Here is a 125056-nt window from a genome sequence, read left to right as displayed (position 1 = left end):
CTAATACTACAACTTTTTAATGACATTTTTTACGGCATGAATTTTAATGACTTTGTCATACTTATACTATGGCTTTTCACAAGACTTTTTCAACACACTATACATACGTACTTTTTCAGGCGATTTTATATGAATCTCTCGACATACAATAGTAAGAATTTTTATGACTTTTTCTACATACTGTGCTATGACTTTTTTATGACTTTCAACATACTATACTATGACTTTTTTATGACTTTCGACATACTATACTATGTTTTTTTTTTGTCATTTTCAACATACTATACTATAACTTTTTTTCAACATACTATACTATAACTTTTTAAAGCTTTTATCGACATACTATACTATGACTTTTATTTGACGTAATATACTATGACTTTTTTCGACATACTATACTATGACTTTCATGGCTTTTTTTCTGACATACTATACTATTAATTTAATTTGCAGCCCTAGTTGTCTGTGATTTTTTTTTAGATACTATGACTTTTTATGACTTTTTTGACATACTATACTATGACTATTTTGACACACATTACTAGGACTTTTTATGGCTTTTTCAACCTACTATACTATTAATTATTTTCAACACACTATACTAGGACTTTTTATGACTTTTTCAACCTACTATACTATTAATTATTTTCGACATACTATACTATGACTTTTTATGACTTTTTTTCAACCACCTACACAGTATAGTATTTCAAATGAAGGTCATAGTATAGTGTAGTGTGTAGTTTTTATATATTTATAAAAAGTAATGTATAGTATGTTGAAAAAATATGAAAAACGTCATAGTATGGTATGTCAAAAAAATATGAAAAAAGTCATAGCCTCCTTTTGTAACGGGTACAACGTTGGACTCAAATGCTCGACTCAACACAGTAAAATGGTGAGTAAGTTTATTAAAGAATAAACAATCCAGGCAACGGTACAAATCCAATAGGCAGAAGACAGAGTCAAAAATACAAGCATTGAATCAGGAAACACTGGAAACAAACACTAGGAAACGCTGGAGAGTGAGACACATGAGGAGTAACAACAATCTGGCAAAGGGTTAAGTGAACACAGGTGAGTATATATACACGGGGGGTGGGAAGACAACTAGACACAGGTGAATAACATTAGGGCGGAGACAGGTAATTAAAAACGGCGGGAAAAAAACAAAGGCAGGAAGACAAGTGAACGGGAATACAGACAAACAAAATTACAAAATGAAACAGGAAACCCATGAAAACAAACAGAAAAACTTAAACACAGAAACTTGACACAGGGACTAGACGTGACACCCTTCCTCTCACTGGAAGTCAGTTAGTATACTAGGGGCACTAAACAAAAAAAAGTATTGAAACACTTTGACAAAATATTTAGGTTGGTATACCAGGGGCACGAAAGTTTGGTTGGGGTACTAGGGGCACGAAACACTGGCCGAAGCGGATGGAGGTTGCGGATGGAGGAAAAAAAAGTCATAGTATATTATGTTGAAAAAAAGTCATAGTATAGTATGTCGAAAAAATATGAAAAAAGTCATAGTATAGTATGTCGAAAGATTATGTAAAAAGTCATAGTATTGTATGTCGAAAAAGTCATAAAAAAGTCATTTGTTGGAAAAAAGTCATGTAGTAGAGAATGTCGATAAAAATCATAAAAATTCGTAATATAGTATGTCGAAAAAAGTCATGAAAAGTCATAGTATAGAATGTCGATCAAAGTCTTAAAAAAATCATAATAGCCTATAGTATGTTGAAAAAAAGAAATAAAAAGTCATTGCATAGTATGCCGAAAAAAAAGTCATAGTTTAGTATGTCGATAAAAGTCATAAAAAAATCATAGTATAGTATGTCGAAAAAATATGAAAAAAGTCATAGCCTCCCTTCCTCTCACTGGAAGTCAGTTAGTATATTATGTTGAAAAAAAGTCATAGTATAGTATGTCGAAAAAATATGAAAAAAGTCATAGTATAGTATGTCGAAAGATTATGTAAAAAGTCATAGTATTGTATGTCGAAAAAGTCATAAAAAAGTCATTTGTTGGAAAAAAGTCATGTAGTAGAGAATGTCGATAAAAATCATAAAAATTCGTAATATAGTATGTTGAAAATAAGCCATAAAAAGTCATCATATAGTATGTCGAAAAAAGTCATGAAAAGTCATAGTATAGAATGTCGATCAAAGTCTTAAAAAAATCATAATAGCCTATAGTATGTTGAAAAAAAGAAATAAAAAGTCATTGCATAGTATGCCGAAAAAAAAGTCATAGTTTAGTATGTCGATAAAAGTCATAAAAAAATCATAGTATAGTATGTCGAAAAAATATGAAAAAAGTCATAGCCTCCCTTCCTCTCACTGGAAGTCAGTTAGTATACCAGGGGCATGACACAAAAAAAAGTCAAAGAATTTAAACACTTTTTAGTTGGGGTACCAAGGGCACGAAACACTAGTCATAGTATAGTATGTTGAAAAAATAAGAAAAAAGTCATAGTATAGTATGTTGAAAAATCCATACTATACTATAACTTATTTTGACATTCTTGGACGTTTTTCTGACATACTATACTATGACTTTTTTTCATATTTGTTCGACATACTATACTATGACTTTTTCCATAATTTTTTGACATACTATACTATGACTTTTTTCGACATATTGTACTATGACTTTTTTCATATTTTTTGACAAACTATACTATGACTTTTTTTGACATACTATACTATGACTTTTTTCATATTTTTTCAACATACTATACTATGACTTTTTCTATAATTTTTTACTTACTATACTATGCATTTTTCCACATACTATATGACCTTTTTCATTATTTTTCTACATACTATACTATGACTTTTTTCATAGTTTTTCGACATACTGTACTATGACATTTTTTTTATATAGTGTACCATGACGTTTTTCATTACTTTTCTACATACTATACTATGACTTTTTTTGACATATTATAGTTTGACTTTTTTCATATTTTTTCAACATACTATACTATGACTTTTTCTATAATTTTTGACATACTATACTATGACTTTTTCTATAATTTCTTACATACTATACTATTCCTTTTTCCACATACTATATGACTTTTTTCATTATTTTTCTACATACTAGACTATGACTTTTTTCATATTTTTTCAACATACTATACTATGACTTTTTCTATAATTTTTGACATACTATTCTATGACTTTTTTCATATTTTTTTGACATACTATATGACTTTTTTCATTATTTTTCTACAGACTATACTATGACTTTTTTCATATTTTTTCAACATACTGTACTATGACTTTTTTCATATTTTTTTGACATACTATACAATGACTTTTTTCGACATACTGTACTATGACTTTTTTTCGACATACTATACTATGACTTTTTTCATAATTTTTCGACATACTATACTATGACTTTTTTCATATTTTTTCAACATACTATACTATGACTTTTTCTATAATTTTTTACATACTATACTATGCCTTTTTCCACATACTATACTATGACTATTTTCATAATTTTTCTTCATACTATACTATGAAATTTTAATGAAACAATACTATGACTTTTTCGACATACTATACTATGACTTTTTTCATATTTTTTCGACATGCTATATGACTTTTTTCATTATTTTTCTACAGACTATACTATGACTTTTTCTATAATTTTTGACATACTATACTATGACTTTTTTCATATTTTTTCGACATATTATATGACTTTTTTCATTATTTTTCTACATACTATACTATGACTTTTTCTATAATTTTTTACATACTATACTATGCCTTTTTCCACATACTATACTATGACTTTTTTCATAATTTTTCTTCATACTATACTATGAAATTTTAATGAAACAATACTATGACTTTTTCGACATACTATACTATGACTTTTTTCATATTTTTTCGACATGCTATATGACTTTTTTCATTATTTTTCTACAGACTATACTATGACTTTTTCTATAATTTTTGACATACTATACTATGCCTTTTTCCACATACTATACTATGACTTTTTTCATATTTTTTCGACATACTATATGACTTTTTTCATTATTTTTCTACATACTATACTATGACTTTTTCTATAATTTTTTACATACTATACTATGCCTTTTTCCACATACTATACTATGACTTTTTTCATAATTTTTCTTCACACTATACTATGAAATTTTAATGAAACAATACTATGACTTTTTCGACATACTATACTATGACTTTTTCCATATTTTTTCGACATACTATACTATGATTTTTTTCGACATACTATACTATGACTTTTTTGACATACTATACTATGACTTTTGTCATATATTTTCAACATACTATAACTTTTACATACTATGACTTTTTATATAGCGCTTTTCTAGACGTGAGACAACTTTTTCAAACCTGCTCATTAGATAAACATTCATGCACATTTACACATACTATGGCGCAGCATCAATCTTAACTACTACTCAAACCTGCTCATCAGATAAACATTCATGCTCATTTACATTTTCCGACATAGCATCATGGGGTTTTTGGGTTCAGTGTCTTGCCCAAGGACACCACTTGCCCAGGGATTGACCCACCAACCTCCCTATACTATGACTTTTTCTGCCACTTAGCCACAGCCGCCTCCTATACTATACTAAGACTTTTGTTGACATACTGTACTATGCCTTTTTTCCACATACTATATGACTTTTTTCATTATTTTTCTACATGCTATAATATGACTTTTTTCATATTTTTTCCACATACTATAATATGACTTTTGTCATATTTGTTCGACATACTATACTATGACTTTTTCCATAATTTTTCGACATACTATACTATGACTTTTTTTTACATACTATAATATGACTTTTTTCAACATACTATACTATGACTTTTTTCAAAATTTTTCGACATACACTATGACTTTTTCTATAATTTTTTCGACATACTATACTATGACTTTTTTCATAATTTTTCTTCATACTATACTATGAAATTTTTTGACATACAATACTATGACTTTTTCTATAATTTTTCGACATACTATACTATGACTTTTTTCTTAATTTTTCGACATACTATACTATGACTTTTTTCATATTTTTTCAACATACTATATTATGACTTTTTTTTGGCATACTATACTATGACTTTTTTCATATTTTTTTGACATACTATACTATGGCTTTTTTTTACATACTATACTATGACTTTTTTCGACATAGTGTACTATGCTTTTTTCCACATACTATATATGACTTTTTCATATTTTTTTCACAATTTTTCTGACATACTATACTATGACTTTTTTCATATTTTTCGACATACTATACTATGACTTTTTCCACATACTATATATGACTTTTTTCATTATTTTTTACATACATACTATACTATGACTTTTTTCATATTTTTTACATACTATACTGTACTATGATTTTTTTTTATATACTATACCATGACTTTTTTTCATTATTTTTTCTACATACTATACTATGACTTTTTTTTTTTTTTGACATACTATACTATAACTTTTTTCATATTTTTTTCAACATACTATACTATGACTTTTTCTATATTTTTTCAACATACTATTACTATAATTTCAACATACTATACTATGACTTTTTTCATATTTTTTTACATACTATACTATTCCTTTTTCCACATACTATACTATGACTTTTTTCATATTTTTTTCAACATACTATACTATGACTTTTTTTTCATATTTTTTTCAACATACTATACTATGACTTTTTTCTATAATTTTTTGACATACTATACTATATTTTTTTTTTCATAATTTTTCGACATACTATACTATGACTTTTTTTTCATAATTTTTTGACATACTATACTATGACTTTTTTCATTATTTTTTGACATACTATACTATGACTTTTTTACATTTTTTTGACATACTATACATGAATTTTTTTTTCATATTTTTTCGACATACTATACTATGACTTTTTTCATATTTTTTCGACATACTATACTATTTTTTTTTTTACCATAATTTTTTCGACATACTATACTATGACTTTTTTTATTATTTTTTTACATACTATACTATGACTTTTTTTTCGACATACTATACTATGACTTTTTTCATATTTTTGACATACTATACCATGACTTTTTCAAATTTTTGACATACTATACTATGACTTTTTTCATAATTTTTTCGACATACTATACTATGACTTTTTTCATATTTTTTGACATACTATACTATGACTTTTTTCATAATTTTTCGACATACTATACTATGACTTTTTCATTTTTCGACATACTATACTATGACTTTTTTTCATATTTTTCGACACATACTATACTATGACTTTTTTTACTATACTATGACGTTTTCCTTATTTTTTCAACATACTATACTATGACTTTGATATTTTTTCGACATACTATACTATGACTTTTTTCATATTTTTTCAACATACTATACTATGACTTTTTTCAACATACTATACTATGACTTTGTTCATATTTTTTCAACATACTATACTATGACTTTTTTCTTATTTTTTCGACATACTATACTATGACTTTTTTTTGACATACTATACTATGACTTTTTTCATATTTTTTCGACATACTATACTATGACTTTTACTATACTTTTTTTTTTCGACATACTATACTATGACTTTTTTTTTTTTTTGACATACTATACTATGACTTTTTCATATTTTTTCGACATACTATACTATGACTTTTTTCATATTTTTTCGACATACTATACTATGACTTTTTTCATATTTTTTCGACATACTATACTATAACTTTTTTTCGACATACTATACTATGACTTTTTCATATTTTTTTGACATACCATACTATGACTTTTTCATAATTTTTCGACATACTATACTATGACTTTTTCGACATACTATACTATGACTTTTTTCATATTTTTTCAACATACTATACTATGACTTTTTTCATTTTTTTTACATACTATACTATGACTTTTTTTTGACATACTATACTATGACTTTTTTCATATTTTTTCGACATACTATACTATGACTTTTTTCATATTTTTTCGACATACTATACTATGACTTTTTTTTTTTCGACATACTATACTATGACTTTTTCATATTTTTCAACATACTATACTATGACTTTTTTCATATTTTTTTTTTGACTTTTTTTTTTTTTTCGACATACTATACTATGACTTTTTTTATTTTTTTTTACTATACTATGACTTTTTTTTTCAACATACTATACTATGACTTTTCATATTTTTTTCGACATACTATACTATGACTTTTTTTCGACATACTATACTATGACTTTTTCATATTTTTCGACATACTATACTATGACTTTTTCATATGACATTTTATACTATTTTTTTACATATTACTATACTATGACTTTTTTACTATTATGACTTTTTTCTATACGACATACTATACTATGACTTTTTTTTCATTTTTTTCGACATACTATACTATGACTTTTTTCATATTTTTTGACATACTATACTATGACTTTTTTCATATTTTTTCGACATACTATACTATGACTTTTTTTTACATACTTTTTTTTTTTACATACTATACTATGACTTTTTTTACATTTTTACTATGACTTTTTTTCGACATACTATACTATGACTTTTTTTATTTTTACATACTATGACTTTTTTTTTTCGACATACTATACTATGACTTTTTCATATTTTTTGACATACTATACTATGACTTTTTTTTTTCGACATACTATACTATGACTTTTTTTTCATACTTTTTTGACATACTATACTATGACTTTTTTCATATTTTTTGACTATACTTTTTATACTATGACTGTTCATATTTTTTTGACATACTATACTATGACTTTTTCATATTTTTTTGACATACTATACTATGACTTTTTCATATTTTTTTGACATACTATACTATGACTTTTTTTCATATTTTTTCGACATACTATACTATGCTTTTTTTTGACATACTATACTATGACTTTTTTCATATTTTTTCGACATACTATACTATGCCTTTTTTTTGACATACTATACTATGACTTTTTTTCGACATACTATACTATGACTTTTTTCATATTTTTTCGACATACTATACTATGACTTTTTTTTGACATACTATACTATGACTTTTTCGACATACTATACTATGACTTTTTTCATATTTTTTCGACATACTATACTATGACTTTTTTCATCATTCTTTTACATACTATACTATGACTTTTTCATAATTTTCAACATACTATACTATGACGTTTTTCAACATACTATACTATGACTTTGTTCATATTTTTTCAACATACTATACTATGACGTTTTTTTTTTTTTTTTCCACATACTATACTATGACTTTTTTTCGACATACTATACTATGACCTTTTTTCGACATACTATACTATGACTTTTTTCAACATACTATTCTATGACTTTTTTTCGACATACTATACTATGACTTTGTTCATATTTTTTCGATATACTATACTATGACTTTTTTCACCATTCTTTTACATACTATACTATGACTTTTGTCGACATACTATACTATGACTTTCATAATTTTTCTACTTACTGTACTATGACTTTTTCATAATTTTTCGACATACTATACTATGATTTTTTTTTAAATATTATACTATGAGTTTTTCTACATATTATACTATGACTTTTTTTCGACATACTATACTAGGACTTTTTTCACCATTCTTTTACATACTATGACTTCATATTTTTTTACTTACTATACTATGACTTTTTCGACATACTATACAATGACTTTGTTCATATTTTTTCTACTTACTATGCCTTTTTTTAGACATACTATACAATGACTTTGTTCATATTTTTTCGACATACTATACTATGACTTTTTTCGACATACTATTCTATGACTTTTTTTCGACATACTATACTATGACTTTGTTCATATTTTTTCGATATACTATACTATGACTTTTTTCACCATTCTTTTACATACTATACTATGACGTTTTCATAATTTTTCTACTTACTATGCCTTGTTAGACATACTATACAATGACTTTGTTCATATTTTTACAACATACTATACTATGACTTTTTTTGACATATTATAGCATGACTTTTTTCATATTTTTTCTACATACTATACTATGACTCTTTTCAGTTTTTCGACATACTATGACATTTTAACATTCTATGACTTTTTTCAGTTTTTCGACATTTGCTATGAATTGTTCGACATACTATGACTTTTTGCATATTTTCTCGATATACTATACCAAGACTTTTTTTGACATACAGTACTAGGACTTTTATGCCATACTATTTGGATTATTGCTGTTGTAAAACCGTTTCTACATATATCTGGTAATGTTTCATTGAATAAACACAGAGAAACAAAAAATACAATAGTTTATTGATTACAAATAGTCATTCTTCACCACGCAATGTAGTTCCACAGCGACATTAAGCAGAATGGTTACCAGGCAACACACAGACGCAGTTCAAATCATCGTTTTCATCATACTTTACTATGAATTTTTAGTACATCATACACATCCAGCGTTGTGGTTTGGAGGCAGAGTCGGTGCACCATAACCAAAAGGTTGGTTTTTCAATCCCAGGATTCTTATCACATGTCAAAATGTCGCTGAGCAAGTCACTGAAGCCCAAGTTGTCCACTTCTCCTAATACTTATGATGGGTTCAAATGCATTCGAAGAAACAATACGGTCATCTCAAGGAACTGTTTATACTGTGACTTCAACATACTACACTGACTTTAAAAAAAAAAAAATCTACATACTATACTATGACTTTTTTCACAATTTTTCTACATACTATACTTTGACTATTTTTTTTCAACATACTATACTATGACTTTTTTGACTTGAATTTTTTCATGGCATACCCTTACGTTCCTCGAGCAGCCCAGGGGATAAAGGGAAGTTACAATAGAATTAAACTGCAGCAAAACAATCAAACTGTAGTACATGTGCAAACAAATACAGAATTTATTTACAATGAAATTAAAGTATTTTATGCTATATAAAACCACTTTGACAACAAAACAAGTGTATTAAATATGAACAGGCTGTACATCACATCTTACCTGGTAAACAACATTCTAGCAGACGCACTCACTCCAGGACGGAATCAAAATTCCCTTTTGACCGATTCAATTTTAAATGTTTGCATAGAAGTTTAAGTGCTCATATTGTGCTTTTTGGCTTTTCCCCTTTCCTTTATTGTGTTATATATCTTTTATGTGCACATTATAGGTTTACAAAGTGAAAAAGCCCAAAGTCCACCCCAAAGGGACTTACCATCTCCAACAGAAAACACTGTTCACCAACTGCTCCAAACAGCTCTATTGTAGTCCAGCCTTTACTTCAGAGACAAACGTGGTCACTTTGTAACACACGTTATAATGCTCGCCTAGCTGCTAGCATGGCAGGCCCTCATTCTCTGCAACTGACAAGCTAGCAGTACTTACTGAGCATGTGCGACTCCCAACAAAGATGGTACAGAAGTGAGACGCCTCACTCTGTAGCTAAAACAGAGAGCTCAACACACAGGGTGAAAAGAGGAGCTGCAGCAATGTGCAGTACAACACAAAAATATGGTGTTTTCTGAAAATTAAAACACATGAACCTATTCTGGTAAAACCTTTAAATACAATTATGAACCTGAAAATTAGCATATATGAGCACTTTAAGACTGAAAGTTAATTGCTGACCTTTGAAACAGCACAATACCTCCGCCCTGAACTACGAATCTTGCTGCGTAGTACAGGCCTCTGGGCATCGGAGTAATATCGTGTAATGACTAAAAGCTCCAAAGCAGCTACTGACTGAACCTTGTGGTGAGAATTCTGCCTACAGAGGTACAGGGAACATGTGTCCGAATCCACAGAGAACCCTTCAGCTTTCTTCCTTTTCAAGTTCAATGTGAAGGAAAGACTTGAGCAGCAGACAGAGTGAAAAGGCTCAAGCTACATTATTTGCTCTTCCTCTACAGGAAGTCGCCCTCGCTCATCACGCTGGCGGCGGACGACTCAGACAGCGAGGAGAAGAAGAAGCCAGCTCTCCCCGCCGAGACCGGCGGCGACTCTTACTGCGGCGCCAACGCCACCATACCTCCTCTGACCTGGAGGAAACCCTAACACACTCCAACACACACTGCTGGTAGAACATGTCACACCAAGGCTCTTCTTCTTGCTGATTGAGAGCCTGAAATAGAGAAGAAGAAAAAAAATTTTAAGCTGTGTAAAACTTCAACACTTCTAAAACTAGTGGTGTTTGTTGACCTAAGGTAGCAATTATTTTAAAACCAGCAGATGTGAAATGTCTTCTTTTATTATTTTTTTTAACCTTTAAGCTTTTCTGAAAGCCACCAGTCCGACGATGTTTGGTCAGTTTTACTGGACGCCAACGTGACAGCAGGTGATTTAGGGCATAAAGGTGGACTTAAGGCTGTTTTCGGTGGCAGAGAAAGTTACATCAATGTCCACACAAAACTAGAATGTGCTTACAAAGCTTATTTGATAAATTATAGAAAGATTTGAGCTTCATCAAATAAGGCAATAATCCTTTAACAAACACTTTGTTTTAATGCTGCCCTCCTGTGGTTACCGGCTGTAACGGCACCTCGGTGAAGCTTAAACGGAACAAAATGGCACTTGGCAAAAAACATGAAATAATATATTGTTTGTATTTCCCTGTGAGATGAAAAGGACACGTTTGATTTTGCACACTGACCTCGCCGTTTAGTGCAGGAGCCAATTATTTGCACAGTTTCTGTAATAATGCCTTTCAGCTGCAGGTGCACAGAGAGGCAGTAACGCACAAAGACATCGTTTAAACACTTATGACATGCTTGTTTTGATTCTGTATTTTGATTTTATCGTTTGTAATCCTGTCAAGTGCAGCAGCTTTAAAATGTTGCACGTTTAATGCCTACAATTTTCAATTACCAATTCTGGGATTTTACTGAAGGTAAAGAAACTACTTAACTAAAGTTCACATTGGCCAGATCTCCAACCATCAAAGCCCAACTTGCCTTAAACTGACATACTAACATTTGAGGAATATGACACCCTCTCTGATAAAAACATTGCATCTACATGAGAGTGAAAGTTAGTCAAGAGCACTGTCCTGAAAATGCACGGTTTAATCTCCCTATTTTCTTTCATGTGTAAATTAATTTTGGGAATATTTTAAAAGTACATATTTCTGAAAAATGCGCCCTGTATAAAAGACAGATGTATTGCATTATCTAATGAATGTTTTCATTGATAAATCCTGACATTACTTTTTATAATATGTCAGATACAAATGTAAAACTTGACCATTAGTCAAAAGCTTAAGATCTTCAGTTTACTACCATAGAAGACTAAAACTAGCAAATATACATGTTTGACGAACTGGAACTGTAAAGTTTGGGGCATTTGTGCTTGAAAAAATTACAATAAATTATCAAAATGATTGCAGATTCATTTTCTTAGTCGATTAAATGACCAATGGTTTCAGTTCTTCACAGATCCATTTATAGCACGTCTTTGTTTGCTAAAAGGTGAATTGAGTTCAGGCTGTACCGAATAGTTCGGAGCTTCAATCCTAGCGTTGACGTTCCAATTCTAAAAATCAGCATTTGAATGCTGCGCAGCATTTAATTTGCACTCTGTTTTAACTCTGTATTTCTGTACAGTTGCAGATAAATGTTCAGGCTAAGGTCGTAGTTATTATTTCATCATTATTTTACGTCCTTATGGATTAGCCTGCTGTCTACGTGTATTTATGTTGATGAAACGGACGCGTTATATCCATTAAAAGGAAGTTGATTTAATAATAAAAAAAAGATGAACTAATTTAATCAGATGAATCACTTTATTCAAATTGAGGATTTTGTAGGGTAATGATGTCATAAACATTCAAAGTTTGATTTGAAAACCTCAGTAGGAGCTTCAAATGTAAAAGAAAATAAATAAAAGACATTCGGTACAGCCCTAGATTTTAGTTTTGAGAACTTGAAGAATCTCTCAGCTGAGGTGGATTTTTTCCTGTCTAAATTTAAAAAGGGAAGGTGTCATATTTACACGCCATCAATCACAAGCCAACCTCCATGCTAGAATCAATGCGAATGGACTTCATTACCCTTAAAGTCCCACGGGACACATGTCATACATTTCTACTGCAGAAATAACGGATTTGTTTGATTTGGAGACAGTTGGCAGCAACAGAAATTCAAGGGCATTTTCTTTTTACAAAAGTAAAAACCTATTTTAAGAATGTACAGTTTGTAAAGGCTAAATATTGTATCTAATGTACATAACAAAGGCTGTGTACAATGCTGAACTATCTAATACCGTAAGCTTCATGTTCTTATGATGTAAATTTAGCAGCAATGAATGCAATTTACTCATACCTTTCTTTTAGGTTTACTGTCATTATCAATTGATTTAGACATCTTAGCAGCATCATATCAGTACATTTTAAGGATAGTCTTTCTAAAGAGGTTTCAGAGGAAATACACCTGCAGCAATGATTCAAAGTTAAAGTGAATTTACGTTTTAGTTTCCTGTTAAAAGGACATGTGTACATATGTGAAGGAAAGAAGCCATTTTTGCAGTTGTTTAAAAATCAGGATTTCTTTGTGCCAGTTTTTGTGTCTTTGTTGACATGTGTCCCAGTTCACCTCTTCAAACATCTTTCATTAACTGAATGTCTGCTTAGTCAATAACCTGCCATGTTTAACACAGACCCATTAAAGGAACACTTTTGGTTTTAGTCCTGTAGTTTTCTCCTCTGAAGACATTTCTAATCAAAAACCAGACCAAAAAATACAAAAATAAAAAACACCTGAAAATGCTTGTTTACCTAAACTGAACTCTTATTTCACACTTTTCACAGATTGTTCTTAGTAGTGCTCAGAGAAGAAATGGACTACAATGCAAAAAGTATTCCTTTATTGTCAAGAAGAAACCAACTACTAGAAAAGCAACTACAAGTGTACAAATATACGTAAAGCAAAATAGACATCACTCACCTCATGAAGCTGTGTACAGATGTGGCTGTAACCGAACTCTGGACATCTATATTATCAGAATGTAAATAGCTTCTGTTGAAAGAGCAGAAAAAAAAGAGATGTAAATCAAGAGTGACTTGGGAAGGAAAACGACTTGAGACCTCATGGAACAGGAAATATGGACGGAAAAAAGACAGAAGGAGATAAATAAGTCGGCTGAAGACACTTCAATGCACTTGAGCAAGGCACTATTCTTGTTTGTAACAACCAGATTTTAGTCAAAATGTGTCTCTAAATTAGGGCTGCACAATAAATTTTTTTTTTTTTTTTTTTGAGTTTTTTGTGAGTTTTTGTGTTAGTTGAAGGAAAATACCAGTAGAAAACTACACTTTAAAATGTAACTGTCACTTTTTAATTGTGCCTTTTATATATTCAATTCAATGTTGAATAACATTTGTTTTAAATTCTGCAAGAAGTTGCTGTATTTCACCAGAATACTAAAAAAGCAAAAAAAAAAAAAAAAGAAAAGAACTGAGCACGCTTTAATGTCTGTTTATCTATTGCAAGTGTTATCATTATCGCGATATTTAACGTTATCGCATATTTTCCTATGGTGCAGCCCTGTTCCGAGCTCTCCGTGGCCGTTGTGCTGCAGATAGTCTGAGCCTGGATTTTATCTCTGTCACTTCATGTGTAAAAACTCATCGTTGTTTTCATGAGGTCTTTTAACGTGGTTTTGTTTTCAGTCACAGAGGTGTGTGTTTCAATCAGTTTACTGAAGCTTAATGAAAAGTTGCACACAATAAAATAATTCAAAGAGTCTCTGTTGTGCATTTGTTCATGCGGTACATTTACTCAAATACCAATAATGCTAGATCATTTATACTTAGTCAATTTTTGAAGAATATTGTGCGTTTTACTGCACTACATCTACTTTGTTTATTCAGATTTTACATGTTAAATGTAGACAGAGATGGGGCGGCCTCTAGCTCACCCAGTAAGAATGTGCGCCCCATGTAAGCTGAGGCCTTTGCAGTGGCCCGGGTTCAAATCCGACCTGCGGCACTTTGCTGCGTGTCATCCCCCATCTCTCTCCCACCATTCCTGTCTATCCACTGTCACTCTTAAAATAAAAAAAAAGGGAAAAAAATATCTTGTGGGTTTCTCCGTTGCCACGCCTCTTTAGGAGACTAGCGGCAGGTTCTGAGTGTTTGGATTCTAATGAGAGAAGTGAACACCAATATTTTCGCCCCACTGTCAAAGTAAATATTGGACCCATAAGCTACATATCTCCAGAACATTCTGACACTAAAATGTCTCAGGAACAAACTCTCGCAAGAACTAGGGTTGTGCAATTAATAGGGTTGGGGAAAAAATTTGATTGATACTTTTACCTAAAATCAATATTTTTTTTACTTTTACCAACGATTCACCAAATGCCTTGTTGATGCTAGAGGTCAGATGAGAATGGGCCGACTGATTCCAGCTGATAGATTTCAAAGATAACTTTGACTCAAATAATCACTTGTTACAACCGAGGTATGCAGCAAAGCATTTGTGAAGCCACAACAAGCACAACCTTGAGGCAGACGGGCTACACCAGCAGAAGACCCCACCGGGTACCACTCATCTCCACTAAAAATAGGAAAAGGAGGCTACAATTTGCATGAGCTCACCAAAATTGGACAGTTGAAGACTGTCTGTTGAGACGTTCAGGTGGTAGAGTCAGAATGTGGCGTCAACAGAATGAGAACATGGATCCGTCATGCCTTGTTACCACTGGGCAGGCTGGTGGTGGTGGTGGTGGTGTAATGGTGTGGGGGGTGCTATCCTATCAATATGGGCCTTCCGGGTCTGGTCCGTCGAGGCCCCTGACCTTCACCGCCACCCGTGTGGCAGCGCACCCGACCCCAGCAGTTCCTCCCACAGGTGGTGGGCCCATGGGATGGAGAGGGAGGTGCCACGTTACTTCTTCAGGCTGCGACGGGCCGGGCTTCGTCACAAACCCGGCCACCAGACGCTCGCATCTGGGCCTGGCTCCAGGCGGGGGACCTGGGCTTCCTCCGGACAGGGTAACTCTACCTCATTTATTGATAGGGTTTTTGAACCAGTCTTTGTCTGGACCCTCACCTGAGACCCTGTTTGCCATGGGAGATCCTACCAGGAGCACCAAGCTCCAGACAACACAGCCTTCAGGTTCATAGGGACACACAAACCAATCCACCACGATAAGGTGATGGTTCCCGGAGAGGGCCCGGGAACGCCTCGGGATCCCCCAGTCAGAGCTGGTTAATGTGGTTCGGGAAAGAAAAGTTTGGGGTCCCCTGGAGCTGCTGAGCCCGCGACCCGACCCCTTATAAGCGGACGAAGATGGATGGATGGATGGAACTTTTATAGCCTATAGTTACTGCTGAGTAAACTGAATTTCAAGGATCAATAGGCTACTATCTTTATCCATAATAATACCTCATAATTGATTTGTTATATTTAATAATCTGAATCTGTAAAGTAAGTTATTAGTATAGCCAACTACAGCTGACAAAAATGCTTTTTATGTAAAAATAAGTAAGACTACAAAATGTCCCTCCAAAATGTAGTGGAGAAAATGTAGAAGGTTAAGTAGCAGAAGATGGAAATATCCTACTCAAGAAAAATAAAAGTAGGCTAACCGCAAAACTGTACAGTAGGCCTACTTGAGAAAATGTAGGCTACTTAGTTAATTTCCACCACTGAATAAACCATAAAGCATGCTAACGTTAGACCTTACTTAACGTACTGTTAATTAGTTGATTATGAATGAATGAGCGACTTTGCAAAGTCAAATTTCACCACAAAGATCCACAAAAACACCGAAATAACCAAAAAAACACCGAATTATTTCACGACACAAGTAAAGCTCAAAGTAAAAGAAGTAAAAGGGATGAATTACTCACGGAGACGCGCCGACGTCTGACAACACGACCCAACAACATGTCGATAGATAGATAGATACAATTAACACACCTGCGTCTGATTCTCATCTCCCATTGGTCAGCGCAGGTCAAGTGACCAATACACGCAATATGTACCACAATAAAAGCTAACATTTCCTTCAAATCTGATCACAAACGTATCCCTTTTCAACTTTACACTGAGTTATTTTCAATAGAGGTGTATGATTTGTAGGCTACATAATCACATATTTTATTTATTAATCTTTTATTATAATATTTTTTTAGCTCAAACTTTTTCGTTGTAAAATGAGGAAATAAATAAAACAAAAACGTAGCCTTATGATAAAAACAAAAAATCATGACTCGAAATTATGACTCATTATACATACAACTCATTATTTCGATAAAGTTTCGCAATTAAAATGACTTAGAGGATCTTTTTGTTTTTTTTCATCACATTGGCAAATTTTTGTCATGACTCATAGCCATGTAATTGGCTTCTTCCGAAGCTTTCATCCATAATGTTGTCATTATAACTAAAGTCAACAATTAACACTTTTAACAAAGTCAACAATTTACTAACACAATTAACAATTAACTGAGCTTTACTGTACCTGACCTATTGCCAGACCACAGGGTCTCTGCGTATGCGTACGTGGTCCCCCTGAAAGTTATTTAAAGGAATAATGTGAATTTATTTAATATGTGGACAGTAGCCTATACTGATTTCCGCCGTTCCACTGACTGGAACCGTGTGTGTGTGTGTGTGTGTGTGTGTGTGTGTGTGTGTGTGTGTGTGTGTGTGTGTGTGTGTGTGTGTGTGTGTGTGTGTGGGCGGGGCGAGTGTGACACGGAGATTTTATTTTTAATCTGCGCAACTGTTTTGTTTTGGAGGAAAAAGTGGATCAAGATATCAAACAGAGAGAAGACTGAAGTCATCCTCCATTAACATTAATATTATTCAACAGCTTTCTTCCTCTTCCTCTCTCTCTTCCTCTCTCTCTTCTCTCTCTCTCTCTCTCTCTCTCTCTCTCTCTCTCTCTCTCTCTCTCTCTCTCTCTCTCTCTCTCTGTCGGATTCAGATTATCTCCATCATCCTGCCGCTGAGATGTGAGTACTCCAACATATTTTATTTCATTTTTAATCATATATAACTAGGAATATCTCTGTACTGTCATAAATTAAAGTTTAACTAACCGGCCACGTGCATAATGCAGCCGAAATTGGTACGTGTTCGATGTATTGAAACTACTTATTTTCATTTTAATTTATTCATTAATTTCCTCGGTTTTGACCTATTACGTTTATGTTGCCTGTAATCTGGGCTGCAGTAGAAATATCACAATGACTCACCGGCTGACTCGCCTAAAAAAACTATCCATCAATACAATAATAAATAATAAAGTGTTTTTCTACTCAAACAAGGACACTTTATTCTGCTCACAGCATCGCAAAGAACTGAATGAATTATGACTTTAAATGTGGCTAAAAACTATAAGCACTTGTTGGACTCTTTTTTTTTTTTTAGAAAAACAAAACATAAAATACAGATTATTTTATTCTATTTATTTTCCCTTGTGGGGGAGGAGTGGGAGGTATTATTGCGTGCATGCTTATCTCCATCAGCCCTCTCTGTTCGGAGCCTCTCTGGCTGCTGCTGCTGCACTAATCTTTCTCCATTTTACATCTGGAAAACAAGCCTGTCAGTTAGAGAGAGAGAGAGAGAGAGAGAAAGAGAGAGAGAGAGAGAGAGAGAGAGAGAGAGAGAGAGTGTGTGTGTCTTCATGTTGTATTGTTTTAAACTGCTGAGGTGTTACACTCCCTGATGCTTTGATTATATGGATGGAGGCCAAAGTTTGATGAGTCATGTTTCTGTAATTGAGTTTCGGCTTTATAAAGTCACTGACAAATGACGGATTTTATATTCCAGCTGTGGAAGAAATATATCTTCCACTTGAGCAAAAAAAACAAACAACAACAAAAAGAAGCAATACAACAATGTGAAAGTACTCTCTTAGCCTCCTAGTCCTGCAGTGACGGGCCAGTACTCAACGGACAAAGCTTGCATTCTAAGTCATTTCCAGCAGGGGGCGACTCCACTGGCTCCAAAACAAAGTGTGTTTCTATAGAAGTCTAGGAAAAAGGAAAAGACCCTTGCTACGTCTTGGGTCCTTAAATTGCATTCACGTTTCCTTCACTTGCTTCCCTTCCTCACGTCTTAGTCAGTCCCTGGGACGGACGGAGGAAATAATGCGAGGAGAGAGGACACGAGGAAATGTATTTTTAGAGGGATAAGATGTCCTTTCCTCTGAAGCGTCTCGTTAATTTGTCAGCTGTATGGACGGAGTATGCAATGGCTTTCAGCGGCACGGCTTCTGGGAAGGATGCTCTCTTGCATCTTCACTCATAGCTCCTCAGAGATCCCTCCTCCATCCTCACTCATAGCTCCTCAGAGATCCTTCCTCCATCCTCACTCATAGCTCCTCAGAGATCCCTCCTCCATCCTCGCTCATAGCTCCTGAGAGATCCCTCCTCCATCCTCACTCATAGCTCCTCAGAGATCCCTCCTCCATCCTCGCTCATAGGTCCTCGGAGATCCCTCCTCCATCCTCGCTCATAGCACCTGAGAGATCCCTCCTCCATCCTCGCTCATAGCTCCTCGGAGATCCCTCCTCCATCCTCGCTCATAGCTCCTCGGAGATCCCTCCTCCATCCTCGCTCCTCGGATGAACCAGAACTTGTTCTGGCCCTCCTGCGTGAAAGTCATCTTAGTCGTCTTATTCCTGCCCGAGGATCGAGGATTGAGGAGGGATCTCCGAGGATACACGAGAGCAGCCTTCCCGCTAGCCGTGCAGCTGAAAGCTGTGGCGAGCTGTGCCCGTACAGCTGACGAATTCACACGACACTTCAGGTCTCTTTCCCTCTAAAAACTCTCCTCGCATGATTTCCCCCGTCTCTCCCAATGCCTCCTCTGTGGGACGGACTAAGACGCGAGGAAAGGAAGCAAGTGGAGGAGGGGGGTGTGAGATTCAGCCAAGGTGTATCCTCGCTCATAGCTCCTCAGAGATTCTCGCTCCTCGCTCCTTGGGGCCAGGAATAAGAGCTTTGAGACGACCTTCACAAAGGAGGGCCAGAACCACTTCCAGTTGAAACAAGGAACGAGGAGATATCAAATAAAAGACTTGAGAAGCAGCCCCAACTTCTCACTTTGATTTATTACAAATTGTGCCAAGTTTCTCTGCAGCTATAAAAAGTAAATTTCTAAACAATAAAATGCATTTCAATTCACTCAGGAGTTTTTGTGGTACGTCCTCAGTTGGTTCTGGCAGCATATGTTCACAAACTAAAGATTGATTTAAATGTAACAGACATTACTTAGCCAGTTGGCTGATTTGCTGATTCTTCTCCACTTAGGCTATACTGTTAAAGTTTGTTTTATCACTTAACATTACCATGTAATTGTCACTTATGGATAAAGTGTACAAAGTCACAGTCAGACTAAATCAAATCTAAATTTAAAGCAACAAACGATGGAGTTCAGGTGAAGAACTGAGTTTTACCAAAAACTGTACTTGATACGTTTTCTTTGATGAATACTCGTTCCTCTGTCTCACCTCGGTCGGCCTGCAGGTCGACTCCAGAAGCAGCCGGTTCTCCCGGGGGCCCGGACGGTGAAGGGGGCCCCCCGGCCCCGGCCCCAAATCTCACCAGCAACCGACGACTGCAGCAGACACAAGCACAAGTGGACGAGGTGAGGAAAACCGCTCAAAGACAAAAAAAAAACAACTGTCAATCTGAGAAATATAATCGGGCAGTTTCAGCCCTCCAAAAGAACTCAGACCTATTAGTCAGCATTTTTTGACCACATTTGAACACTCCAAAGGGACTGAGACCCCTCTGGAACGAACTATGATTATGAACGATTATGGTTCGCTTTTTACGTCTGTGTTGCGGTTCTCTTCTAGCCTGACAAGCCAGACCCACATCCAGATGTTGGGTCTGGGAGCTCACTATTGGCAGGGCTCAATCCGAGGGGCGGGATAAACGGTTGTCTTTCAAATTCTCTCTGTACGCAATAGGATCGCGCTACAACCAACCACAGCAACGCTAGTTGATAGATTAAACTTTTGCCGTATCCGGCAACACATCTTCCTTTTTTAAGAATGACTTCAGTGCCGTTCTTTGTTCTTTTCTCAAAGAAAAGCTGAACTCCAAGTCTTCCAGAGTCGCGGCAAAAGCTGATTCCAAAGACTGCTGTTCGCCAGCAGCAGCAGTGGCCATCTTCTTTGTTTTCAAGTAGCAGGGAATTCACGCCGATGTCATTATGTTAAGCCCCGCCCACCGACTCTATACACGATGTGATTGGCCTGACTAGAGTTTGGTTCTTCCAGCTCGCAAGTCAACAGAGAGTTGCTCGACTGACCCTGGCTGCAAATTACATTTGCTGCCGCTAGGGTGCGTCTAGATTTTTTAGGCTAGTTCTCTTCCCCTGTGCGTTGTAAACACAACACATTTTCAGGTCCGTTTTGCCTTTTGCCGGAAAGAGAATGGAGTCCTCTGTCAAGTTAACTTTTTTTGTCCACTTGAAGAGGACTGAGTTTAGATTATTTAAAGAGTGTGATAGGTGAAAACACCCTAAATGTTGTGTTGCAAAAAATAACACCAACAGATCAAGATGAGGTAACTCCGTTGATGTCGAGGAGGGACGTTTTGTGATGCTGACAGCCAGGTGTTGTTGTCCCACAGGTGGTGGACATCATGCGTGTGAACGTGGACAAAGTCCTGGAGAGGGACCAGAAGCTGTCGGAGCTGGACGACCGGGCCGACGCCCTCCAGGCCGGAGCCTCGCAGTTTGAGAGCAGCGCCGCCAAACTCAAGAACAAGTACTGGTGGAAGAACTGCAAGGTGTGCGTTTGTTTTCCCCATCATACATCGGCCCTTTTCAGTACTACAAAAAGACTTCTCCGTCCCAAAAGTTTAACGGTGTTTTTTGCCCCCCAACGGTGCCTTCCAGGCAGTGCTGCCTGGTAGGCATCGTTGGGAGGCATTGGTTAGGGTTAGCTCAGTCCTGGATTTGCCCTCCAGCCGCCATATTTATCCCTCGTTCACCTCCATCATCACACCACATTGTCATCTGTTCATTCATTCATCCGTACAAAGAATTTCAGCCTTTGGCTGACAATAAAGTTGTATCGTATCGTATCGTATCGTATCCTTCCTTCCACCCTTCCATCCTTACATCTATCTATCTATCTATCTATCTATCTATCTATCTATCTATCTATCTATCTATCTATCTATCTATCTATCTATCTATCTATGTATCTATCCATCCATCCATCCATCCATCCATCCATCCATCCGGCCGCGTCTGCCAATTCATTTTCATCTCAGCATCAGTTCATCCAGCGCTCCGCCTCTGACAGACACACATCGCAGTTTCCAGATCGTCCAATCAGAACCTGTCGTTTTTGAGAGGCAGATTAAAGGAGAGTGTGACTGACAGCAACCAGGAAGTCAGAGACAGAAATCCAAATCGGGATTACAGGGACAGTCTGGGATTAAAAAGCCATCTGTGATTTGTGATATAACTCCACCCACCCCCAACATACACACACACACACACACACACACACACACACACACACACACACACACACACACACACACACACACACACACACACACACACACACACACACGTTTGATACAAGAAGGTTCGGGAGACTCTGATGACTTACACATAAGCATTTAATGGAATCTCGATCAAGAAAAAATTACGCAAACACTACAGTTCAACCATGATGGTTTATCGTGTAGTGTGAGCCCGACTGAGGGTCTGCGTCTCTCCCCCAGGTGCATATACTGTATCTCTCGCTCAAGCTGTCAAGTTTGTTATGCCAAGATATTGATGGCGCCAAAACAAAAGATGCTCACCTAAAAGCTAGTTGAGTCTATCTCTATCTGTGCTAACGTGTGTCAGAGCCCCCTTTACCCTTTTCCACCGACCTCCAAAAGGAGCCAGTGCTGAAACAGAACATTCCCTTATCATGCAGCTGCATAGACCCCCTGAATCTGTAGACACACACACACACACACACACACACACACACACACACACACACACAAAGAGGTTTGGTTATTAGAGTCTGGCCGAATATTCTTGTCCCTTTGTCTCATCTTATCACAACATAGTGTTTCCACCACAGACTGTGCAGGGCATTCAGCCATGTTTAAAGATCCCACGGCATGAAAATTTCACTTTATGAGGTTTTTTAACATTAATATGAGTTCCCCCAGCCTGCCTATGTTCCCCCAGTGGCTAGAAATGGTGATAGGTGTAAACCGAGGCCCGGGTATCCTGCTCTGCCTTTGAGAAAGTGAAAGCTCAGATGGGCCGATCTGGAATCTTGCTCCTTATGACCTCATATATTACCATATATTACCTCATATTACCTCCCCTTTCTCTGCTTTGCCCGCCCGGAGAATTTGGCTCCCCCATGAGAGAGAGAGAGAGACATCATGGCTTTCAAACGAGCAAAGTGGCAGTTGGTCAAGGCCACACCCCCCAACCTCCACCATCCTGCTGCCACAAATACTCACTACAGGACCAAATGTGGACTAATCCGCAGCTGAAAATAGTCCCCAGTAATGCACTATTTCCTCCTGTTTGTTTGATAAAAGCTACTGCAGCTGATTTAGAAAATCACTGAGTGTTTCTTCTAAACATGAAGCTATATATGCGATTAGTTGACAATAAGAAAATGTAGAATGACAACTTTAACTTTTCATTCATTTTCACACACAAACAAGCTCCCAATCAATCCACGAACATCTGTATTCTCTATCTCTCTCTCTCTCTCTCTATCCCCTTGTTCTTGTTAATCCCTCTTGCCCTCCAGTCAGCATGATTTCCTGTCCGTCGGCAGACTCTCATGTCATCATGTGGATTTATTTATGGAGTATTGAGGTCCACGCACACACAACCTTGCATATTGTATCTGTTTATCAAGACTCTGATCTCCAGTGACAAAACATTAAAATTCAATTCAATTTCATTTTTAGTGTTAAATCACAACAAAAGTTATCTCCTTTTACAGAAAGATTCGGTCTAAACCACGCTCTACAGTTTGAAGAGATAGAGACAGAGATATGCACACAACCTGTATTCAGAAACTGTGCTTTTAAACGAGCCTTCAGGACTTCCTCTACGGTTGTGATGTCACAACTATACAGTCATTCCAGAAAAGAGTTTTTTTGTGATTGTTGCGGGCAAAAATCCTTGATTATGCGGCACCTTTTTTTAAAATAAATGCGATGGAACATGCGGGATATTTATGCAATTTTATGCGATGAAATTGCGGGAACTTGCTAAAATTGCAGTTTGACGAAAAAGAGAAAAAAAAGTAATTCCCCCAACACCCTGCTTTTCACATCGTATAATTACGTCATTTCATAACGTTCCCATGGCAAAAGGGGGAAATGGCTGCTCTTGTGTGAAGTAAACGCAACATTTTTCAACTTTCTGCTAAGATATATGTGACTTTTTTGCAACAAAAATGCGGGGATTATGAAATCATGCAAGCCATATTTTTGCACGGAATGGGGCTTTTTTCGGCAGAGGGCTCTTAAAGAGACAGGCACTAAAACGGGGCGTTTCAGACACAAGGGGAGTACAAGTATGTTCAGATAGACAGTATGTGAAAAATAATGCGTTTTTGAACATTAAAGCATGTAAACATGTTTTGTAACGTTGCAAAATACAGGGATAAACCCTGAAAATGAGCATAATATGGGACCTTTAATTTCCTACAAAATTTCATTGATTTCAGAAATTTTATTTATTTAAAGGATAATTTCACCCAGTCAAGTTTATTCTTTTCTAAGTGACTTTTTCTTTTTTCTTCCAGATGATGATCATCATGGCAGTTATAGGCGTTATATGTTGTGGAGTCATCTTCTGTAAGTAATCAAACGTCTCACACACACACACACACACACACACACACACACACACACACACACACACACACACACACACACACATTTTTATCACACACAGTCAGGCTTTAATTGTTAATTTTTTGTAGTTTTTCTTTTTTGCGTGTAATGAAGGTTTATTTATTTATTGATTGATTAGTTGTTTTGTGAGTTTTCTTTCTAATATGATTTAGGGAAGATATTTTCTTTTTTCTGACTCAATGTGGTTGTTTCATATTAGGGCCATTGTACGTAAAAAAAAAAAGAAAAAAAAAGAAAATATCATAAAATGACTTCTAAACTCACTCAGACATGAACTCCTCCGCTCTCCCCCAGTGTATTTCTTCTACTGAGCTGGTCTTCAGGGATGGACGCCACGAGTCGCAGCAGGACGAGTCTGCACCGACGCCGCCACCGAGCCAAATACCCAGCCTCTTCTCAGCACTCCTCCTGCTCTTCATTCTCCTTTTCCTCGCCGATGCCTTCCTCAGAACACCACCATGCTTGGTCTGTGATGTGCTCCATGCAGTGCCTCCTTTTCTTCTCTGCTCCTCTTGGGAAACGTCTCTCCGGGCAGGAATCCTGGGTGGATGTCATATTTTTTGGGTTCCCTGCATCAGGAATGAGTTAAAGTGCTCATATTATGCTTTTTCCCTTTCCTTTATTGTGTTATATATCTTTTTTGTGCATGTTATGGGTTTACAAAGTGAAAAAATAAAACCAAAGTCCAGCCCAAAGGGACTTACCATCTCCAACAGAAAACACTGTTCACAAACTGCTCCAAACAGCTCTATTGTAGTCCAGCCTTTACTTCAGAGACCAACGTGATCACTTTGTAACACGTTATAATGCTCGCCTAGCTGCTAGCGTGGCACGCCCTCATGCTCTGCTTCTGACTGGCTAGTAGTCCTTACTTAGCTACTGTCAGGGCACGCCCTCATACTCTGCTTCTGACTGGCTAGTAGTCCTTACCTAGCTATTGCGCATGTGTGACTCCCAACAAAGATTGAACAGAAGTGAGATGTCTCACTCTGTAGCTAAAACAGAGAGCTCAACACAGGGTGAAAAGAGGAGCTGCAGCAATGTGCAGTTCAACAAAAATATGGTGTTTTTTGAAAATTAAACCATGTAAACCTATTCTGGTACAACCTCTAAATACAATTATGAACCTGAAAATTAGCATAATATGAGCACTTTAAGAAAAATACAACTAAAAGGACTTCTTCTTCCTTGCTGTATTGCCCTGTGTCAAAGAAGAAGTCACATTTCTTGTAGCCAAACAGAAAGGCCAGTGTAGGTTCTGCTGAACGCCTGGAAGGACAGGGGTGAGCAGAGGCAGATGGCAACTAAGTGTGTAGGATTAAAGCAAATTAATAATTGTATTTACCATTTATGTTTTCAGCGTAATCTGGTTCCAAATCTATCAACAGCAAACGTTTGGTTTTGACGTTGGGGAACTAAAACACCACTAAGCAGTATTTAAACCCGAGCTCATGGATTCCTGTTTCTTTTCCTCTCTGTCCAGCTGTATTTGTCCAGTATTGTTCAGGAAAGCTGTCCCCTTGCTGTCAGTATTGGTACTGCTACCGATCTTTTTTTGCCATTTGTGCAGCCTCAGTTTGAGTTATTGTAACAGTTGTGATGCAGCCATCTCGTGAACAAACCTGACTTGTGTTTTGTGTATTTCAGCTGTGGTTTGAATGTTTCTGTGCTTGAATGAGACTCCTCTGTATAGTTTCGAGGCATTTTTCTGAATGAAAATAGTGCGACTGTAGCCTGTAGATATTAGAAGGTTTGATTATTAAACCAAAAGAGAAATACTGTGAATAGGTGTTGGGATATCAAAGGAAAAGTGACATTTAAAGATTACAAGCAAGGTTATTCTGATTCTGGCCTGGGATTTCAAATAAATTCATGTTTGCAACAGAAAAATGTGGTATTCGTGCCTTGATTTATTCTGAAAAGTTGTTCCATTTTAATGTAAAAGCTCTCTCGACGTTGGTATTGTCATTGTATTGTCTTTATCTGCTAGCTTGGTCCTACCAGACTATTAAGTATTAAAAGGTCCTATGACATGCTGCTTTTTGGATGCTTTTATATAGACCTTAGTGGTCCCCTAATACTGTATCTGAAGTCTCTTTTATATAGACCTTAGTGGTCCCCTAATACTGTATCTGAAGTCTCTTTTATATAGACCTTAGTGGTCCCCTAATACTGTATCTGAAGTCTCTTTTATATAGGCCTTAGTGGTCCCCTAATACTGTATCTGAAGTCTCTTTTATATAGACCTTAGTGGTACCACAGATCCCATCGTAGCACGCCTCCCCCCAACTGACCACAAACAAATTCTTTATTACATTTTTTTATTTAGGTCCCAAAAAACCATCATAATAACATTATATCAATAATATTAATAAAGAAATTGAAAAAAATGGAGGAAAAAAATAAAAAATAAAATAGCTTTTCTGTCCACAGCCTCAAACTTGGGGAAGGGATCCGATGCTCCAGAAAAACTCTGTTTAAAGTCTTTTTAGGGGGGGTGGAGGGGAGTGAACTGGGCGTAGCTTCAAGTTGAGCGCGCTGTCCGTCATTCTGCTGTGCACCAATCAGGAATGTCGAGGTGAGGCAGGGGGGTTGGTTTTCGAGGTAAAAGCGCAGAGCCTCAGTCTACTGCTGCGACATCTGGAGGAGGAGAACAGAAAAAAAAAACTTAGAAAAAAAAGCTTAAAACAATTCACTAGTGCAAAGTTAGCAATAATTAGTTTACTAGCAGTTAATAAAATCGATTGTTTAGACTTTTGTTTAAAATCAGGCAAAAACTACGGGTGGGAAAAATAATCGATTCTTAGATGCATCGCGATTCTCTCTAGAACAAGTCGATGCTCGATTCTGATGAGTTACTGTCTCCAGACAAGTGCAAATCAGAAAACGGAGTGACTGAAAGAGGATGGGATAATTGACAACAACTTAGTTTAGGCAAGAGTGCAGAATTTTTTTTTTTTTAATTTTGTATATATACACACGTGATCTAATGAGACATACATAAAATAATTAGGCAAAACACATAGGCTGTTCATCTAATTTATCACATTACATCTGACCACCTCATGTTTCATGTTCTAAGAAGCCAATTCTCCACCTTTAAACCTGACTGAGCCTCTGACATGGAAGATTACTGGGAGAGAAGGGGACTTTCACAAACATGTTTAAGGCTTAAGCACGGAAGGACTACAAAATAAAAACCTCAGTAGACATAACATTTCATTAAAACTAGTGTGTGACAAATATGTCAAAATCTCAGCTTTGTCTAGCTGCTTTGTCCACAAAGTAACTAGCAAACTGAGTAGCATCTCAGATTTTTATGTATACGGTAGTTTTTTTTTTTTTAAATCACGCATGGAAATGTGCATTTAAAAAAAAATGGTTGCATCGAGATGCATTGATAATCTGTTTGGAATCAAATCGTGAGGTGCCAAGAGAGTCCCACCCGTACCAAAAAGGGTCAATCGTTAACACCCCTAGTAAGTAGCTGTTCCAACGGCTAATTCTCCGGGTGGTTTGGTTACCTGTTGCGTCTGTGACTGTGTCTGTGTCTCGGGCCCTCGACTCGCCAGCCGGCTCAGGATGTTCCTCTCCGACATCTGGAGTCGCACGGCAACCGGCGGTATCCGGGCGATGGTTGCTGGCAGGCGGGTGACATCCGCCTTCATGTCGCTCAGCAGTTCCTCCAACTGCTTCAGCACTGAGAGAGAGAGAGAGAGAGAGAGAGAGAGAGAGAGAGAGAGAGAGAGAGAGAGAGAGAAAATGGTTTTATGTCAGTCCTTTACTTCAGATTCTCTCTCTACACAACGTTTCAATGTTGTCATCTCATTGTGAGGCTTTTTTTTTTAATAAATTCACAATATTTGCAGCAGCGGAAATAAATAACTTCTGAACTTTTTTAAGAACAAGTTCACTCAACAGAACATAAAAACTAGATCAGAAAAAAAGTCTGGTTAAAAATGAATTAAACGTAATAAGTGAGTAGCAGCACTAGTGCACAAGCGAAAGAAGTAATTCACCGATTTTAATGTTCAAATAAAACCAAACCAAGGTAAAAACACAAATAGTCACAGTTTACAACTCCAAATATTCTCATTGTTAGAATATCTCTAAATGCAAATTTGACCCATTTTCAAAACGTTTCTGTATCAGAAATTTGGGTTTCCTTTCAACTAAATTGAAATACTGCAACGGGGATGGTTCCCTACAACGCTCCTCACAGGTAAAATAAATGATCAGTTCACTGCTTTCATTGAATTTGGGCGTTTGATTCAATTATGTAGCATCTAAAAAAAGAACTGATACAAGAACGTTGAAAAAATTGATCAAAATATTGGAGAGAGCTTTTAAAAATGTGGGGAGAAAACAAAAAAAAAGGACAGAAAAATAAATTAAAATAAATAAAAAAAATATATATTCGAAAAAAAGTGACAAAAACATCTGGAAAGCTTACAAAACAAAAAAAAGACGACCAAAACGTTATTTAAAATATTGACCCAGAAAAACAAAAGGTTGCATGGTCGATGGGAAGTCCTGCAGGCCAACATATTTAACCAGTGTTAAACGTGGCGACATGCAGATCATGTGACCTCCGACTCCCTGGCGTGGCGTCTCACCTTTGTGCAGGACGGCGTTGGCCGGTTTGTTCCCGGACATGGACTCCTTGCTGAGGTGCTGGTGGGACTCGGCCAGACACTCCACCTCGCTGAAGCGGGTGTTGAGGGCCATGGAGGGGTGGGAGGGGTCCTCCGACATGTTGAGGTAGGCGGCGCGACGCAGCTGCTCCTCGATCACCAGCGCCTGTTCCAACAGCTGGAGGGGGGGAAGGGGGGGGAAGGGGGGAATTAACTTAAAGAGAACTTGTTCTTATGCTAATTTATTGACTTTCCCATCATCATGGTTGGATTGTAAAGTACCTAACATGTCAGCTGGATTGATTATAGAAATGCTCAACAACTACCTGCTGTCTTTCACTGCTTCCATATCGCTCCTATCTCTAACTGTAAACCTTAATGGTGGGAACAAAACATTTTTTGGTGACGATTTTTTAAATAGATTTTCCCCCCTAGATTAAATTTTTATGGTGACTTCATCATATCCGTTTCCAGCAGAACAGATTGAAAGCAGAAAATCCATGTACTTTTATTTATTTTAATGTTTTTTTAACAAATTAAATAAATGTCAGACTGACGTGCATTTTTTTTTTTAAAAACAATCTTTTTAGAAATGCCTCATGATGTATGTCTCTAGAGTGCACAGAGGTCAGATAAATACATTCTTTTGCAAAACTAAAGTGAAAAGAAATCTAGATGCAAAAGGAGCCGCTGCTGACGCACCAGAGTCCCTTTAAGAAACATACAGTGTAACTACAGTGCTCGTGCAGTTTCTAAATTACAATTTCTGTCCCATTACTGTCATTGATGTATCTGAATACAAAACAAATTAATAATTAACACATACATTCTTAAAATAAAAAGCCTTAAAAATATCAGCTGTAATCAGTGGGGAGCATACAGAGCTGCAACGAAACCTGGACGACCAAAACTAATATTAAAGGACGAAGAGTTTCGGCAGGTTTCCCAGAGTCAAATCTTTTCAAGATGATTTTTTGGGGCATTTTAGGCCTTTGTCTCTATATATAGGACAGAAGACATGAAAGGGGAGCGAGATGGGGGAATGACATGCAGCAAAGGGCCGCAGGTCGGAGTTGAACCTGCGGCCGCTGCGTCGAGGAGTAAACCTCTATATATGGGTGCCTGCACTACCAACTGAGCTACCCGGGCGCCCTCTTAGTCAAATTTAAGACTTAAGACCTTTATAAATGAAATTTAAGACCTTTATCACAATATCAACTGAGCCCTAAATTCAGTTTTTTCAAGCCAAGTATCGCTAAACTTGCACTTCCCCATAGCTGAATAATAATAAAATAACAAAAAAAATGTATGTCTGTGGTACAATCTGAAAGAGAAACGAAAGCTGAATGGCTGCATAATAAGTTGCATGATGGTTTCATTTGTAGTCGTAATATAGCGAAATTATATTTGGACGAGTGAAAGAAAGAACTACAAACCAAGGAATTATAAAAAAAAAAAAAAAAAAAAAAAACACCATAAGGAGGTAGTAGCCGGGCATGGACGTAGGACAATTAGGACCTGGTTAATATGATGTAAGACCTCCAACACAATACTTTAAGACGCACGGAAACCCCGTTTCAAGCCCAACGATCGTTTTCCTCTCTCCATCTACAGGAAGTGAAAGCTACCTTAAATCTCCGGGCGAGGAACTTGTTCTTGATTTCCAGGAAGTTGCCGCGGTTCATCTCGCCCTTGAAAGGCTCGTTGAGGATGGCGAACTTGACGTCGTTCTGGATGTCCTGCCAGCGAGCGTAACCGTGTCTGGGAGGGAGTGGCGGTCAAGGGGAACAACTACATCTCTTCATCTCCAGACAACAATCCCCTCCTCTTCCCCCCATTACATCCTGTAACAATTATTACATAACTGTCTAAAGTCTTAAAGGCGTATGACTGGTACTTGTTGGTTTTTGTTTAGATATGCCATATTGTAATTATATAAGTGATTATTGGACTATATAACACTTTACTTGAAGGTATCTACATAAGAGTGGCATGACACTCATGAACCCATGACACTGTCATGACACATGAACCCTAACTGTTGGATATATATATTTTTATGATATTAAAGAGGCGTTGTTTACTTCATAGGCTGTGTATCTGTGTTACTACATTATCTGCGTCACATAACCGAAAAGATTTATCCTGGAAGTCGTTAAAAACACTGATTTGTTTGGCTTTTTTAAAAGTAATAAATGAATAAATATTTAAAAATTTTGACTGAAAGACAATAATATTGTTAATTGCAATTATTTTTAAGACAATTAACTGAAATGCAACATTAGGAATGGTTACAGCTCTAGCCCCTCTCCCCCCTTAGCGAGATCTGAGAGCCAATCACAGGTGGGAAAAGGATACTGTATGATGCCAGCCAGCAGCCAGTAGTCATGGCGGCGGTGCCAGATCTCGTTGGTTTTCTTGGTGACGGTGGCGGCGCGCTCTTCGTTCTGCCACAAAGAGTGAAGCTCTGAGAGAAGAAAGATGCAAATTAGGAAAATGACAACAACAACAACTTTTAAGCTATTTGTGTCTCCGTCTGTGTTTGCGTACCTGTGAATCCTCCGTCAGCGATGTTGAACATGAACCTGGTCTTGGCCTTCTTCTTCTCCTCGCTGGCGGCTCCAGCGGCGGCGGCGGCGGTGGCCGCGGCGGCTGAGGCTCCGCCCTCCTTGCTGCCGTCTCCGTTCTGCAGTTTGGTGGCTTCCTCCGGCTTCTGAGGCTCCTTCTCCTCCTTCAGATCTGCTGCGGGAGAGCAAAAAGGAGACATGGTTAACGACCAATTTCATGAGAAACAGAGAAAAAAACCCCATCATATTCCCGTTTATTAAACTGTCCGGTGTGAAATATTAAAAAAAGAAACCTCTCTTTTCATCTGCAGGAGAAGTGGCGTCCATCTTTTCTTCTCTCTTTTCTTCTGCTGCAAAACAAATAAAACCATTAAAAGGAGAAAGCAGAGACAGCCGTGACTTTAAAGATCACAACAGGCCGAGGAATGACACGTTGTCACACTATGAACCGCGACTTCTGGAGATTATTACAGTCACACACGGTCAAGTTTCTATCTGAGAGCAGATCTAAACTACAGAATCGATTCTAGCTACAAAATCAGCCACAGCTGGGCCTCAATCAGAAGACGTGAATCCGTACAAAATGTGCGAAAGAGAAAGCGAGTACAATGTAAAAGCAACAATTACGAAACTCGAAAAGTGAGATGCATTTCTGTTAAAGGGGGGAATTTATGGAGGACTTAATTTAAGCACAATTCTGAGATTTAACAAAATTTACAATACAATCAATGTATAAAATGTAAATCATAAATATTGGATTGATTGGTTGAAGCCGGCTAACCAGGCCAAGCCGACTAGCGTGCAACAGCTGACAGACAACTAGTCAGTGCTAAATCTCGCGCTGCAGAATTTATGTTCTGCGTGTGCGAGTAGTCAACATGACCAACCAAATGTTGCACACCGGCGAGAAAGCCCTGTACCGAACGGCATCAGAGCACGGAGGGGGGGTACTTAGATGGAGCGCAGAGTAGGGCTGCTCGATTATGGAAAAAAAATATGACCATCATTTCAGTCAATATTGAAATCACCATAATTTAACACGATTACTCGTTGACTTCTGGAAAGATGTAATTATTGAACTAAAAAAACAGTTAAAATGTTAAATAAATCAACAGTAAAAAAAAAAAAAAAAAAAAAAAACACATAAAACTGTGAAATTTGCCTCAATACTTGTCCTATTTATACTATTTTTTTTTCCATTCAGAACACGAGAAAATAAGAGTGTACTTGCAAAACTTAATGAGCTAAATAATTGTTTTTCTCGATTATTCCGTTTTTGTGATCATTGAGAGCCGAAATCATAATCACGATTCAATTTCGATTAATTGCACAGCCCTAGCGCAGAGGGAATCTTTCGCTCCGGTACCGCTCACAGCAGAAGTTTCTCCCTCCCGTCATGCCGCCAGCGGAGAAAGGGCGGGCGCTGCTCATCTAATGAATACAAAATGATAAAACGCAGCTCTTTCTGGAGCGAGAGGTGAGCGATTTGAGTAGAGCGAGGTGAAATCTGGGGTGAGCGCGGAGTGATATTTAGCGGAAAGGAACGAACACATCCGTGAGCTAGGAGCAGAAGTTCTCACCGATCCACTGCGCTCACATGCTCTGTCCTGCAACCGCATTCTTTGTTTTAATAAAAACTGTGTTTGTGTATATTTTTTTTTGTACTATTAATTCCATCTTTTTATGACCAAATAAAACCAAAACAGATCACGTTTACAAGCTGTGCACCTTGAGCAAGTTGATAAACTGTAGGGCTGTGCTCGATGGAAGAAATTCTTAGTCGACTAACACTCAACACAATTGTATCGACTAATCGATAAGTTGATTTAATCGACAGATCTGTAAATCGGAGTTTCTCCGCAAAGGGTCATGCAAAAGCACCACTTTAATTCTTGTGTTTACCAGAGATGTGCTCGTACGTTTCTTGGAAATGAGTCATTCAGCATGAAAAAAAAGCATCAAACATGACTAATCGACTAAAGAAATCTAAGTTTACTAAGACCAAAACAACCAATTAGTCGATTAATCGACTAAGAGGGAGCAGCCCTAGTAAACTGCATGTGATAAAGAGGAGGAGGAAGAGTTTTACCTTTGACTTCAGCGTCCTCCGGTTTGACCTCGGGCCCCTCCGTCTTGGCCTCCGGAGGCAACTTGGTCTCCTCTCCTTCCTCTGGACTCTTCTTCTCGGCCTTGGCGTCCTTCTCGGCCTCCTTCTCTTTGACGCCCTCCGCTTCTCCGTTGCTGGGTTTGTCCGTCTCCATCGGCTCCTCGCCGTTCTTCTTGCTCTCCGCCTCGGCTGGCGGACTCTTCTCGTCGTCGTCCGGGATGGCGATCACCTGGAGGAGACGCGGGGGGAGACTTTGTGACACATCTTGGAAAAAACACAAATATGTTCCAGAATCCAAAAGAGCCGACGTTTTGGTCCCGTCGCTCGAGCGCATTGGCGCCTTTACCTCATCGGTGGCCTTCGCGGGCTCTTTGCCGTTCTTCTCCGCCTCGCCCTCGTTCTTCACCTCCTTATCTGTGTCCTTCGCTGCCTCCTCGGTCTTTGAGGAGGAGTCGTCAACTACAAAGACAAAAACAGGTTCACCCATTATTAGAGTATATCTTTCAATCAATATATCTTTTTTTTTTACCGTCATCGCGATATGAACTGGTGCAATTAACACATCGTGAAAGGCTGCGATCGTGAAAAACACTCAAAATATCAGTAGAAAACTGCACTTTAAAATGTGGTCTTTTTTCTAGTGCTGCCTTTTATATTCAAATCAATGTTCACATTTGTATAAAAGAAAAGTAATAAAAGAATGATGGGAATTATTTCCTTTCATCGGTTTTGAATTCAACAATCGATTTGTTGTATTTCAGCAGAACTCTGAAAGCAGCAGAAATGCAGAACAGAGTAGTCTTCATCATCTGTTTATTTATCGCAAGTACGATATAACATTATCACCATATTCAACAACGTGGCTTGTGTGAAGAGCGGTTGCCCCATAACCACAAGTTCGGGGGTTCAATCCCAGGCTCCTCCGGCCACATGTCGTGGTGTACCGGAGCTGAACTCGGAACCCCATGTTGCTCCCCAGATGCTGTATAAACAGCTGGCCACTGTTCCTAATACTTGTGCTAAGAATGCAGAAATAAAATTTCGCTATATTGTACTGTGTTTATGTGACTATTAAGAATACATTTTGTTTATCGCATATTGTCCTCATAACGTACAGCCCTACTCATTATGTTGTTTTAAATTAAAACTTAAACCAGTAAATATAGTATATAGAGTGTGTGTGGTTTCACCTGTACAGGGGGAGAGAGAGAGAGAGAGAGAGAGAGAGAGAGAGAGAGAGAGAGAGAGAGAGAGAGAGAGAGAGGTACCTGGAGCGGGTGTGTTGGGCTGCGTGTCGGCGGGGGTGCCGGTGGACGGGGTTTTCCCGGGCGAGTCTGGCTGAGCCGCGGCCTTCTTGCTCTCCTCCAGCTCGGCCATCCAGGGCATCGACCACTGACCATTCACGTGCTCAAACTCCTGAACCTGGAGGACGTGAAGAGCACACGGTCGGCATGACGACGACTCACCTCGCACACCCATCAAACTCAGAACAAGACGTCACCTAGGACGTGCAGCACTTGGGCTGCATATAGTGTTTGGTTCCATTAGCAGTAAGTTTCTTATATAGTTTAAGAATCAATTAAATGTTAGAACATACAAACACAGAAAACCTAAAGATGCCAATACCAGTTTACCAGCTTTTACTTCAATTGCTTGTTTGGCCACCAATTCTTTTTTTGTTCTCTCTCTTGTACCTAAACTGCAAATCAATTTAAAATAAGATAGAAGGTAAGCCTTTATTGATCCCCAGAGGGAAAAGTCAGGTGCTGCTGCAGCAGCACAATGAGTTAATGAAATAAATACAGATAAACAGAAGAATAAAACATAAGAATGAAAACAACCTTTTTAGAGCTGCTTTTAATGTTTGATTCATGTGTGTGTATTTTAGTGTGTAGATTTCTTCTTCTAGAAAGCGCTATACCAATAAAATGCATTATTATTATTTAAGAGGTGTACACAACCAGTATAAGAGTAGAAGTATGTGTTATATAAAGTTAAGCATTTTTATTTTATGAGATTAGAAGCGACTCAACATTGGCCTTTTCTGATTTTTGCTGATCAAATCTTTATCAAATCACCAATTACTTGTTCAAAAATGGTGGGAGATTCATTTTTGTGGCTAGTTAGGAAGAACAAAACTGGACTTGGTGAACACCATCTGAGCTGAAACCGTTTCTAAAAAGTTGCAAAGTGTTTTCTTCACATCTTGTTGTTACAGACGATGTCCAGCTGCTTTATTCGGTCTTTTTGCTGTCGTCGTTTTCTCTCTTATTCTAACAACTTAAGTCAAACAGAGTATAATAATAAAAAAAAAAAAAAAGGCAAATCTGCGTTTGTTACCTTCTTGCGAATAAGTGACATAACGCCGATACGGGTAAGGACGTGTTGCCGCGACAACCCTTCTCTAGGGACGCCGTCGGCGAAGGTCTCGGCCCCGTCGGCTCCGGGCTCACAGAGGTGACGCATGAACAGAGAGACGTACGCCCTGAGGGGACAGAGAGGAGAAAGGGTCCCAATAAATATAAAGTCACATATTTTAGTCAACTTCAAACCTTGAATTAGTACGTTAAAGTCTCTGGAGGGACATTTAAAACTGCTTATTTACAGAGTTAGACGGTTCATATTTTTGTCAGGAGGCATTGTGGCGTTTTCTTACTTGAACTCTTTCTCAGATTTCCCTCGCAGGTCTCGGACCAGCCACTGGGTGGTGAAAGCATCCTGGGGAGGCATCCCATAACGCATCACTGCATTCAGGAAGGCCTTCCTCTGCCGAGAGTTGAAACCCAACACCTGGGGGAGGAAAGGAAAGGAAAGCAGATCGGGCTTTATTTCTCGAAAACCAAAACGCCGCCATACTTCTGCACCGTGGGAATCCACCGCAAAAACAAAGTCCTGCAGCCGCTCACCTCGATGTTGCCTCCCACTCTGGCCAGCAGGGGGGGCAGCGGTTTGTCTTTGTCGTTCCTCAGGCCCTTCCTGTTCGGCCGGCGAGAGTTGGCTGCGGAGAGGAAAACAGATGTGGCGATTATACAGACAGGCGGGAGTGCGGCATCAATTATATTTCTAACTCTTGTATATAAACGTGCGACACATCTGGTCCCCCTTTCTTTTACTGTTTGTGCGTTTATTGTACTTGCTGTTTATAAAAAGGTGTTTTATGTTTTAGGAGCGTCCGAAGATGAGTGAGGGACAATAAGTTCCCTGATGGTAGTCTGTCTATACACAGGTGCGTCTAACTGTCGCTGGGATACATTCAGACACTGATATTACACTTTTCCAAACATTAGCTTATAACGTCAATATTGTTCAAGGTTCTTTAACTCTAGACAGACAAACACAGATAATAGCTCTTACCTTCTGTCCGCTCATCAAAGTCCTCGTCTCCCTCCTCAGACGCCACCGAGTAATCTGATTGGCCGTCAGACTGGTCATCCTGCCAATCGGCTGTGAGACGAAAAAAAAAGAGATTGTTTTGATCCACTGTCCAATCAGACACCAAGACTACTGAACTATATTCATGATTAAAGGGACCAGTATGCTTTACCAGAAGTGCTTCTTGTACGATCAAACAGCCCCCCCCACCCCCCCTTTTAACCATTGTGTTTAATCCAGCTACTCGCTAGCGGAAGGCTAACATTACCGCCCTGACGAGTGTAGTGTTAGCTAGCGTCACGGGCAGCGATGCTTCCGTTTGGGAGCATCAGAGAGAAGCGCAAGTTTATCAGTGGCACCGAAATCCGCGTTGCTATTCGGTCCGGTAGATACCGGTCGTTAAGGCACCGGTGCCGTATTAGCACCGGGTCTCGGTACCTAACCCTAATCTTCGTACAAACTAGTTTTAGAGTATAACCCGACCCTGATATCAACAGAGCTCCAGGGCTCCGTACGGCATTTCAGGCACCGAATGCCTGGTCGACTCCTTTACTTATTTGTTAATTGGATATTCTCAGATTTAAAAGTTTAGACCGTTACGTCTAGCTTTGATTTTTATCGAGTGTCAAAATAGTTGCCGCTTGTTTTTAATAGTCGAAAACGAAATCGATTAATCGGTTTATCTTTGGAGCTCCACTTGTGACAAAGCATTGTGAAATCACTTTTGTTTAAAAAATCTGAATGCTACTAGTAAAAAAAAGCTAAAGATTACCTCTGTCCTTACCTCTGTCTTCCTGAGAGCCGTCGTTGTAGTTGACCTGCTTGCGGATACGTTTGCCTTTGCCCAGGTTGCGGGCCAGATCCTCCTGCTGCTGCTCGTAGTGGTGACGCAGCAGCTTCTCCCAGTAGTCCGGATCCACGCTCTCCTCCTGCTTGATGATCTCCCGCTGCACCTCCTCCTCCTGAGCGACAGGAAGAAACGATGCAGAAACACGGAAAGGGTTGGAGCAGGTAACAAAGGACCAGAGGGCACAACTGGGATCAAGCAACACTTACATTACATTAACCCTTTCAACTCCGCACATCTTGAACCTTTGCGTGTTGGGAGGTCATTTCTCTGGAGTATTATCAAAATGCTTCATATCCCTAAAATCAGTACAACCTAAGCTAGAAAAGGTTCGGTAAGTCAATAAACCTTTCTAATTATTAGGAAGTATTGAATTTGTGTCATAACTTTTAAATGGGACACATGTTCAGCAAATTTTACTAAATAAAAAACATATTGATCCAAAAGATTTTTAAATGAAGAAACACTGTTTTGGCTTTTATTTTAGATGTTTTTTTTTCTCTTTCAGGATCATGTAAACAATGATTTCCCGCGGCCATTACTGGGGAACTACTCTGTGGCCACCGCTAGTTATCATTACGTTTTAGACCGAACGTCACGTAACGTGCCGCGTCATCATGATTAGGATTCAGCACCGAGAACCAGTTCCATTTTGGAATCGATTCAAAACCAAAATTCTAAATTTAACACGCGCAAGTTTTGGTTTCCGTAGCAGCCGCCGTACTTCCAGGCGCTTGTCGCGTTGCAGCCATGGAGCACAGTAAGCGGCGCTGTAAAGTGTGGCTTTATTTTACATTGAAAAGTCCGGTAAAACTGGACATTTTCCCCTTATATGTGGAATAAGCACGTGACCCGTTTCAACTCAACCCCTCAAAGAATCTGAACAAATAAGAACAGGAATCGAAAGGAAGAATCGTAACCATAATTGGGCAAACAGACGGCCAACACTAATCACGATTGTACAACGTAATGACAGGAAAGACAGAAGCCTTAAGCGAGCGGTATACTCGCCATTCCCGACCTGTTGCACGACTGTGTGACGTCATGGGAGCGCCCTAACTATTTACTCCCGCGCGTGGTGGTCGCGACACTAGTTGCAGTCTTCTCCTGAACAGAGGTGGCGCTAATGAGGAAAGGCTACCGACTATTTCTATGGACTAGAAGAAGAAGGAAAAAGGTAAACAACGGCAGAACTGGCAGCAGCATTGAACTCATCGTAACCCAGCAAGTTTACAAGAGAGACTTGCAGTCACTCTCAGAGTCCTGGCATCCGGGTGCCCTCGAACTCGTCCATGCTTCCCTGTTTCCGCTTTGTCGTTAGCCGCTGGGAAAAAAAATAGAACGGTGACCTCTGGTCGCGCACTTTAAATCACGGCACGCCAGCGAGATCTACGTCATTTTGACGTCACATTGTTAAGTGACAAGTCGGGAACGGCGACCGTAAAGAGGCCTTTAGCTTTCTGCTGCAAAAATAACCGACGCTCTAGCGTTAGATCAATTTAAAACAAGATCATGTAAACAACAATCTTCTCTCAGCAATGTCAGATTTATGCTCTAGAAATAAATCACACAGGATGTCTAAACACATCTTCAATGCACAGGCGCTCACCTCCTCCTCCTCGTCTTTGACCACGTACTGAGCAACCTTGAAGGAGCTCAGGTACTCGTTCATGCTCTGCAGCTCCGGCTCGTCGGTGTCCCTCTGGTTCCTGTCCAGCAGAACGTCGATGGCCTTGTCGTCGTAGTGAATGACGCTGCTGTCCTCCTCCTTGCTCTTGTTCTCACCTGAACACACAAACGTCATAAAATGGGTCTCACTTCTCACCGTCTTCACGCGCCAACTGAAATGTTTCTCTTCTCTTTCTCTTCCTCCCCCGAGATATCTGCCACTGCCTAGGCACTCACGTTCAAACTCGTCCTTGAAGAGCTGCTCCGTTCCAAACTTCAGGATGTCGTCCAGCTCCTGTTTGGACATGGAGCCAGTCTTGGATCCGAGACCGGGTCGGACCACCAGGTGAGTCAGCATCATCTTTTTCTTGGCAACCTGGATAGAACACAGAAGGAAAGATGGGGAGGTAGAACACAAGAAAGAGCAATTTGTTAATATACCAAATAAAAAAATAAAGAAAAAAAAGGAGTGTCAAATGTCTGATAAGTTTTGCTCTTTAAGCGGCTATAAAAACTTTAACATGTAGCTAACTAGGGGCAGATGTTTCCAGGGGTTTGTCCTAGAGTTGCAGTAGAAACCAATAAAAAAAAATTAAAAAAAAAACAACTTCAGAGCCAAACTTCTTCAGCGTTTTCCCTGCCAATATAAGGTTTAGGCACAGGATCAGAAAGACGAATAAATGTAACTAAAAGACTTTCCTCACATCTTATGATTGTAGCTGGACCTCTTTAGCAAGTTTTGTCTGTAAGCTATTTAAATGTTATTTTATTTATTTATTTATTTATTTATTATCGGCTCTAGGTTTTCCAACTTTATAGAACAGAAATGAAAAAAGAAAAAAATAAGACTCCAAACTACCACAAAAGACAACTACAAAGAGATGGCAAATGACCACAGAGACCCAAAACAACCTCAAAGAAAACAAAAATGACCAAAAAGAGACAAAATCCCTAAATGTATTGGGAAATTGCATTTTTTTATATTGAAAAAGGTCAAATGTTTTTGAGGAATGAAATAATTCCTGAGTCTGCAAAAATATGCAGACTCAGGAAAAGGAACATTAACAGTGTTTTCCCTAAGTCACTCGCACAAAACAGTAGCCAGATTTAAGCATCTGTTTGTCAACGCTTGCTTGACCGAAGAAAGGGTTTATTTTTTGGGGGGGAGGGGCGGTTTCTGTGTGTTGCACCTGTGCAATTTACCTGAGTAATCCTCTCCTCCACAGAGGCCTTGGTGACGAAGCGGTAGATCATCACCTTCTTGTTCTGGCCGATACGATGAGCTCTGCTGAAGGCCTGGACACAGACGGAGGAGGAGTTAGGAACATTTAAAACGACAGCTTTACAACAAACTATGAATAAGAAAGGGGTCTCTGGAACTTTTCAATGAATGTCAGAGGGAAATAAAACTTCCCTCTTAAAATAAACATGAACAATACTACATTGTTGTTGATATTTATTGGGACAGAAAAATGTACAAATTCAGCATAGATGTTTTTGAGTTTTCCCCCAAAAAAAGCAAGACAATAAAACTCTGGAGCGCATATACAACTTCTGCTCTAAAGCTTCCCTTTATTCTCAATAACAACGGGTAGCGTTAGGCGGTGTAGCAGTAGCCCTGGTTTACCTGGATGTCGTTGTGGGGGTTCCAGTCAGAGTCGTAGATGACGACGGTGTCGGCGGTGGCCAGGTTGATACCCAGACCTCCAGCCCTCGTCGACAGCAGGAAGGCAAACTGCGGAGCGCCAGGGGCTGAGGAGAAGAATCAAGAGACGTTTACAGAAATCCTACAAGTACGTTTTACGTACAGCTTCCATATTAGTGACCTGGAACTTTAACCACAGATTAAAAAAGAAGAAAAGACCAGATTAAAACCATTCAAGTTTGTGAAGTTAAGAGTAAACGTTTTAAAGAGTCACGAGATGGAAGACAAAGTAAAATTCAGGGATTTTTTTTTGTGCCCTCAGTCTCACCGTTGAAGCGATCGATGGCTTCCTGTCTCATCCCTCCGGTGATCCCTCCATCGATCCTCTCGTACTTGTAGCCCTCGTTCTCCAGGAAGTCCTCGAGCAAGTCCAACATCTTGGTCATCTGTGTCAAAACACAGAGGAGACAACGTTGGTTAGGGAAAAGCTGACGACATTTCTGACTTTTTTTTTCAGTTCCAGTTCCTACTGGAAATAATAAAAGCCACTTGTAAGTCACAGGCAGAGTCTGTAACATGAAGAAGTATTTCTACCATTTATGTTCAATTTTAGATTAGGTTTTTATTTGACTTTGAGCGGATTCAACCGCGAAAGAAAATATTCATCTGGTCGAGACCGATCACTTCAAAAGAGAAAAGACAGGATAGGACAAAAAGGAATCAGATATTTAAATTGGTAAAAAAGGGAAAAAGAAAGATTATTAATTAAGAGAAAGAATTTACGAGCATGAGCGTAGGTTTTATAAGTCAGTGCTGGGAGGTAAAAGAAAGGTCTGGTCTCTTACCTGAGAGAAGATGAGCACTCTGTGTCCTCCGTCCTTTAGCTTCCTCATCATCTTCTGCAGTAAGAGCAGTTTGCCGGCAGCCTTTGTGAGAGCGTTGCCATCGTACATCCCGTTGGGCATCTTTGGAGCTTCCTGTTTGGAGTGACCAATCAAACATTTAGGTTCTGTGAACTCTGAAATGACTAAAGAGGAAGCTTGGCTTTAGAAAAGGAATGCTTTCTATAAGGGGCTGCAACTAACGATTATTTTCTTGGTTAATGGATCAGTGGTTTGTTTTATAAAATGCCAGAAAATTGTGAAAAATGTCCATCAGTGTTTCCCAGACCCCAAGATGACGTCATAAAGCATCTTGTTTTGTCCCCAACTCAAAAGATATTCAGTTTACTGTCAGACGAGTGAAGAAACTAGAAAATTTTCACATTTAACAAGCTGGAATTCCTTACTTTTTCATTTAAAAAAAAAAAAATGACTCAAACCGATTGGCAAAATAGTTGGCAATTAATTTGATAGTTGACAACTAATAGGTTAATCTTTGCAGCTCTACTTTCTATTAAAATAACAATCTACATCCATTAAACAAGTCTGACATATTGAGTCTTGATTTCATGAGTTCAAATTGAACACATCCTTCAGATTAATTGCGGAGAAGAAGTAATATTTGGGTCGTACAATAGCAGCCGCGGGGAAGAGGTAGGGGTGGTTGCAGCATTTCTTGAGGTCCATGACGACGTTGAGTAGAGAAACCTGGTTTCCTCCTCCTTTGGTGTTCAGAGCCTCAAAGTTTTTCGTCAGGATGAATTTGTAGTACTTCCTGCAAACAGACGATGCACACATTTACCCTTTTTCTTTCTGAAAAACGCCCTTCTCCCATTCGTTCATCACTCGGATCTTTTTGAAACCAACAAAAAGAAAGCGGGACTCACTTCTGCATGGGGCTGAGCTCCACTCGGACGATGAGCTCCGTCTTGGAGGGCATGTGTTTGAAGACGTCGGCCTTTAGCCTCCTGAGCATGTGCGGACCAAGCATGTCGTGCAGCTTCTTGATCTGGTCTTCCTTGGCGATGTCGGCGAACTCCTCCAGGAAGACCTCCAGTTTACTGCAAACGCAGGAGGCAGACACAGACCGGTGAGGCTTTCCTGCTCAACCGTACGGTCACAACTACAGACGCCAGCCGCTGTGAAGGTTTGTTTTTTTGGCTAAACCTTTAACAACTTCAGCAACATTTTCTTACAACCCTCAGTTTCTTTGTGTTTTTTGATTGGGAGAACAACAAAAGATACAAATCTGAGAGGTTGCATGTAGCTAAACAGTAGGGGTGCACGATTCAGAAAATGTCAAGATTCAATATTTTAGGCTCAAGATTTGATTAAAAATCGATTCGATAAAAATAAATAAAACGATTCACAGTATGTAAATGTAGTTACTTTTCCCATGTGATTGCAGTAGACATACAATTAAATTTAAATACAATTTTGTTTTTATTAAAAAAATATGAATTGATTTTTGGAATTCTATCAATCGATTTTGAAAATCGGTAGAGCTTGAACCACGGTTCGCATGTGAATCAATTCTTTTTGCAGACCCCTACTAAACAGGATAGAAAAGCAGAAGAAAAAAAACCTGCTTTACTGCAGCACAAAATTTGTTTTACTTTTGAATTACTGGATATTTTTTAACCTTTTAGACACATATGCAAAGTCACATGGAAGTATGGAAGTAAGTACAGCAAAGTCTGCAAGTTCATTTATTGTGATTTAGAGACTTCAGCGTCTGTAAAAAATGTTTCTCTTATAATAATAATAAAAAAAAGAATATGTTATACAACAGAGTCCGCAGCCTACCTGAACCTCTCAGGCGTGAGGAAGTTGAGCAGGTGGAAAAGCTCCTCCAGGTTGTTCTGCAGAGGAGTTCCAGTCAGCAGCAGTTTGTGCTGCAGAGGGTAGTTGTTCAACACCCGGAAAAACTACAGCAGGGAAAAAAGAAAAGAAAAAAAACAACATGTTTACAACCGTTTCAGATTCAGTCAAACGTCAGTAACAGCCGTCCGCACACGTCTTCTCAAATCAGACGCATTTTATTCCAGCCAACGATTACTCCTGTTTTTGATGAAAAACGGAGAACCGTGAGTTCAAGTTAAGCATTTCCCAACCTTTTGAGACTTTGTGAAACCCTTGTACGTGAAGATGAGGCATGTCGAGATTACTTGGAAAGCCCCTTTTGTAAAAAAAAAAGAAAGGAAAATTCATTCATTCAGGTTTAATCCACTGACCCATAAGGAATTAAAAAGGTCAAAATAAGCGAAAGTTGGGCATCTTTGGAGTGACCAGTCAAACATTTAGGTTTTGTACACTCTGAAATGACTGCGAGAAAAAAAGGAATGCTTTCTAAAACGACAATCTACCTCATTAAATCAAACAATTCGGAGTCAAGTCAAAAAGGTCAAATTGAACGCATCCTTTTAAATTCATCCTTTCAAAAATCACAAGAAATAACTGTAGAAAAACTCCTCATCAAAATGTTCATTCAGATAGTAGAACTTCTGAATCCTCCATATATCCAAGCAGGATACAAATTTGACTATTTATGTAATTTATGTTTTGATTAAAAGGGTAATCATAGTGCCTGTTTGTTGTTAGGGGATTCATTACATCATCTGAACTCTTTATTCTCTCTTTAAGGGACTGTTAAATGATGATTAACCCTAGACCAGAGATCTTCAACAGGGGGTCTGCGACCCCTAGGGAGTCCAAAAAAATAAAAATAAAATATCACTGCACCGAGGGGGCTGCCAGATGTCTGCAAATATACATTAACATGCATCCAACATTTAAAAAAACAACAACAACCTCAACAACATTGATTATATGTTTACAGGCCTATAGGTCAGGTAGCCTCTTTGGTAGCCATCCACACAGTTAACCTTCTGGATTCACTGTGCCTTCCACGTGTACGTCTAACATTACAACATGATATATGAATATGTAAATAGTAGCTTAGTACTGTAGGGCACCGTAAAAAAGATCTGTGTAAAGGCTTTAGGCAGCCCAACGTTATTGTAGGCCCAGTTCATTATGCAACTCAATTGTATACAGTATATGAAGTACCTGTGGTCCCTGCTCGTCTCTCTTTCAGGTTTGGGGTCCTTGGCCTAAAAAAAACTTTGAAAACCCCTGCCCTAGACTTTAATTAACTGTGTGTGTGTGTGTGTGTGTGTGTGTGTGTGTGTGTGTGTGTGTGTGTGTGTGTGTGTGTGTGTGTGTGTGTGTGTGTGTGTACCTTGGACTGGTTGTTTTTCAGCCTGTGGGCTTCGTCCACCACCAGGCAGGCCCAGTCTATGGAGCCGAGGATCGCCATGTCAATGGTGATCAGCTCGTAGGAGGTCAGCAGCACGTGGAACTTGACTGACGAGTCTTTCTGTTGGGAGGAAATCAAAAGAGGCAAGAGATGTTTAAAAACGTATCCATGTCTATTAAATGCATTTGTTTTAGGAGTTCTCTATTCTTGGGAGTCTTGACTTACCTTCATCCTGGAGGCTTTCTTCCCCCCACGGATGGCGTTGTCCTCGAAGGAGAACTCGTTCTCTCTGATGACGGCTCGGCTGTCTTTGTCTCCGACGTACGTCACCACGTACATGTCGGGGGCCCACATCTCAAACTCTCTCTCCCAGTTGATTATGGTGGAGAGCGGAGCGCTGACCAGGAAAGGCCCCTTAGAGTGGCCCTGGAGGTGGAGATAGGAGGTCAGATCATTGTGATCATTATTAAATCAGACACTTTGTCCAAAATACAACTATCATTTTCAGAAATAAGGCAATTGTTTTTTTACACAAGAGACTGAAAAACATCCCGATAATCAATCATAGATTTAAATTCATTTGTAACATCGCCCGTACTTCTGAACTTGACCGCATTAAAACATTTGTATAAAACAGACATGTGGCACAGAGACAAGTCAATTTTGTGTGAAAGCATCAAAATAAATAAAATTAAGTTGAAAAACACTGCAGGATCTCCTGCTGCTCTGGCAGGAAGTGTATTCTGGCCTCCCGCCTTTAGGTGGCAGCAGCCGCACACACGAGCAGCATCTGTGAATGTTTACTGTTTGAGATTGAACTTAATGTCGTCAGATTTCACCTGACTTATACAAAATGGCTGGATGGCTCCTGGCCAATAGGACGACAGCTACCTATAGACAGCTACACACAGGCAGGCTTAGCCATTACTGTGGAGCAAAAATGGCATTAAAAAATTAAAAAGGTAAAATGTATTACTTTAAAAAAGGAAAATATGAAATGGATTTGATTAAGATCATAAAGGAGGACAAACTAAACAGTGAAAACTCACTTTGTGATTGAACATTATGGGTTATGCAAATGTTTCCACACACAACGAGTGCCTGAGGATGTATAACACACTACTTTACATCATAACCCAGTATCTCACAGTCACCCACCTCTTTATAGAGAGAGTACAGGAAGACGGCCGTCTGAACCGTCTTTCCCAAACCCATCTCGTCGGCCAGGATGGTGTCGGTGCCCTGAGCCCAGGAGAACCGGAGCCAGTTGAGACCCTCCAGCTGGTAGGGGTGCAGTGTCCCCCCCGTGCTGTCCAGGTACTCGGGCTGACGGTCGAACTTTATAGTCGGCTGGGAACGTAAAGAGAACAAGACGGGGACAGATTGTGAGCACAGATCAGCCACAAGGAAACTGGGAGTCGCATGCAAGGTGTGTACAGCTTTTTAAGAGTAACATTCAGAAAAAATCCCAGACTCTCGACACCTTTGTCATCACATCACACATTGTCACTATGAATGCGAAAGGTCAGAGGACGTGCGTGCATTCTGAGAGCAGATGTTCGCCCTCATGACGCTACTGCATCCGTTTGCAAGCCAGAATATTTTTTTTTATGGCTATTCTGATGCACAACAGCAGGGAGAGCACAGACAGATGACAGACAGATGACAGCTCATTGTCTACGGACTGTGACAGATATGTCAGCAAGAGGGTCAAAGTTCAAGGCACAATGTTATGAAGAAGCAGCATGTCTCAATTTGGAATAGGGCTGCACAATTAATCACAATGTTATCGGAATCGCAATACCAACTAGTGCAATATCCAAATCCCACTCTGGATTGAGCATCATGGTGCTGTAGAGACGTCCCGGCCTACAAATTGCATCCTACACACTAAAGAAACAATCTTTGTTTGGTACAGATCCTCGCAAAAATCACACCATTATTTTAAAAATTTTCAATGAAAATGAGAAAAATTATACAAAATGATCATTCCCTTCAATTTGCAAATCGCAACATCTGTTAAAATAATCGCAATTGGACATTTTCCTCATATCGTGCAGCCCTACTTTCGAGCTCGGCAACAGTTGCCGGCTGAATGGTTTTGGTACACAGTTGCTCCTGTGAGAGTCTAAAAAAGGAGGTCAAAAACAAATAAAAACTTTGGACTCACATCGACCACGGGGTTCTCAGGAGGTCTGTCGGGCCGCTTCACTCTTCCTTTCACCTTGATCTTCTTCCCAGGTTTCCCCTCGTCTCCCATCATCAGCTCTCTGAAACAAACGCGCGCGGTGAGTAGAGCTGAGTAGAGTATCTCTGCATTACGCTGCAGTTTCAAAGCTGCCGTTCTGTGGCTGTATCTCACCTGTGGTTCCAGTACTGCACCTTGTAGGTGTCAAACTCCGGTACGTCCATGTCGTCAGCCTCCCAGGTGGCCTGGTCGTACGCCAGCTCTCGCCACTTGATCAGGTAGTGGACGTTATTCTTCCTGTCCACACTGGAAAACGCACAGCAAAAAAAGGGGGGGGGGAATTTCAATTTAATCAAAGTCGTCTTCATGTTTGGCAGAGGATTCCTGACAAATTGTTGTTTGCAATCGGCCTGTGCACACGCTAAGGAAGGGTGCTGCCCGAAACGTCGGTTGTGTGGCATTAAAAAGTAGGGCGAAAGACTGCGTCATATCGCGAAAAGACACGCACATATTTAGTTGAAAGAAAATAGAATCTTTAGAAAAGTCATTCTTTTTTTAGTGGGGCCTTTTATAGTCAATTTAATGATTTGAAATGATTTCCTTTCATTAATTTTACATTCAACGAACAGTTTGTAGTATTTTAGCAAGATACCGACAGCAGCAGAAATGCAGAACTGAGTATACTTTAATATCTGTTCTATCTCAAGTATTATCATTACGGCAATATTCAACATTATTGCAAATTGCATATTTTCCTCATCCGTTGCAGCCCTTATAAAAAGCATTACATTGGAGTGCTGTCCTAGTACTTTAATCTAAGATGATTCATGACCCCAATATCTAAAGTAGACATGCTAGATTTTTGGATAAAAGCCCAAATAACTTCTGTTATACTTAATAAATCTACCAATCCTGGGATATACAGTAGTAATTCAGAACCATTAGTAGAAGAGCTTTTCTTCTTCCTGCCAGTAAAGTTGTAGCATCAAAGCTCATCTCTCAAAATGTGTGTGTGTGTGTGTGTGTGTTGTTTAACTGTGCGTGCTAACCTGTGGTTGATGATGCGGTGCATCATTAGCCACTCCCACTTGATTCCAAAGCGGAGGTATTTCTCCTCCAGCTCTGCATACATGGGGTTCTTGTTCTTCCTCTTAACGCTCTTGTCCTCCTCTCCTTCGCCAAAGTCGATGGGTGGCGGATCATCCATGTCGTTCTTCCTCTGGTAGTTTCTGAACATTACCTGACAATGAAGCTCGAGCTAGAGTGGGGGGGAGACACGAAGGTTACAACAGGGATACGAAACAGGGTCGAATAGAGTGTTTGTTTACGCACGTGCTCCACACACCTGGAGCTCCGTGACCCAGGAGCAATGCCAGTACGACATGTTGGACCACTTGGCGAAGAACTCCCTCATCGGCCGCCCTGCCAGCGGGGCGGGGTCGGGGGAATCGGCCGGTAGGTCTGGAGGGCGGGGGACGGGTGTGGGTGGAGGAGCGTCGCCCCACCGCCACGTCAGGATCTTTTGGACTTTCCCTTTCATGGGTGGACACTGAAGAAAAATAAATAATATATTAACCTTATAGTGTTGACCCTTTTCTTTCAAAATGTCCAAACTTGGCACCATGCTCACTACACTCTGGCTTGACTTTAGTGACATTGTGACAAAGCTCGGTGGATTTGCCTTCCCACTAGATCCACAAATGTGCCCCTTAGGCAACTTTACGACCATTAGCTGCACAGTTAAAAAGCTTCCAAAAAAGTAGTTTCTTACAATAGCCCTGGGCTTTGGCAGGAAGGGCATCACCATCACGTGGAAGTTGGATTCCCATCTTCCTATTGCGAGATGCCGTGTTTCAGGTGTATTCCACAAAAGGTTTACACATACTCTTATAGATGAATCCAACATTTCTCGAGATTTGGCAGCCTGTATGGATAGCTTGCCGACTAATTTAGTGGACCTAATCGGAATTGATACACCACTGGTCGTCAGGACGAGCTAAACTTAGCACAAAAAGTAAGGAAATTTGTGTTTGGTAGATTATTTGTCTGTGGCAACAATGCTTTTTGGCAATAAATCTCATACTGTCGGAAAGCCTGTTTAGTTCCGAACATGCATTTGTGGGATGAGCAGCAGCGCAGAGTGTGTGTTGCGCCCATGAATAATTTGCCAAATCGTCTCTGCCAATGCCAAACGGCTTATTCTGCCGATGACTCGTTCGGTGTTCCTTAAAGTGGGTGGGTCAGGGAAGGGATTTGGAGTTGTGTCTTTGTGAGTTTATGTACGTTTCCTTATATAGAACATTTTGAAAATACTCAAAAAAAAGAAAAAAGGGAAAGAAATTGCATCGTGCGAGAATGCCAACAAAAGGTCGCTACTTTTAATACGACTTGGCCTCGGCTGTCTCCAACGACCATCTGTTATAACAGCCAGGAGCACTAACGAAGGAAGCGGCCTAGATCGTCCCCACAGAGGTTAGATAGCTTGGTTTCCCCTAGCGTTCAGTCAGAACTGACGAATTCTCTTGGATGAAATGCCTCAGGCAACTTTATCCAGTTGCCCTTAAAACATTTTTTTTTTTTTTTTTTTTTTTTTTTTTTTTTTAAACCTTTCTTGGATATCTATGACCTGGATGCCAGATTTTTATCTCAGGATTTCTCAAATCTCCATAATATTCCAGGATTTTCATGACTATACCACTTTGTAACATCGAAAAAATATTCAGCTGCTGTGGTAGAAGATGCAAGAGGAATGCAATTAAATCTGCTTCACGTGTCCCTGGTTACACTTCATGTACCTCTGCTATGGTTTCTTGAGTTGTGGAACGAAACCATGATTGTTAAAACCCCACTAATCAGGCCATGCTGACCCAAACAGGCACAGAAATAACTCCTGGATCCATTTAAAGCAGCGGCGGGGCAGACAGAGCACAAATAACAGGATCAATGACATATCTCCCCCCCTCCGAAGTCAGCTGCCACGACTGACAGGTCGAAATCACCGCCCTTTGACCCGGGGTGGGTGGGTCATCTGCTGGCGACTCACCGTGCAGCGGGGGCAGATCCACTCGCCGTTAGGGATCTCCGGCAGTGGCGGGTTGAGGCAGTGGATGTGGTACGACGAGGGGCACGAGTCGCAGCAGAGCAGCTCGCCTCCGTCTTTGCACACCCTGCAGAACTCCATGTGGTGGTCGTCCTCCTCCATCTCTCCAGTCTCGCCGAGGTCCTCCTCGCCTTCGGACACCTCCTCCCTGGCCTCCCACTGGATGCCCTCCTTCTCCTGGAATGAAATGGAAAAGCTCGTGAAAACAAAAAGTTCCTGTTCTGTTCAACTGCAGCAAAAAAAAAAAGAAATCTTCATTTGAGGGTTTTGATCCTCGTTTAATGTCTTTAAGACGTTTTATTATCATTATGTTGAGACCATTTGAGACGCTCGGACCTGCCCAAACCGTCTGCTGAGCCTTTCTACTCCTGCAACTTTATCTGAAGTCTCTTTTTCCAGCTCATACTTGGTTTGAGTTTGTTGTAGTTTCGAGACTTAGGGGAGAAACTATGGCCCCGTTTTTAAAATGTGTCTTAAAAATGCGATCAGATCGCAAGTAGACAGCGCTAAATAGTAAGCCACCAAGACGCACTGTGACCCCATAACTCAAACCCTTTGCTGGGATAGCGTGGGACGCATTTGACCGCGCATCTTTTGTTGTATAAACGCGAACGTGTGCTGACAGGAAAACGAGCCATCGGTGCGGGAAGGTGGCGGTTGTTTTTGTGAGAGCGCGCCAGCGATCCATGACCTGCCCGTTTTATAACTCGCACCGTTTTGCCCGGAGATGGGTTGGATTCTGCAGATAGCGATTTTCTCCAGCCGTACCGACACAAACGGCAACATGACTGGCGATAGCGTGGACGTTTATAACTGCGCGCCAGGTCCTTTAACGTTCTATCGGGAAGTGATGTAGGCCGATCTGAACACGAGTGGTCAGCTGGGGGGGACACGGTAGACACAGGAGTGAAAATGTGTCTCGGCTGTCCACTCGTGTTGGTATCACCTAAGTGGAAATGGGGTCTTTGTGTGTTTGGAACCTACTGAACATGAAATGCACAAAAAGTGGATTACACTGCAGTCAATGTTTGAGAAGGGTCTTTTTTTTGCCTCGACTTGCAAATGTTTAACACTCAAAAAGATAATTTGTAGGTATTCCTTTCCTTACTGGTTTTAAAAGCTGCATTACAGTAAAATGATGTACGTTTCTGAAATTACCAGACTGTTCTAGCTGTTCTATTATTTGCCTTTTCCCCCACTTAGATTATAGATAAATAATCATCAGTAATGTCTAAGTGTGAAGATATTTTGTCAAAGCACCAATTGTCGACACTAGAATATCGCCGCAATATAGATAGAGGTATTTGGTCAACAATATCGTGGGGTCTGATTTTATCCCTATCACCCAGGCCTAAGAGTATATGTGGGTTGCTTACACAGTGTGGGCAGCTCCAGGTGCCCTCGGGGGCTTTCTCCATGTCGGGGTCCAGGCAGACCATGTGGTACGCTCTGGGACAGGTGTCACACAGGATGATCTCTCCCCCCTGCTGGCAAACCTCACAGTAGTCCTGGTGGTCGGTCTCATAGCCGTCGCCCTCCTCCGCTTCTGATTTAGAGAGAAAACTTTTTTATTTCCAAAAACACCTCCGAACATCTCACATTTAACCCGAGACACTGGGGTGTGATATGTGCGGCGGCTCCAGGCTTAGCGTTTGTGACATTTGTCTGTGTGCTGTTGATGTTTGTGAGAGGAAAACCCACTCGGTGAGTCATATCTCCCCAATAACACATTTCCTCATCGACACCGACAGACTGAAATTGAAGCGCTTCACGGTGAAAATATAAAAACGTCCATTTTGGCGGGTAAAATCCATCTTTATTGCTCGTTCCTCAATATTTGGCTGAAACGTTTAATAGCAAGGTTAAATAAAAGCTAAAACTCACAATAAACAAGTCTCACGTTTTTGTCAGAGAAGTTGTAGTATTTCTTAAGGATGTATTTGCCAAAATACACACAACGTATGTTGCGTTTCCTTCCAAAATGTCAGATTTCAAGGGTTATATGTTCGCCTTAAGTTCACCTTGGGTCCTCAACCAAACACAACAGCCGTTGAAATTATTTCCACAGAACCTCAATTCATCCATGACGTGGTCTGAGCGGCTACAGAGGATGTGCAAGTAGGCGACAACCCAGACCAAGATGTCGTCTTTCTAAATATACTCATAATTCAGCTGACTCACAGTGACTCATGCGCGCGCATTCATGGGCACAGGCACATACACCTCCTCCTGTTGTTGTTGTGCATTCCACTGTTAATGCTTAACCCTGCACGCAGTAATTACTGTTGGCCACTGTGTGTTTAATCTGCTAACTGTAGGCTCTATCTGCAGCCGTTCGCACCTCAGCAGGTAGAGCTCCGACTCACCACGTAGAGCGTCAAACAACCAGGGTAACGGGTTCAACTCCCGCAGGTTACACAAAACAGATTGGGTATTCAATGTCACCGCAAGAGGAGAAAAGAAAAAGAAACTGAAAGAAATAAAAAAAAAAAAAAAAAAAAAAAAAAAAAGGACAACCATGGAAAAGACAAAGAAGGATTCATTTTAGCACCGTCCCGTACGCGCGTACCTTTCTTTTTCTTGGGTTTGCTCTTGGACGGCTTCTTCTTGCTGCGGCTGCTGCGGCTGTTTGATCCCTCGGAGACGGAGACGCTGTTCATGCTACCGTCCTCAAAGTCACTGTCCACTTCAGGCTCATCCTCCTCGCTCTGCGCAACATGAGAGACAAGCATCTTGTATTAAAGAAAGAGTTTAGGGCTGCAACTAAAGATACATTGCGTTGTGGATTAATGTGCGGATCATTTCCTCGATTAGTTGTTTATTGACGTCTATGAAATGTCAGAAAATGGTGAAAAATGTCGATCGGTGTTTTCCCAAAGCACTAAATGACGTCTTTGAATCTTGTCCTTTATCCACAACTCAAACCTAGTCAGTTAACTGTCGCAGAGGAGTGACGAAACCAGCAGATATTCACATTTAAGAAGCTGGAATCAGAGAATTTTAACTCTCGCTTCTTAAAAGGATTACTCAAACCGATTACTCCATTATCAAAATGGTTGGCGATTAACGTGTTGTTGACAAATAATCGATTCATCTGTGCGGCTCTAAAACGGTAACAACGCATCTCAACTGTATTTAGGGGCACAAGTGTTCGCAAGAAGCAAGGAGACGAGAGAGAGAGGGAGAGGCGGAATCGTACCGATGAGCGTTTCCGCTTGCTGTTGAAGCCTCCCAGTTTGATTTTGAGAGGAGCCACTTTCTTGGTCTTGGCATTATTCTTCTTGTCTTGTGGTTTAGGCGTAGGTTTTGACTTCTTGCGGGCGTTGGGACCTGCCGACACAAAACAGTAAAAAAGGCAGAGGTCAGTCACGCACAGGGCTGAGAAACATTTGAATACAAGATCAGCCGGAAATCAAACTGTGTTGTTCCCATAACAGTGATGGAAGTTACCCCAAAACGACCTCTTCTAGCAGAAAAATGTCTGATATTCAGGATGGGATATCCCCAAACCAGCTTTGATATTTCAGGTCGTGGAATATCATTTGACAATTCTATGGGTTTTCTTGTGTTCAGCCTAATTTCAGGAAGTCAGAAAGTATTGTGTGACAGACCAACAAGTGGAAGGTTTGGGGACTTTTCATGGAATTTGTTGACAATGACACAAGTATTGTAAACCTTGTCTTTTAATCCTGGCCTACAAAGCTCTGATTGGTTGGTCGTCTATCCAAATCGTGGGGAAATGACACCCACTGCCTCCTCCCTACTGTACCTTTGCCTTCCTTTGTCTTGGCCTTGCGTAGCGGTGGGGGAGGGGGCAGCTGAGGCTCTACCAGGGCTGGCGGGGCTTCGGGAGCTGGGGCGACTTCCGCCACCATGGTGTCGACTGCCGCCGGTACGTTGGCGGTGGCCAGGGCTGCGTTGGCAGCCGCGGCTCCTCTCAGGGGGTTGTTGGTGCTGAACTCGCGCCACTTGGCGCCCAGAACCATCATCATCTTGGACACGGCGATCTTGGGGTTCTTGGCTGCGATGAGGGGCCTGGAGGGGAGGGGAAAGGAAAACCCACATTTAAAAAAATACAGTCTGGTGAACCAAACACAATCGCAGTGGACACATTTTGACGATTGCAGATTTCGGCAAGTGCAACATTAGCTACGTTTCACTTCCAAAACCGGTCATAAGAGTATGAAAAAGAACAGCCAAATAGTGCAACACAGGATATTTAGACTACACAGTGACGGTACCGATGCAAAACAGCCTCGGGAAGGAACTTGTGTGTTCGAAGGTTGTTTTAGTCGTGCAAATGAAAACTCAGATTGGACAGATAGTCTAGCTAGCTGTCTGGATTTACCCTGCAGAGATCTGAGGAGCAGTTAACCATAGTCCTCAGAAATCCACAAGGAATTTAAAATGCCAACACATCCACAGAAAGTGGAAGGTGACCGACCTCTGGCCATTTATCTCCAGACAAGCCAACATTGGATTTCCCCCCAGCACATTCGGAGCTTAAGTGCAAATGAGTGTGTCTACCTGACGAATTGGCTGAAGGCCTTGTAGTTGGTTAGAGAGCGGTAGTCTTCCTCAGTGAAGAGGTGGTCGATGTCCTCCATGCCCCAGTCGTCCAGCAGCTGCGATGACGACTTTGGCTCCTACGGGGAAACAAACAATAAGCTTCATTAACCAGTCATTGGTAAATTAAAACAAACAATACAGTCAACAAACCTGACAAAATATACGCGTTAAACAAAACCTGTAGGTAACCACGAAAATTAGACCCTTGGTTCTAAGGCCATCTGTCCAATCTATACAACTAACTTAATAACTTTCACATAACATTACATGATCCGCACAGCAGCTGTAAGACGCAGTGTCACAGTACACACATCTAGGGCTGCAACTCACGATTCTTTTCTAGATTAATGGATTAGTTGTTTGGTCTATAAAATGTCAGAAAATGGTGAAAAAATGTGGATCCTTGTTTCCCAAAGGCCAAGATCACATCCTCAGATGTCTCGTTTTGTCCACAACTCAACAGATATTTAGTTTACTGTCAAAGAGGAGAGAAGAAACTAGAAAATGTTCACATTTAACAAGTTGGAATCAGAGATTGTTATTCTGTCTGAAAACACGGCACAGCGGGTTTTCTAACAACCACTTTAACTCAGTAAGTGAGGAGTTACAGTGGGGGAAATAAGTATTTGACCCCTTGCTGATTTTGCAGGTTTGCCCACTTACAAAGAATGCAAAAATCTACAATTGTAATCATATGTACATTCTAACAGTGAAAGACAGAATCCCAAAGAAAATTCCAGAAAATCACATCATATGAATTTATTAAAATTGATAACCATCTGATGAGGAAAAACAAGTATTTGACCCCCTGGACAAACACCATGTTAATATTTTGTAGAAAAGCCATTATTGGCCAGCTCAGATGTCAAACGGTTTTTATAGTTGGTGACAAGGTTTATGCACATTTCGGCAGGGATGTTGGCCCACTCCTCTCTGCAGACAGCCTCCAAATCATTCAGGTTCCGAGGTTGTCGCCTGGCAACTCAAATTTTAAGCTCCCTCCAAAGATTTTCAATCGGATTCAGGTCTGGAGACTGGCTAGGCCACTCCAGAACCTTGATGTGCTTCTTCTTCAGCCACTCTTTTGTTGCTTTGGCAGTGTGCTTAGGGTCGTTGTCGTGCTGAAACACCCATCCTCGACCCATCTTCAGTTCTCTCACTGAGGGAAGGAGATCTCGGTCCAGAATTCCACGATACATGGCCCCGTCCATCCTCCCCTCAATACGATGGAGTTGTCCCGTCCCCTTGGCTGAAAAGCACCCCCAAAGCATGATGTTGCCACCACCATGCTTGACGGTGGGGATGGTGTTCTTTGGGTTGTACTCGGTGTTCTTTGCCCTCCAAACACGACGAGTTGAGTTGAGGCAAAAAGTTCTATTTTGGTCTCATCTGACCACATCACCTTCTTCCAGGCCTCTTCTGAGTCGTCCAGGTGGTGAATGGCGAACTTCATGCGGGCCTGTACATGTTTCTTCTTGAGCAGGGGGACCTTGCGTGCGCTGCAGGATTTCAATCCATGACGGCGTAGTGTGTTACCAACCGTTTCTTTTGTAACTGTGGTCCCAGCTGCCTTCAGTTGATTCATCAGTTCCCCCCCTTGTGGTTTTGGGATGATTCCTCACCGTTCGCATGATCAGTGACACCCTACGAGGCAAGATCTTGTGTGGAGGCCTAGATCAAGGGAGGTTGGCGGTGGTGTGGTGCTTCTTCCATTTCCTGATAACTGCACCGACAGTTGATCTTTTCTCTCCAAGTTGCTTTCCGATTCTCTTGTAGCCCATCCCAGCCTTGTGCAGATCAACAATCTTGTCCCTGATGTCCGTAGAAAGCTCTTTGGTCTTGCCCATGGTAGTGATGTTGGATGCTGGTTGTTTGGGTGTTGACAGGTGTCTTTTATACAGGTAACGAGGTGAGGCAGGTATATTTGATGTAGATAATTGGTTCGGATTGGGGCTGTGTCTTAAAGAAAGACTAACTGGCTTGTAGGAGCCAGAATACTTGCTGTTTGTCCAAGGGGTCAAATACTTGTTTTTCCTCATCAGATGGTTATCAATTTTAATAAATTCATATGATGTGATTTTCTGGAATTTTCTTTGGGATTCTGTCTTTCACTGTTAGAATGTACATATGATTACAATTGTAGATTTTTGCATTCTTTGTACGTGGGCAAACCTGCAAAATCAGCAAGGGGTCAAATACTTATTTCCCCCACTGTATCAACATTAATCTGATCAGTTGATTAGGTGACCAGAGTGTGGAGGAGAACCTGGTTTAGCGGACGAGCCCTAACATATGAAAAGCTGTTGCTGCCCATAATTCAACATGCGCTATAGAGACAACATGACTGGTGCCAATTATTGTTATTCACAAACAAAACACATTTTACATCAGAAGCAGATCACGCTTTGGCTGTGGGATGAACACGTGGGACCCGTTGTGGCTTTCCATTTTGGATCTGGAGCAATAAGTCTAAACTGCACAGTTCCTGTGTAGACTTTTTATAAAAAAAACATTAAATTAAATAAAATAAGGAAACGTTGCCATCCACCTCCCACAAAAACACCTTTGTTCTCTCCCTGTGCGTCAGCAACAGCCATTATTTCTACCTCCCCATATACAAAATGATTATGACCCAGATATCAGAAGCACGGGCTTTCCACAACAGCTTTTTACCTGGAATTAATGATTGTTATAGTTAATTTCAGAAATGATTTTCGACGAACTTGACCGGACCACATTTGCAGGGTTATGAGGTTTTAAGTGTCTGGTGAAGAGGGCCTGAAATTAGCAACCAGACAACTGCAACAAAAATAAATATTTGATAAGTTCCATTTGGATTTACCTGCCACTCTTAGTTTCAAAAGATAATTAAATGGCTTGGTGATAAAATTACTAATTTAGTGCCAATACGGTGGATTATGTTAGTTTGTCAACAAACTGATGACATTTCTGATAAATGACTTAAATCATTATCACTTAAAGTAAAAAACAGTTTTAAGATTTATCGATATACTTTGACCCTATTGTCCAACTTTCACTTCTGACAGAGTCACTCCTATCAAAGCAACAAAAGGCTGAAACTATTAATTGCATTATATGTAAATCTGCCAATTATTTTCTTGATTAACGCAACAATTTGGTCTACAACAACATAGTGAAAAGCTCAAGATCACGTCTTCAAACAGCTCCGTTTTGTTATCCAAAAAACAAACAATTTCTAGTTTACGATCACAAAAAGACAACAAAAAAGCAGCAAAACCTCCCAATTTAGCAGCGGGAAACACAAAAATGTTCGGCATCTTTTCTTAGAAAATGGCTCAAACGTCAGAATCGATAAAACACTAATTGCTCGGCTGAGCTGCTAACCTGCCATTTTTCTCTGTCCATTTTCTACCTCCCGCAAATATTTTTTTGGCAAATTAAAAACCAATTTTTCGCAGCTTTAGCCCCTCAAAAGTTTAAAAACACCCCGAGCAGGTGAGCAGTAGTTTCAGCCACTACCAGTCTAATGTAAACCGCACCACCGGCCCTTTCGCCAAAAACCTGCTGCCAATTTCTTCGTCCTACAGAACTGGCTGCAGAATGGATCGAGGGCGGCTCTGACAATGAATCAAAAACGTGTTTATCTAACCAAAAGGAAAAGGGTCAAGAGCGCAGTGCTGTGCTAGGTGGGGTTGCCATGGTAACAGCAACACAGACACACACACACAGGCCCCCTATTGGCCGCTGGGCTTCGAGTCCACCAGACATAGCTCTTTGTTTAACCATCTCTGTTTGCTCTTTGTTTGTCAAACCGGACCGACTCCTTCACAGGTACACGGTCGACAGGCGCTCATCATGGATGGATAAATATATATATATATATATATATATATATATATATATATATATATATATTTTTTTTTTTTTAAGTGAGGACCATCCCAGCGGTTTGACATGTTTTGGAAGACTTAGGTGCACATTTAGGGGTTTAGGTGTCCTTTTATGAAAATGTGACGTTTTTCAAATTGGAATACATTTTTTTTATAAAATTCACCCATTATTACTACTATATCTGTGTCTAAAACGTTGGAAAACCTAGAGCAGATAATAAGTGAATAACACTCAAAAAGCTTACAGACAAAACTTCTCGGAAAAAAAGTCAACCATCTATAATCATTAGATCTGAGAAAAGGCTTTTAGTTGGTTTTGATGCTCACATTAAATTTGACATTAATTCGGCTTAGGTGCTGCCCAAAATGGCTCGGGGGCTGCACCTAAGTCTTACAACGATTGGGAAAACCCTGCTTTACATCCCTGCTGGTTATTTTGCACGATGATGCTATGCTTTACACATTTTACTGTACCTTTATTTTTTTTTATTTTTCCCACCAGTCCAAGAAGCATATTGGGGACATTTGTGTTCCAACATACACCGAAAACTTCCAATCCTTCAACATGACGACTGTCTCAAAGTCCCATTATCGACACAAGGTAATAAAGTGGAGACCTTTTAATTCAACCCGTGCTAAGTCAAACCACCATACCACAAAAGACCAACCGCCACATCCTACATGTACAAGTGCTGAATAACATCCGAGAGAAATGAATACTGCTGGTCATATTGACCGGGGGGTCCATCCTCCCTCCCTACGTGCTTCAGTCTTCCCTTCAGTCAGAGCACAGGCCCGAGTGCTCTGCCGTGCGCCGACACGTTTACTTCCGAATCATAGTGACCAGATGCTACCAAAGCATCTCACTTTAAAAAAAAATTTGCGCCTCCAAAACAAGTTCAGCTGGGCTTTTTTTTTTTCTTCAAAGAAGCATTATGAAAGTTACACAAGCGACTGTCCAAAAGAATGAGAATTTGGTCGGACAATCGCACATCGACTAACTAACCGAAAAGAAGCCATTAGCCCAAGAGAAAACATGAATGAAAATGAACATGAAAATTAAAATAGCCCCACATCACATGCCCTTCACCATAACTAGAGATTGGCATGGTTTTATTTCAGTTAGCCTAATAGCTTGATTTGCATTGAGAGATGATTTTATGGAAAGTACCCCATGCCAATCTCTGGGTATGGTGAAGGGTATGTGATGATGTGGGGGATATGGTGAAGGGTATGTGATGATGTGGGGGTATGGTGAAGGGTATGCAACGATGTGGGGGTATGGTGAAGGGTATGTGATGATGTGGGGGTATGGTGAAGGGTATGTGATGATGTGGGGGTATGGTGAAGGGTATGTGATGATGTGGGGGTATGGTGAAGGGTATGTGATGATGTGGGGGTATGGTGAAGGGTATGTGATGATGTGGGGGATATGGTGAAGGGTATGTGATGATGTGGGGGTATGGTGAAGGGTATGTGATGATGTGGGGGTATGGTGAAGGGTATGCGACGATTTGGGGGTATGGTGAAGGGTATGCGACGATGTGGGGGTATGGTGAAGGGTATGTGATGATGTGGGGGTATGGTGAAGGGTATGTGATGATGTGGGGGTATGGTGAAGGGTATGTGATGATGTGGGGGTATGGTGAAGGGTATGTGATGATGTGGGGGTATGGTGAAGGGTATGTGATGATGTGGGGGTATGGTGAAGGGTATGTGATGATGTGGGGGTATGGTGAAGGGTATGTGATGATGTGGGGGTATGGTGAAGGGTATGTGATGATGTGGGGGTATGGTGAAGGGTATGTGATGATGTGGGGGTATGGTGAAGGGTATGCGACGATGTGGGGGTATGGTGAAGGGTATGCGATGATGTGGGGGTATGGTGAAGGGTATGTGATGATGTGGGGGTATGGTGAAGGGTATGCGATGATGTGGGGGTATGGTGAAGGGTATGTGATGATGTGGGGGTATGGTGAAGGGTATGTGATGATGTGGGTGGGCTATTTTAATTCCAAAAGGCCAAGATCCATGAAATAACTGGCCTTTAAAATTAAAAATCTGCCTGCCTCTATGGGAATTTAAAAAAAATTTTATTCCTCTTTTTAGTTAGCTTTAGCATGGGTGTCCTAATTTATTTTTTTTCACATGACTGTACGTAGGTGCGTGGAGATACAGACCCTACCCGTAGCCTGACTCAAAAAATCTTACTACACATCGCAGTGATTGGTCCGCTTGGCAGCGTTGCATTTCCGGGTTTTCCTTCTCCGCAAAGAACATGAAATCAAGGAGAGGGTTAACCTTTCCTGCTACAGATTTCCGACCGTGATCAGAAAGCTAATCCCCGTCACTCTCTCAAACACAAGCTGGCCCTGCTATTCTCTTAAAAAGAGATCGATGCACACACCAACGCACAAGTATACACTCCAGGCCACTTGCGTCGGCTATGGCGAAAGCTCTGCGTGCGGCCTCCGCACAACCCTGAATCTCTAAGATTAAAGCTGTTATCAGTGCAGACGTACGCGTTAAGAAACGTCACTGAAACGTGTTATTTTTGCCCCTCAAAAACACCCCGTCTGGCGTTCCTCACCGAGAAGTCGTCGTCATCGTCGTCGTCTTCCTCCTCGGGCTCCGGTTCCTTCTTCTTGGAGCTGCTCCGCTCGGCGCCGGAGCTGCTCCTCTTCTTTTCCTTGCCGCTGCTGGCTCTCTTCTTCTTCTTGCGCCCTGGCATGTAGTCGCTGCCCTCGCTGTCGGAGCGCTGGGCGAGGCCGCCGCCGTCTTCCGCCTCCTCCACCTTGCCCACATCCATGACCTCGGGGGAGCTGATGGGAAGCTCCTGGAACAAGGAGAGCAGAGACAGAAGTTAGCAAACTGAGACCATTATGCTCAAGAATAACGGGAACGGGACAAGGAAGCAGGTCTCTCGCTGAAATACGACTAGATTCGCTTACAAGAGCAAAAAAAATAATACTGCAAGATAAAACATTTTTGCAAAAGTAAAGATGGAATATGATATAAATTCCAAAAAGTGAAGACTGAATGTCTGTCAACTTGTAACTTAAGCATTTTCTTTAATTGCTTTTATCGTACAAGATAATAGTTGCACTTCTGATGCCTAAAATACACTGTCCTTTCTAACATGCAATAGAAAAAGTATTTTACGGGAGGAAAACTCTGGAGAATTTAATGAATAGTGGAAGGGGAAAAAAAAATAAGATAGAAGAAATCAATAGGTTAGACAGATCTGAGGTGTCTGAGAGGTTACTACAAAAAACAAAACAAAAAACGTAGGCACAACAAGGAAATAGGAGCGTAAAGTATTCAATTTTACCAAATGAGAGCAGGAAGAGCAGCATAGAGTATTTTACAATCATAAATCGTTTTGCCTACATGAGAAGATAATCAAAATCGGCGGACAGTCACGCTTTAATTGTCTGAAGCTTAACACATCCTAGTTTCAACATCCAAGGTGACGTATTTAAACTTGTTTTGTTATCGTTGCAGCTCTAATATCTAGGGCTGCCACCTCTTAGTCGATTAGTCGACTAATCGGTCGTTTTGGTCTTAGTCTAAGATTTCTTTAGTCCATTAGTCATTTTTTTTATGCTTATTCATGCTTAATTACTCATTTCCAAGAAACTTATGAGCACATTTATGGTAAACACAAGATTTAAAGTGGTGCTTTTGCAGGATTAATTGTGGAGAAACTCAGTTTTACAGAAGGTTAATTAACTACATTTATATTGTGCTTTTCTAGTCTTAACCACCTCTCAAAGCACACAGCTCTGTCAATTAAATCAACTAATCGATTAGTCGACAAAATCCTATAAGTGTTAGTCGACTAAGATTGTCTTTAGTCGAGGACAGCCCTACTAATATCCCTTAGTTTTACAGTGTTAAGGGACCACACACTCGTACACAAATATCTGCACCCTCACCTCTCTGCGCGACCGCCTCTTGCTGCCCTTGCTCTCTTTGCTCTTCTTGGCCTTCTTCTTCTTCTTCACCTTCGGAGTCTCGTTCTCGGAGATCTCCTCATCCTCGTCATCTGCAAAAATCAGGCCAGCGGAGACATTTCATGGTTGAGGAAGTGTGTGTCAAAGCATTAGGGCGTGTGACACCATTACTGAACAGGGAGCCGTAAAGATAGAGTCACTTGTTCACATATCCTGCTGTAAACAAAAACACACACTGGTGACCTTTTGGCTGGCCCGGTTTCTTAACTGAATCAACCAATCCGGCTTCTTCCACTCATACCTGGTTTTGATATACGTTTAAAAATACGTTGTATTGTTTCCATTATGGCTCAATCAAGAGGATTTTCCATTTAAGATTACTGTCATCACTAAATTACGAGAGGGATTGATTGATGTGGCCTTTTCGTGTGTGAATTAGAATGATCGGGATGCCGCATTTTTTCCTTTTGCACAGACCAACTAACTTTTCATGGTTTTCAACACAAGTCAGGGAACAAAGTCTGGACTTGAGCGGAATCGTTTAGCCCTCGGTCCACTCCTGCCAGGCTGCAACCACATTCACTTGGTGTCAAATGACATTTAAGTGGTCCATGATTAGATGGCTAGAATGAAAACCCGCAGGAGTCGCAAGAAACCAGGACTAGTAGGGGGATAAGATAGTGGTTTGGGTTACTACTCCATTTTACAAGTTTGCCCTTAAGTGCTGATTAAAAATCAGTTTTGCGCTGTTGGTTTAAACTGTAATTTACAACTGATTTGTCACTATAATTTACCACACCCTCCCACAGGCCGTATGACCGAGAGGATCCCAGTCCAGTGTTTGTTTGGCATTGCCTCAGTGGCTCTAAAGTGAAGCGGCGTGGCACTCTGAGCCGGTTAATGTAATTGACTATGGTTAAAAGTAAATGGCAAGCAGCCATTAAGATGCACCTGGCGAGGAAGACGCTTTAATGCGATGAGCTTTTTGGGTCCTATAAAAAAGGAGACAACCTGTGTGTGTGTGTGTGTGTACAACTACACAAATTTTGTTAAAAAAAATAAATAAATCCAGAGCTGTGTTACTCACTGTGATAGCAGTTTTCTACTGTTTTGTATAGAAACCAGTGCCCCCAGTTTTCCTGGAGCATCTTAATGATCCTAACAGTGGGTGTAAGTCTGTTTTGTCTGTCTGTAACCAAAACTGTAAAGCGTCTTTGGGTGTCTAGAAAAGCAACTATAAAAAATAAATGTATTATTATTAAGATCAGGAAGCAGGGCCCTGAGCTGTAGACTAGAGACTTGGACTTGAGGCAGTCGCAAAATCAAGTATTTGCAACTTGCCTTGGACTTATCTGCTCTATCACACTTGATAGCAACCAAGAAACTCCAAAGAAGCGAGGGATGGGACTATATTCTCAGCCACGCAAAAAACACTGTCAAGCTATGAAAAGGGAAATGTTCAAATACTGATGTGTAATCTTAATAAAAACGGCATATGGAAACCTGAACGACATACAATTGATTTGCAATTTTCTCACGAAAACGTCTACCTTGAGCGGAAACGAATGACTCGATAAAGCTGTTCAAATCAAAATAAGATTATTAAATTGGCAACCATTTTTATAAGGACAATCATTTTCTGGTTCCCATATCTCGGGGGTGAAGTTCTGCCTCGTTTCTCTGCTTTATATCATTGTAAAATAAATATATTTCGGCTTCTGTGCTGTTGGTTGGACAAAACAAACCTCTAAAACATATGAATTTGGAGTCTCTTTGTTTAAGGGAGCTCACTAAGACAAATTATTATCAATCACGTTGATATGGCAATAAAGCATTAAATGAATGAAAGTTAGTTGTGACTTTCTGCCTGAGTGCATGCGTATCTCAGTGGTGGAATGTAACCAAGTACATTTACTCTACTTAGGTACAATCCATTTTATGCTACTATGTACTTCTACTTATCTACATCTCAGAGGGAAATATTGCACTTTTTACTCCACTACATTTATTTGACAGCTCTAGTTACTTTGCAGATATAGAAAATGAATACAAAATATAATAGAACCTGATGTATAATTCTTGGTTAAGCTACCCTGCAGTATATAAAGTAATTAAAACCAGCTCTTGACTTGAGTAACATTGACTGCAGCATTTTCACTTGTAACAGTGTATTTTTTACACTTTTACTTAAGTAAAAGCTCTGGAAACATCTTCCAGCACTGATGCATCGAACTGCCTGTAACGATTTTGCACATATTTTGATCGGTTTACGTTCCTGTTAGCATCGTATTTTCTTAATGCAGTATGCACTTGACATGTTTATAAAAAGTCAATGCCATTTAAAGATTGCAATGCAGTTTTTAAATCGATTTTTAGCTCTTAAAGCTAACTTGCAGGACTACTTGTTCTCAATGGTTCCACCGTGTACGCAGCGCGTGCTCGTCAGTATTATACAAACTGTAAACAATGCGACCTTCGACCACACCAGTATGTTACTTGTCGTTATTTTAACAGATAAAACGGTAAGGTAGGATGCTAGATCTGTTTAGCTATATTGTAATATTTGTACTTTTTCACAAACTCAAACCGAAGGCGCCGGCCACGAGGAGTGGAACACTTCAGAACGTCATCCGCCAGCTTCCAAGCTAACTGGCTGCCTCCATCTTGTCATCGACACGTAAATAATACCGGTAGCAGGCTAACATTAGGCCCCGGGAAATGCCGGTGAGTTGGCGTGACTTCGCGACAATGCAGCTACCTTCAGCCATACCGCCTCTGGCTGTGGTTGGGGGGTAACTTTGTGTTTTTTAAGGCGATAAACAGCAGTGCAGTCGCGGGAAAAAAAACGAATTTGCCAATGTTGCCGCTGACGTTAGCTACCCGGCTCGCGAGTATTTTTCTCCCCAGGATGGCAAAGGCATTTCCCACCCTACTCGGCCTTTCTCAGCCTCCGATTGGCTCACCCTGACATTCTTATCCTTAAGCCTACCAATCCAACCAGAGCAGGCAACGAGTACTAGCCAATCAGAGAAAGAGTAGGGCGGGTCATGGCTTCCCGATGGCTTCGCCATCCTAGGAAAATGTTTTTGGCACCCAGTAGCCCGGTAGTTAGCATTGACTAGCGGAGCACTTTGCTAACGAAACATGATTGATATGAATGTAAAAAAAAAAAAAAATGCTAGCATACAACCAGTGTGAACATTAGCAATTTCAGCTAACAAATGAGCCTTGTCTTACCGTGCATTAATCGGTCCTCGGGGGCTCCATAATCATCTCTGTCGTCCTCGCTTCCAGACATAGCGGACAGCTGAAAACTTTCTATTTAGTTAGCTAACAGTTTAGCTAACTAAATAAAGTTATGTGTTTTTAGGATAATCCAGGGTTCTGACCCAATCTTGAGTCTGTCCCAGGTCGTGGTGTGTAGTTAAGATGAGGGCAGGTTTCGACAAGGGAAATAAGAACAAAAAAGAAAAGAAAACGGAAGTGAATATTTAGCACCAAATAACATTCAAAACACAGCACCCGGTAAAAGCTGTACAAACACTCACCACATGGATGTCTTTGGACAATAAATCCAACTTTATCTAGCTAGCTAATAAGTGGGACAGCTCACAAAGATTAGCGCCCTCACTCACTCCATCTCTGCGTTCAACTGACATGCCATCTTTGCCACAATCGTTAGTTTCCGTGCCATTAGCATGTGAGCTAGCCGAGCATGACCGGCGGCCAGCTTCAGATTTGAGTCAAACTATAAAGAAACGAGCTGCCAACACACTTAATATCCAATCTTAATATATCTCGTCCGAGGTCATGTCACCCATCTTAACCCCCTGACTCAAGTACAATTTTTTTTTTTTTTTTTTTTATACAAACAATAAAACCAAAAACTGAGATACTCACAACTTGATTCACACAGCTTCCCCAAAACAGTAACTCCGGGCTCACTTTGTCTAAATTCATCAACACTTGGAAGCTCTTTGTGTTAACGTAACGGTACAATTTAAATATATTTCCGTGTTTTTTTGTGGGCAGCGTGTGCACACGACGCCGTCTCCTCTTTCTCTCCCTCGCACACTACACACACCCCGCGCGCGCGCACACACACACAAAGAGATCAGGGGGCAGGCATCCCATAATATCCCCCCCCCCCCCCTTCACACACACATCCACACACACACACACACACACACTTCAGTTACCCCTCCCCCACTCTGCATAGTTACCTTGCAACGTACAGACCATAATAGTCAATCCACCCCCTCCCTCTCCTACAGTCTCTTCCCCATTCTTCCATGCACCCCCCACCACCACCACCACCACCTCCACCCCCTCCCTTAGCAACCATGGTTACCATGGTGACGCTCACCCCCCCTCCCTCCCACCCCTGTGTGGCATCCCATAATAGTAATGAGCGCAGTCACTGACATCCCTCAATAAGCATAACTCCAAAAAGAGAGGGAGAGATAGGAGAAAGGAGGGGAAAAAAAAAAAAGGAAAAGCCGTCACATGGCAACTGTGTGTGCCTCATGACTGCTTAACTTGAGTGTGCATGTTTGCATGTATGCGCAGGCACTGTACTGTATGTATGAGCCCAGCTGCACGGGATGCAGATGCAAATGCAAAGGCTGAGCTCCACCTTTTAAAAAAAAAAAAAAGAAGCAGCTTAGGGTCACCAAAAAGTGGGGTAACCCCGGTGTAACCCCTCCTTTCTTCTCTATACGAGCCGAAATATAAGGATTCTTTATGATACACAATCTTTTCATCAACACACGTGAAGGTAACAAGGTAGGCTGACTGTGAAGGGGGGAGGGGTGGAGGGGAGGGGGGTGTCTTGTGAGCAGGTCAGCGAGGTTAAAAAGTCAGGTTACATGCACGGGCCCTCCAGGGACGAGGTCATAGGTCAAGCTGTATAGTCAAAAACCCCCCTCAAATTTCTCCCCTAAAAACAAGTAACAGGGAGCCCAGAAGTACAAGAGCCAAGCCAACAGCTGAGTTAAGCTGTCTGCTAACACACACACACACACACACACACACACACACACACACACACACACACACACACACACACACACACACACACACACACACACACTGGCTTGCTCCACATGCTGCTTGGAAATGCATTGCAGTCAATGGTGGGAAAAACGTCTGGGTCCTAGACAGTTTTTTCCCACCATTAACTGTAGTACATTTAGACTGTGGAGCGCAACGCGCACAAGCGTTTGTGCTTGGTGTAGAAGATAGGCCCCAGAATGACGTTTGGCCACACGAGAAATCAGCAGTGTGCATGTCGGCTAATGGGAAGTTCTATATTTTCGGGGCCTGTGAAGCATCGGACTGAGTTATGCATTTGTTATTGTAGCACTGCAGGAATAGTCTGCTCTGCTGATGCTGCTGGAGTCACCCACAAGTGTGCAAGAAAAGCAAATTCAGCAGCCAGAGTACAGTATATAGGCAAAAGTATGTGGATGATAGAGAGATAGATAGATATATGTTTATCTTTCTTTTTTATTCGTGCATATCAAAGAAAAAAAGAAGAAAAAAGAAACAAAGAAATATACAATAACGTGGGGTGGCCTCTAGCTCACCCAGTAAGAGCGTTCACCCCCTGTTGGCTGAGTCCAGAGTCCTGCAGTGGCGGGGGTTCGAATCCGATCTGCTGCCCTTTGCTGCGTGTCACTGTATAATGAAGGCAAAAGGGAAAAGCCCCAAAAAGAAATATACAATAAAAAAAAAAATACACGGGTGTTTTTTTACATGTTTGCCACCAATTAACCAAAAATATTTTGAACTAAAGGAAAGAAAGGGGTATTGCAGATAAAAACAAGGAGGAAAAAGAAAGAAAACAAACAATTATTACATATTTGTAAGTTGAAGTTTAAACAGGTAGCTCAAAGTGGCGTTTTGGGAGGTCTAGAGGTCTACTCCTTGACGCAGCGGACCCGGGTTCGACTCCGACCTGCGGCCCGTTGCCGCGTGTTGTTCCCCTTCTCTCTTCAGCTGTCCTGTCAAATAAAGGCCTAAAAATGCCCCAAAATAATCTTTAAAAAAATAAAGTAACGTCTAAACAGTTCAAATGAAAGTAATTAAACGGTTAAAAATATTCAGCCAAAAGTAAGTTAATGGATAAATAGTTGAAACGTTCAGCTCCACTCCAAGTATGATTGCTGTTACACATTTCCATTTTTATATCACGCATGGTGTTATATATTCGGAACAGACAGTGGGGATCAGTGACGGGGGAGCGGGGGGGGACGTGAGTTCATCTGACAGGAAAAAGAACCACAGTGGTTGCCATACCTTTTCCCCAACTGTTTATTCATGACTTTTAGCTTCCTGTTTAAAGATGTGCTCGCTTGCTACCCACAGTAGTTTTCACACACTCTTACGTGCAGCACGCAGTGTTCAGGTTTTACATTTGACTTAATAGTCACTCGGTCATCAGGTCCGCTGCAACTCTCACTTCTTTTACATCAAGACTGAAGACTTTTCTTTTGGATGCTGCCATAATGTGGATATATTCTTCTTTTTCTTTTCTTTCAAATTAGTTGAGCTATATTGTCAGCGTAACGCTTATCAGTTCAATTTTATAAGCACAAACGGACATTTGGAAAAACATAAAAATGAGTTCCAATATCGAATTTTTCATTTGTTTTTTTCCGCCTTGAAAAATAAAAGAAATTGGATCTTGAAACTGTTTTTCCAATTTTCTGTTTTTTATTCAGAGGATCAGAAATTTAGAAAATTACAAAATTATTCAATACTGCAGTGGTATTCTCTCCCTCGTTCCGCCTAGCTACGCCCTGCCCCCCCACTTGAAACCATCAGTTGCAAGCACCTCAGACCCCAAAGCCTTATCCGTTTTTTTTTTGGTCCATATGCAGTTAATGACCTGCATATTCCGCAAAGTATATGAAGAGAATACCATGGCAGTATTGAATAATTGGTGCTCAGACGCAATTTTCAAATTTTCTCAATTTCTGATCCTCTGGATAAATAACAGAAAACAGGAAAAACAGGTTAAAGATCAAATTTTTTTAATTTGTCAAGGTGGAAAAAAAATGAAAAATTGGATATTTGAACCCATTTTACAGTTTTTCCAAATGTCCGTTTGTGCTTAGAAAACTGAACTGATAAGCATTACACTGTCACTCTCCCATGTTTCCGTAGAAGTACCACTGGTTCAGTGGTGTAGTCTAATGTATTGTAGTGGGTATACTGTACTGTATATATACAGTATATTGGCCTTCATGGGCATATCATAGTGGGGGGTCTGGGTGTCCTCCCCCAGGGAAGTTTTGAGCGTCAGCAACTTCATTTTTGTTGCATTTGGATTATGCTTTAATGCACCAATTTATAGTTGAAATCCCTTTATTTAGCCTACGCGAAGAAAAAGAACACAGATGGCAATTCAAAATATCTCAAAAATATAACGGAACGTACGTCGTTGCGTGTCATTGGGCCTTTTTAAATGGGTGTATGGAAATCCCGGAGCTTTCTAAAGCCCCTGACACACCAACCCGACGGCCGACCATCGGCAGAAAAGGCAGCCGGACTGATCAGTCTCCCCCTCGAGATCCAAAAAGTACCTCGGAACATACCGAAGCGATGCCGACTTGACCATACGTTCTGCGCAAGACGTAATATGTCTCCACAACAGCAGGCGGCGCTAATCTGTATTGTCGGCCCCAAAAAATTGAAAACCTGGCAGCTGATTGGACGAACGCGACAAGTGGGGTCTGGCCTGGCTGCTCCTGGAACTTTTCAACCGGGCACAATGGCGGCTTTGTTCAGAAATACGATCTCGTATTTTACGAAGATAGTTCACCGAAACGTGTTTCTGAAAACATTTCAAGCGAGAAATAGGCCATGCAGTGGCTGAATCTGTCTTCGTTTCAGATCGACAAAGGACAGTTTAGAAGATTTTCGTCCGATTTTGAGAGGCTAAGGCCGGTTACACACACGCTGCGTGGCATGAGCGTGGTGTTTCTGTTGCGTGTCGGCTGCGTGTCTTTACACACCAGAAACGTGTGTGTCTGCTGCTGCTGTTTCCCATTAATAAAATGAAATACCATGTTAAACATAAATACATATACTGATCTGATTACAGCAAAGACAATGTTGGCAGTAGTGACGGCAAAATAGGCTCCAGAATATTTCGTTCTGTATTGACAGGTGACATAATAGAAAATCAATCTTTTTTAAAAATTACATTTATATATCTGCATTATATCAAAACCTAGAGACTTTCAATCAACATGTCATTTATCAATATGTATTTGTGTCTAAATGACACATAAACATCTTTTCCTATTCTATTTTGCGTGGAAACGCTTCCAACACGCTTGCGCGTCGCGTGAAAAACAGGCGTTGACTCCGACCCGTGGCCCTTTGCTGCATGTCATTTTTTGGCGCGAGCTGAGATGTGCCTGTCGCGCAGGCAGCTACAAGCTCTAACCTCTTAACATGAGCATTGGTACATTTTTCTTTTTAAGGCCATATTGTGTAAACTGCCTCCTTACCTATGTTCTCTCCTGACTTTTAAAGTCACCACGGGGAAATGTAATCTTCGATCATATGGGCAAATCATGTATGACATTCCCCGAACGCGAACTGTTTTCGGTGAAAGTGCTTTTAAATTTTTTGCACCCTCATCTCACCTGGTATAAACTGCAGAAGCATCTTAAATTAGTCTGCCTACCAACATTGATACAGTTTAAAATTAGGATAAAGGACTTTTTGACTACTAAATGCACATGTGCTGCTACTGAGCGCTGCTGGTGATAATGTAGAGATGATGTTAATTTGCCGACTGTTTTCTTTTTCTGTTCTCTGTTGTATGTTTTTGTTGTATATTTTAAATATGGAACTTATGTACTGCTGTCTTGGCCAGGACTCCCTTGAAAAAGAGATTCTGAATCTCAATGGGATTTCTCCTGGTTAAATAAAGGTTAAATAAATAAAAAATAAACCCTATCCTGACTTTATTTTACCGATCCTGAGGTCTTAGCAAACTATAGACCTATATCTAACCTTCCCTTTCTATCCAAGATCCTTGAGAAGGTGGTTGCTAATCAGTTATGTGATTTTCCACATAGCAATAGTTTATTGGATGATTTTCAATCAGAATTTAGAAAGAATCATAGCACAGAGACGGGACTGGTGAAAATTACTAACGACCTTCTAACTGCTGCAGACAAAGGACTTGTCTCCATTCTTGTTTTACTAGATCTAGTGCTGCATTTGACATTATTGACCATACCATCCTGTTACAGAGACTGGAACACTTAGTTGGCATTAAAGGAATCGCACTAAGTTGGTTTAAGTCCTACTTCGCTGAGCGATCCCAATTTGTTAACATTAACGATAAACCCTCCAAGCATGCTAAAGTTAGCCATGGAGTTCCTCAAGGCTCGGTGCTTGGACCAATTCTATTTTCCTTATATATGCTTCCTTTAGGTAATATTATTAGGAAACTACAAATAACTTATACGCAGACGATACCCAATTATATCTGTCAATTAAGCCAGACGAAAGTGGTCAGTTAGCTATACTTCAAGCGTGTATTAAAGATATAAAATCCTGGATGACCCACAATTTCCTGATGTTAAACTCAGACAAAACCGAAGTTATTGTGATGGGACCAACGCACCTCCGAACTTCATTATCTAAAGATATAGCTACTCTGGATGGTATTGCCCTGGCCTCCAGCACTACTGTCAGAAATTTAGGAGTTATTTTTGATCAGGATATATCCTTCAATGCCCACTTAAAACAAACCTCAAGAACAGCCTTTTTCCATCTTCGTAACATTGCCAAAATTAGGAATATCCTGTCTCAAAACGATGCTGAAAAACTAGTCCATGCATTCGTTACTTCTAGACTAGACTACTGCAATTCCTTATTATCAGGTTGCTCAAATAAGTCCCTTAAGACTCTCCAGCTGATCCAGAATGCTGCAGCGCATGTTTTCACAAGAACTAAGAAAAGAGATCCTATTTCTCCTGTATTAGCTTCTCTGCATTGGCTTCCTGTAAAATACAGGATTGATTTTAAAATCCTTCTCCTGACCTACAAAGCTCTAAATGGTCAAGCACCATCCTATCTAGAAGGGCTCCTAATACCTTATTGTCCCACTAGAGCACTACGCTCCCAGAATGCAGTTACTTGTGGTACCTAGAGTCTCTAAAAGTAGAATGGGAGCCAGAGCCTTCAGTTATCAGGCTCCTCTCCTATGGAACCAGCTCCCAATTTGGGTTTGGGGGGCAGAAACTGTCACCTCATTCAAGAATGAACTTAAAACTCTCCTATTTGATAAAGCTTATAGTTAGGGAGTGAGGAGTTGCAGTGTCCACCTAACTGGCCCACCTGCTTCTCTTCATAATTGTTAGATTAATAACATCAGCAAAGCCCGAACAGGCTACCTCTCCTTATGTCCTGTCTCTCTTAGTTACGCTGTTATAGTTTTAGACTGCCGGGGGACTTCCTTCCTTCCTTTGACACACTGAGCTGCTCTCTCCTCTCCCTTTCTATTACCATTTGTGTGCATCCCGTCCCAGAAATGCTTGTTACTAATCCTAGCTTCTGGGGAGTTTACTCCCCGGAGTCCTTATGTTTTTTCCCCCAGCGTATTTCCTTGGAGAACGCTGGCACCAAGATCCTGGTTGCAGCTGTCGCCGTGGTCCTGCTGCACTCCCTGCTGAGCTCAGCGGTGCTCTGCAATGTCATGCTGCTTCCTGCTGAACCCTGCAGCTTCCCGCTACATCCAGTCACTGTTCCATTATTAATTTGACTATTATCGCCACTGTTCATCATATCCCCAACCGACCCGTCAGACACCGCCTACCAAGAGCCTGGGTCTGTCCGAGGTTTCTTCCCAAGAGGGAGTTTTTCCTCGCCACTGTCGCACTGCTTGCTCTTGAGGGAATTACTGTAATTGTTGGAATTGTTGGGGCTTTGTAAATTATAGAGTGTGGTCTAGACCTACTCTATCTGTAAAGTGTCTCGAGATAACTCTTGTTATGATTTGATACTATAAATAAAATTGAATTGAAAAATTGAATTGAATAAATGGCTCCTCCTCCGACGGCACGGAACACACCGAACAGACTCGAGTCACCGACCTCACCAGACTGTCCGATCATCGGCTCTGTGTATCATGTGGACCGCACCACTGCCCTGGTTGGGTCATCACTGCCGTGGAACATCAAGGACAGTTAGTATATATCTGCTCTGGAGAGAAACTCGCAAGGCAGCAGAGGCGACAGCTGGTGGTAATTTCCCAGGGTGAGCGTACATTAGTCAGTCATTATGAATGACTTATCATGCAGAAAAAAGAAAAATACCAGTTACTTAAACAGCAGGGAGCATAACGCTCGAAGACAACGGATTCATTATTGTTCTCGTGATAGTACGTCACGTTCTCGCGATAACACGCAACGTGGCGAGGCCACGTGGTGGGTATGTTTACATCAGCTGTATACAGCGTAGGCATACACGTGGATAGCTGAAAATAATAATAATAATAATAATAATAATAATACATAAGTTTTATATAGCGCTTTACATGGAACTCAAAGATGCTTTACAAAGAAAGAAACAAACAAACAAACAAACAAACAAGATGAGTGATTATTGTAAATTATGGATAGGCCAATTGAAACAAATGAGTCTTGAGCAGTTTTTTATAGGTGTTCAGTGAGTCCGAGTTTCTGATGTGGATGGGGAGTGAATTCCAGAGGGTGGGGGCAGCTATTGCAAAGGCTCGGTCCCCCAAAGTTCGTGGGTTGATTTGGTGATGGGTTTGAGGAGGTTTAAGTCAGCTGAGCGAAGGCATCTGGAGGGGCAATGGTGCTGTAAGAGGTCTGTGAGGTATGGAGGGGCCAGATTATTGAGAGCTTTGTAGGTAATGAGTAGAACTTTGCAATGGATGCGCTGTTGTACAGGGACCCAGTGAAGCTGTTGAAGGACAGGGGTGATGTTTTGTCTTGAACCGGTGTGGGTGAGGAGGCGAGCACAAGAGTTTTGAACGTATTGCAGTTTTTGTAAAACAGATGAAGGGAGACCATATAGGAGGCTGTTGCAGTAGTCAAGTCTTGTTGTAATAAATGCATGGATGAGAGTTTCAGCAGCAGATGTTGAGAGGGTGGGGCGAAGATGAGCAATGTTACGTAAGTGGAAACAGGCAGTTTTGGTGATATGACGGATATGGGGCTTAAAAGTGAGTGTGGGGTCAAAAATGAAACCAAGATTTCGGATCTGGAGTGAGGTGTTGACTGTATGTCCCGCGATGGAGAGAGTGAAATCTTGGGAGGAGGCGAGTAGTGATTTTGGACAAATGATGATGATTTCAGATTTGTTGTAGTTGAGTTTAAGGAAGTTGGCAGTCATCCGGGTTTTTATTGCAGAGAGGCATTTTGTGATGGTTGATACTATGGCAGGATTGATGGATCTAGTGCTGAGGTATAGTTGTGTGTCGTCTGCGTAACTGTGGAATTTGAGTCCATGATTTTGAATGATAAGTCCAAGGGGAAGCATATACAGGATAAACAGAAGAGGACCTAGCACTGAACCTTGAGGGACTCCGTGATTGACTGGTATGGTATGAGACGTACAGTTGTTAATGGATATGAATTGAGATCTGTTGGTGAGGTAGGAGGTGAACCAGGAGAGCGCTGAACCAGAGATGCCCAGATTTTTTAGACGTTGTAGAAGGATGGAGTGGTCAATGGTGTCGAAAGCGGCAGAGAGGTCAAGTAGGAGGAGAATAGAGAGGGAACCAGAGTTTCAGACTGAAAGGTTTTGTAGAGCTGATTGGAAAGAAGGTGATGTTTTAGTTGAGAGGCAGCTGAGCGTTCCAGGATTTTTGATAGGAAAGGTAGGTTAGAGATGGGCCGGAAATTGTTGGGGTTGTCAGGATCCAGGCCAGGTTTTTTAAGTATAGGTGTAATGGCGGCGACTTTGAAGGAGGAGGGAACTGTTCCAGATGTGAGAGAGGAGTTTATGATAACCATAATAAGTGGGCTGAGGCAGGGAAGGCAGTGCTTGACCAATGCAGATGGAATGGGGTCCAGTACGCAGGTTGAGGGTCTGTACTAGGAGAGATATTCGCAGAGAGTTCTTGGTGAATGCTGTCAATTTTGTATTCAAAGAAATCAATGAATTTATTGCATTTGTCCATGGTGAATAAGCGGGTGATATTGTCAATGGGTTTCAGTAGTTTATTGACTGTGGCAAACAGTGTCCGGGGGTTGGAGGATCCAGAGTGAATGATACCAGAGTAATAAGCTGTACGGGCTGATGTGAGCACTGAGCTATAGTGTTGGCTGTGATCCTTGTAGGCTTGTAGGTGTACAGTTAGTCCAGTTTTCTTATCTAAGCGTTCTAGTTGTCTGCGTTCTTTTTTAAGTTGGCGCAGTTTTAGGTTGAACCAGGGAGCAAAACGGGAGAATGTAACTGTTGCAGTTTTCACTGGTGCGAGAGTATTGAGGCTGGATGTGAGTGTGCGATTGTAGTGAACTACTAGGTCGTCAGTAGTTGAGTTTTCAGGGATGCTGGGTATGGAAATTGTATTTGCGATATGGGAGGAAAGTGAAGTGAGACAGAGGGACTTTAGATTTCGGTAAGATATAGTGCGTATCTGTTTGGGATGGGTACAGGCGAGGTTGATGTGAAATGTTATGGCAAAATGATCAGATATAGCCAGGTCTGTGTGTGCGACAGTGCCAATATTGAGTCCAGTAGAGCAGACCAGGTCCAAAGTGTGTCCACGGGTGTGGGTGGGGAAATTGACATGTTGTATGAAATGAAAACTGTGTATGATGTCCAAGAAATCCATGGTGGGTTTGGAGGTAGATAAGTCAATGTGGCTATTGAAGTCACCTACGTTGTACCTAATGCGTACAATAACACGCCATTTTGCTTTATAAAAGTGGCGTGTATATTTACGCAAAGTCATGATGCCATGTTGATTATTATTATATTGAACGTCATCCTATTGTAATTTCACCTGTGGAAAAACTGGGCCATGTTCTGCTGCTGTGGGAGCGTTTCAATCCGCGGATGATTCCTGACCATACTGACAAATTATTCATGTGAGCTTTGTGTTTGCAGCGTACCGACACTGTGGCTTTTTAACCCTGTTCAGGCTACCCCCCCCCTCCAATCGCTCTTGCCTCTCTCCCAGCGGTCTCTCTTCTTACAGGGGAGGTATACAGTCGGCTCTGACTCAGCACACCTTCGTCTTCTTTCCCTTCCGGCCCTTTTCTTTTGTCCCGCCGCGCTCTTCCCCTCTCGCACCGGCCCGACACAAAGAGCAGACTTAAATAACAACTTCTCTGTCTTTCTTTTTCTCTGCATTTCTCTTCCTCTTCCTCTCTCTCTCTCTCTCCCTTGGTTTGCATCCCCCCCCCACACCCTCCTCCCCCACACTTCTCCTTCTCCTTGACTATGGACACAGTGTTCATGTGTGCATTTGGGGAGGAGGAGGAGGAGGAGGGGGGGGTGTGTGAGGGTGGGGGGGGGGGGGTAACATCCTATAATCACCAATCAGAAGGATACTGGGGGCAGTTGTCATAGAAACCTCGTGCACGGCTCTCTACGCCCCTCCCACCCACCCACTCCCCCCACACAGTCGCAGAATTGCATATCACATAATGATAATAATATCATTTCTGAGGCAAAAAAAAAAAAAAAAAAGGAGGAGGAGGGAGGTGTGTGGTGGGGGGCTACAGACCATAATAGTGCTCCTGTGCTGCTGGTCGCCATGGAGATTAGTAAAGGGGGGGAGTGGGGGGTGGCGGAGGAGGGTTACAGGCGGGGTCAGATTATCATGTAAGTCAAAATGCATACCATAATACTTCTTGACTGCTCCCTCCTCCCCCCCATCGTGCCCCTACGGTACACGCTCAGAGGCTGCACCGCGGAACAAAGTGCAAATGGATTTGATCAGACTCAACATGTCTGCCACATGAGATAACACAGCAGCGGCTGACAGATGGAGAGAACGGAAGAAAAAAAACAATAAAATAAATAAATAAAGGGAAACATTAGATTGGGACGTCGGGGTTTGGTCGGGATGTCCCAATACGGCTCATAGGTGCTGGTGGTTCAGATCTTTCCCCGTCGTCTTTGTACATTACAACTAGAGATGGTCCGATACCATTTTTTGCTTCCCAATACCGATTCTGATACCTGAACTTGTGTATCGGCCGATACCGAGTACTGATCCAATACCAGTGTGTCATATATTTTATTATGTTTTAACAGCTGTATGGATGTGATATGATGTATAACAGCTGTATACTACTATCCCTGTATGGATGTGATATGATGTATAACAGCTGTATACTACTATCCCTGTATGGATGTGATATGATGTATAACAGCTGTATACTACTATCCCTGTATGGATGTGATGTATAACATTTACTATCCCTGTATGGATGTGATATGATTTCTATCTCTGTTGTCGGTCTGGCTCAGGTTAAACTCTTATATGTGTGAAACATGAACAAACACAAACAATGAAGGTCACGGAAGTTTCTTTTATTATCCAGTTTGACAGTCAGTTATAACGGAAAAAGAACATAAATAAACTACTTCAACGTAGATTTTCTTTAGGGCTTTATTACGTGGTATCAGATCGGTGCATGAACTCCAGTACTTCCCGATACCGTTACCAGCGTTTAAGGCAGTATCGGAGCCAATACCAATACTGGTATCGGTATCGGACCATCTCTACTTACAAATAGTGCTAAAAGAACTGTGCGTTTCTATAAATCTTGTAGGCACAATACTTTGTGCCTTTCTATGAAAGTAAAGCTGCAGACACATCGGCCGACCCTCGGCAGAAAAAGCCAGTCGGGCTGATCAGTCTCCCAGAGTTGGTCCAAAAAGTTACTCGGAACACACCGAAGCGACGAGGCGCAATACGTCTCCATAACACCCGGCAGCACTAATCTGTATTGTCGCCCAAAAAAATGAAAACCGGCAGCTGATTGGACGAACGCGTCACGTGGGGTCTGGTTTCTCCGGAAATGGACTGTCGTGGCGGCTCGTTTGGGATTACGATCTCATATTCTGTTCAGATTGTCCCACTCACTGTGAAAAACAATGTTTCCCTCGCCGGTGATGATTTGAGGGGTCAGGTGGGTGGAAATGTCATTTGAAGCCTTGGCCATTGCTGTCGCAAGTTCCAAACTGAAGTCATATATGTTTCTGAGTGTCTCAGTCATGAAAGGATGGTTGTGAGTTACAATGACGGAAATGAAAATTGCTTTAGTAAATATCAAAATGAAATACCTGTATCAAAAAGAGTTCAGCATTGACAATTTAGGACATCATAAGCAGTAAATTAACTTACAACTCACCTGTTTGCTTCGATAGAGGTGTTGAAGTGTAGCACATAGGAGGATGTGCTTTGGGAGTTTCCACTTGCTGTTAGTTGCTGCTCGACACAAATCTTGTGTAATCGAATAGATCAGCCTCTGTGTCTTCTCGCACCTTTCGCCATTATTTGTTCCAGTCACCACTGAGCTCCGAAATTGTACAAGATGCTCTGGAAGAAGCACGTCCATCTTCACAGCATCTAGCTCCTGTCCTGTCGGGGGCCATGGTAGCTCCTTTGACTCTTTGAATGCCTTTATAATGTGAGAATGGAGGGTGAGTGCTGCTTCTAGAAGTTGGTCAGCTGTTCCATGTTTGTACGCACATCCAACTGCTTCATCTACAGTAATGCTAAATCTGTATATGAGGTTTGACTCAATACACCCACGGTGTTGCACCTTGGAGAATGTGAGTTCATGAAAGATGTCTCCTTGTAACCGTCTTGCCAATTTCTCACTGCGGTATTCAGGATTAGGAAAACCTTAATTTTCCAATGTCTTCATTTACAAGTTGCACATGGATCTTAGCTGGACAACCTCTTTGCATTCAATCACATTCCTAAGATTGTAATCCTTTACCACACAATACGACTTGTTATGTGTTGCTATCTTCTGGGCCTGCAGGCTGTCAATGTTGTCTGCTGCCTTTTCGGCCCTCTCCCTACCACGCTCATGGGTTTGGTACTCTGTGTTGAAATTGGTTTCTGCATGATAGATGCTTCCATTTCAAAAAGGTCCTTGCCCTGCACCTTGCGATAAAGAGCCTCTTTCTTTAATTCCTGTGCCCTAGGTTCAATAACTTTACTGGCTGATTCCCTGTGTTTCCAACTCTGAAACTTTGTGAGCTCTTCAGTTTTGCCCTTGAACTTGGATTTGGCTTTGTCACAGAAAATGCACTGATTGGGAAACCAGAAGGAATACCTTCTTGGAGCTCCTTCAGATTGAATTGATAGAGGCATGGCGCAAAGAGTCCTTTTTCAATGATGATAATTCACCAGATTTAGAAGCCTTTGACAGTCTTGTAAACAATCTATTTCCCCTGTAAAGCTTTTATAGCAGTTTTGGTGATAGCCAATTATATCCAAAGGCAAGTCCTCTAATGTTAATGGCATCTGTTCACAAATATCCATCATGCGGTATGGTGAACTGGCTGCTTCACAGAATCTCATATCTCAGATACTGTGTAGATATGATAGCTTCTTGCTTGGCCCCCCCCTTGCATGCGTTGAGCGTGGTAAAATTACCATACTCATGTAAAATACATGTTAGGGAACAAATCCTCTTTGGAGGCCCTTCAACTGTGTTATAATGTTTAATTTTCCCCATGGTAAGTATATGTGAAGTATTGAGCCTGACAATAAAACAAAAACATTAGCTAGCTACCAATTAAGCTACCAACACTGCTAGTCAAGAATACAGATTTGATTTCCGAAAGCCTGTGATTATAGTAAAACTGTTGAACAATTATTGAAAAATTATGACTACAAAGGTATATGTGTATATATACATATCTTAATTATAGTTTTAAATACTTACTGAAATTTTTCCAAAAGGGAGAGCAGTGGGAGATGGCGATCTGCAGGTACCAATTCACAAAACAAAAGCACACTGCAGTTAAAAATGCCAAACATTTTACTGATTTTTTTTTTTACTGAGGATTTGCTGCGTCTCCCTTGTTTTATAGAATCATAAACTCCATATCTTGCGATTAAATCTTCAGGCATTTCGTTGCCTAATTGCACAGAGATGGAAATTACCCAACTTACCAGTCTTTTGTAATACTTCTGTGTCACGGCTAGAGCACCCTCCTAGTCTCAGTTCAGACAAACCGGGCCCAAAGCCAAAATCCAGTTGTGACAAAGGCAACGCCAGTAACAGTGATTTCTCACCCAGTTTTTTGTGCAGGTTTGAATCGATGCTGATCAAGCTTCCATATCAGGTTACGTTAAAAAAAAAAAAAAAAAACTCCCTAATGTATATCTGAATTGGTTGAACTGCGAACGTGAACATGACGAATTTCAAGAGAGGCTGACATTTCTCTTAGCACAATTGACCGTAGTTTGGGACAGTAAACAAGACAAACCGCCGCACGTAAACACGTCCGCGGCTCCATTGCTTGCCTCAATAATTTACATTACAGGGGACAGGGAGTGTATTGTGCTCAGTGTGCTGCTCAGATAGTTTCCCCCAGTGAAGTTTTTTTAGACTAAATTCCCAGCTGCCACTCAGCCTCTGCGTCTTTGTGTCTTTGTGTCTTTGTGTCTTTCTCCCTCGTCTCTCTCTCGGGTCTCGCAACCTTCTCGTATGTGACTCACTCTGCACCTGAAGATAGATACAGTTTCATACATCGCAGTCTGTGCACGTCGGGCTGTGATGTCAACACGTGCGCGCCTACACGCACGCACACGCACGCACACACACACACACACACACACACACACACACACACACACACACTGGGGGAGTGATGGGAAGGGAGGTGGTGGGGAGGGTGAAAGCCACCGCACACAAAAACAGGCCTAGGCCAGACCATAATACTCTTCCCCCCCACCCCCCCACCCCGCTCTTACTTCACCGCCTCCACCCCTCCCCCCGCCTGACAACACAGACATCCCATAATATGCATCCCCCTCCCCACCCCCCACCCCCAACAACCCCCCCTCCTCCTTTCTTCACTGCTTGGCCTGCTACTCCATAATAATCACACTGCTCATTCGCCTCCTCTCTCTTTCTCTCTCTCTCTCTCTCTCTCTCTCTCTTTCTCTCCCTCTCTCTCTCTCTCTCTCTCAGCCCCCACTCCTCCCTCTACCGCCGCCGCCGTCATCATCATTTCCTGTCTTATAGGTTCCTGAGAGTACAGTATGTCTCTCCAAACAGCAGCCACTTAAAGAGGCTCAAAATACCCAGCCTTCCTATCTGTGACGTAGCCGTCGCACTTCGTCAACTCGGGGTTCCTCTCTTTCTCTCTCTCTCTCTCTCTCTCTCTCTCTCTCTCTCTCTCTCTCTTTCTCTTTTCTTCTCTCTCACATCCACACAGTAGCACAGATCATCAGATACTAATAGCTATTAGATACAGCCCTTTTTATTCAGTCGGAACCAAAGAAGGAAGAAATCTTGGTGTATGTCTTTTCTTGATTTATTGCAAAATCAAACCAGACATAAGATCCACCAGACAAGGTCGGGACCTTCCCCCCCCAGGGATCCCAGGATAATGAAAAAAAAATTCTGTGACAGAAAATTTGATATCTAGCAAATTACTGGATATTGGCACATTCTCCAGCTTTTTAAATTCCTTCTAGCTGCTGCTGAAGTAAACTGAGAAGGAAATCTTTACAATCTTTCACCGAAAGAACCAATCAGGCCGGCCTTGTTGCACGATCCAAACTTTCTCCAAAACTAGCCATCTTCAGCGTGTTTGTTGTCGTTTAGCGACGTAGCGAACAGAGTTAGACAACGGCAACGCACATCGGCGCTGCCGGATTCATTCGTCGATAATCCTGGACATGATCTGTTGTCGATCCAGACTGCCATGCCTCTAACATTCATTTCTAGGAAATAAATCTCACGCGATGCCATCCCGAGAGCCCAGCAGAAGTTTCTTTTTGCTGTTGTAACCAACCGATCCAGAGCCTGTTGATTAAGTCCCTGGTACGGCCCTGGTTACAAAATGGGTTACCGCTTGGCTACCAATGTGTCGGCGATCGTTGGCACAACCGTATATAAAGAACAGAACTTTCCTTTCCTTTGGAGAAAGCCCCAGATCTATATTTCTCATAAGGCCAAATTCAATTAGTAAAAGCTCCACATTTTCCAATGAACTCCAAAAAGTGTGTTGTGTGAACTCAGGCACTCTCTAGGTTCAGTGGGGTTTTTTATGAGGCATTTTTATTACTGTCTTTATATACCTGCAGAGACAGTCGTGCAAAAAGTCCTCCATCGCACATAATCGTTCAGGAAACAGAGCAATATTTCCACCCGATATTAAATCACAATCTTAATCACAACTGCACGTGTGTCCTTAGGGTGCAGTCGCCGTGATTTGAGCGTGTGTTTGCAGCTGCATTAAAATGTCAAAGTCACGGTGCAAGGACGTATGGAGCTGCACATACTGATCACTGAAGAAATCAATGGCAGAGTGGCTGTCTGGAAGTCTTTTCTTCTACTGTAGATGTGGAGGTGTGACGCTGTGCAGCAGCTGAGCGAGAAGCCAGAGTCTCAATCTGCAAGTTATTTAGTTATATTTTTACACAATTTCAGCCAAACTGGATGTTAGCTTGTCACAATATTCTATCATCATCCAATATGCAGTGATTTATAGTAGGCTGAACAATTCGTACATATAGCTATGAAAAGTCATTTGTATGAATTCCACACATTGACTGCTGCTCTTACTAGGCCGGGGAGAGGAGTTTGCTTCCCTGGGAAAACTAGACTTTCACCCATGAAAAGCATGTTCGTTCCCTGGGAGAGTTTTAATCCAAACCACAATTCCTTTATTTTTAGATTATTTTAGGCCTTTATTTGTATAGGACAGTTGAAGACATAGAGGGGGAGAAGGAGAGAGAGGGTGAATGACAAGAAGCAAAAGGCCCCAGGTCAGAGTAGAGACCCTCGGCCGCTGCGTTGAGGAGTGAACCTCTATATATGAGCACACGCTCTACAAGGTGAGCTACCCAGGTGCCCCAAACTACGATTTCTTTTCCTAAACTTAACTAGTCGTTTTGGTACCTAAACTTATAGTGACTATATGTAATTTTGGAATGTTTCTGAAACTGTGTAATTTTTCATCTGATGATCATAACAGGAAACGAGACTAACAGTGAAAAGAATGCTATTTTTATATAGTTTTTATTAATGCCTTTGCCCGTGTCCGATTTTTCACAAAATGATTTATGGCAGGAAAAGCCTGTGTTAGTGTGTATCCAAAAACCTATACGCGTTGCGTTGAAGAGTTTTGACGAGGAGTTTGTTGTCGTATTTACTCGTCACGTTTGGTCCAAGAGGAGACATGATTAGTGGCGCGATCATGGCAACACAAAACTTAAAGAGAGCAAAAACTAGAACTAGAAACACCTAAAGACATCACTTCCTGTAACTTCAGGTTTAAGATGCCCTTTAATGGACCATACCCGTGATTTTGCATGTTTAGGTCCTTTCACTTCCATGAAACACAGAGACTGTGATTGGGGACGTATGTGTATGGTTTGGATTTGAGTTCATATGGGTTTATGTTTGGGATTATAACTAAAAGGGACCAAGACATTTTTTTTCTGCAGGACTATATGTGTTTCAGTTAACCCTTGTGCAGTATTGTGTTTTGCCTGTTTATAACGCATAAAGTATAAATTATCACCCGATTCTGTGTGATTTTTGTGTTAAAAAAGCAGAATAAAAATTATTTTGACCAAAAGTTACAATGAGATGAACACCCAAAAATTCATTGAAACTAATCAATAATTTCACTTTTAATTTTCCCTCTGAAATGTTGTGGAGTAGAAGTAGAAAGTAGCATGAAAAGAAAAGACTCAAATTTGTACTTAAAGGAGAAATCCGGCGCAAAATGAACCTAGACGTTAATAACACGTGTACAGAGTGGACCGTTCTCTGGGATTTGTTTTCATGCTAATCAAATGTGACCAGTTTTAGCGCAAACCGCTAATTAGCTTATAACGCTAGTCGTTGAACTCTGTGCAACCAGTAAACAGTAACATAGCTCAAGCACGGCGTTCGTTGTTCGACTGATTGTGTCTGTTTTCCAAAGATGACGCCCGCATATATACATGAACGGTATTGTCTTTCTAATCTATCTTTTTAATAAACTGTCTGTACACTTACAAAGTTCTCAATGCTTCGGTTTACATGTAGGGACCCTCAATATGCTACCATGGAAGTGTGGTGCTATTTTGAGTCTTGTTAGTGGTGTAGAAATAGCGATTTCTTTTTACTTTACCCAACAACTAGCGTTATAAGCTAATTAGCGGTTTGCGCTAAAACGGGTCACATTCGATTAGCATGAAAACAAATCCCAGAGAACGGTCCACTCTGTACACGTGTTATTAACGTCTAGGTTCATTTTGCGCCGGATTTCTACTTTAAGTACAAATTTGAGTCTTTTCTTTTCATGCTACTTTCTACTTCTACTCCACAACATTTCAGAGGGAAAATTAAAAGTGAAATTATTGATTAGTTTCAATGAATTTTTGGGTGTTCATCTGATGGTAACTTTTAGTCAAAATAATTTTAATTCTGCTTTTTTAACACAAAAATCACACAGAATCGGTTGATAATTTATACTTTATGCGTTATAAACAGGCAAAACACAATACTGCACAAGGGTTAACTAAAACACATATAGTCCTGCAGAAAAAAAATGTCTTGGTCCCTTTTAGTTATAATCCCAAACATAAACCCATATGAACTCAAATCCAAACCATACACATACGTCCCCAATCACAGTCTCTGTGTTTCATGGAAGTGAAAGGACCTAAACATGCAAAATCACGGGTATGGTCCATTAAAGGGCATCTTAAACCTGAAGTTACAGGAAGTGATGTCTTTAGGTGTTTCTAGTTCTAGTTTTTGCTCTCTTTAAGTTTTGTGTTGCCATGATCGCGCCACTAATCATGTCTCCTCTTGGACCAAACGTGACGAGTAAATACGACAACAAACTCCTCGTCAAAACTCTTCAACGCAACGCGTATACAATAGAAATACACGCCGAATAACTGGTTAATGAAGAGATGAGGACGTGAACGGAAACTTTGGAATTCCACCTTAAAGGCCTGCATGCATGCATCCACCAGCCGCCATTTTATCTTACCCTCTTACCTTCTCAAAAACACATGCATGCACTCGCTCACTTTCTCTCATGCACACATTAAGTGCTCGCACGTCCACACAGACAGACACGCACACCCAACCCCCACCCAATCCTCTCCTCGACATGCAAACACACACACACACACACACACACACACACACACCCTTTTCCCTGCTAACCCCCCCCCGCCTCCTTCCTCAACACACACACACCAAAACACACATACCTCCCCCCCACACTCCACGCACACAAATTCGTGCACGCCAACCCACACCCTGTTCCCCTCCCCCCTCCCATTCCATACCAGGGCACATCGTGACAAAACAAAGAACACCCCATAATAGTCATAGTCGCACAGTATGCATGGTAACCAGTTATGTCAGAGATGAAGGCACTGTGTATGTGTGTTTCACTGTATGAACACTCACAATCACACACAATCGCACACATTCATAGAGCTATGTGTCTGCAGATAATGCTCACTTCATACATAAATAAACACACACACGGAGGATACACAAAATTACACACATTCATTACGCAAAACCACGTATATACACTACTCCCACACACACACACACACACACACACAAAAAGATTACAGGCTAACGGGTAAACATCCACACACACACACACACACACACACACACACACACACACACACACACACACACACACACACAAACACACGCACACACACACACTGAAACACAAAAGTGCATGCAGCGACATGTAGACACCCAAAAACACACATAAAAGTGCACGTCCATTTATGAATAATGACATACGTGACAACCATGCGCACACAAAACTAAACATGAAGAACATTGAGGCTAAGGATAGCAAACAACACACACACACACACACACACACACACACACACACACACACACACACACACACACACACACACACAGACACCTATACAGACAAACACAAAGACTGAAAAATTGAAAAGGGACAGAACCACACAAGATTTAACGTATGGACACAGACACAAAAGATACGAATGAAAGACAACACGTAGACATATCGTATGAAACTGTATGCACACCAAAACATATGATATCCTATGAAATTAGGAGACCGCCGGCTGGTCACTTGATGCCGGCTGGTCACATGACACCGGCTAGCTATGAGATCCATGACACCGAGCGGCAGTTGTTAGTAGTTTAAGCCGCTACAGAGCTTCGTGACACCGGCTACAGACCTCCGGTATATCAGCGGTAGTTGGTGGTTAAGTTACCAGAAAATAGGTGACTTTGAGCCGGGTACAGAGCACCGCGAGCTGCCGGTCGTTTCAACGGACATTACGGTTAAATTTAGACCACAAAATATGAGCGTTTTTCCGTGACGAAAGCTAAGATTAGGCACCAAAACGTCTAGTTAAGATTAGGAAAAAGATTGTGTTTTTTATAGATTAAATCACTCCTAAGGAACACACATTTCCTGGGGGAAAGACTTCAGTTTTTTACAGTGGCCGCCAATGACGTGGAATGTTTACGAATTACAGTGCTTAACTTTACGTAGCTTTCTGAATGAAGACATGGTCAAGATGATATGCCCGAATTTCAACCCGAGCATCAGAACAGGGGAAGAAAGGTGCTTTAAGTGACTTTGAGAGTGGCATGGTTGTTGGTGCCAGACAGGCTGGTTTTGAGTATTTCAGACACTGCTGATCTACTGGGATTTTCCTGCACAACCATCTCTAGCGTTTAGAGAGAATGGTACGAAAAAGAGAAAATATCCAGTGATGAAAATGCCTTGTTGATGACCACAGCGTACCCTTCTTCTATTCTTACATTGCCAGACCTTCCTCCAAAACGCTGCAGAGGAGGGTCTGGCTAGTCCACGCAGCATTCCTGGATGGGAGAAAAACGTGCTCTGGTTTATTGGCATTCCTTTAAACCAATCACAATCATCTTAGGCGGTGCTGCAAAATAGCCTCGGGAAGGAACTTGTTTTGGTGGAATGTGTGGACGGTTTACATTGCCGTAAATCGCAGATTAAGAACTTTTCAGCTGCATAGAATGTATGTTTTGTTTCGTCGTTACGTTTTTTATACAGCACTTTCAAAATAAGAGGAGAATAAGCATGAGCAAGGGAGCATGGGCCAAACTTGGGCCGCGGGCCCAAAATTGGGTGGCCTTGTTTACTGGCAACTTCCGGCAGGATAATGCGCCTCATGTCACAAAGCTCAAATCATCTCAAACTGGCTTCCTGAACATTACAATGAGTACGCTGTACTCAAATAGCCTCCGCGGTCACCAGATCTCCATCAAATAGAGCACCTTTGGGATGTGGTGGAACGGGAGAGTCACATAATGGATATGAAGCCGACAGGGTCAGCCCTATGTTCCCACAGCCCTATGTTCCCACAGCCCTATGTTCCCACAGCCCTATGTTCCCACAGCCCAATGGTTCCACAGCCCTATGTTCCCACAGCCCTATGTTCCCACAGCCCTATGTTCGCACAGCCCTATGTTTCCACAGACCTATGTTCCCAACAGCCCTATGTTCCCACAGACCTATGTTCCCACATCCCTATTTTCCCACAGCCCTATGTTCCCACAGCCCAATGGTTCCACAGCGCTATGTTCCCAACAGCCCTATGTTCCCACAGCCCAATGGTCAGACAGCCCTATGTTCCCACAGCCCAATGATCAGACAGCCCTATGTTCCCACAGCCCTATATATGTTCCCACAGCCCTATGTTCCCACACCCCTATGTTCCCACAGCCCAATGATCAGACAGCCCTAAGTTCCCACAGCTCTATATATGTTCCCACAGCCCTATGTTCCCACACCCCTATGTTCCCACAGCCCAATGGTTCCACAGCCCAATTGTCCCACAGCCCTATGTTCCCACATTTCTAAGATTTTTCTTAAAATTAGTCCCTATGTTCCCACAGCCCTATTTTCCCACATTTCAAGGATATTTTCAAAATTAGGTCTTGTCTTCCTACATTTCCCTTCAATTTGAGCCCTATCCTACCACAACATTTTGTAGGGTTAGGGGGATAAAATTGGATACAAATTTGTAATGTGTGAACATAGGGCCTAATTTTGGAAAAAGAATCTTAGAAATGTTGGAACTGTGGGAACATAGGGCCTAATTTTCAGTGAAAAAAAACATAGGGCTGTGGGATCATAGGGCTGTGGGAACATAGGCACGCTCCCAAGCCGACAAATCTGCAGCAACTGTGTGATGCTATTGTGCCAGTTTGGACCAAAATCTTTGAGGAATGATTGAATGAATGTTGAATCTACGACTACAAACAGACACCGAAAATTCACAATACAAACACAGAGCCATATTTTGGGGTGTGGGACTGTTTGGTGGCCATAATAAGACATTTGAAGCTGAGCTTTGTCTCTGGCACCGTGGGATGGATATTTCTCACTATTGTCTTACAATTTATAAACAAACGATTAATTAAGTAATTAAAAAAATTATTGAAAAATTATTGTTTTATCTTTTCTTTAAGCCTGTTTTGTCCACTCCGGTCCTGCTGAAGTAAAATTTAATTGTATCAGATTTGTTTATAGTTTAAAACACTAAACTCAACACGAACAGACACATTAAAATACACAATCACCGACACACACAGTGTTGGTTTCTTTTAACAATAGTGTCCAGTGTGTGAGTGCATCTGTACTTTTTCCCCTTTACGTTTGGCCATACACAAATGTTGCATTGTTGTTCAGACTCATGAGTGAAGAGGCTCGACATACTGGGAGCTGTATCTTTGTTTAGGCTAACTCTGTGTGTGTGTGTGCGTGCGTGTGTGTACGTGCACGTGGCTGTGGGTGCACGTGTACAAATGTGCATGTGTGCACGTGCGCACCCTCTGAGAGACGAGGGAGGAAAAAAAGAAGTGAAAAAAAAAGAGAGGTCAGGTTTCTATCCCATGATGCAACTGTTCTATAACACCCCCTCCCCTGACCCCCCCTCCCCTTCCCCTCCTTCTTCTCCGAGCTGGTTGCCTGTGGCAACGTACTTATAATGAGGTCAGATGGACATCCAATAATAATCACCAGCAAGCAGCAGAGAGCGAGGCGTGTTGGGACAGACAGCAGTCAAAGTGTCAGAGGCTGAATCAGCAACAAGACAAGATGGCCGCCAAAACAAATCTACTCTGTAAGTTGGCACTGATTCACCAAGTCACACAAAGTAAAACTGAAAGTGATCTGGAATCAGTTCATTCCCTTTTATTTACCTGGTAGTTAGATGAGTTTGGACATCCAGGAGGTTTGACGTGATGGGTTTTAGCTGCCGAATTAAAACGGCAAAAGAAATAATGAAAGGTTATGAAATGTTAAGAAATAGAGAAAACTCTACAGAAGCAGTTTGAGAGACAAAGTTAAAGTCCACTATTTAAATTCATCAGTTTACACTGTCAGAGTCACACTTAACTGAACTCTGAAACTGAAAAAGAGCTTTTACATAAGAAGGTGATAATAGTTTTGACTTTTCGATTTCATGTAAGGTAGAGTTCACCTTTCAGAAAGGTTTAGCTTAACTTTTCTATATTTAGTTTTACAGTAGATTTTAGTTAGTTTTTTTGTGTATAATGGGTATAATGTCTCAGAAGTATGTAGCTACATAAACATACAAAGTCCATGGTTGGAGGATAGCCGCGATGTTTAATTTTTGCGGTACTTTAGTGTCCGGCGTGAAGCGATTACGGCGCGGCGCCATTTCACGCCAAGTCGGCTTAGTTTCTGTGGTTCAATGTCACAGTGAGAGCTGACGGAAATTCGTGCCGTCTCCTTTTTCGTCGGTAGAGATATGTTACAGAAAATCTCAAACAAAACGCACAAAAACACAAAAAAAAGCTTTCAAAACTCATTTTTGAGCTGGCCTTTGGGCCGTGGATACGCTGATTTGATCAACTTTGTCTCTTGTCCCACGCACCCTGCTCGCGGCCGTGTTAGCTATAGGCTAACGTTAGCTTTAATGTTAGAGGCATAACCAGTTCATATACGTCGGCGTAGATTTACGAAGCATCGCACATATCCCAACAACGGAACAAATGAAATGCACTTGTACAGTCCTTTATTTACGGCGCTATCTTGCGCTACATCGTTAATAAAGACAGAAAAACAGTTCTTCGGCCGGTAGCCTACAACAACTCCGAACTTTCCTGAGCGATAGCTGTCAGTCAAGGTAAACTAAGGAGTTCCGTGGGTGGGATCGCCTTGAAAGTGACCAATCACAGGAGCGCCAGTGCCTCCCTTGGTTTCTACCCCAAAATGTCAAAGGTCAGTTTTGTCCGCGCGAGCAGAAATCAACTTTGCGCGTATGCCCTCCGCCGCTCGCACAGCAGACACCCGCAGGCGCGTGGCGGCTGCTCTGTGCGTACACGTGCTGCTCAGTTTTATACGCGCAGGTGTAATTCTTTCCCTCTCCCGTATGTTTTGTATTACGCTCGCAGCTGCCTTTACAACTCTCGAATTGTTGAATTGGTGCGCGAAGAGTAATATCTGCTTGTGTGAAAGGATATAATTTGCTCGAGTGAGCATGTTTTAATGCGCTCGCGAGATATGACGTAAACCTGACTGCCATAATCTCTGATCTGAAAATCTGTTCAGATACAGATTGAAGATGTTATTCCCTACATTTTCATGGAAGAAGAGTTCTGTTTTTTAGCCTGGAACCCACACACTGTTCTGTTTTGCATCCCAGAAAACTGATCTACAAACTTAGTTTCATCTGGTAGACTCATCAAGTTCAAGATCTTCTTCTTCAGTAAGAGATATTTACAGTCAGACGAGCGCCTACTGTTGAATTTGGGGCGAATTAGGCATTTTTTTCAGGTAAAAAGCTAAAAGAATGATCCTAACATTAAAGGGATGTATTATTATTATTAACAGTTACATAGCGGCAGTGTATGGAATGCTTTGAAATAACATTTAGTGGTGCCTGGGCAGCTCACCTGGTAGAGCGCGCGCCCATATATAGAGGTTTACTCCTAGACGCAGCGGCCACGGGTTCTGACTCCATTCCCCTTTTCATGTCTTCAGCTGTCCTATTAAAATAAAGGCCTAAAATGCCCAAAACATAATCTTTGAAATAACATTTAGACCACAATACAGGGAGATCAAATGTACACAAATGTTTGTAAAATGGAGAAATAAAATGTTAAATGTGACAGTTTGATTAATCATTTCAGGTGCGGTTGTACTAGGGGGAAGCATGACCTCTATATTGTAAAATGTTTGTGGCTGCCAGACAAGCAGACAACCGGGATAACAGAAAAAAAACATACGTAAACATGATGTGGGCTACGTTGGCTACGTTCAGACTGCAGGCCGTAATGCTCAATTCCAATTTATTGCCAGATCCGATTTTTTTGACTGACATTATTTTTTTAAATGTGGATGTGTTCATCAGACTCAATGGGGCATGATCTGACTGTCTAGACTGAGCTCGCGTTTAAAAAACAAATGGGACCCGTAACGGATTTGGACCACATACAAAAAAAAATCAGAACTAGAAAAGATCGGATGCCTTGTGACTTGGGCTGTTCACACTGTAATGAAAAAAAAATCGGATTTGGTTCACTTTGGCCTGCGGTCTGAACGCAGCCTATGAGGCTCACTGTTGACTTTCTGAGTGAAATAAACAGAGGTGTGTGTACTGCCCGCTTTGATTGTATTGTTGAACTGGCCCTGACCTTTTCGCACTTCAAAATGTCTTTCGGTTTGATACCAACAACCTTTGGGTAACCTGCGTGTTTATTGGCCTTTAATATACCGACAGTGGCACAGCCATGTTCCCAAATAAACACACGACAGTGGGAGAAGTTCAGATATGAGGCCGGCGAACGCGTCGCGCTGAGAGCAGCTGAGAGCAGCTCATACCAGCGCTGTGGTGAGATACTGTTGTGTAATGGATGTGACTCAAGACCTGAGAGGACCGTAAAAATTAAACTAAAGATATTGAGAAGAAGAGAGAGGCCTCATGGGAAAAATGTTGATGAGATAGAGCGAGAGAGAGAGAGACTACATCCTGGTATGAATAAATAGTTAACGGTAGTCTTTTCATGGCCTCTTCTGTGTCTTTCAGTCGCTGCCGTCAGGCAGACAAAAGAGCCTCCATGCCACGTCGGTCGGTCTGAAGGATCCATTTTAGTCTGCCAATCAAAATGAACCCAGGTCATTTACATACTGTATTCACTGAGGTCCCCACTCAAAGCCAGTGGAACACCACCCCCTAGTGTTCACTGTAGGGCACTGCGAATGTCATGTCCAAAACGAGTGCAGAGAAAACAAAGTATGGAGTCTGAAACGTGCCGCTGTAACGTACCCAAACACAATGTTCGTTTCCAATAATAACTTCCTGGTAGAAAACTCCCGTACATACAGTTTAACTGAGCGCTGAGCAAACAGGGACGAAGAACAAATGGATGTGCTCTCGTCACATTGATCTAAAACGCATGTTTGAGGCTTTCATATGTCAACCCTTTGACCAACGTTAGCTTGGAGAGCTGATGTACCTGTTGGACCACAGACTAAAGAAAATGACACCAGGAGCCGGTTGCACCAACAGGGCTTACGCCTGGTCTTGAGCTAAGTAGGTCTTAAAGTGCTCAAATTATGCTTTTTGTGCATGTAATCGGTTTACAAAATGAAAAAGCCCAAAGTCCACCCCAAAGGGACTTGCCATCTCCAACAGAAAACACTGTTCACAGACCTTACCTTAAGTAAACAGCCTTTACTTCCGTGACCAACGTGCGTCACTTTGTAACACACGTTATAATGCTCGCCTAGCTGCTAGCGTGGCACGCCCTCATACTCTGCTTCTGATAAGCTAGTATTCAATTCAATTCAATTTTATTTATATTATCAAATCATAACAAGAATTATCTCAAGACACTTTACAGATAGAGTAGGTCTAGACCACACTATAATTTACAAAGCCCCAACAATTCTAGTAATTCCCCCAAGAACAAGCATTTAGTGCGACAGTGGCGAGGAAAAACTCCCTTTTAGGAAGAAACCTGGGACAGACCCAGGCTCTTGGTAGGCGGTGTCTGACGGGGCCGGTTGGGGGTGTGATGAACAGAGGCAATAATAGTCACAATAATTATAATGGAACAGTGACTAAAACTGGTTAGTCGTGGTAGTTCATGTCATAGCAGGGCACTGCAGGGCGTTACAGTATGTAGCGTGGCACAGCAGAGCATAGCAGGACGCAGCAGGGCACCGCAGAGCGTAGCAGGGTGTAGCAGGGAGTGCAGCAGGACCACGGCGACAGATGCAACCATGATCTTGGTGCCATCCTAATCCAAGGAAATATAGTAGTAGAAGTCCTTACCTAGCTACTGTGCATGTGCGACTCCCAACAAAGAAGTGAGATGCCTCACTCTGTAGCTAAAACAAAGAGCTCAACACACAGGGTGAAAAGAGGAGCTGCAGCAATGTGCAGTACACCAAATATATGGTGTTTTCTTTAAATTGAACCATGTAAACCTATTCTGATATAACCTCTAAATACAATTATGAACCTGAAAAGGAGCATAATATGAGCCCTTTAACTTTAAAGCCCGACCTAATAGTTACGTCAGTTGCACCTTCTTGACTTAAGCCCTCTTCTCGCTAAGACCGGGCGTAAGAATTACGCCTAGTCAGTAGTGGCCGTAAAGGTCACCAATTGACACTCTCGCTGCCTGCGTGAACAATGTGGAGAGACAGCGCTCTCTTTCAGGTCGGTACAGTCACTTTCCGCACCGACTAAACCAGTAAAAGCCGGGAGTCCTCTCCAAATACATTCACAATTACCTCACTATAAACTGACAATTTAGGGGGAGGACCCGCGCCATACTTGTCTTTCTTCGCTCTGCTCAGGAGGTCTTTCCACTTTTTTCGTGCATCGCTCTCTGTACGAAGGCTGCCTGAGTCAGAGCAATCGTTGATCGCCTTCGTCATCAGTCTCCATGTTGTCCGTTATAACGTTGGACTGCTTGGCGGTCAACGTATGTCTGTGCGGCCTGAACAGCTCTAACAATTGTCTTTGATCCTCCGTTGAAACGGCTGCAACTTTAGACTCTTTACAGCCTGACATTATTCAAATGTGTGCATGAACACAGCTCTTGTGTCAGAATGAGTAATTTATAAATTTTTTAACATCATTCATCACTCTTCGCAATTGTCATGGCGGGGAGTAACAGTTTATGGGAACCCTCTCATACGCAACCAGACATTAATTAGTTCCTGCGCCAGCTCTTCAAACTCCATCGCCATTTACGATATCAAAAGGCCTAATGTCTTTACAGCAAAAGCTGACACACTTCTCCATCACCGTTTGTTTCACCTTTGCCAGGATGGGTTTTGATGCTGTAACAAACGATGTGGTTGTAGGTTGATCCTGGGCACTGGCAGGCGTTGAACAGCTTCGAACAACATGCTTTATCAGCGACGAATTCCCAGTCGTTTTGCTGTCGTACTTTAACATCTTCAGCATCTTTGGCATTTCACATAACCCACTGGCTCATTATTCTCATTATGCACATGGTCAAAAGTTTTCCACACCTCAGACTTTGCTTTCTTTGCCGGTGCAACCAAAACGTAATCGCCAGAGGCCAGCCTCCGTTTCACCTCCTCAGGATCCATTTTCACGCTAATCGAAACGCATCACCTGACCGCTCATTTACCGCGCAACCCGGAGCGAGAGCCCTAGCCCAGCCTGAGCCCGTGTAAAATAATAGAAATTATGACAAAGATTTTCAGCTCTAAAGCCATAGGCTTAAGTTTGGTTGGGGTAACCGACGTGAAGTCAATTCTAAAGACTTAGCAATCAGGACCAGGCTTAGTAAAGACCTGTAGGTGCAACCGGCTCCAGCAGCTGAAGAACATTTTGATGTCATAGTAAAGTTGACCTTTGACCGTTTGGGTTTAAAATGACATCACTTGATAATTTTATCCTATCAGACTTTTGTGTGAAATGTTGTCATTCTGATGGGCCTTTCAGACGCAACACGGTATGAGCTGCGCTTGCTGCTGCATGGGTGGCAAAATCACTGACTTTTAAAATCGTCGCTGTCGGGCAGAAACCTTGCATCTCCATATTTCATCTTTTTGTTTTTTCTTTATATATTGGTCACCCTTTAGGTTTGTATGGGGGTTTTATAACAATAAACTATAAATTGAAGCATCATTGACGTTACACAGCTGCCTGGGGATTGGTTGCTGTCTGTCTGTTATGAACGTTGTCATTGCTAGTGCATTGCATTGTGGGATATTTATGCACGGATATTGTCCAGTGTTTGGATACTGTAATATTTCACCTGAAACAGTTTCCTGTTTTAGCCTAATAAATAGCATGTTAGTGTGGAATTTCTGACTCATCATTGGATGGTCAAGAGTGCAAGGGTTGTATGTTTCACATCCGAGACCAATTTATCTGGTAAAGGGCAAAAAATAAATAATTTGTACGTTTGTTATACCGTTTAGAAATGTGTATTATTGTCATATTCCATCTCACAGTCCATTCATTAAAGGTGCCCTGCCACACAAAACCATTTTTACTTGTATTTTTTGAAATATGTTAGGTCCATATGTGTTTGAGTTATGTGGTGAATGTGAAAATGAACTGCTACCTCCTCTGTCAGCTCTAGCCACTGAAAAGAAATAAGTGAAGAAATCAGGCCAATTACAAAAGCTGGTCAGTCTGACGTGGTGTTGCCTGAGCTCATTACTATTCATGAGCTGGCACAAATCGAGCTGTCTTCCCGCAGGCTTTCTTTACCACACTAGAATGGCTTGAAACAAGGTAAACCAAGGCATTTTTTCCACAAAAAAATGTTAGAGTCCATGGTAGAACTTCAGACATTACCACAAAGTAATGAAATACGTGTGGCAGGGAACCTTTAATTTCCATAATGACCTCTCTTTAATTTAAAAGCGTTGTTCACAGGAGTCAGTTTCTGTCAACAACAAAAAAAGAAAACAAAGAAAAATTAAGTTTGAGAATTTATTTTGAAAATTCACACCTAGAAAAGGTTTCCATTTCATTGCTGTGGAAAGGATTTCTTGAACATGTTAAATTTCCTAGAATCGTATTATTAAAACGTGTACAAAACTTGAATTCCTATTTTCCATTCATCACAAGATTATGCTTATTTACTTTATTTATACTTTGTTGAAGACAAAGCAGTTTTATTCAAAATAAAGAATGACAGAAAAGAGCAGATAAAAATAAGGAGTGGAACAGAGGAAGGAACAGTACAGAGGAAGGTGATACTTGGGAACAGTAATTCCCAAGTATCACCGGCAATTAATAAAAAAAACTAAATCAAGTCAATGTGAAACAACATTCAAGTACTGTTTTTATTATTTCCAAACACCCACCAGTTCCAACATTTATCTTTCCTTACACATCAGTTTTGCACATCTGTAATTATTGCTTCAGCTGTTTGTTTTTCTGCCGTTAGAAGCTAATTATGAGGATTGTTTAGTTTATGAAACTCTTTTAACCCATTGGCACGCAACCGTCAAGTAATAGCAAAAATATCTAAAAAGAAAGTGTCCAAAAAAATGGCTAAAATAATGTCCCCCAAGGAACAATAAGGAGCAAAGAAAAATATATATAATACTTGTAATCATCCGTACATTATCAGAATACATTGTCATCTCCAAAACAGTGGGAAAAAAAATAAGCAAAGTGGATTTTTTGTTCCTTTTAATGAGGAATATTCTCAGTTTAAGGATTTTAATTGTTATCTCTTTGGCCCAGGACAATCAGAGTTAGAGAGCATTAAACTATTTACCAGAATCTATTATACACAAATATGAAATATCATCAATTATTCCGCCTTAAACAGAAGCGCTACTCCGCGGATCCAAGTGAGCGATTATTTATTACATATGATTTAGCAACATAAAACAAAGTAATTAATTAGTTGTATTTGTATCCCTCCTTTTTAAAAGGACAATTCCGGCGCAAAATGAACCTATGGGTTAATAACATATGTGTACCGAGTCGACCGTTCTCTGGGATATGTTTTCATGCTAATTGAATGTGTCTCTAGCTTGAAACAAGCTAGCGCAAACCGCTGATTAGCTGCTAACGCTAGCTTTCGGGGAAGAGGGTAAATCGCTATTTCTACACCACTAACAAGGCTCAAAATAGCACCACACTTCCACGGTAGCATAAGGAGGGTCCTATGTTACTGGTTGCACGGCAGCTAATCACCGATTTACGCTAGGTTGTTTCAAGCTAGAGACGCATTCAATTAGCATGAAAACAGATGCCAGAGAATGGTACACGTATGTTATTAAACCCTAGGTTCATTTTGCACCGGAATTGTCCTTTATTTCCTTCTCCTCTAACTTGTGATTGGCTCGCCTGATGCAACAGCTGCATGCTGGTGGTTGCCATGACAACATGCTGGCTGTAGAGCTGTGTTGGAATGGACGCGTATATTGTGTCCAAACCATAGATCTGTCCATTAATAATATACAGTCTATGGTCCAAACACATATATTTGCCTTATGTCCGCTCTGCACCGTATTTATTATGCAGTCCCACTGTAGTTGTATCCCTCCTTTTTAAGTGCATTGGTATTGTATCGTGACTGTAATGTATTTTAATGTATTGTACTGTATTAATAGTGGTGTTTTATGATGTAACTGTATTTAAGTACCTGGCTGCGAACACACCTTCATTTCCCAGCAGGGATAAATAAAGTTATCTATCTATCTATCTATCTATCTATCTATCTATCTATCTATCTATCTACTCAAACAGTTCTGTGTAACTCCAAAACTTTTTGTCTGACATTATAGGTTCAAGTCTAAATTATCTGATTTATTTAATGCCCCAAAACACTGATTAATCTGCTGTTGGCCACATAAACAACACAAACGAACCATTAAACTGAGCAACATTCCCCTCTAAGGCCTCCAGGAGGTGCCAACACACCAAACGAGCACTTGAGGATCCAGTCGGGCCAGAAGGAGAGCGAAGCAGGAGCGCACAAAATGACGAGGTCTGAAATGTTTGCTCTTTAGTCACATCTACCATTAACAGCATCAGGCATCAACATTTAGATCCTATTTAACAATATATCAACAGGTTTAGTCCACACTGATAAAAAAAAAAAAAAAAAAAAAAAAAAAAAAGATAGTTGGGATGCTTTCAAACTGCTTTAATTTGTTGCCTTGGTCACAAATATTAAGAACCATGTGAAGAAGAAGGGCTGACTGCCATTAGTAGATTTCAAAATAGATTTCCTGATAGCTCAGCTCAACCAGAAAGTGACTGGAAAATATGACTTTTTAGGATTTGACTGGTTTCAAGCAGAAATGTTCTTGAGCAGAAAATAAAATATTTTAAAGGCGTTTGCAGTCGACTACTGGAAGTTTCAATACACACACAAAAACATGAATACATGAGCTGAAGTGTAGATTTGATGCCGCAGTGAAATGAAGGCATTTATAGTTTTTTTTTTTGTGCAACACAATGCCACTTTTACTATTTTTATTAGATGATGTCTGTAGCATTGTCCTTCTGACTGTGATTCTTCGGGTGTAATAACTGTGAACCACTTGGTTTAGTTAAGAAGTTAGTCCACATTTTTCCATGAATCTAACTCTGGCCTTTCACCCATCGTCATCAGCAGACACTCAGACAGCTTTTCCTGTTAGTTGGTTTGTTTTTGCCAGAAAGGCATCCAAATCTGGCATTGAGGCTGTCACTCTTCTCTGTGACGGCCCGTTGTTCTCGCAGTTAACATGATATGGTTTTAAAATGAATGTTGATTTATTGTTGTTAAAATTCTACACGCAACACCTTTAAAACTTTATATTATGTGGTATGCAGTTTCTAATAGTTTTCAGTTACCAAACTTCACGAATCTCCGCTGACGGTGGAGTTTGAGTGTTGGGGACGGGACGTGTCCAGCGGGAGAGACACAGAAAGGACTTCTGCCAAGACAAGGTCAGAATGACTATTACGTGCATATGTGTGTTTCTGACCACAGGGTTTGCCGAACATTGCCACAGGAGTAAACGCTGACATTACATTTGGTGAATATTTCATGTTGCCAGAAAGCCGACTAAACTGTTCCAGAGCTGCAACTCATCTTTTACTCGATGGACAGAAAAATAATGCTCAACTATTTCACTCACTGAAGTTTCTCATGCAAAAAAAAGGACAGAAATGCTGCTTTTAGCCTCTCAGATATGAAGACGTCGTGCTTGTCTCTTTCTTTATATCACATTGAACAGAGTATCTTTGAGTTTTGGACAAAACAAGACCTTTAAAGACATCCCAAGAAACTGGGATGGACATTTGAAAACTATTTTTGACATTTTAAAAGACCAAACAATTAATAGATTCATCCAGATAACAATCGGCAGATGAATTGATAATGAAAGTAATGGTTAGTGGCAGCCCTAAACTGATTGGCTGGTTTGTCGTGTGAAAATCAATTTATGTTCCAAAATTAAAAAAGGTATAATTTCTAAACAAATTGTGTTTTCACTAGAGATGGTCAGATACCGATACCAGTATCGGACCAATATATAACATATGACACACTGGTATCGGATTGGTACTCGATATCGGCTGATTCGCAAGTTCAGGTATCGGAATCGGTATCGGGAAGCAAAAAAATGGTATCGGACCATCTCTAGTTTTCACATTACAGCAAGGATGTTGAGTTTACAACTTAGATCGTCGCTCTCGTCGTTTATTTCAAGTGTTGGCATCGTTAACTACTACATGTCCAGGTGTGCATGTGTAGGGTTGGGTAACGTTTGGATTTTTACGATTCCGATGACGAACCGGTACTTTAAAAACAATTCCGATTCCTAAACCAATTCTTGAAAAACTGAAAAATGACATCAAAGATGTAATATGTTTACTTAGCGATCACGTGCAGTGAATGGTTAATATGTTTTTACGTCCGTTTTGGTGAGCCCAGAGGGGAAAATATTGCATTTTAAAAGTAGCCTACATTTACGGTAGCTAGCTAACGGCAGACTACAGAGAAAGTCTGACATTTTACGTCCGTTTCGGAGCGACAGAGGGAAACTATTTCAGTCGACACATTAAGTGGAACCGAAATGAGGAACCGAAATGTGCGTTCTAATCCGGTCCGATTCCTACCGGCTGCGTAGGAACCGGGTTTCGGTACCCAACCCTATGCATGTGTGTGTATATATCTCTGTTAGACTGCCAAGCAGAAGCCAGTGAAGCTCTACTGAAGACTGAAACCCTAATCAACCAACCCTGCTATAAGCAATCTGAATCGCTTTCCACTGATATGGATGAAGTCAGGTTACAGTCACCACTTATGTGGTTGTCTTAACAACAACACTCTCAGATTCCCCCGGGAAACGTGAGCGCTGAGCCCCTGATGGTCCACTGAGCTGCAGGGAATGTTGCTCACCAACCGGATCACGTTTTAGCTGTGGATTTTTTTTAAATGACCTGCTTCATTTAGTTGTACTGGAACATAGGGCCAGTTTCAGCAAATATGACAGAAAGTTAGTTAGTTTAGAAGTCTTACCTACTGCACCTTTAATGCATTCAAACTAACCTGCTTTGGATTAAAATAAAACAGTGATTCTGGACCCGGATTGTTTTATTTTTTTATATTTTCCATTTTAAAGAATGTTTTTCTAACCTTAGTATACTGTGAGTTCAGACACATTTCTATCAGTTGCAAGTGTGACACAGACTACGTTTACATGCACATAATATTCCAGTTTTGGCCCTTATTCCGAAAAACAAAACAAAAAACAAAGACAAAATTCCGACTAAGCTAATGGAAGTGAATATTGCACTATTATTTGGGTTTACATGCAGATGTGCAAAATAGGATTTCTTGTCAAAGTTGGCGGACTTGTTGGACCGTGCGAACACAGCCTCCCTATTTCATTCCTTCATTTACGTTCTTGAAAAGGTCGGCGTTGTGATCTTTGTCCATAAACCTGTTGATATCCAAGTCTGTCGTAATGTTTAAAATGATCTGTGTTTCTCCTTCCAACCAGAGATGTGGGCTTTTCTTTTGGGCATGCATCTCTACCGCAAACTGTTGGCTGGTTGTTTACAACAACCATAGCAACGCACAGAGCTGACGGAAGCTGTAAAATGGTGCAAACTGCAGTAAAAAACCCTGATAGAGACGCATATTCCAAATGCTCCTAAAACCCGAATAATACCGGCATATCACCTGTCTTAATCGGAAAATGCTGAATTCGGAAAAAGGCCTTATTTGGAATGTCCAAACAGAATATGCTTTTGACATGACCTATAAAATAAAATTCAGAATATTGTCATATTTGTAAAAACAGTGGAGTATGAGTGTGCATGTACTCATTGTAACCGTCAGTTAAATTTCAATGTCCAGACTTTCCAAACCGCTGCAGGAAGCACATCTACAGCAGTTCAGCCTCACCAGAAATTCCAATAAATGAAAGACGGCAGCGTGATCTTTTTCAGAAATTTTATACAATTCTTGAACGTTTGACTAAAGCAGAACTCTTTTGAGAAATGTCATCATTTTGAGAAGGCGGTTGGCAGTTTGAGCTGTAACCGTGACTCCACCCACCGTTTTGTATCTTTAAGGCGTCTGAGGTGCAACCCTCTCTATTGCTCAACCTGCATCCTCCTATAATTAATTAAAACCCCGTTTCCTGGTTAGTGAGGAGTGTTGTTCACGTGTGTTAGTCATGTTATAATCGACACGCATCTAGGATGAAAACAAAGCCTGTCGAGAGCCCGTCTCTTGCAACACCACACCCACATTAAGCCACTACGGCTGAAGGCACTGTTTAAACATGTGTCTCTACCTCGTCCACCTCCACACCCTCCCTCCTCCCTCCTCCCTCTGTTCATCTCTTCCCCTCCGTCCTCCTCCTCCACCACCTTCTCCTCCTCCTCCATCCGGTGGCATCTATAGCAGGACACAGCGCTTCTTGGGTTTGTTGTCTGGAGGCTCCAGAGCTGCCAGGATGGCCTCGTCAAACACGTTCTTCAGTCCTCTCTGACAAAGAGACAGAAAAGAGAGAAACACTGTTAAGTTCCACGCTCCACGCAGAGCTTTCGCCGTAGCCTACGTAAGTGGCCTGAAGTTCATACTTGTGCGTTTGTGTGTGCTTTGATCGCTTTAAAAAGTAACACGCTGACTTATTGGGACTTCAGCTTATTCACCGTATCCCCCAGAGTTAGATAAGTCCATACATACCGATCTCATCTCCGTGCGTGTCCTAACTCGGTCTGACGCGCCCACTGCTAGCCTAGCTTAGCACAGATCCTGGAGGTAACCGGCTCCAACTAGCCTACTACTCCCAATAAGTGACAAAATAAAAATGTTCCTATTTACATGTTGTGATTTGTATAGTCACAGCATGTACAAATAACAAGGTCACATGAGAGACAGCCATCTTCTAACCGTATACATACTGGGAACTATATTCTCAGAAGGCGACGCACTGCTACTTGGGCGCAGTGATTAGCGCAACACCTGAAAAGCACCGTTGTTACTCTCTGCTCCTCGCCACGGGGCTTCTCGTGTGCTGCGAGCAAATCACTCCGCCCAAGTACCGTATTTTCCGTAGTATAAGTCGCATCAGTCAAAAAATGCATCATGAAGAGGAAAAAAACATATATAAGTCTCACCGGACTATAAGTCGCATTTATTAAGAAATTTATTTCACAAAATCCAAGACCAAAAACAGCCGACTCGTTCCTCCAGCTCTGGCCATCTTGCTTTCAGCCCGCGATTAGCCTTTTCGCCAGTGCCTCAAACTCTCTTTCTGCTGCTCGATTACCGTTTTCGGCTGCATATTTTACTACCTGCAGTTTGTGATCTCTTTTCTTTCTCAGTTGTCTTTAGGAGCAGCATATAGATGTCACAAGCCTAGAGCGCCCTCTCGCGGCTGTAGACGGTAATGTTTTCAGTATGAATTAACGTTTAAATTTTTTTTAAATTATATATATTTTGATATATAAGTCGCACCTGAATATAAGTCGCAGGACCAGCCAAAGTAGGAAAAAAAGTGCGACTTGTAGACCGGAAAATACGGTAGTAGAAGTAGCAGTGCTTTGCCCTAACGTTACCAATCTGCCTCTGTACCAAAACTCTTCAGAAATCTCTTCACCCGTAACCCAAAAAGGGATTTAGCGAATATTAGCTAGTTGTGTGTATACTGTATGTTTCAGGGATCTAGATTCAGTGGTTTGGTCTGGTCTCGGTCTCAACCCCTCAAAGTCTCGGTCTCGATACACTCTGGTCCTGGGTAATGACTTGGTCTCGGTTTAGGTGGTCTTGACTACAACACTGCCTCTCTGCGTACCTGTGTGAGAGCTGAACACTCCACGTATTTGACGGCCTTCAGCTCACGGGCCAGTTTCTCTCCGCTCTCACAGGTCAGAGCTCGCTGTTTGTTCTTGGCCAGTTTCTCCAGAGTGTTGCTGTCGTCTCTCAGATCCACCTGAGTCCCGACCAGCAGGAAGGGCGTCCGAGGGCAGTGGTGGGAAATCTCCGGCACCCACTGTGAAGAGAGAGACGCACGGACAAAGAAGGATGAGGCATTTCATCTGGGAGGCCAGAGTCTGGATTAACACCAGTCAGGAACAAAGTCACAGTAAAGTTCCGTCTTTGTTGAATAAAAACGATTAGTACATAGGTCTCTACGATATACAGTTTTGTGTTCTATGCATGTTTTCACTTTTCCTTTGACTATTGTTTAAAGGTCAAAAATACTCACTAACTAAATCCCCATCCCCAGTCAACAATATTGGATACCTTTATTGGAAAGTTATAGTCATTTTAAGTTTGGAAAAAAACACAAATGAGAGAAGACATTTTATATTACATCTAAACTCCTTTGCATACGAAGTCTGCAACTTTCTTCTGAAAAACACTATTTTAACGAGCGCCTGGCGCAGGTGTGTTTAGGTCGTGTCCATATCCACTTTTGCTAGTTTAACAGCGGAAAAAAGGGTCCGTGCACCAGGCGCATTGTTCACAAGGGTTGTTCTTAGTGTCTTTATTAATCATAGGTGTGTTTTGGGCGTAACATGTAATAAACCAATCAGAATGTCATCTCCCATTTCCTTTAAAAGCCAGGCGCGTTTGGACCTTGGAGCATTGCTTATATGATGGCGGATTTGCACCGTAATGTTTTTATTTGTAATCTTTTGCATGTTTGTGTGCTGCTGTTTGTGTGTGTAACAAGCATAGTGTGCACGTGCTGTGCAAGATAGGGCCCTTTGGTGTTAAAAAATAAATACAACCTTTTGTTTAGTCGGTTATGTTTCAAACCCAAAGCCAAAACGGACACTGACTAAACAACTCAACCACACAAACTCACCTTCTCTCTGACATTTTCAAAAGAGGAAGGCGATACGACAGAGAAACAGACGAGGAAGACGTCGGTCTGAGGGTAGCTGAGGGGTCGCAGCCTGTCGTAGTCCTCCTGACCTGCAGGGGGGGGGGAGACGCACAAACACTCGGCTCAACAGCAAACAACAACAAGCACGATGGACAACATGTAGCAGGTAAAGCTAAAGCACAGCCGCCTGCCATGGCAACAAGGGCATCATGACGGTCGTCAGTGAAGGAGATGAAAACGTTCTTCTCCCATTTCAGGAGACTTTCTACAAATACTACGCATGTTATTGTTACTGCAACTGTTCCCGTTGCCGCACCTTGTCATAAAAGGTATTTTATTGTTTACCTGCAGTGTCAAACAGTCCTAGAGTGTATGGCTCGCCGCCAATCATCACCGTCACTGCATAATTATCAAAAACCTAAAAGGGAGGGTGAGAGAGAGAAAGAGGAATAATGGGAGAAAGACAGGGAGGGAGCACAGAGGAAGGAAGTAAACATGTGAAAAAAAGACATATGATCTCAGACATTCTTTAAAACAAAACAGGAAGTATACGTCTCATCTTTAACAAGGCAAGTGAGTGTCAAACAAAAGAGACAGACACATGCTCTATACTAGTGGGTCCCAAACGTTTTCACGTCAAGGTCCTCTAAACTGACACAAATCACCACCATAGACCCCCCCAAATTTGATAAGATTTCATCCCAAGGTCCCGCAACACACACACACACACACACACACACACACACACACACACACACACACACACACACACACACACACACACACACACACACACACACACACACACACACACACACAATGTAGTAAAAAGGGCAGAAAATGTTGCTGGGAAAGCAACAAAGTGGGTATTCTATAGTACATAATTAGAACTATTAAATGTTTTTTTTCACCAGCCTGCACACGTAAAAGGTATGGACGCCCATTTCCACCAGTAAAATATTTGCCTTGTGATGGAAAAAAAAAAAGAAGGATCCTGTAGACCTTTGTATCTTAAAATAATGTAATTAAAATAACAATCTCGAAACAATGACTTGTTTTTATTGTTGATTATCTTGAGACAATTAAGCCCTATTTGCACAGGACTACTGTAGTATTACCTGGGGACCTCTACTCATTTGTAATAATTACAGAGGTCGCCTGTGATCTAAATTCCATGCGAATCAAAAGTTGATAAAATCTGCATCTTCAGTAGCCTGATAATCTGAATGAGTTGCCTTTTCAGTTTACTGCATTCAATCAGTCAGACATTTTTCTTCAAGTTGGCGGATTTCAAGTCGACACAAATGCTGGAAATCGGAAATAAATCCCTGCAGACTGTCAGTAAATACTGTACTGAGTTCATTGGAACTACCACGTTGTGGTCACCGACCTTAGTCAGACGTTGTTCCTGTAAGTTGACTTGGAACGACTTATACAGCTGGGTTTCTGGCTCTGACACAGGAACAGGACGCATTGTCTTAATCCCACAAACAAAGCTCTGATTAAAGGGTCAGTTAATTCACCGACGGTGGGAAACAACAGTTATTAGACGTCAGACCTATTGTACTGAACAAATGAGCTGCACGGGTGGCAAGTAAGAGGTCTGGAACAGGATCCATCTTCATAACTATATCTTTGTCTAAACATTTGGAAAGGCAGCAGACAAAAACTTGCTAAAGAAATCCACTGGGACCGACTACAATCATTAGATCAGGGTCCTTTGATCATGTTTTGATGCTCGCAAAGATTTCATATTCATTCGGCTTAGGTGCTGCCCAAAACGGCTTTAGTGGTGCGCCTAAAGCTTGATTTACTGTATACTTCTGCGTAAAATCTACGCTGTGGCTACATAAGTAGGTACGTGGAGACACAAACCTACGCCGGACCCCACGCCGTAGCCTGACGTGCACCTCTCCAAAAATGTAACCCTTGTGTTGACTTCGGGTCACATTGACCCGTTTTCAATTTTTGTTTTATATCAGAAAATATGGGACGTAGAAATAAGCGCTGAAAATGTGTAGAAGAAAAATTTAACAATTCAAAATGTTGTAAAAAGCAAAAATAAACTGAAAAAAAAAAAAGGCGTCAAAAAACCCCCTCAAAATACATGTCCTGAACAAACCCGCCATTTTTAAATAGTTTAGCCAGCGGCGTTATTTTTTTGCCGCCTCCAGCTTCTTTTGAAACAAAATTTGTGCCGAGAAACAAAAACAACACAGCTTTGACGTTCTGTGTGTGTGACGCGGCAGTTTCCTGCTGCGTCGCTGTGACGACCAGCCCGCTCGCCTCACGCATGAGGCAGTAGTAAATCTGCTAATGGAAAAAGGAGGACGGGGAGCCGTGGCCCAGTCGGGTCGAGCTGGTACCGGCAGTGGGTAAGCGCCGTTTGTTTCTCTCACTATGACTGTAGAGTACACGCACCCTCTGCACGACCATAAATCACGCTTTAGCCTTGTGATGGGAGAACTCTGTGTTCTCATTTGCCGGTGGAAGTAGGCGACATAACCTTTTGACAACAAGGCTGCGTCTTCATCAAACCAGAGATCATATATCACGTACTGTATGGTAGGTTTACTGGGCCTTGAACAAATCAAAGTCAATAAAATGATTCATTATCTTGCTTAAAATTGGATTTCAAACATTGTGTGTACATGTACGTCCTTACCATGCCTATGACTCAATGCTTAGAGAAACAGTGTTACTTTAAACATGTCAAACTGATGGAAACAAGCGGAACGCTCTCAGCAAAGGGAGTCTTGTTTTGCAGCTGTTCAGGTGAACAGGCCTCCCGTGGCATCACTCTCGTAGCTTTAGGCTGCCAACGTGTCAACGTGCCTCAAACCTCCCAGCTCGGTGTGAGATCGGAAGTCAGCTGAAGCAGGGAGTGTTTTATAGCCGCTATGCGCCTGTTTGAATTCACGGCACGGTTTCCACACGTCAATCCGCTGTAGCCTGCAGGCACGGTTTGTTTTTTTAATGTCGCTCCGTATGCACAGACAGGCTCCAGATAAACTGGAGGATGTAGCCTGTAGCAGAGGAAGCTGCACCAAGTATTACAAACAGGGATTCCAGCTAGCTTTACTCCTGCATCTGTTTGGTCTTTATTTAAACAGGCAGGCTCACAGCAGGTGACTGGGACGGCTTTTGCACGATGTCTCCTACGTCTAGGGCTGCATTGGAACCTCAATACTTTATCAGTGCTGCCTGAGATGTGGCTGTGTATCAAACCTTCAAATCTGCGTTCATTTTGTTGATAAAAACAATAGCAAAACAATATTAATAGACAACTTTTTCACAACAAAAACAAGAGAAAACTGAATAAAAAGTTAAACAAAAACTAAGGCAAAAATGCAAGACAGTTTTAAATAGCTGTATTTAGTGCATACAAATAGTGCATATACTATTATTAAATTATTCAAATTTCACACACAAAAAAAATTAAAAAGGCTTTAGGCCCTATCTTGCACACGGCACAGCGCAAAGCCTGACGCAAGTGTCTTTGCTAGTTTAAGACCGACGCAGTTGTCAATTTCCCGTCCAGCGTCCCATGTTGTTTATACAGCAAATGCACCTGCGCCCATGGGCGTGCTGCTCTTACAGGGAGGTGTGTTCAGGTGCATTCTTGGCGTATTGCTATCTTGAGGCAGCGGAAACTGATCGTGCCATTGACCAACAAAAACCTGGTCTAAAGTCAATAACGCAGCCTTTCATTGTTATTAACTAATTAATTAGTGAAATGTGCCTAGGCTCGTGCACACTATGCTTGTTACACACACAAGGACGAGCAGCAGCACACACACAAAAAAAATATATATATTACGGTGCAAATCCGCCATCATAAAAGCAACGCGCCTGGCTTTTAAAGGGAATGGGAGAGGACACTGATTGGTTTATTGCCTGGCGCATGGACCCTTTTTCCGCCATCAAACTAGCAAAAGTGGAATCGTACACGCCCTAAACGCACCTGCGCCAGGCGCTTCATGGCGTGCACTTAGATCGTTAAAATAGAGCCATTTATCTTTGTTGACTAAAATGAAACTACATTTTCATGAAACGACCACAACAAATGTCTGCTCGGACAGATTTAAAACATAATTGAAACTGTTTTAGACAAGTGTATTACTGCAAAGTTTGTGTGCAGCAGCATGTGTGAAAAGAAAATATGTTTTTTTATACATCTCTCAAAGTAACACACTAATGTTTGGTATTGGTACTGGAACACCATCTCTTTTGTACAGATATGAGCTTGACTCTAAAGCTCTTGAAAACATAGTTTTAAATCTTAAATACAACTTTATAATATTTGTGATTAAATGAGCAAAAATCGGAGATAACGGTTGGAAAAGAAAGTCTGCTTCTTGAATAACATGCCATTTCCTTTCACTTCATCTGTTCAGACATTATATTCATGTTTTCCCCTAGCTCTCTTTTAAACTAATTTTCAAACGATAACATCCTGTGTATTTTGATCAGACCATAATGTACAGTATTGTGTGTAATATGCATCTTAAGCTGTCCTGACAAAGAAAGGCAGTGAGATATTTGGCTTTGACTCTTTCTGGCCTATTTCCTGTTTTAGAACAAAAACTCAAAAGGAACAAAAAGTAGCCGGAATCACAACACATTACTAAAGTCTAAATAAACCAAATGACAAAGCAGTTTTGTTGAAGTTATTATTTTTTTGAATAGTGATAATTTGCCTTGTCATTAGTTTGCGTTGGACTGGGTATGTTGGTTTTACCGTTGTAGTTGAGCCCAGGCCAGCCCAACTACAGGGGAGAGGCTGCTGACACACAATTGTTGTTGTTTTGTTCTGGTTGCTCAGTAACAATCAGATGTTACTTGTTTTGTTTTTCCAGAAGTGAGAGGCAACCTCATACAGATTGACAAGACAGTTCAGGGTGACACACACACACACACACACACACACACACACACACACACACACACACACACACACACACACACACACACACACACACACACACACACACACACACACACACACACACACACACACACACACACACACACACACACAATATATATTATTAATCGATTATTTTCATTGTCGATTAATCAGGCAGATTATTTTCTCCACTACTCGAATAGTCGTTTGGGCTTTAAAATGTCAGAAAATGGTGAAAGATGTCCACAACTCAAAGATATATTCAGTTTACTGTCACAGAGGAGTGAAGAAACTAGAAAATATTCACATTTAAGAAGCTGGAATCTTAAATGGAGATGTTTTAGTCTTTTTCATAACAAATGACTCAAAACAGATTAATCAGCTATCAAAGTAGTTGGTGATTAATTTAATCGTTGACAACTAATCGATCGATGCGGCTCTGAAGTGAACTGCCTGACAAATGCACTCCAGATTACAGTAATTGTCACGTACGTGACATTAAAGTCTGATAAGGAGACATGTTTCTGAGGAATTGTTTCCTGGAGGAGACTTCCTCCCTCCTGATTTCTCTTATTGTGGTGGTTAGTCAGCTGACTGACAGGAAGCCGCTCAACCAGACGAGGCGCTGATGTGAAAATGCTCAACACAAACACAACGAAAGTGAAGACGAAACAGAAAGCCTGTGCATGTTTGCTGTGATGGATCTCCTACTGAAGGTGAAGGGAAGAACAAACTGTAGCAGTTGCAAAAACATTAGCATTACTTCCTTCAGGAAGGACACCTAAAGGCCCTGACACACCAACCCGATAATGGGCCATCCGTCAGTCTGGCGAGGTCGGTGACTCGAGTCTGTTGGGTGCGTTCCGTGCAGTTTATGTTTTGTATTACGCTCAAGTCGGCGTCGCTTCAGTGTGTTCCTAGGCACTTTTTGGACCTTGGGGAGCCGACTGATCGGTCCGACTGCCTTTTCTGCCGACAGTCAGCCGTCGGGGTTGGTGTGTCAGGGCCTTAAAACCCCCGCCAAATACGTGCACCTACGGTGCATTTTACGTAAATGCCAGTTTTATCATTTAAAAGGGTTTCATTTCATGTCTAACTTGACAGATGACGGCTGCACGATAATGAATCAAGTCATTAAATGTGATTATTAGTTTCAAAAGTTTAGGATCAAACTAGTGTTCAGCATAGAGTGATAGTGCTGCTGCTAACAACAGGATATACTGGCAGGAATGTCAGTAATGTCAGAATGTCACACATGCAATAAAAAAAAACGATAAGGGTGAGAAAACAATAGGACAACAAGCAATGCAAAATGCCATCATTGTTTCTGACTGACCAAACTGTTTAGCAGCCTGGATGAGTGGGAGGTATGTAATCATTCATAATATAGTTATGAATGATTACATACCTCCCACTCATCCAGGCCCCATCTTGATTTATATTATTATTATTATTATTATTATTATTATAATAATAATAATAATAATAATAATAATAATATGGATGAATTTCCCATTTGTTTCTTACCACAATAGAGTATTACAGTCCCTCCAGAAAAACGCAATTATGCGATTGCATAATTCAATGCGTAATCAGCCAAAGTCCGCATATTTAAGTGGGGGCCACATTTTTTCAAATATGCCGCACAAATTGCCGATTTCCGCGCAATATTATTTCATAATCCCCGCATTTTCGTTGCAAAAAAGTCACATATATCTTAGTAGAAAGTTGAAAAATGTTGCGTTTACTTCACACAAGAGCAGTCATTTTCCTCTGTTGCCATGGGAACGTTATGAATGGACGTAATTACGCGACGCGAACATAATCGAAAAGCAGGATGTGGGGGATCACTTTTTTTTCTCTTTTTCATCAAACCGCAGTTTTTGCGAGTTCCCGCAATTTCATTGCATAAACTTGCATAAATATCATCATATTCCATCGCATTTTTTAAGAAAACGTGCCGCATAATCAAGGATTTTTGCCCGCAACAATCACAAAAAAATTAAAGTCAAAAAATAAGTTGTAATATTATGAGAATATAGTCGGTATTACGAGAGAAAAGTTTTAATATTACAAGAGGAAAAGTTTTAAGAGGAAAAGGGTTTTATATTTAATGTGTAACACTATGATTGAACTGGGCTAGAAATCAAGATAACATAAGTTTAATGGTATAACTATTGAAGGTGCTCTAAGCGATGTTGGGTGACGTCACTTCTTGACGTTCAAAGTATTTTCAAACAAAACGAGGCTAGCTCGCCTCTCCCTCCTCCTCATCCCGTCCCCTCTCCCTCCCTTCTGTGCACTAACGCCCCCCCAACCTCCACCCCCAAAATCCTTCTTGCCTGTTATTGGCTGGAACCCTGAACACTATTTGTTACGTTTGTTGGTGCAGGTTGGCCAGTGACCACCAATTTGTTGTGTTTGTGTGTTCAGGGGACAGGCAGCTCGCGGATAGTGAGGAGATATTTGCTGTATGTGACAAAAAAATTAGCCTAAAAAACATGTGATATCACTTAGAGCACCTTTAATTTCTATTTCAACTCTTATAATAATATAATATATAATATTATATTATTATATAATATAATAATTATTAAACAAATATTACAACTTTATTCTAAAAAAAAGGCGACTTTCTTCTCAAAAAGACTCAAAACACTACGACTTCATAAAAAAAAAAAAAAAAAAAAAAAAAAAAAAAAAACTACAACTTTATTTGTCATTATGACAAAATGATAAACACAGATGATCGAAACGTAAGAGATAGTACTATACTATTTATAAGTTGTATCCCTCTTTAATATCTCTGGTTGGATTTAGATTTTTGTACAACTGTGATTAAGCACTTTGATTTGTCCGGTACTACTTACTATACTAGACTTACTATATAACGATATATTATGATAAAATCACAAAGTGTGGTTTAAAAAAAAAAAAACGGTACTGACATATTCAAACCTAATGGTTAAAAACGATGGTGGGTGGGGGGGGGAGGTGCGAGAAACACAGAGGACAGGAAGAGGAAGATATAGCTGAGTCAGCACTGTTGGTTCTGCAATCCTCTGATCTAACTGTGCTGACTACTGACAGACAGAGAGAGAGACCGACAGACAGACAGAGACAGACAGACAGACAGAGGGAGAGAGAGAGACAGACGGTGGGATGGGGTACCGATAGAAAACAGGAGAGAATTACTCAACAAATTGCAGTCAGCGGAGCTGCCCATCAACTAGGGATGTTTAAGATATTTCCAGCAGGACAGACCTGCCTGTCAACAGTCACTCAGCGGTTTTCTAAACCGAAAAGTCAAGAGTTTGCAGGATCAGTCGAGCTGAGGCGACCACATTTTTGTGTGTGCAGAGCCTGAGAGGACGCTTCCTCGTCGCGATGCTTCAACAGGACAGTTAAAAGTCAAAAAAACCTAAACAGGAAGTGTAGGGAGACGGACCCCAGAGAATCTCAAATAGGTCAACTTGCAGCTACATGAAAATAAGCGAACACACACACACACACACACACACACACACACACACACACACACACACACACACACACACACACACACACACACACACACACACACACACACACACACACACACACACACACACACACACACACACACACACACACACACACACACACACTCTGAGGATTGCAATCCCATCGGGCTGGCTACATTGCACGCGTAGCGGACGTTCCAACACTGCGCTCCCACTATAATCAATGAGACTGGCGTCACCGGGCACGAGAACAGCGTGTTAGTGGTGCGTGTGCTCTGCCGAGATCTGCTCTACAAGCGTAAAAATAGGACATTCTTCTATTTATATTTTTTCGCGAGGTGCGCGTGGCCCTTTTACACAGAAATAGATCGAGAGTTTATATAAAAACTACAGATATACAGGAAACCACTTAATGACTGTCAACGAGCATACTGGCAGTTTTGTTTTGAGAGTAGGGCTGGGATGGTTACCGTGGTCACGAGACGCCTACCGCGGGTCTGAGCTCGTCACCGCCATCACCGCCAAAAAACATTGGCCTGCACTGGTGTGCATGTTGTGTCTATTGACGTGGAGTCGTTGATTCTAATGACATGGATTGTGTCCGATGACATTGTGCCTAACATGGATTCAAGGTTTTCTAAACAAAATTTAGCAAATCCGACCTTTCGTGAGTTGGGGAGCGGAATGTTCCGTGACATATAATAACATTCCATTCGTGTTGACTGCCTAGGGCTGCCACCTCTTAGTCGATTAGTCGACTAATCGGTCGTTTGTCGACTAAGATTTCTTTAGTCGATTAGTCATTTTTTAATGCTTATTCATGCTTAATTACTCATTTCCAAGAAAGTTCTGAGCACATTTATGGTAAACACAAGATTTAAAGTGATGCTTTTGCAGGATTAATTGTGGAGAAACTCAGTTTTACAGATGGTTAATTAACTACATTTATATTGTGCTTTTCTAGTCTTAACCACCTCTCAAAGCACACAGCTCTGTCAATTAAATCAACTAATCGGTTAGTCGACAAAATCGTATAAGTGTTAGTCGACTAAGAATTTCTTTAGTCAAGGACAGCCCTAACTATTAGGCCTATATACGCGAGAGTACCTGTGTAATGGACATTTCTCCGTTCTCAGCTGAGGCAGACACATTAACGTTACAGCTGCAGTGTTTACCATTGCACATTAGCCTAGCAGCTAGCGGAGTTTCCTTCTGCTTATAGCTTTATCCCTCTATAACGGCACGGTTGAATTTCAGCCTGCATGCACGTTTCGTAGCCTAAAACAGAGCGGCTTACATTGGTAGAGAGAGCAACAAGTTAGCGGACTCTGCTCTCTGTCTGCTCAGCTGCTAGACTGGCTGCACTCGGCATTGTCGGCAAACTATTTTAATTATATTTTTTTTTACTTGACAAACGAGCTTTCTGAACTGTCTGTGGAATGGATCAACGGAGATACGCTACTCTCCATTACTGCATTCTCTCCTTGCGCGACCACACGGGCACTGACCTCACTCAATTAAGGCACCGTGCCACTCTCACTCTAACCTACGCTACTCTCGAAAGGGGGTTGCGGTATACCGCTCTACCGCGGGAATTTCTTGCTTTTCAACCGCGGTAAGAAAAACATTTTCATTTCTTGGTTCCCTCACCTGCGTCCTCTGATAACAGCCAACAGTAGATTGATGTTTTCACAGCGCTGTGCTCCAAAAAAAACTGAAGAAACGCCAACAACAGTCCCAGAGCAAAAGTTCTCCGGCTCGTCTGTGACTCACACAATCCTACGCCGTGTGTGCAGCAGGTGTAGCCGGTAAAAACTGCGGCACGTACGATCCACTTTTTTTTTTTTTTCATTGTTTTTGGATGCCGGAGTTGCTGTAATGAACGCACGCAGTCAGGCAGTTAAACACGTAAGAAAGTGATCAGTTTAACCGGATTATCCAGACAATGTATTTCAAAGTAAACAAAAAGTGTGAATCCCCCTATTGAAAAAGGACACCTGTAAACACAGCAGTGTATGTACTGTGATTTGAAGGCCTTTTTACGGACAGATCACTGCTCATGTAAACAACCGTCCTCTTAATGGCGGCTCAATTCACACAAACTGTAAACAAGTATCACTTCCTGTGTGACAGGAAAGAGCTACAGCGGCAGCGACTGTACAAGAAGAACAGGGAGTGGAAAAACCTTGATGCTGCTGCTGGTTTGCAGACTGTCACTTTCAGTATTAGTTGATTTGTTCTGTGCTTTCAGGGTTTCCGCAGGTCTCAAGAAGTCACATTTTTGACTTTGTATGACCTTTTTAAGACCTTTATGAATGAAATTTAAGACCTATATCACAACATTAAAGTGCAACGAAATGCAGAGTCACACAAGCACTTGCAAATTAAAAAAATATTAAAATGGAATAAAAGCGACACGGAATAACAATGATCTGTACATAAATAGCAAATTATATTTGGACGAGCGAGCTAGAACTACCACAGAGTAATAAAAAAAAAACATTTCAGTGAGCATTAGAGGCAGCGTTACATGGACATAGGAACATTTAAGACCTGCTTACAATTATTTAGGACCTAGAACACAACACTGTGGAATTTAAGACTAACAAACAATTTGAATTTTGAAATTGTAGACTTTTTAAGACGCCTGTGGAAACCCTGGTTTTGAAAAAAGCTACTCACCGTGGGGACGTATTCGGAGGGAAACTTGTTGGTGGTGTAGGAGATGAGCAGGCAAGTCTTTCCCACAGCACCATCACCAACCACCACACACTTTATAGTCTGCATCTAAAGAGGAGGAGGAGAAGGAAGGCAGGGAATTAAGGAGAGATAAGTGACCGGTGAAAAGTCTTATCATTTCTAACCCTGGCCCGCATTGACGCTGGAACGTCACTAACCCTGGCCCGCATTCACTGGAACGACTTCTAATCCTCTAATTCGGTGCGAAAAGAGAAAAACCCGTCCAGACAGTGACTGAAACATGCTGCTTTTTAGATTTCAAACATTCAGGGTTCAGCGCTACGATTTTTTTTTCACTTGTCCGAATGGGCAAAATTGTACTTGCCTGAAGTAAATTTTTACTGGCCATATGCAATTTTTTTTTAAAGTGCAACATGCAGCGGCCATGTCAACTAGTGTAATTAATATAAAGAAGTAGTCAAGGTACAGTAGACAGGATGTGTGCGTGGAACCAGGGAGCAAATGGTCTAAAAATGTATCAAAATCTTTGTTCTTTTGACATTTTTTACAAAGTGTATCCAGTGGTGCATGCATGGTTTCCTTTTATAACTGTGAACATATTCCATACACCTTGAAATTCAAAAATATTCAACACTCATCACAGATAAGGTTTTCTTTTGGGGTTTTGGACTCTCGGTCGGGCAAGACTTGTCAACTGGTGAAACTTTGTTGAGCATGTTTAGTATTTTCTGGCTCGTATGCATCAGCTGCATGTAAACAACCGGCAGCCTTCAGGCTGTTTGTTATCAGGTGGCAGGTTGAACGGGATGCCATGCCAAGCATCCGTAAGCAGTGTGAAACAGAAACAATGAGTAGGTTTACGTGCACACACAATAATATTCCACTATTATTCTGAATAGGACAACAATCTGAATTTTTTTAATGGGTCATGTCAACAGCATGTTCCGTTTTGATATTCAGAATAAGGCCTTTTATTCCGAATATAGCATTTTCCAATTAAGACATGTGTGATATGCCAGAATTATTCTGGTTTTAGAGGCATTCTTTGGACATGTGTACAGCGCACTCGGAATTTGCGTCTCAGTCGGGGTTTCTACCGCAGTTTGTGACAGTTTACGGCCTCTTGCCGGTTTGCGGCTTACGGTCAGCTTTGTGCGTTGCTCTGGTTGTTGTACACCAACCAACCAGCCGACAGTTTGAAAGGCTGTGGAGAGATGCATGGCCAAAAGACATTATCAAAGACTTGGATATCAACAGGTTTTTGGATATGAGGCACACATCGCAACGTCGACCTTTTCAAGAAGCTGGTTGAAGGAATGAAAGAGGGACGCTGTGTTTGCACGGTCCAAATAGTCCGCCACCGCTGGAAAACTTTGAAAAAAAACAACAACAACTATTTTGCACGGCTGCATGTAAACGGGAATATAAGTGTAAACAGCTTAGTGTGAATACTGTCTTTTTTTGGAATAAGGACCAAAAACTGAATATTACATGCACGTAAGCGTAGTCAGTATAAATCAGTGTTAAGTACACACTGGCTGGAGATCCTGTGACCACTCAGACGCTGGGCAGCTCCCATACCCAGGCTGGTGCTTCATTAAGGGGGACAATGGTAAAGGGGTATGGGGCTGCCACTTCATCACTGGCTCTTTGTTTGGGCCTTTTGGCAGTGGCAGCACTCAGCTGAACTCTGATGAGTCAGGGACAAGTTAACTGGTCATCTGCAGGGACGGTGACACCAGTTAAGTCTGCAGAATTCATGCCTCCTCCGCCGAGATATTTCACAAACACATGCAGACATTTCTGGAGAATGCAGCCATTAGTGGCAAACAAGTCTTTTAAATGCACTATTGTTTCTTCTTCTACACGCTGTAATCTGCATCAAGTTGCTGCTTCTTTAAAAACAGAAGTTACCGGAGGGCTTGCTGCTGAAAAGGTTAGGCCAGTTGACGAATTGATCGGTAGGGATGCAACGATACACTCAACTCAACGATTCGATACACGATTTTAAGTTCACGGTACAATATTCTCCCGATTTATGTTAACAGAATGAGCTGCAGACAAATGGCATTTCTCTCACGGGGAAAGATTATCTATAGAATAAGCAAATACATTTAGTTTAGAGAGAGAAAAACCTGCTATTTAATATGTTTGAGAACCTGTAACCTGAGAATGTTAGCAATTACGCAAATATCAAAAATAGTTGCTGATTCATTTTCTGTTGATCAAACTTGCGCTCTAATCATAGAGAATATATAAACTGGACCAACAGATCCCGTTGCTCCGCACGGAGACCAGTGAAGGATATTAGAAGCACTTTTCCGGTGAGCGCTGAGCGTTACTGAGCAGCCTCCAACTGAGAGAGACGACGTAGATGTGACGTGAGCAACGTGTCTGAAAGTTGTAAGTCTTCTGGTAGCTGTGCCAAGAGAAATCTCAATCATTCCCAATCTTACAGAGACGGAAAGCGTAGGTATATGTAAGGAGATAACACAGGCACAGGCTAATTACTGATCACTAACATGCTAGTTAACATTAGTAATTAAACCTAAACAGCTAACGTAAGTTGAAACTGCCTGTGAGCTTCTCCTGTACTATACGGTAATTCCTCTACTATGCGACAGTAAGTCGCTTGGTTATGACACAATCGTTAGCCTATTTTTACAAAAACGTCTGCTACGGAGCCATAACGTGAGGTACAAGGTAATGGAGCCTTTTATACATTGTCGTGTTTCTTTAGAAATAAACAATGGACAAATAGAGTCTTTACACGCTTCAGATGTAAAGTTATTCGCTGTCAAAGTGATGTCAAAATGAATGGCAGTCAATGGAATGATAACGGGAGGTGATCGCTTTGTAGCAACAAAATGGCGCCATAGGAGCTTTGAGTTTTGAAGCAAAGCTTACCCTTTAGCTCTAATGGACCTTTTTCACTGCAGACATTTTGACTTGTCATAGTAGGAAAAGCACAGCTGAAATTGATAACCTTAATGTCCCAGTAAGCTATTTCAGTGAGTCAGCATGCACAATACCAGGGCCTCTCTTAAGTGGAATGCAGCCATCATTAATGGTTTGGAATGCACCTTTGCTTTTCCTACTACAACATGTCAACATGTCTGCCCTACAGCCAAAAGTACTGATTATGAAAACACAAAGTAAATCTTCAAAATGGGAAATGAAAGCAAACGGCAGGTCCTTTGAGTTTATATATAATGATGAAAATAAGCATTAAATAAATGATAAAAAATTGGAATTTATCAATTGTCTGAGGTAGTTAGCTACTGCCTTAACTAAAAAACAAAATGAATGCGGTCATTCCTTCAATATTGCTGCTTGTTGACAACTAAGACGTCACACGGTAGTGTGTATCGTCCATCAATCAACCACAGACGGCTTAAAAGTATTCAAATTAAAGTTTTTGAGCCATACATGATGTGACATCAATCTAATTTCACTGCTTTTCAGTCACTTCCGCATAGAAAACCGTGGTTAAGAACTTACAAAAACCTAATTATCGCCTTTATTGCAGGCGAGCACTTTGTTTGCACGGAGTTAAAGTTATGACATGACGATGTTAGCTAACTTGTTCGCTGCATTTACAAGCAACTGAACATTGAAAAGTTGACTCCTGCGAAGCTAGCCTACGTTAGCTAACGCTAAACTAACGTTGGGTCGGTGGCTAACGTGCTGCGTGCCATTTACATCCGCCAAGACCCCCACCCATAATAAAAAGGCATGTTTCAAATGAGTTTAACATGAATATAACGACAACACTTTTCAGGGACTAAGGTTACATGTATTTTGACTCGTTGACACTCTGGCTTAACACACAAACACACACCGGTAACTTTTCAGCAGTGATTTCACGTTAACGGTTAACTGAAACACAAGCTAGCAGAGTTAGCTAGCTTAACGTTAAAGGAAATCGTTTGTTTTGACAGCTGCCGGTTAGCAGAGTTAGCTGTCAGCAGGCTAACAGTTACAGCTTTCACAATAAAAAGAGCCAGTCTCAAGTATATTGCTGTTCCTCTGCTGATATTTCAGTGTTTGTCGTCAGTAAATCACATTTAAAGACAGTGACAGATACTACCTTGTCTCTTGTCAGCCGCCGGAGTGCTGGTAATGTTGTGTTACGTTCAGGTGCTTCCCGTAAACTCCCCTTTCCTCCAGTGCGGAAAACGGAAATATGACTTATGGTATGCATTGACATATATATTGACCAATAGACGGAGACCAGTGAAGGCTATTAGAAGCACTTTTACGGTGATCTCTTGCTTTACTGCGCAGCCTCCAACTGACAGAGACAACGTAAATATGACGTGAGCAACGTGTCTGAAAATTGTAAGTCTTCTGGTAGCTGTGCCAAGAGAAATCTCAATCATTCCCAATCATACAGATACGGAGAGTATATGTATATGTAAGGAGATAACATAAGCACAGGGTAATTATTGCTAACTAACATGCTAGTTAACATTAGTAATTACACCTAAACAGCTAACGTAAATCGAAACTGCCTGCGAGCTTCTCCTGTACTACACGGTAATTCATCTACTGTGCGACAACAGTCACTTGGTTATGAGACAATCGTTAGCCTATTTTTACAAAAACGTCTGCTACGGAGCCATAACGTGAGGTACAAGGTAATGGAGCCTTTTATACATTGTCGTGTTTCTTTAGAAATAAACAATGGACAAATAGAGTCTTTAAACACTTAAGATGTAAAGTTATTTGCTGTCAAAGTGGCGCCAAAATGTATGGTAGTCAGTGAAATGCTAACGGGAGGTGATCTCTTTGTAGCGTCAAAATGGCACCATAGGAGGTTTGAGTTCTGAAGTAAAGCTTAACCCCTTGGATGGTATGTGAGTATGTTCAGGGTATGTTCCGCTCCGCTGGATGTTATATGTGAAGCCTAATTTGTTGTTTCCGTAACGTGATGTCTGGTTTCCTTAATTTTCTCAAATCTAAAGACAAACAATTTTAAGTTGTAAAATTTATAATTTTTTACATGTATCTTATTAAATCTTCTGACTTAAAAAAAAGGCTTCTGAAAAAGCTCTGTCTGTCTGTAACACTTAGTTATTTTAATAGGTCTATATCAACAATCCCCCACAGTTTGTTTTCTTCTTTTTATCTACAATTATATTCACTATAGACTATTTGCTTTTATCTATACAGGACTATGTACTATTTATTATGCATTTTTGTAATCATTTCTAAGGAAAAGTAGGCTATCAAATCCTCTCACTTTTGAACAAAATTAATAAATGTGACCCTGTGACACAGATTCACAATTTCAACTTTTCCGTTTAGTGGCTTGATAATTACAAGAAAATGCTTTCAAAGGAAAAAACAAACAAACATCAAACCACCAAATCAACCAATGCAGAGGTGACGAGTGTGTGCATGAATTCAATTTTTTTGTTGGAAATTGATCTTCGGGGGAATTAATTCTGTGCACCTCAAAGGAGACAAAGCAAGTGGTGTGCATGTTGCTTTCTGCTCATTAGGCACAAGAAAATGTTTGAAATATTACAAACAACAAATAAACGAACATAACATTAGATGCAGTTGCAGGTATTTGTACACATACACACATCTGCCAGTTTATTGGGTAGTTTTTGTTGAAATTGCTTGAGAAATGTGTTGAATCAACTTCACAGTAATTTTAAAGGTGTAGTTTGTGATGCTGTTAGATTTAAATGTAAATTAAAAATGATATCTAGTTTCCCAATGACCACCAGAGGGAGATGAACTACAGACTGTTGGTGTTTTACTGTACTGCAGCGAACGTAGGCCAAGGGCCCCTTAGCTGAAAGAGAGACGGATCAGGGACTCTTACTACATATAGTGTATAAAATTGAGTTTAATGTTAAACTGGGCCTCTGTAGGGCGGCCTATTTTCTGGTGCATACAATACTAAGCTATTAAAATAATGATTATTGATATATATTTATAAATACATCATGTTTTAATGTTAAACATATATGTAGCACATTGAATCCTTGTGCTTAACTGTATCTGTGGATGGCTATCTTACCTACAGGCCAGTAAGTCTGTCATCAATGTGTAGCCTGCATTTAAAAACAAATCACAAATAGGCCGATTTATCTTTCCTAATAATATGTTTTATAATATTATAATATAATATGTTTTATATATATTTTCATACATATTAACTTTTGAAAAAACACAAACAAACATGAATTTGGGGCCCCCCTGCAGTAACTCTGAGGACCCCCTAAGGGTCCCGGACCCCCCTGTTGAAGATCTCTGCTGTAAGGGTAACTGCATTCAATGCTATGGATAGATAGATAGATAGATAGATAGATAGATAGATAGATAGATAGATGTGAGATTTGAACTTCCATATATAGATATGTATGCAATTAAATCATGCTTTTGAGGCTACCTCATATGATTAATTTAATGGCTGTATTTCAGGCTAAACACGTGGATGATGTGAGCCTGCCATACAATCCTGTGAATGGATTCATGGAAGCCAAATTATTAATGACGCTTCTGCTTCACCAAACAGACATTGTATAATAGAAGATGACAGTGGGGATCTGGCTGTGAATTCACCAAGATCCCCCCATCTACCAGAGAGAAGACGTTGGATCGGAAGCTGTGGACTCGAGACTTTGACTCAAGTTGGCCTTAGAAGTCACAAAAAAAAACTAAAACTTGAGAGTCCCTAAAGATTTAACTTCTGCTTGAGCCTTGGAAAAACAAACAGTCAAGCATTACATTTTGGCAAGGCAGACTTTCTGTGCTTTATCAGTTCTATTACCACTGATCCATTTGATAGATTGTATGTCTGGATAGCATCTAAACAAAACATCTGGTATGTTGTAGGGAATACAAGTCAATATATAAGATCTTGAGTCAGTTTCTCAGGTGATTGATGAAGCTAAACTAAAAAAAGTATTTAGCATGAGCAGCAATAGGCAGAGAGTTCAAGTAGTCTGGATCAATGGAAGTACATTTCCAGGATAATTGGTTGACATCCCTCACCTTCCAACGTTCTCAAACTCTGTTCCCTTCAACAACAACAAACGTCGAGCTAGCAAGCTACACGCTCAAAATGTCAAGTTTTGAAAAAAAAGGTTGCTATTGCAACAGGGCAGGCCTGCTTGGTTTTTCGGGGAATGATCGTAAAGATTTACAAAGAATATGTTTGCTGCATTTACCCTCGAACTGGGACTTTTTGGGACCGATTGGTGGGTTTGCTGTGGACAAAGTGGGAGCGTGTCTATGTTCCCCGGATCCTATGTTCCCTGAGTCCTATGTTCCCCGGTCTGTTACTTTTTCCACCATTACTTCCAAATTCCATGAAAAATAGGCCTATGTAGGCCTATGCAACCCAAACCTAACCCTAAGACCCAGATTGATAGTTTTCAGGGAACATAGGACCCTTTTACAGAAAAAGGGTCCTATGCTCCCTGGTATGTATTGCTACAGGGGAACATAGGATCCTTTTTGGCAAAAACGGGGAATATAGGACCATTTTTCTAAAGAAGGGTCCTATGTTCCCTGAGCGGGGAACATAGGACCCGGGGAACATAGGGATGACCCTGACAAGGGACACACAGCGATATACCAGTAAGAGAAAATAACCATGTATCCAGCTAGTTTAAATACCTCATGTTACTGTATTGTACGTGGTGTTTTCTTTTGCGGGGGTGCAAATGTTCCACCTAAAACAAGTTCCTTCCCGAGACTATTTTGCAGAG

General features: G+C 40.9%; 4 protein-coding genes and 1 long non-coding RNA gene across 10 annotated transcripts in view; 2 read left to right on the top strand and 3 right to left on the bottom strand.

Moving 5' to 3' along the window:
* Positions 1 to 10668: 10668 nt before the first annotated feature.
* LOC114568254 (uncharacterized) lies at positions 10669 to 17051 on the bottom strand. Its single transcript, XR_003694261.1, has 3 exons — positions 16967 to 17051; positions 14055 to 14126; positions 10669 to 11239 (listed from the first exon to the last, which is right to left on the bottom strand). It is a non-coding gene; the product is annotated as an uncharacterized LOC114568254 (long non-coding RNA).
* A 925-nt stretch (positions 17052 to 17976) lies between these two features.
* On the top strand, positions 17977 to 25558 carry LOC114568643 (vesicle-associated membrane protein 2). The gene is made up of 5 exons (XM_028598252.1): positions 17977 to 18076; positions 20597 to 20717; positions 21713 to 21871; positions 24877 to 24928; positions 25283 to 25558. Coding segments are annotated over exons 1-5 (351 nt in total). The 5' UTR covers positions 17977 to 18074; the 3' UTR covers positions 25300 to 25558.
* A 1734-nt stretch (positions 25559 to 27292) lies between these two features.
* Positions 27293 to 67791, bottom strand: LOC114567903 (chromodomain-helicase-DNA-binding protein 4). Of its 6 annotated transcripts, none has more exons than XM_028597127.1 (41): positions 67554 to 67791; positions 66891 to 67054; positions 63636 to 63745; positions 62288 to 62533; positions 55784 to 55902; positions 55026 to 55291; positions 54456 to 54586; positions 53826 to 53964; positions 52633 to 52802; positions 51200 to 51433; positions 49502 to 49705; positions 49206 to 49414; positions 48331 to 48462; positions 48139 to 48238; positions 47127 to 47318; positions 46194 to 46394; positions 45951 to 46088; positions 44516 to 44637; positions 43597 to 43770; positions 43343 to 43484; positions 42674 to 42805; positions 42157 to 42274; positions 41811 to 41935; positions 41387 to 41479; positions 40421 to 40559; positions 40125 to 40300; positions 38441 to 38630; positions 37651 to 37740; positions 37203 to 37294; positions 36953 to 37086; positions 36637 to 36781; positions 35565 to 35718; positions 34643 to 34755; positions 34279 to 34525; positions 32483 to 32539; positions 32173 to 32364; positions 31981 to 32089; positions 31251 to 31383; positions 29605 to 29800; positions 28513 to 28688; positions 27293 to 27628 (listed from the first exon to the last, which is right to left on the bottom strand). In XM_028597127.1, exons 2-41 carry the CDS (start codon positions 66949 to 66951, stop codon positions 27614 to 27616), a joined length of 5916 nt encoding a protein of 1971 aa, XP_028452928.1. In that variant the 5' UTR covers positions 66952 to 67054; positions 67554 to 67791; the 3' UTR covers positions 27293 to 27613. The 6 variants fall into 6 exon arrangements, with proteins under 6 accessions (XP_028452928.1, XP_028452930.1, XP_028452931.1 ...); XM_028597129.1 differs by having other exon boundaries at positions 32173 to 32361; XM_028597130.1 differs by having other exon boundaries at positions 32483 to 32536.
* Positions 67792 to 102449: 34658 nt separating this feature from the next.
* LOC114567735 (cell division control protein 42 homolog) lies at positions 102450 to 121591 on the bottom strand. The gene is made up of 6 exons (XM_028596837.1): positions 121414 to 121591; positions 117306 to 117410; positions 106557 to 106629; positions 106191 to 106300; positions 105171 to 105368; positions 102450 to 103858 (listed from the first exon to the last, which is right to left on the bottom strand). The coding sequence occupies exons 1-6, from the start codon at positions 121531 to 121533 to the stop codon at positions 103769 to 103771; spliced, it is 696 nt and encodes a 231-aa protein (XP_028452638.1). The 5' UTR covers positions 121534 to 121591; the 3' UTR covers positions 102450 to 103768.
* LOC114567734 (gamma-enolase) overlaps positions 119988 to 125056 on the top strand; it is a 30527-nt gene continuing 25458 nt past the window's right edge. The window contains exon 1 of the mRNA XM_028596833.1: positions 119988 to 120026. The gene's annotated coding sequence lies outside the window, so the exon portion shown is untranslated. The remainder of the gene's footprint in view (positions 120027 to 125056) is intronic.

The sequence above is a fragment of the Perca flavescens genome, chromosome 14, assembly GCF_004354835.1.
Source record: "Perca flavescens isolate YP-PL-M2 chromosome 14, PFLA_1.0, whole genome shotgun sequence".
Lineage (NCBI taxonomy): Eukaryota > Metazoa > Chordata > Actinopteri > Perciformes > Percidae > Perca > Perca flavescens.
The sequence above is the reverse complement of the archived record's forward strand: the minus strand, read 5'-3'. Positions and strand labels throughout refer to the sequence as shown.

Excerpts from the sequence above, each read along its gene's own strand:
- LOC114568643 (XM_028598252.1), top strand. Across the intron at positions 20,718-21,712 it reads CACAAGCACAAGTGGACGAG|GTGGTGGACATCATGCGTGT; the intron begins GTGAGGAAAACC and ends GTTGTCCCACAG. Across the intron at positions 21,872-24,876 it reads ACTGGTGGAAGAACTGCAAG|ATGATGATCATCATGGCAGT; the intron begins GTGTGCGTTTGT and ends TTTTTCTTCCAG.
- LOC114567903 (XM_028597127.1), bottom strand. The coding sequence starts at position 66,951 with ATGTCTGGAAGCGAGGACGACAGAGATGATTATGGAGCCCCCGAGGAC. Across the intron at positions 52,803-53,825 it reads CAAACCCAAGAAAAAGAAAG|AAGCGGAGGAGGGCGACGGC; the intron begins GTACGCGCGTAC and ends TCTCTAAATCAG. Across the intron at positions 41,480-41,810 it reads ACCCCCACAACGACATCCAG|GCCTTCAGCAGAGCTCATCG; the intron begins GTAAACCAGGGC and ends GTCTGTGTCCAG.
- LOC114567735 (XM_028596837.1), bottom strand. The coding sequence starts at position 121,533 with ATGTCAATGCATACCATAAGTCATATTTCCGTTTTCCGCACTGGAGGA. Across the intron at positions 117,411-121,413 it reads GGCGGCTGACAAGAGACAAG|ATGCAGACTATAAAGTGTGT; the intron begins GTAGTATCTGTC and ends CCTCCTCTTTAG. Across the intron at positions 106,630-117,305 it reads CCTCCGAATACGTCCCCACG|GTTTTTGATAATTATGCAGT; the intron begins GTGAGTAGCTTT and ends CCTCCCTTTTAG.